Source organism: Lichenostomus cassidix, chromosome 1 (assembly GCF_008360975.1).
Source record: "Lichenostomus cassidix isolate B80296 chromosome 1, HeHo_3.0, whole genome shotgun sequence".
In the NCBI taxonomy this organism is placed as follows: domain Eukaryota; kingdom Metazoa; phylum Chordata; class Aves; order Passeriformes; family Meliphagidae; genus Lichenostomus; species Lichenostomus cassidix.
In genome coordinates, this window is record NC_139479.1 from 60258294 (window position 1) to 60402472 (window position 144179).

The window sequence follows — 144179 nt, forward strand, 5'->3', positions numbered from 1 at the left end:
TGCTCCTGAGGACAACTCCACAGAGAGCCCATGGCTTTCCAGTAACATAAATACTGCAGCTAAACACTGTGGGGAAACAAACAAGCAAACACACACACACACACACACACACATGGACATTGTAATTTCTGTCTTAATTTGCATTCTGAAGATGAGCTCTTCCATGAGCCAAGCACATGGACACCACAGACAGGCTGGGTGTGAGTGTGCAGCCTCTGAACATGGGAGCTGCAGGTGGAGCAGGTAAAGACAACCAGCCTCTCTTCCTCTCCCTAAAAGCAGATTTTCTCTGCTTTCACAGCAGAAGCTATTCCAGCTTTCCATGTGGACAGACACAGCTGAGGAAGGGTTGGTTATCTCCCACGGACACGGCAGCTGGAGGAGGTGTCTGCAATCCAGGATAACTGGTAGTAGAAGGGAAGCAGCATGCCATAGGTCCCACCAGTGGGAAATGATGGGCATTCCTCACCTGCAACTTGTAATTTATCTCGCTCTTAAAAGGGTGAGAAACTTCACAGGCCCGGAAAAAAGTTGCATCAAAGAAAACTCGGTTTGGATATTAGGAAAAAGCCCCAAACAACATTACCAAAACTGGAAGAGATTGCCCAGAAGGGCGGTGGATTTTTTGTCCTTGGAGGTTTCCAAAACTCAGCTGGACACTGCCCTGAGTGACTGCTCCAATGCCAAAATTAGCCCTGCTTTGAGTGAAAAGTTGGAGCACATGAGCTCCACAGATCCTTTAAAGATTCAGTCATTCTGCATCTTTGTCACCGTGTCCCTGCAAGGACGTGATGAATCCCAGGTCAGGAGATAACAAGTCTCAGGTTTTCCCAAACTTGATCTCACATCTTTACCTGCAGCAGCAATGGCATCTGCTGTGGTGGTGCAGGTTGTCATCTTCCATTCCAGACACGTGCCATCAGAGGCACAGCACCCAACCCTTCTAGGAGCAAGTCCTTGCCTTCCCAAATAACCACAGTTCAAGCATGCATTCGAACTGGTCTGGGGTTGAAGGACTCATATCACACCACCCAAGGGCAGGAGGAGACCCAAGGCAGCACCAGTCTGGGGGCATTTTGGCACAGGGAATTGTTTGTCCAACACAGCCACATGCTGGTCTGGTGTCAACACACAAAGCATGTCTAGGTGCAGCCCAAGCCACTGCACACTGGGGTTCTGTGTCAGTATGTGCAGCACAAACAGGCACCAAGCACGGGTCACTTCATGTTTGGGTCTGCTTTCATCCCCTGATGCTTTGGGTCAGCAGGTGTCACTGCCTGGAAAATGACTTCCCAGCATCAGTGGGACAAAGGCTGCTCAAGAAACAATTAAGCCTTAGATCATCCTTTCCTCTTTGAAAAGTGGGTTGTTCGGAAGCAAAAGCCATAGGATTGTGTACACTTGTCATTTCAACCCAACAGTAAGTATTTTAATGTGCAATAAGTCATTATTCACAGCATCAAAGAATATGCTGAGCTGGAAGGGACCTACAAGGACCATTGAGTGCAGCTCCTGGCCCTGCACAGGGCATCCCCAAGAGTCACACCATGTGTCTGAGAGCATTGTGCAAATGCTTGTTGAGCTCTGTCAGGCTGGTGCTGTGACCACTTCATGGGGAGCCTGTTCAGTGCCCAACCACCCACTGATGGAAGAACCTTTTCCTGATATCCAACCTAAACCTCCCTGGCACAACCTCAGGCCATTCCCTTGGGTCCTGTCACTGTCACCACAGAGAAGAGATCTTCCTCTTCCCCTCCTGAGGAAACTGTAACTGAAGTGGGGTCTCCCCTCAGTCTCCTCCAGGGTGAACAGACCAAGCCACCTCAGCTACTCCTCATACAGCTTTCCCTCCAGGCCCTTAAATTCAGAGCCTGGGAGACTAGAGGTTTGGGTTGGGCATTGCAAACCAACCAGCAGCAATGCTATTATTCTACAATTCTAGTTTTTCAAACAACTCTCCTGTTCTTTGCTATGCTCCTCATGGAGTGCTGAAAGGATGACATGTAGGGGGCTAGAGATGGGACTGTGACTCAGCTGGTTATTTTTGCTGGAAATGGCTGTAGCTATTTTTTGGTCTAGTTGACTTAGCCATCAGTTTCTGGAAAACAGAAAAGTCAGTGCTTTCTCTTGACCCTTCAAAAGACAACCTAAGCTTTAGGAAACCCGTTGTTGGAGAGTTCTGGATGCACAGCCCTGCCCTCACTGTTGGGGCCAGTGGGAGGAAGCACTGCTGGCTGTAGGGTGGCTGTAGGGTGGCTGTGCCCCTGGGCACCGAAGGGCACCAGTCCTGCTGCCTGGGCACAGCCTGGAGAGCTCCAGGGAAGCAAACTTCTACAAAGCAGTTGGTGCCAAACACTGCCCAGGCTGTAGAGCTATAATGAAAGCACTCCAGAGTGTTTTGTCCATTTTGCTCCAGAAAGAACACCACTGCCTCTTAACTGAATGCTACTTTCAAGAGGCTCAGAAGAGCTGTAGCATTGTATAACCCAAATCTGAACACTGTTTCTCCTCACCCATCTGCACAGCTGAAACAGAGTGGTCCTTTGCCTTCTCCATTTTTGTAAACAAGGCTGCAACCTTTATTCCTGCCTTGAGGAACAGATTGAATTGCTTTTGATGATCCAGAACAATGTCATCCTTTATTCCCTCTTCAAAAGCAATTAGTGTTTCAGCTTGATTATTTGCAGATAACATGAGTCACCAGATAAAACACTTCAAATACAAAATGCTCCTTGGGAGGGAAATAGATAAATGGTATTTAAGATTAAAAATCCAGCATATGCTTAAATATCATGAAACTGTCACACATCAAGAAAAAAAAAAAATCAGCCCCACTTTGTGAAGCAGAAAGATTGATTCTGTGTTTGTTTAACCCCAAACCCTTAATTAATTTTTTGCAGGATCAGGGCACCATGACACCAAAGGCAGATGGTGTCACTGTCAGAGCACAAAAACAAGTTTGCTCCAACAAGATTTCAGAGTTGTCAAACTAGCCAGAATTTCAGGCCAAATACGTCATTTAATATTAAAAAATAATTTTTTTTCCTCTTATTTCTTTTCTGATTTCTAGCTTGGTGTATTGCAGCTCGTTGATATTTTCAGCTCTTTTACCCAGAAACCCAAGGCTAGAAGCTGACTCATTCTTAATAGAAGGTACAAGTCTCACAGGAGCAGCATTATTTCAGGAGCTCACATTTTAATGGGAACATCAAATCTATCTGGCATTGTGATAAGGTCATCAGAAATTAGCAATACTGAAGGTTTATCCTGGGTTTGCTTCTAACATAGATGACAGCTGATATATCCTCTCTGTACTGATGCTGCCAAGTAACCTCACTGGCAAACTTTGAGGTTAAGTATAGAAATGGAGTTTTGTGAAAATTTAGACCAAAAATAAAGGTTACTTTTCTCTCTTTCTAAAGAGAAGATTAATGTCTGAGAGTTTTCATATACAACATCTCAAAAGGGTGTACGTGTTTCCATTTCAACCTTTCCCTGGCTTGGTTGGTCTTCAGGGAGCTGAAACAGCAATGAACTGCCAGCCTTGGCTGGAAGAATTCTTTCTTCCCCCTGGGATGAATGTCACTGTGTGCAGAATTGCTGTTGCCTTCTACAAAGTGGTTTATAGTTACTTTTTTTTTTAGCATTGATACAAGTTTTTTCCTCTCTAAATTACTAATAAGTGTTACCTATACTTTCACATCCCCAAAAGGAAACCTTTTGAAATAAAGGGGTGTTTGCCACCGAAGCAGAGTGGTGAAATGCAAACAGAATTGTGGTACAAGCTAATTTCACCTCCAGATTGCCTACGAGCAGCCATGCTGAGATGAAATAAGAAAATTCACAGGGAATGGAAGTGTTTTCCCCTGGGCTGCAGGGGTGCAGCTCTCTCCTCACCCCTGGCTGGAGCTCCTCGAGGGAAGGGAGGGACGGCAATGACCAGCTGAAAGTTCCCATGTCACCTGTCTTACAGACCCTCCACCTCCTGACCCAAGGGGCTCAGCATGGATGGCCTGGGGGGTCTGGGCACACACATCTGTTCTGCCAAAAACCACATTGTCCAGGAGCAAGTTAAAACACTGCAGGCATTGAGGATGCTCCAGTAGAAAAGTAGTCCAAACCTCCTCACTGTCAACTCTTTAAAACAGATAGGGACCTGTGCTAGACTTTCCTTCACCTGTGAGATTTCACTTCATTTATTAAGAATATACCAAGAACAACAATACTGTGAAAGGCAGATGGAAAAAGCCCATGGCTGCAGGCTTCTCACCAAGGCTTTGCTAAACCTATACTGAGGGATACAGACAGGTACACCACTCCAACCCATCTGCTACACTCAGCTGCATTGTTCTCACCCCCATCTGATTTTCTCCCATCCCATTCAGTTTTCCCCTCTATCAACTGGAGGGCACTTCTCCCTGAAGACAGGGCAGCTTGCAGTGAGCTGCAAGCCACATCCACTCCCCATGCTCACCCTTTTCATTTCTCCTCAGATCTTGGGTTTTCATCAACTGCATCTTTTTGACAAAGAAGCCCACACAAACCTCCCTTCTGGCTTCTCTCACTTGTGATTTTGCAAGCCTTTATAATCACTTCTTGCAAATGCTCTAAGCACTTTGTAACATCTTTCTGGGGCATTTATAAACAAGGTTGTGGTTCCTTTCAGGGACCAGCCTGACATCACTTAGAGACCACATTTACCTCTAGAGTCATGGAAGTATTTCCAAAGAGCTGTTCCTTGCAGGGGTTTGGTGGTCTGCCCTGCCCAGGTGTTTGATCCTCATCTAAGTCACCTCACAGGGTCACTGCAAGCAGGACTGGTGGCCCTGGAGCAGCTGGCACCAGGGAATGTGCCACTTACAGCACCAGAGAGTGAAGTAAGTCAGTGAAAAAGTCCAACTTCTTCTGGTATTGACATTCCTACAAATTGATCATGCTTTCAGGTCTATGCAAAACATGCAGTAAGTTACCCCTGGAGCACCTTTGGAACTCCTCAGCATGCTACCTCCCCTGGCAGAAAGATTCTACTCTGCAGCAACCACTATCTCTACATTATAAAGCAGGTTTCATGGCTCCTCAGTGGTGCCAAGTTTCCAGCTTCTCTCTGGTTTTGCAAGGAAGAGGAAATGAGCTCCTACGAGCTTCCTGTAAGGAATAAGTCCTCATTTCAAGCACCTGTAAGCGGGGCCAGCAGGGCAGGAGGCAGGACAGGGTGCAAAGCACTGCAGGCTGCAGCCCCAGTGAGCCCATGGAGGGCACTCTGTCCTGGCAGCAGCCGGTTTCACAGAGATCATGAGTTTAAGCACAGAGTTAATTGAATTGCAGATGTCTTTTCTGATGGCTATCTGCTAGCAAAGCTTCAATTAAAGCAGCAGCAAAGAGGCAGAACAGAGAAGTTCTCAGTAATAAAACTAATGGAAGGAAGAGTGGCCATTTCCTGCAGCCTCCACAGAGAGCATAATGCAGGTAGATTCTTTTAACAAGATCTTTTTGGGGGTGGGGGGAGAGATCTGAAGCCTCAGCACAGATACACAGCTTCCAGCTACTAGAGATCCTGAGTGTATGTTGGACTGGAAAGCAGCTAACAGTAATTTAAATAATCCGCAAATAAGCTCATCTCCATTGCTTCCAGTACTCCCTGATGAACAACAGTTCTGCTTTCCATTCTGAAGGCCATAGATGTTTGTTCTTCATCACTTTGGTTTTAAAGGCTGAAAAGTTTTATTCACTGCCCTTTTGTTACTTCCAAGATTTAGGTGGATTTGCCCTGAGCTTGTGCTTGCCAGATCAAAACCTCTGGTCATTTTATGGTGCCTTTAGAGCTCAAGAGAGGGAGAACTTTAACAGAGCTCTCAGTCCATCCAAACTACAAGACTATAAATCGGAGCATTATCACCCTTTTTTAAAAATTATTTTTGCCTGTAGCTACTTTCTCATGATGACTTGAACTGCATCCAATATGTATTACCACATACACATCACTGACAAACCACCCCCACCCAACGCAGCTGAAGAATCAAAATTAGGCTTCAAGATGGCCTAAGAATCTGGTTTAGCTCAGGAATAAGGTTTTTGAGATCTGTTTTCCCTTTCCTCAGCCGATTGTTATGCTGTACCCAAATTCCTGTTGTTCAACAGTTTGGGGGCCTCTTGGCCATGTCCTACCCAACCTCTCTCACTTCTTGGCGCAGCACAACTCCCCTGGGGGCACCTCAATGGACAATCACCCCCTGGGATTTAGTTTCAAGGAAAATAATCAGAGTTTTGCTCATTTTCCCTTTTGAACTTCTGCCCTTTTCCGATGTATTTACAATGTAAGGAAGTCAGTTTATTCACGGTTTGGCTTTTAACTTTGTTGTTGAGCTTGGCTTTGCTCCTGTTGCAAATTGGACTCCAATTGAGGAGGGCAGTTGCCAGTGTCTGCTGGAAACTCCTTGCCCTGGGATTTTCAAGCAGGCTGTTTGTTGACCTAGCTCAGCACATACTAAATAAATGCAGTCAGAAGAGTCTGCTTACTCATTGCAGGAAAAGGACTGGCCCAGTGGCAGGAGATTTTCAGAATATCCCCAAACATTTCAAATGCCTTAGCTTGTTCCAGACTTCTCAGGAGCTCCCTCCAGCAACCATCCAGCAAGAATTTAATTTCATGCATCTGAAGTAACACCAAACAGCAAAGGCTGGAATTAGGCTAATTTCCTTGAGTTTCTAACTTCTTTCAGGTTTACCCCAGCAGAAAATTCTCTAGGAAGTTAAAAAACATAACCCTAAAGAGAGAGGAGAAAAGTGAGAAATAATGCATTATCTGTAAGATCTGACCTGTTACTAATGTGCTCAAGAAGCTGAATGAGAGGTTTTGCAAATGGCACATATTAAGTCCACAAGTATCCCTTCAGTCAGCAAGCTCAAGTGCTGCTCTTTCTCCCTGCAAGGAATAAATAATAATTAAAATTCTTTGTATTGAGATTTGTAGCTACAAAAAAATCAAGGGTGGTAATTCCCCAATAGCCTTGTGGGGTTCTTTCTGCAGTTGAAAGACAAGAAGCTGCCTCCAGGCATTGATTTATGCCATAAGAATTAGGGAGAGGCATCTCTAAGGCGTTGCATTTACTCCACTGCTGCTTGGAGGTTTTGTCTGGGTGCTCTCTGGACAGTTTCCAGGCATGTTATTGAAGCATATTTCTCTCTTTTTCCACAACAGTCACTTGCTTACTCCCCACCACTGGGATGGGAGAAGAGATTTGGAGAAGTGAGAGAACTCCTGAGTTGATATCAAGACAGTTAAATAGGTAAAGCAAAAGCCATGCACACAAGCAAAGCACAACAGGTTTATATGCTGAGTATGATGCCATGTATTATGGGATATCCCTGTGGCCACTTGGGATCAGCTGTCCCAGCTGTGTTCTCTCCCAGCTCCTTCCACACCCCCAGCCCCTCTCTGCTGGGGTGAGAGGCAGAAAGGCCCTGACTCAGTGTCAGCACTACTCAGCTGTAACAAACCACCCCTGTGTTATCAACACTGTTCTCAGCACAAACCCAAACTACAGCCCCACACTAGGTACTGTGATGAATACTAACTCTATCCCAGCCCAAGCCAGCATGTTCTCCATTCCTGATTCCACACCATTTACATCATGCTAAGGTCCCCCAATATCCAATACATCCTCATTACCCACCGCCACTGTCACCATCCTTTGATAACAACACACAGGTATCATTCCCTTAGTCTGTGAATCGCCCCTGTGAAATGGCTGTCAAGCATCCACAAACACCCACAAAATGTCCCTTTGAGTTCATTTAGTCCATGACTTTGGTCTCCATCTGTTCTGATGGTCACTGGGACAGGAGAGGTGGTGAGCTCTGTGGAGTTACAGGGCACCGAAGCCAGGTCAGGTCACTGCTGCACTTGCACTGCTTCCTGTAAGGTTTGTGCTCCACTGGTTTGGGTGATTCCTGCTGTAGTAATTCCTATAACACACAACTCAAACTCCACATTACTACGATTTCAAGATGTTTTCATTACAATCTCCACCCCTGGTTTATTTGGACCAGACCATGGGGTTTAAAACTGCAGTTAACTCTTCTCCTTGCCCAGCTCTGGCTTGGACTTTTCCACACACTGCAGGCCCTTAAGGAATGTACCTGCTCCAAGTAAAGCCTTATGAACGAGCCACAGACTCTTCAGGGGTTTACCTGTTGTGGCATGGACTTACCCACAGCCACAGTCACTTTGAGGCAGACCAGTTTCAGCATGGTCTTTTCCATGGGCCACAATGCCTCCAGAGATGTACCTGCTCCAGCATGGCCTCACACACAGCCAGTCCCTTCAAAAGTAAACCTGCTTCATCACGGCCTTACCCATGACTGCTGTCCCTCCAGGGGTGTATTTGCTCTCTCCTGGATTTATCCACAGCCACATACTTTGGGGTGTGACCTCAAGCACAGCCACTGATGCTTCAAGGTATGCCTTCTCATGCACGGACTTACCCTTAGGCCACCATCCCTCCAGAGGTCCAGCTGCTGTGGCACAGACATAACCACGGCCACAGAGGCTGTAAGATGTACCTGCTCTGCCATGGGCTTATCCAGGGCCACAGATGCCTCAGGGTGTCCAGCTCCCACGTGGACTCACCCACAGACTGCAGTCCCTTCGACTCAAGTTCATGCTGGAGTTCCAGCCTGCCCAGAAGAGCAGCACAGTAGCAGCAGCAGCTCTGGCCATCTGCCAGCCCAGCACATCACCACGGCTGTTATCAAAATGTTCCCAGGCACCACAGAGCAAGGTGATAAGCAGCACAGCAGTACAGTGAGCAGCCACTAATGAGCACTGGACTCGGGCAAGCGAGCCCCATGGCTAACAGGAGCCTGTCAATTAATAGCAGAACAGCAATAATAGCTATAAAATCGATCTGGCACATTCCAATCACAGCTGATGTTACTTCGAGCCCTATGTCAGGTGACAAAAAGAACTGTTGTGGTTTAACCCCAGCCAGCTGCTAAGCACCACAACAGCCACTTGCTCTTGTTTCTCTTTCCTTCCACAACAGTCACTTCCTCACTCCCCCGCAGTGGGATAGGGGAGAGAATCATAAAAGTGACAAAACTCATGAGTTGAGATAAAGACAGTTTAACAAGCAAGGCATAACAAGGAATCCATTCACCACTCCCCATGGGCAGGCAGATGTTCAGCCATCCTCAGGAAAGCAGGGCTCCACTACACGGAACAGTGACTTGGGAAGAAAAACACCATCATTCTGAATGTCCACCCCTTCTTCCCCCAGCTCTATATGCCGAGCACAACACTGTATGTTAGGGGATATCCCTGTAGTCAGCTGGGGTCAGCTGTCCTGGCTGTGTCCCCTCCCAGCTCCTTGCACACCCCCAGCTCTCGCTCTGGTGGGTGACAGGCAGAAAGGGCCTGACTCAGCACAGCACAGCTGTAACAAGCACATCCCTGTGTTATCAACTCTGTTGGTCACAAATCCAACACATAACCCTGTATCAGCTACTCTGAAGAAAATTAGCTCTACCCCAGCCATAGCCAGCACTTTCAAGAATATAATTATAGAGCCCCCAGAATCTGAACTACCTAGAGTTATTTGCCTTAGAGTTATTTGCCAAAAAAGGTTATTTTACTAAAAAGAAAAAAGGAAGCCATAAGAGGAAAAACTACCAGCAACCTGGTCTCAGTAATAATTTGCTTTGATCAGTTTATCATATTGCTGTTAAAAATAAAGCCAGTGGGCAGTTAATTAACAACAAGAAGTTAAATGTCAGCTTGGATATAGCCTGAAGTTACGGAATTGGAGATATGAAGAGAATAAAAAGCTTGACATAAAAAAGACAGGTTACATTTAATATCAGTCTCAGTGCAGATGAAAACACGAGCAACTCAAGAGTTTGTAAAAAGAATTTTGGTGAAAAAAGACAATGCTCTTGACCACTGATAACATTTGATTTAAAGTTCTCTGAAAAATTATTTGTTCTAGAACAAAAGCAAAAATCAAAACAATTCATTCCAGAAGTATTACAACATAACTGACAAACATCTACTCTTTGTTTGGATTTCAAGGGCAATATTAGTCAATTTGAATCCATTTCATGGAGAGGATGCAGTTTTGACAGAGCTATTGCTAAAATCATCTCAGCAACAAAACATTGCTTGGCTTAACTTTAGAAATTATTAAACAGCTCCAAAAACCAGCTCCATAGTTTAGAACATCTCAGTATCTAAATGATCAGATTTGCCAACGTTGATTTGCCACTGTTTAGTACAGTGTACTAAAATTATTAATGTATTACCTAACCAAAATCCTGAAGCCTTCCAAATCCTTTATTAAAAAAGTTTTACAAAAAATCATCTTGAATTTAGAATATGCTGCAGCTGTTTTTCAACAAAATAAATCTGGAGGTCAATTTCATTTTTAAACAAAAAAAATCCACCAAAAACTCTTCGCAAATTTTGGTAACTGAAGCTACTGAAAAAGCAGAACAGTATAAGTAAATAAAAAAGTCAATCTTCACAATGTTATGGCCTGGAAGCGCTGAAGAGACAGTCAGAATATAAAGGCAACTGGAGACAATTAAGCCCTTTAAAAAGCACCAAAATTAGCATTCCTTTTGTCAGATCCAAATAATTCAAGTGTTGTTCTGCCACAAAGGCCATCATCAATTTCTAATTTTAGCTTAATCCATGAAAACAAAATCCTGCATTTCTCTCTGGTGTTTCCTCATTAAGAACACTCCGAAACTGTACACTGAAATCTCAGGAACACAAACTCTGAATTGAAGTTCACACTCCCACAAAGACACACTCACGCATGCACGTTGATATGGCAATCCAAATAATGGCAATTAGACTACCTGTGATTCAGCCAAGCAGTGCATGAACTGCTACATGGTAAGTATCCACCAAAAGCAAAAGTTTAGCTATAAATTACACAAAAGAGTGACCTGTCCTACCTTTGAACCCTCAGCCTCCTAGTTTCCTCTGCTATATTTGATCACTCTTAGCATCAAGAATGTCCACAAGGATGGTATCTCTCGATTTTCATTATATGAAGTAAACAGTCAGGTGACCCTATTAAAAATCCTCTGTAATTAACCCTTACATTTTAAGTCAAAATAATTTATTGTATTCACATTTTAGGTCACTGCTGTAAAACTGTAAATTCCTTGGCTCCCCTGGTTGCAGTGTATTGATCACACCTTTGCTATTCATTCACCTAGAAATTCGTAAGCTTAGATTCAGTTTGTTTCAGTCATTACTACTAAAGAAGCATTTTTTCCAAACCTACACATACAGAAGTGGAAATTCCTTCTCAACATTTTTCAGAAGGCAGAATTAATCCTGTAATACAGGCTGGTCACCTTAAGGGTTGGAGCTGCTGTCAGCATGGGATGACCAGTGCACAGGCAAGGGCACAGTTTGCCACTAGGGAACAACTTACATATTTATAAAAAACAGAAATCTGTGGCCCTACAGTTCTGACCATACAGGACTGGACCAAATCCAGTTTTGCTTAGTCAGATGCCCTACACCCTCCTCAGTATCCACGTGTTTTTAAGAGCTGTGGAAAGCAGGAGCTGCATTTTTAGGTGAAACTAAAGCTTCAAAGCCAACAGGTTGCAGGATCTTGCAACCAGACTTAGGCTTTCTAACCTCACTATCCATGTAAAACTGCATTGCAACATCCTAAAAGTGGCTGCAGTTAACACCAGTACAATGTACAAACAGTGATTTATCAACATTGTATGCTTTATTGAAAGTTGACAAGTGCAACAGTTAAATACATTGACGTGTTACAACTGTAGAGAACATGCACAAAAACATATGCATACTACTATACAGATCATATGCAAAAAAATCCATACTGGGAAATCCAATTTTCTTTCTTTAATTCTTTGCTAGCAGGGCTTGATAATTTTTGGAGTGGTTTTTCCCGTCTTGAACCAAACTACAACGAACAATGATTTACTTCAAGATTATCAGCAGCCAGGGAACTTCAGAAGTTACACAAACAGCATAAATCTGCCAAATTCTGAACAGTTGCGTAGGTGCATTCTTATTTATGTAGCATAAAAAAAAAACTTTTCAAACTTCTTCAGATCAGCCAATGAAACAACTAAACTTCAATCTGTACAACCTAAATAGTTACAGTTTTCTATTTTACAAAGTAATTACACTAAATACACAAATATACAGTAGGCAAATAACCTTCATTGTAATTATCCTATGACCGAACAACTGCATTGTCACCTACCTGTTTTCTATATATAATACAGCTTTATGCACCTGTCCACTGCTTCAGAAATAGGTGCAAATATTTGCACTTAAGGTTTCAGGTGACAATTAAGTGTTAAACACTGAGATTACCTTTCTCCCTCTTCCTCTTAGATCCTATGCACCAGTCCACACTTTGGAACCCCAATGCACTACAGGGGATTGAGCCATCACTTTTTACTCCAGTCTATTTCTTCACGTTTCCAAGCTCGAAAAGCACTTGTATCAGCTGTATCACTGGATGAGTAGAAGATTTAAAATCAAACCAAAAAAATTCAGGCATGCAGCTTCGTTTTTCAGCCATTTGCAGAAGCTGCTGGAGTCCCCAGTGTACTTGTGCTAATTCTCTGGAAGAAGTTTATTTTATTCAACCAACCTAAGAACAAAGACTCCTTCAAGCCAAAGGGGTAAGGGAGAGTAGAGAGGGACAGATGAGTGTGTAATACAAGGGGGATAAGCCTCTCCTGATGTGTGCAAGGCATGGAGTCCTCAGTCTGGGTTGCAATGTGCATTGAAATGGATGAAGGGTGGCTGTGGCAGATTCCCGCCAGTCCTCCTCGCTCTGGGCTGTCCAGAGGCCAGCAATCACGACGGCAATGACATCTTGAGCTATGCTGAAGGCCCTGAGCCCTGTGATGCTGGCTGAGCAGGCTGCTGTGTTGTCCCTTGTGACTGGGAAGAGGAAGGCGGAGAACCAGTCTGCAGCTGTGCTTGGAACTGGGCAAGCTGCTCTGGGCTGGCAAGTGTTTTTAGCAGAGTGTTTTCTTGCTCCAGCTGCGAGTTCTTCTCTATCAGCTCTTTGATTTGCTCTTTGAGGACCTCCACTTCCTCCCTTACTGCGTACATCAAGTGACTCTTTACCAGATCCTGAAACGAACAAGACAGTGTGTGCGTTAGGAGAGCTGCGCAGCGCCCGGCCCGGGCTGCCAGCCTGCCCGCTGGACACGCAGCGGAGCCCCGTGCAGAGGGCCGGTGTGAGCGCTGCCCCGAGGGGCAGAGCTGTCCCGGCAGCGCCATGCCGTGCCGTGCCGTGCCGGGCTGTCACCGCCGCTGCCGCCCGGCGCGACACGCACGTGCGGCCCGTGCTGGACAGCAGGCCCCGCCCCCGAGCCAAGCCCCGCCCCCGCCAGGCCCCGCCCCCCGCGCGCCGGCTGCAGCCAGTTCTGGGCGCAGGTTGTCGCATTTCCCTCCCTCCCGCCGTCCGCGCGCGGCCGCGGGTGACGTCAGAGCGCGGCGCGGCCAATGGGCGGCCGAGTTATTTATAGCCGGGAGTTAAAGGCTCGGAGTTTGCCTAGCAACAGCCGGAGAGGCTCCCGGGAGAGCGGCTCCAGGCACCGCTCCAGTAACAAAGGGCGGCCGGGCCCCCGGCACCGCGCCGGGCGGGGACCGGGACAGCGGCCGCCGCGGGCCCCGAGGTGAAGCCGCCGGCTCCGGGCACCGCGGCGCTAGTGCCGCCCGCGGCAGACGGGCGCAGCGGCGGGGGATGCCCCGGCTGCAGCCCGCGGGGGATGCGCTCGTTGGGCTTGCGCTCGCCTGCGCTCGGGGGAAAGAGTTAAAAAAATAAAATGAAAAGTACCCCAAAACGCCCCCTCTCTCGGAGTGTAAAACCTCACAAACACACTCCGCTTTCAGCCCAGCAGCGCCCCTCCGCCGCCGCATGGAACCGGAATCAATCGTTTGGGGGGGCAGGAGCCAAGAGCAATGCCGTCATTCCCTCCCCGGCATCAATACACTAACGTGCACATTCCTCCCCGCAGCAAGCCTTTGATCAATTATAAATAAAAGCAAATAAAAAGAGCTCCCGAAACCAAACCCGTGCCTCCCCTTCCGTCCCCGGCTCCGCTAGCGAAACGCGTCCCCGCACGGGTTAACCACCGCCGCCGCCGCATCCCCATATTGTTTACTGCTTCAAACACGGACAAGGTTTCATGCCCCCATCGGTACGTACCATCGCTTGCTCGATTTTGTTGTCGATAGCTACTACGCTTGCACCAGAGGAGCTGCAAGAGGGAAAGAAAGAGAAGAAAAAAACATACATTAGCTGCGGCTGAATTATTTAAGAGACAAGAGACGCGAGCACTGGCAGCCAGTTGGCTGAGAAAGTCATCCTCACGCTGCCCTGCCGCCGCCTCACCAGGATGCTCTAATGCACCAAAGCAACCTGTGAAGCCGCGCCGAGCCCCCCGCCCGCAGCCCGACCAAATATCCCGACATTTTGACCCCCGACGGACCACGAAGACAGAGCTCAATCGCAGGCTGCGGCAGAAGCGCTGGGCGCCGGGGAGGGCAGCAGCTCCGGGGGGAGAGGCGGGCGCCCGGTGCCGCCGCTGCGGCTCCCCCGGACAAAGGAGCAGCCCGGCTCTCACCTGCCCCGCTACCGCCGCGCCGGCACAGCCGCTCGGACACAACACTTATTTACCTACTGTCGAGCCTCAGAGATGAGTTGTCGGTACCCAGCAAGGACGATAAGAACGAAATCGAGAAGTGTCTTAGTTGATAAACTCCTAGATCCATTGCCACCGGTCTACAACATTGGGCATTCATGCAACCGCGGCCAGAAACGCTCCCCAGGAAAAAAAAAAAAAAACCCAGGTCTCGCTCCTCCCGGAGGCGTGTGTGCGTGCGGGGCCGCTCCGCCGGGCGAGGCGGGGCCGGGACCCTGCGGGACCCTGCGGGGCTGCGCTCGGCCGGCTCCGAGCGGGGTCAGCGCTCCGCCGCGCAGCACAAAACCCGGGCATGCCGGCCCCCCCCATCATTTATGCGCCGGCGCCGCCTCCCATTGGCTGCGCTGCCCTGGCCCCGCCCCGCGCCGCATCTCATTAGCGCGCCCCCCCGGCCGGCGGCGCCCACGCGGGACGGGCCCGCAGGCGTGGGGAGCGGGGACGGGGTGAGGAGGAGAAGGGACAGAGTGTCTGTCCCCCCGTATCCCCGAGCCTCGGCATGCGGGGTGACGGAGCGCCGCTCGCCCTGCCGGCCTCCCCCCGCCGGAGCGGAGGGGGATTTAAAAAGAAAAAAAAAAAAAAAAGAAGAAAGAAAAGAATTAAAAAATAATAATAATTAGCGGGCCCGGGGAGCGCCGGGGAAGCCCCGCACGGCCCGGCGGGAGCGCGGGACGCGCCGACGGGCCGCCCGTGGCCGCGCCGACACCGCCACCTATCGGCCCGCGGCAGCGGAACGTCCCGGCGGCGGCTCCCGCGGCTCACCCTGCCAGCCGCACCGCGCCTCGGCCCGAGAGCCGCACACTGCAGCCCCGCAAAGCCAAACACACACCCGGCAGCTCTGCCCGCTTCGCCCCTGCAACGCAGGAAAAACAGCATACCCACACAATGCACACACAACTTTTTCAGACTCCTACAATCCCCTTTATCCCTTACACACGCCGTATGAACCCATAATACCATTTATGAAAAAAATATTCAGCCACCGATCGTCTACAAAAGAGCTTACAGCACAAACCTGTGGATTTCTAGCAAGCCAGCTGATACTACTCTACAGTAACAGGGAAAATGCCTATTCACTTATTTTTAGATTGCACCATACAGCACTTAGTCTTGAAAGTTGCAGCACATGCACTGGTAATTTAGGAAAAGATTCTTCCACCTAACTGTGGTTTTCTCAACAAATGTTATGCTCTTGTGTCATGGAACACAGCAACTACATTAATCCAAGTCATCTTCTCTACCAGTATCAGCTTAGAAAGTGTCCCAAGGCAGAACTAGACCACCATGAAATAGTCACAAGAAACAGCCTCTAAACAAGACCAAGAAACACGAGAAACCTGTAAACCCACTCTTCTCTAGACCCAGACTCCCAGCAGACATTACGTTACTTAAAGGCGCAAAAAAACAAAGTCAAAAACGTTTTCCATTCTCTATAGCAAACTCCTCCAAGAGCTACAAGTCACATATTGTCACAGGTGCTGCTCCCAGAGAAGCAGGAAAGCCAGGAGGCGCGGAATAATCATCTTAAAGCTAAATTTAGCATTTGCGTATCTGCATCATCCTTCTTAGTTTATTTATGTTGTCCCAGAGTACTATTCTTTCATTCAATAATGCCAGCAGAGGAGTACAAACTAATCCTATTCACAGGGAGGTCACATTTAAGAATAACAGTTCCTCATAGCCACTTTCTCACTACCACCTGCAAGGGCTGCAGAACCCTTTGGATATCTCCCATCTCACCCTCTGGATACACGGGGAAGTTGCACGGGGTAGCACCTAACAGGCAGCAAATTAAAGGAAGTGTTTGAGAAAAACCCTTCCCTGTAGTGACTTGCAAATAAGTGACAGCAAGTAAACTGAAGCAGCACAGTAGAACATGTGCATGAGGCTCCAGCTTCCCCCCTCCTGAGGGACAAACACTGGGAACCACATTCTGCACCACACTTCCCCACACCACTTTCTCTTCAGAGGTTACTCATTACACACGATGGTACCCTATTCAGTGATCCAGTGAGCCATTTAACTGACAGTGCCAGAAGCACATCATCTGTACTGAAATCTGTATCAGCTTCTGTCCTTGACTTAATCTAAATCAATGTTTTATGACAGGTTGGGCTTCAAAATCAGTAATGTCTCAAATGACTCCTCCCCATGGCAGCTACTCAGGACAATTAATGAAACTGCAGTTGGACACAAGCTCTGGGACAACTCTGCCCCTTGTAGCTCTTTATCAGAAAAGGGGCAGAGAAGGTGTAAAAACAGTGAAGTCAAATCGCTGCTAATCAGGCTCTTATAAAAGAAGTTGAAGACAGCAAACTCACAGGCGTGGACATATCCTCAAAACTCCTGCTTTGGTGCTGCAGAACAGGCAGCAGACAATTGTATATAGTTTCATTCCGACATGTAAAAATAAAGTCATGGATGCATTCCAAGATGGTTGTTGGTTCTGCCATAATGACTGATAATTACCAAGTGCCATTATTCCATTTACAATAGAAAAATTATACCATTCTCAAACTAAATTAACAATAACACTGCCTTCTTTAATCTGTATTAATCTTCACAAAGAAGAGATAACACATCTGATCCTAAATCAAATTCCCACTAAACTCATTAACCATCTTGCATTAACTTCAGTGGGCTTTTAGCAAAATCTGTCATTTATTTTTAGATGCCTAGAAGCAGAGTTGTGATTCAACAGAAAGCTGTCAGCTGCGCAAGTAGGACTGCATATTAATATGCATGTTCTGCTTTGCCCACTCTATAAAAAAGCAAACCGTAAGTGTCCCTTTATGGCTGCGGAACAGGATCGCTAGGAAGTAAAAAAAACCATGATATAAATTACTTTAATCTCCAAAATTGGGGTGAAATTTTTTGGGAGGAGGGGAGAGCACAACTATCCGATGTTCTCATCTCAAAACCCCATCATCTGCCTGACAAGGACAGAAACTGAACTCTATATTTAAGGACTGGGTTTTTGCTTTTGCTTTTTAAAAATATCTCATTTGTGAAATAAAAAAAGTATATGGATGATTTAAAGAAAAAATAAAAGTTATCCAAAATCAGTTTTCCTCTAGAAGGGCGTCAAGATGACAACTGTGTTACTAAAAACCTTCTAACCAACTTCTTTTAACACCTCATTAACAGTTATACACGATATTTGGCTCCTGCAAAAGCTTAAATTGCTGCGAGTAGAGGTGAGAAAGGCTGCAGAATTCCTCATTTTGGTTAAGGCACTTTGGGTCTGCACTGGGTTAGACAAATTCATGCCCCTGTTAGCCCGGGATATGCGACAAGGGACATTTTTGAGTTCCCTCACACAGGATCACATGCTTTCAAAACATGCACATCTATGGGGCACCCCAGGTGCTCACAAACTGCATAAAGGAACAGAAAAAAACTCGTAAAGGTTTCCTGAGAAATCAGCAGGGTAGAATACAATATAGTAAACAAGTTGCTCACCAGCATCTTTGATCCTCAAATAAATTGAGTGCTTAAATTAAACATATATACAGTAGTCAAAGACTTTTTAGCACGTGTCACCTTTTGTAATATTTCAGCTCTTAAGCACTGTTCCTCCCACTAAGTAATTTCCTCTTGTCTCAATTTATTCAGGCTAAGCACTTGAAAAAAAGTGCTTTTCATCTTAAGCACATAATGAGGTAAACTACAGCACAGAATCATTTTGTCTCTATGCAAGTCTGGTTTGTCATATTTCTCCATGTGTGTTAAAAAGGTCTTTAAAACATTTATCTTTTAAGTACCTTGTCAGTGTATGCTCCCTTCAGATGACAACATTAAAGCCCTCGACAATCATCTTCTGAACTTAAAATAAATCTCATCTTTTGATGATGTTACAAAGATACTACACCAGAAACCATATTAGAAAAACAGCAATTGCTGTCATAGCACACTGTCATCTTATGCTCAGACAGGCTCAGATCTTCAACTATGGTTTTCAACTGCAGAATGCAAGGACTGAAGAGGTTAAAAAAATCTGCTATTTACTCAAAAAAGGGCTAAAGTAATTAGATTCTACTTCAATCTGACTGTGCATTTCACTTGGTGTCTAAAAATGGTGAATAAACAGCAGAGTACTATTCTGCCTTAAAAATTCATAGATTCAGAATTCTTTGTGTACTGACAGCAACCCCCCCAGCATCAAACTTATGCAAAATTGCTCCAAGCTAATGAGAGAGAAAGCTCTGGCTGCACTTGACATCAAGGACTGAAGTTTTCTTTTTTTCAATAGGCTGTGATATTTTTTGCTTCATCTCAGCAAAGGTACATAACTGGATAAGCTGTCCAAAAACTTTCTTTCCCACAGTAAATCTCAAATATTTTTAACAGACTAAGGAACAAAAAAAAAAAAAAAAAAAAAAAACCAAAAAAAAGAAACAAAAAAACCCCACCCACACAAGCCCCATCTTCAGATAGCCTAAATAAAGATCACAAAATCTCAGCCAACTTCCTTTTCCAGCCCCAAACTTTAAGCTAAGATCTCGATTAAAAGAAAGCCACTAATAACTTACTGCTCAGCTCCAAAAGCTAACATGTATTTTATTTCTAGATTGAATTCTGCTTATTTCAATTTATTTACTTCTACTAAATTGAAAAAGCTCTTTCTACAAGATAGTACTCTCTCAGTTTTCCTAAACGTGAGCTTTTCCTCCCCATAGTAATCTTATTTGCATGTATAATTTAGTTTATTAGTTTACTAAAAACTGGGGCTTAGTTCCATGAAAAACAGATAAAAGGGAAAGCTGTTCAAGGGATGCTAGTGAAATGAAGTGCTATATTTGTAAATAGTTTTTTTTTCCCTCTTATTTCCAGATGTGCAAGCATAACTAAATAAATATTTAGTGGAAAGAATACATACACCCCACTGGGGCTCTGGAAATAACCTGACAGTATCTCTGATCATAGTGCATACACAGAAATATCATGCTGTGAGCTCTGCTCAAGAGACAGAAGGCTGCATTTAAAGCAAGAAGATAACCATGTAAGATCAAAAGACAAACAAGGAACAGTTCTCACTGGTTCCTCTGAGGATATTCTCTTTCTCTTTGACAGGCAACTAATTGCCCAGTCAACACCCATTATTTTTAATGAGAATTATAATGATTCTACCAATTTTAATGCTGACAAAACAAAACACACTGTCTATAATCAAGTACCTGGATAAAGCCAGATACAGAGATGACCCACTTGTTATCCATCAGAGAGAACTCTGCAGGGAAATATGAGCCATCTTAAAGCAATTTTGATGCTTGGAGAGGGATGTATGGCATCCCCTTTCCCAAGATCATCCATAGATAACCATCAAGCAATGCAGTGGAGATGAAGGGCTGTGTTCTGGACACATCTGATGAGTTTCAAAGTCTCCTCACAGAGTCAGCCAAGGTCTATCATAACTCAAAACCTGAAATTATATCCAGATGCTACTTCACTCAAATTTAGAGAATTTATACATTTGCAGTAACATGTAGCTTGGGAATCATAGGCTTTCCTAATTTCAGAAACCTTTAAAGGAGTAGGTGTAAAATATTTAACTTTACTACAGGTGGAAGCCCTCCTCCTCAGCAAGCCATGAAGTGCCCTTGACTAAGCACTACAAAGGAAAGAATCCAGCAACCATGTTAGCATGCTGAAAGTTTTAAGTGAGACATCTGAGCCAGGAATTGATTTTCTTTCCTCCAGAAAGCTGTACACAAGATCACTCTGCATGCTGACATTCTCCCTAGGATGGACATGGAAAAGAAGTTTAGTGTCATAAAGAAGCATATATAGAAAAGTGATAAAATGTTACTGCCTTTCTGTTTCACTACCCAAAGCATGCAGCTGAAATTAATTTTTCCTCTATGTGAAACTTGGCTTAAATAATTTTAGATTTAATGCATAAAGAGTGTTTAATTCCCAGGTCTTCTGTGTAACTTTCACGTGTAAATGAAAGGCAAGAACCCCCTAAAGGAAAAACCACATACACAAATATTTAATCCCACTTATTCTAACAGTACAACAGATTTTTCAACCACATATTCCAAAATTAAATGAAGAGGGCAGGAAAGAGTCACTGGAGCATTTTAAGTTACAGCAACATAACAAACGTGGCAAGTATAAGGAGCAGTTTGGCACACTGATATGATGAGAATTTGGAAAGATGAAATTCTCTGTATCAAAAGGCATCTCTGACCCAGGGGACAAACAGCCCCGGAGGGACTACAGAACAGTGGGTGACACCCACCCACCCACCCCAGGTTACCTTCAACAGTACACAGTGGGTTTAGTAATCAAATTAAAAACCAGCCAAAATAACCTGCAACTAAAGAAAGGCCACATTTTTTTATTTTTGAACTTGTATTATTTTTGTTTCCTGGAGGCTGCAGAAAAGCCACACTAGGTCTCACAAAATGGGAAAACTATGTCTTATTGAGTGGTGCTAATTGTGGAAGGGGGAGATGGTGTTATCTTAAGGCTCTTCATTTTCCGTGTCCCCAGCTCCTTGTAAAGCTTACACCCATTATGCCTTTTTAAAAACTTCCTTAATCCATTCTTTCCTCTTTTCCCACCTCCTCCCGTTTCTAATAATTGAAATCCTTGAAACCTTTGAAATGATATTGAAAATCTTGAATCAACTAATAATTCAGTCAGGGTTGTTAAAAAAGTATTTACATAGCATTAACAGCTGGCCTACACTTGTCACTGAATATCGTTTGCCCTTTGATGGCCATTTTTTGGAGCAGCACTGGAAATGAAGCCTGTATTTCCCACAGAAGCCTATCACACTAGAAACCAACTCAGAGCTGCTAGGAACAGAGCCAAAACCTGTGCAATTAACCAGCGTTGTCCTATGGTCTTCAGGAAGTTGGGAATGAAGTTCCTTACCCCAGCTTTAACAGAAATTAAGAACAGCTGATGAAAAGGACAGAAACAAAAAATAAGACCTCAGTGTGGGAAAGGCACACCCGGGATGTGGAATCCCATCTGCCGTGAACGAGGATGAAAATCAGCCACTTCTCAGCTTTTGTGGTGGTAGATCACTCGTTACCACCCTGCTGTGCAGAACCATTTTAAAGTCATTCTGTTAAGTAATAATACATTGCCTACACTGCAACTCATTTACACGTATAGAAAAATAAAGACAATAAGCTCAGAGTTCAGTGCCACTTTTCTTCCTCAGCAAGTAGGTAAAGACATCAGACCTCTACCCAGTTGCCCATTTACACTCCCACAGTTTCAATCTCTGCAGTCACTGGCAAATGGCTTCACGTGTATCTGCAGTACCAATGAACAAGTAGGTAAATGACTTTCAGAGTAACTAGCCTGGCTCCAATGCATGCATATTACACAAACTTGTAATGCCATATTTCCTAATCTCAGAGTGGTCAAAATACTCTAGTAATGCCACAACGCACAGTTTATCCTAATTTGGTGTCTCCCTAAAAAAATACAGGGAAAATTCAAGACCTTCTGTTCCATCCAAGAAGAACTGCACTTTAACAGACTAAATTTACTGTAGCATATTTAAAGGTATTTTTATACTTGAGATTTTCAGAAATTTTATAGAATTTATAGATTTTACAACAGTCAAACCCCACGTAACTCCAACCATTCAGGAAGCATGGAGAGAATTTCCATGAATAAATAAGAATGTGATCTGATTTACTGCACAGTAAAGTGTACCCCAAAATATTTATTTCCATTATCAGCCACTGAGTTGAGCATTTGTGAGATAATTTCCTGCCTAACCTGTACCTTCCCCTTGACCCTTCCCCTTCCCCCAATCTGTGAAAACAAGGATATGAGAGGAATTTGATGAATGCCCATACTTCAACTCAGTACAGCACTGAGAAACAGGTACAGCTCAACTCTGGAGTGGGAAAGCACTCCCAAGCTTCTTAATCCAGGCATAGCTTCAGTGACTTAAGAGACACAAATCCTGCTGACTCACAATCACAGAAATCCCAACAGAGTATCTCCACATAAATACCATTTGCACTTCCCTTGATTAAGGAATAAATTGTAAAGCAATACTAATTTGAAATAGAATACAAGATACCTAGGAAAGTATGTAAGACTATGAAATTAGGTGTGCTTAAAAACTGAAAAATTACCTAAATACAGATTGATTGAAATTTTAATCTGACCTGACTGTGGCTTGTGGCTTTAGGGATGTATTACCTACTTTAGCACACTTCATTCTTGTAATCCTTCCACGCTGCAAACCAAAGAGAACAGAACGCAGATGTGCTGGCTCAGCATATTTTGAACATGTCCCTGGAGCACCTTCTAGGCCAGAGACTGCAAATGGCTGGCATGGGTCCAAGTCATCAACAAAAAAGCCTGTATATCCTGAAGTCCTGGTTCTCCTTCAAATGCAATCCAGCCTTCCTCAGTACCCTATGGATCTTGTAGAGGAACCTCAGGCAGTAAGAAACTCTCATTTTCCACAGAAAAGCATCTTCTAGCTTAAAAGCAGGAAGTACCTCAAGACTGCTGCATCCATGATGGCATGCAGGACACACCAGTGACATTTAGTCACCCTTGAGTGAGACATTCTGCCAACGGCAGAAGATGTTCTCTTTATCTTTTAATACACAACTTGTGAAGGAAAGAATATAGCATATAATTTCACACCTAATCAGTATCTGGGTAAACATCTTTATGCTGTGACAGCTAAATTTATGAGTGGCACCCTGTTTATGAAGCAGTCCTGTCCTCTCCCTAAAAGTGCTGATGCCTGTTTTCTGGTGGATATCCACCTAAAACACTTAATTAGATGTCCAAGGGTCTTTTGTATGTACAAGGTCCAAGGCTCATGCATATACTATGTCAGGCACCTAACACTTCCGAAAAACAATTACTTCATCCTCCACAAACCACTATCGTTATAATGACACCCTGGACCTCCATGGCTTAAAACAATTCAAAACAAAACCCAAGCAACTCCAGTATCAGAAGTCTGAGTAACCCAGTTAGTAATGCATGGGAGTCCAAAACAGCTCCCAGGTATATTTCCTCATTCTTACACAGGGTGTTAGCTCAGTGGCCACTCTTCTACAGGATCAACACAATGAGCTGCTTTCAATATAGGGGATGGAGAGAAAATCCCTACTGCAACACAGGATTTAAAGCCCTTCCTCCAGCTCCACTGACAGAGCCAGGGCATCACTGCTGCATTGTCCCACTAAGCACAGAGGACAGGAGTCATCTCTTCTAAAACCCACACTAGGCAACCTCCCATCCAGGGAGGCATGCCTCTTCCCACACAAGGTACAGAACAGGGAAATTCCTCTCTCACTCTTCCCAGCTACTACTAATTGTTGGCCACGTGGACAGTAACATCAATCAGCAGCTCAGGTACAAGCAATCATGACAACTATAAACAAAAATATTTGTAAGTGAATGTTTGGGTCACAGGGTAGCATTGCTGCCACTCAGATAGGCTGCTGACTTGAATTAGTTTGCCCAAACCTGTTTTTCAGCCCCATTTGTGAAGAAGTCAGCATTTTAAAATCAGCTGTCAATGAAATGAAACAGGTAGAAAAGAAACATTAAACTGATATGAGGTTGGGATTGGGGGAATTTACTTATACTGATAGACTGAAAGATGTCAAGGTACTTGAAAGGATTCTTTAAATCCTTGGGAGGACTGAGATGTGACTTGAATGAGAAACGACCTTTAAATAGAGAAAATACTAGATTTAAGGGGCTATCAGACTTTTGTTTTATTTCTTCATATTACAGTGCAACTACTTACTATTTGCCTAATGATGAATAAAAGACTTTTTAAAAAAGAATTAAGACCACCAGCTTATAACTACAGTGGGTTTTATAGCCCTTGCTATCATAGAATCATGGGATCATTTAGGTTGGGAAAGACCTTTAAGATCATTGAGTCCAACTGTAAAACCTAACATTGCCAAGTCCACCTGTCAGAGACTGGATGCCCATCACTCAGGAATGCTTTAAACAAACTTAAATTACTGATGTTCTGATAGGGATAACCTAAATATAATAGCACGACAGATGTTTTCAGGCCCATCTTCAATATTCATGTATTTTAACCAACTACAGCCCACTCTAGCCATCCCAAGAGTTAGCAGGTGTACCCAATGATCCCTCCTTCCAGTTTATGTCATAACCAGAGGCTGAAGTGTCTTCTGACCTGTGTTTATTTCCCTCCCACCCTCCCCAGGCTCACATCTTCTGCACTTCCAACCAAGTTTCAAAAAGAAATATGGAAGATGCCACACCACCATTCATTCAGTACAAATATGGAAAGATGCTGGTGTACATCTAAAGTGGACAGAGCCACCTGTCTGCAGTCTGCACTACACAAGAGGCTAGAGCTCCTGCATACCTACATAGACATCATTTCCAGCTCCTAAGGCTAGACAGCTCCCCAGCAGCACATAGACATTAGCGACTGCTTTTCCAAAACAACTTGGTGGAGCTCCAGAGCCTAAACTCTGGATCTAAGACTTCATTCTGGCAGCCAAATTTAAAATTAAAAATATGCATAAAGTATTTAATATTATTAAGAGTACAAGTCCTTCTCAGTATGCTGTAAACTGCCCTTGACCAAGGACTAAAAGTAGGAGAAGATTCACCAACTGTATCCATATCCTCTACATTTCAAATGAGATGCCTGATGCCAGAATCTCTTATCTTTCCTCCAGAAAGCCACACACAACTGCATTCTCTCTCAAATTCTGCATCTAAGCCAGAAAAAGCTAAATGCTTCTTTCTATTTGACCCATGTATTCAGCAGGGTCAGTTTTGGGAAAAAACACATAGCCATATGCAATACTAGGCAAGAAAGGCTGCCACTTACAAATGCCATTTACCATTCACAATTTATGGTGACATGACAACGAGCCAACCTGAATTCACAGAAAAACAACCAGGAGAAAACCAGCATCTCTGCAAGAAAAACTAGAGGAAACAAATGCAAATGAGAATTAAACAGAAAGTAGCTTGCAGAGTAAGACTCCAGGAGAAGCTGTCCAGATGTCGCTGTTGAGCAGCTAGCAGAGTAATGAATGCATCAGCTCTCAGTGGCAAGAAGGAATGACCTTTATTGTTTTGATTTCATCACATATATAGAGTTCTCAAAAGTCACTCAGATTGGTTAGTCAGAAGCCTTCCCCTAGGCCTGATTGGCCAGGCCTGCACTGCCCAAGTTCTGGGACACTGTTCCAAAAACATCCAAACTTTATCTTTATTTACAAAACACAAGAAAACTTCTCATGGGAAAAACCTGTGCTAGCCACATCCACATTTTCTGCATAATGCTAATAGATGCAGACTTTGGTTTATGACTAGAGGTGCTACATCATGCTCCCTGGTGTATCAGTAAAAGTCATAGCAAAACCTCTTTATAATGCAGAAAGGCTAAAGAAAATCACACATCTACTCCACCACACCTTTTCCATTACATATTTTGTGGGATAGCTTGGTTCATGGTAGGAAATGATCTCCTCAATATTACCTCCCTTGTTCAGTAGTATATGATGACACCAGTCACTGCTGTATACATGCACTGCTCACCCATAACACACCGGTTGCCATATAGAGTATTTCCATAATACAGGTTCTTTGAGCATTCAGATTAACTTAGTACAATTTTACTGTTCATTGGAAAGTTCAAGCATGTTTTCAGAAACTGTCAATTACTGAAAAAAATTAAAATTGAGCTTTTAAAAAAGAGTTTTCTGATGTATAATTTTATATTCTTTGAAGGGGCACCATTCACAGAGGAAAGCTGTTTTCCACAGGCAATACCACAACTATAACATGGCACAAATATGAAGTTAAATGTATTAGATGACATATTAAAAAATTTATATAAGATCAAAGGGCTTGGATTTTAAGGGTGTAGCATAAGAAAAGCACCAGTTCAGAGATCAGAAGTTAGGAAAAAATTCCATGCTCCCTCCCACAGAAAAACAACTCTGCAACATGAAGAGTCAGGGCATTTTTTCCCTCCACTGTCATGTATTTTTAACTCAGTAAAATAATTCTTCCAGTTCCCCAAGTTACTTGGTATTTACTTTAAACACTAGAAAGAACCACATCAAAAACATGCAGTTCATATTTCACTGTTTATATGGAAAAGGAGGTTGCAGAAGAATAAGCTGTATTTCAATGCTCTCCAAACATTTAACAAGACTGATTAACTAAACTTTCCTTTAACCATGTGACAGTACAGAAGATAGCGTTCACATTATATATGAAAAGTAATTGAATGAATATAAATTTATTTGATAATAAGTTTCAAATCCCATTTTTTCAAATTATCTTTTTTGGTTTAGTATTACATTATTTAAGATTTGCAATAACTGGAATAACATTTAAAAAAAATAAACGAAAGTACTGTAAGAGCAAATGTTTTATAGTATGGACTATTTTAAATACTGCAGTAAAGATATTTTGAGGCATGTAGATTTTCACTGAATAAGTAATCAACTCAGCACGACAGTACTCTCAACCAGCACGATATTTCTAGCTTGAAATAGTTTTAACAAGCGCCAAGCACCTTGATTTAGAAGTATTAAATACTTACGCAAACAAAATAAAGGACCCCCCCCGCCCCCCAAAAAAAGTAAAACAAATAAATCAACCATCTACATATTAAAAATTTCTATAAAAATACCTCTTCAGATGCTGTTCCAGTTCCAAGAATAACACTTTCATGATTATTTGGTCAGGACCTTGTTTCTGGAGAAGTGTCACTTGCATTGATGTATCTACTTAGTGCCTGCTGATTAGTTTCCCCCAGATGGAGGGTCAGAAGAAATACCTCTCGGTCCTTGGTGGTTGTAAGATTAGTATTAGCATTCCACTATTAACCACGGGTCCTCAATTCTGCAGCACTTTAGAGAATCGCAAAGCCTTGCCCGTTAAAGATTATCCACTTGCTTCAATTCAAAGTTTGCTAAGTTAATACTGGTTGGTCATGATCAAGAAAAACAAGAAGGGCGAACAGTGACGACACCACAGAACCTGAGGTCACATGGTGCTCTGTTACATAAAGCATCAAAAGAGATTAAAATCTTCATGATTACGTTTTCAAATCTCAAACAAATGCATCTTCTCTCAGCAGTGCCAAATTCACCAACTCTGAAGCTGATTCAACCTGCTCCCATTTTTTCTGAAGCACATGTTAATCACTACAGGTAGCTAATTCTGCTTAGAGAAAGGCAGCTCAAGTGGCACTGTTTCTCAAATCAAAGTTCAACAACTTAATGGCAATTCTAATTAGACACAAAAGTGACAGTAGCCTGCTTGCCAGAAAATATTTTACGAAGACAAATCCTGTCCCTCACTGCTACTTTAAAAAGAACCAGTGATGAAAGTTGGAGACATGTATCTAGTTAGTCAGATAAAGATAGCAACTCATCATGTATCAAGCCAAGATTCAATCAAATATTGCATATTCTTTCTCACAGAAACACAGATTGCCATAAGGACGTTCTGGTGCATTGTAGTAACTCTCTGGCATGTAACTATGAGCCTATATGCATAGGTACCATTATCCAACATGGCTTCAATGTAAACATTTTCCTTCCTCAACCCTGTTGAATGCTTTCCAGTGGGAAGAAAAGTTGACTACCCACAGTAATTGTAGAGAAGCAATCAAGCAATCAAGACTCATTTCCTTGCTCCACAGGAAGCTGCAGAGTGGGAGATAAGTCCTCACCATGGAAATAGCCACTTACAGCATGCGTGCAGAAGCTCCCACCACACCAGAGAGCATGGGCATTGATTACAATGGTTATACTCTTCCACCAGACCAAGACCACACAAATGCAGAGACAAAACCAGAAATCCAACACAGCAAATGTTACTTGGGCTTACTGCTGACTGCTAAAGTGATGTCAGATGTATCCCCTCAAGTAAATTTGCCTTGTAAGAATGTACTGGAAAGAAACCAAAGGGAAGGGTCAAACAAGTTCTTAGAATTATGGAATGATTTGTATTGCAAGGGACTTTAAAGATCATCTCATTCCTGCCCCCCTGCCATGGACAGGAACACCTTCCACTACACTAGGTTGCTCAGAGCCCCATCCAGCCTGACCCTGAACAGTGCTGGGGATGGGGCATCCACAGCTTCTCTGGGCAACCTGTGCCAGTGTCTCACCATCCTCACAGTAAAGCATTTCTTCCTAATATCTAATCTAAACCTGCCCTCTGTCAGCTGGCTCAGAGCATGGCCATATTATTTACTTGCAATTCTGCTGTACCGTGCCAAGGTGGTGAAGAGGTGATTGATGGCAAGAGAAGTAGGTATTACACAATAAAAAAGAAAGGAATCTGCTTTGCATGAGGAAGGGAGAGTTAAAACCAACTCCACTTACTAGAATCAAGAAGTCTACCATCACACACAGGGAATATTTTCTTTAGGAGGCAGTGAGGAAGCAAAAAAAAAAAAAAAGAAAAAAAAAAGAAAAAAAAATACAGTTTTTTCCCCTGGGAATGAGGGATACAGCAGGATTAGTCCCTATTCCCAAAACTTAGAGGGAATTCAGATAATTTAAATGGGGCTTCAGATATACTAACTGTGAAGGACATCAGAATATTTCTAAATGGTCTTTCCCATAGCCCTGTATGCCTGTTTTACAAGGACAGAGCACAGTGTTCCTTTTAAGGCACACCAAGGAGTTGAAGCTGAGAAGTTACACTTTACAATAAATGTTTCTCTCGTTACATCAAGTCCATCTCTCTCAGCGCAGCATTGGAATTAGTAACACTCAAGGCTGATTTTAGCATTCTCTTCTCACTCCCACTGAAAAAGAAGGGAGGTGGGACCACTCAGATGGTGAAGCAGTTGAATTCCTGATCTTGGTCCTTGGTGAAGATGGATGTTTACTCTGAAAGCAGAGTTTTCAGAGTTTACTCTTGAAAGCTTCAAGGATACTTACATAGTACAACCACATTTAGGAGAGAGGTGAATCAAAGTCAGCAGGTTTAAATGAAAAATGAACAAGGAACAAAGGAAACAATCATACCAATAAACAACTACTGAGAAAGTTAGACCCAATATTATTCAATAACTTCAGTATTCAAGATGAAATATTACTTACAGCATGGAGTCTTGCTTATTTTAAAGAGCTGACGCATCAAACTGACTAGAAGAATGTTCAAAAACAATTCCAGAAAGCTGAACCAAGACAGAAATTTTAATCTGAGAGGCATCCTTATATACCCTTCCAGAGCTGGAGACTCAGTACAATAGTAACTCCTAATGAATCCTACTGGTTACACTGTCTCATATCAGATATGCTACAACCTCCCTCAGATATTCTACACAGCTGAGCTGCAGCAGCCAGGCTCAGCTGAATCTGTGTCCCACGGAACTGCACCAGCACAGCTGATGGCTGCAGATTTTAAGCAGCCATTCTCCTAACACCCTTTAACATCCTTTTTGCCATCTCCGTTGCTGTTAAGATGCATGGCTGGCACCAGGTGGGAGAACAGTCTCTCTCCATACCTACTGGGCATACAGTACACACACTGATCACTGGTAGCTTCCCAGGACACCTGAATACACACTCACATATGTTGGAGTGGGAAAAAGATGAAAGCATAGACGTTAACCTTTCCTGCACACAGTCTTTACTTTTCCTTTCCTGCTTCAACATGCCCTGTGAACAAGAGCTCCATCACACTTGCAGCTGTGTCATGAGATTTAAAAACAGGGTTCAGTAAGTTATGCACATCTGACTGACACATCGCTCAGCTCCAGTGCTGTTCTGACTCAAATCTGGGCTTCCTGTAGACCCAGAAAGATCATTAAATGTTAGATTACATGCAGAGAAAAGCAATTTCTTAAGAGACACAAATCTAAGCACTGAATAAAATTTATGGAAGATTAATAACTGTACTATCAACTCACATCCACGCACATATAAAAAGATACCGCAAATAGTTATCTTTGCAGCATCCTTCTCATGAATTTCTGCTAAAATTCTTGTAATTTGCTCTGCTTATTAGAAGAAGCCACATCAGAGTCAGTTTGAAAGTGAAAAGCAAATATATATACACCCATGCATGTATGATGCAGGGCTGCAGTATATATAGATACATATATATTCTGCAAAGCAACAAGCTGGGCCCACAAAGAAAAGCCATAGGTAGCTCCATCTCTGGTAACACCAATCACCTTTCCTCAGGCTTCAGCCCCAGTTCTGGTGACGATTTTACAGTAAGACAACACTCATAGGCTTCATTTGATGCTACTTCTTTAACTATGTCAAACCAAAAAGGGTTTCTATACCACTGATCTAAAAGCACCTGATTCAAATTAACCACCTCTTTATTTTGGGGGGGGTTGGTTGTGCCCCAGAGAAATCTTATCAATTCCACTTCTCACCTTCACAAAGACAGCCAAGAATATGCTTTGTCAGTTGCCAGACTGAAAACAAATTCAAGTTAAAACACAACTGCTTCAGAGGCAGGTATTCTGATAGCTGCATGATTTTTCTCAAAATCATTTCCCATAAATTTGACCAACTTGGTTACAGTACATTCAAGTAATTAACAGCATTACTCACTTACGAGTAAGTCAACAACTTACAGGTAACTGAAACCACAAAGAAATTGTAAACCAACTGGATTAACAAAGAGATTGAACTTTTTTACTGCTTTCAAAAATAGCCTCTAGCTGCAACTGAAAAATGCCTGAAGTACAAGGATCTTCGTTCTTCTCCTGTCACATTCAAGAATTCAGCATCAAGCTATGCTTTCCTTCCTTTGTCCTGAACCATCCTGGCTCTTATATAAAGTGACAGATTGCGCACAGATGAATTATCACTCTGGGTACACTAGAATGTCAGATACAGGCAAATTTTAACATTTAATGAAACAAAAAACAAGATTTCATGCATGATAGCATCAGGGTAGTTAGGTTCTCCCCCACCCATAGCTCTTATGATCAAAGGGGAGGAGGGAGCCTATTTCAAGATTCTTAATTTGTGGTACTCCTCAGTTTTGCTTTTAAAAAAAAATTTAAAAATACATCAAGCCCAAGTTTAAATCTAACCTGTAAGTGAATGAATCTGGCATTCATCCAGCAGAATTTACTGTTAACGTCAGTCTGAATGAAGTGTAGCACTTCAGCCCAAATTCCTCAGTATGTCACCCATCACTGAGTGAGCTGCTATACCTTCATGGAGTAAACATTTAGTAGGTCCATTTCCCACATTCTGTAGAGGACTTCAGACACAATTTGAATAATGCAGACTTCACAGTAAGACAAAGCAGAAAACAAAGCCACCCTTTAGACTACAAACATAAAGCACCCTACAATAGCAATCATCAATTTTGATGTGATGCAACAAAGTAAGAATAAATTTGAAATTCAGATGTGCCTATGAGTGCATGATAAAGCACAAAATATACCAGACAGTCAAGCTCTTCTGGAAAATTTAAAGTTACAAACATGCAATCCTTAAGATATTTAAGGGTTAAAAAATTACTAAAATAGTTATTCAAAATTCACAAAAGTCACCAGGACTCAGGATTTCCAAAGTTTGTTTTGTGATTACAGCACAGTCTCCAAGACTACAAATACAGCAAAGAAACCTTTATATGAAGTTACAGTGCCTACTGTTACAGGAGATGCCCCATACACCGTTTGCACCCTAACCTATAGGATTTTTAGTGCCCTGTTACCTTGCATCCTCCTATTTTAAAATCAGTCTTTCATGGAGTGGCTTGGCACAGGGTTTTGCAATGCTGCTAGTCAGAGACAGCAGCACCCAAAAACTAAAACTGACTTCAGAAAATATTAGAACCTGTCAGTAAAGCAATGCATGCCGGATTATCAAAGGAAATAGTTTTGACAACAAGAAAAGGTAAAAAGCAAAAAAAAAAAAAAAAGAAAAAAACCACACAAAAAAACCAAAACAACCAAACTGTAAAAAGACATCTGCACTGCAGTGAAAACCAAAGCACTGAAGTGAGAGACAAGAACATGGACAACAAATTGGGAAGGATCTCATTCCCAAATGCTCACAGCAAAAATCCCTGCTGTACTTTTGCTATGTTCACATTCTGAATGGATATAATGAAGTGAGGTTAGAGAAGATAGATTTCAGCCCACCATTAGCAATCAAAACAAAGTCTATTAACACCCTAGTTGAACATCTGAAGAATTTTCTTATATATCCCTCATAGACATCACCAAGCAGTACCAAAGGTACAGGGAGATAAGTTACATGGAGATAAGCGCTACAATCACACATGTTTAGCCTCTTAGTTTACACTCAATTTTTATTTTCCTCTTGGTACCCCTACATATACTGCTGAAAAGCAAACCCTCCCTGTGTGAAAGATCAAGAAACACATATAGGGAAGATCTCACTGGATCTGAAACTTCCATTTAGCCTGGGAGCCACCTCCAGGCATGGCCAGAGGCAGATGTTTAGGTGAGAACCCAAAAAGGCAGACAGGTACTGACAGAACTTTGCTACAGTATCCTCCAACCTTTCAGCAACCAGCAGCTTGAGGAGTTCCTGCAGCAGAAATAACTTAGTGTTTAATGACACAATTTAATTTTCTTCCAACAACTGGTATGTTTGTTTTCCTTTAAAGAAATTAGTTACATCACAGAGTTCTGAAGATTTTGTAAAATTCTGATTGGTTAATTCTGAGTTAATTACCCAGGGAAGAGACATTTTTTAAAACTATCAAATATGAAGCATCAATCACCCTGGCTTCTAAGGAGATATGGTTTCGAATCTCAAGAGCAGTCCTGATTTAAGAACACACATTAGAAACACCTGGAAGCCAGCAAAAGCATGAAGGAGCAGCTACAGGAGTCAGTCTTCTCCGAGAACCTCAGTGAGCCATCTGCAAGTGAGGGCTTTACATTCCACTAACTGAAAGTCACTGAACTTCTGTCATTTGATGATACACAAGAGCAAGTGTCATCAAAGCATATTCAAACTGTGGAACTCTGTTAGCACTGATACTGAACACATACTGCCAATTAGAATAGTTACTGGTTACTGCTTTTTGTACTGAGTAAAATCAGATTAAGCCTGCAGGGAACAAGCCCAGTATCTCTTCCACTTCTACAAGTAAGACATCTATCTACCCTCACTTTGCTTTGTTTTCTTAGTCTAAAGTGAATGCTCCTTTCCTTTGCTGCAGCATCTGTAAAACACAAACCAGCAGAATCTCTGATTAACAAGAAGCTGATGAACACGAACTGGCACAGCACAGTAACAGCAGCTCAGCATTTTCTGCTGCAAGGGATTGTCAATTTATTTTGCATGTTACATAAAGTGAATACAAAATTAAAAATGAAGGATTTGCAGACATTCAGCTAGACTAGGGGGAAAGGAACCCTGCCCCCCAAAACATGTTTGGTGGTGTTGGCATTTAATTTAAGCATACAAGAGAAAACATGTGAATACTATGAAGTTGTGGTTGCCAGTCATATAATCCATGAAATGGAGCCTCACAGTTTCAAGAGGCAAATGCACCATGAAGAAAGACTGAGAGCTTCCCATTGTTAAGGGCCATCCAAAACCTTCACAGGAAAATTGCAGAATAAATCTGAACAAACTGAGACTCATTACTAGGTGTGAGCTAACAGGAACCAGTTACAGCTTTGCTTATGATATTCTTCCTCAGCAGTACTGGAACTCTATCAAACTAAATTACAGCAGACATTCCTTGTGCATTTAGTGACATCCACATTAAAGGAGTAAATTAAAGATCTAGAATAATGTAGCTCTAACCATTATCAAGATAGGAAAATCTGGGGAAAGGCAGCTGTAGAGTTAAATTCTTCCTTTCTTTCATATTCCAGAGAGCAGCCTGTACTCAAGCAGCAATTCAGGCCCTGTAAGCTTTGGGAGCCATAGGGCTACCGTCTTATTTTTAACAAGTCAGCCTGTTTAAAAGAGAAGGCAAGTAGAACATCACCTCTGAGACTCTACAAAAGCACCAAATTATACAGGAGTAACCAACCCCTTTTTGATATTGTGAGCACAGCAGTGATAACATGACCCTCGCTGCTCTGAGCAAGCTGCAGATACCAGACAGACTGGGTTTCTCTCTGCCATGCCAAGTATTTTCCCAGGGAAGGAACAACACTTTGCTATCCTGCCTCTCTTCTTCAATTAGGCCAGAAATTTTGCAAGGCAAGATCTAGCTAAAAAGAGATTCTCTGAAGTTTAAACCAGAATAAAGCCCTCCATTAATGCATCACTTCCCAAGAGAAGGCCACTCTAGGATCATACTACTTCTCAAGAGGCCACTCCACCAGGCCCAAGCATTTGGCTCCTGGACTACCCCAGGACCTCTCCTGAGCAACACAAGGTGAGTGCCATGCATGCAGAGAAAGAAGGGTGTAACTTGCTGCTGAAACTGAAACTTGAGTCTGACAAGTGTGTTCTGTGTGTTACCTGTTCTTGTACAAATGACTTCCATGGTGCTGTGAAACCTACTGAAGTGCTTAAAGAGGTTTGACAGGATAACAGCATCAACAAACACCACAGCTGGCAAACTAAATACCTTGCCATTTTGAGGCACTGATACCAGACAGGTCTTTTCCAGTAATGAATCCCATCAGTGGATCCCATCCCACTAGGAATGATTAAGCTACATTAATATTGTCAGTGTCAACAACACCCTAACATTATGCAATAGCTCCTTTAGCAGGCATTGGAAGACAGCACCAGTCCTATACTTCATTATTTCTACTGTGAACATTTAACTCTTATCCTGTATCTATTCTGGTATACTTCTAAATTGATTGCCTTTGCCAGTATTTATTTCAGAAAAGACTGAAAGTCACCACCTTCAATTTTCTTATCTTGCTATACAACAACAGTCAGCAATTCTGAAATTAGCTAATGACAAAGCATTTTATTCAGAGACCTTCTGACTATATTTTCATTTCTTCCCTTATCAGTCAGAAGCACAGAATGTGACAACATTGCAAATGTGCTGAAATGCCCCACAAGGCAGAAACTGGGACTTCAGTTCCATAGCCAGTAATTATCAGTGATTTTCTTCAATTTAATTGCTCTAATCAGGTGAGCAAAAAGCTATGAAGGTTATTTGGGAAACCAGAATAAGCATTTGGAAGAGTCACTGCATCTCAGAGGAAGAGAGATTATTTTTATATACCCTATAATTGAGACTGAGAAATGTATTTATAACGAAATTAAATATTAAATAACAGAACCACAGGAAAACCATCAAACTACAGATTTGGAAACTAGAGAAACATGTCAGCAAACCAAAGAAAGATGTAACAGTAAGAAACAAAGAATAGAAATAAAAAGGCAAGTGGAAGCAGGGAAGGAAGAGTGGGAAGAAGCAGTCAGGGCAAGCCAAACAGTTAGGAGAGCAAAGCATTAAAGAGAGAAGGGTCAGGAATTGCATGAGGGAATGAAGAGGATAAAGGAATTATTGGCTAAAAATACCCAAGAGAAAGGTAACAGCAGATGTTATTTTTTTGGTACATTTAATACAACATCTGGAAAACAGAAAGAGCATTTCTGCAAATGCCATCTTTTCCAAGGGAAAACAAAAAAATATAGGAAGGGAAGAATTAAACTAAATCTGCAGCAAGCAGCTGTCAAAGCCCTGCAGTCTCTCTTGGCAGACCAGCACTTCCACTGATAACCCAATGCCATGGGATCACTGTCTTATGATGACAACTTTTAAAAAAGAGGAGGAAAAAGGGAAAAAACATTAGCATTTTCAGACTCTGAATCTCCATTTTCCACATACATGAGCAAAATCATCCAGCCTGTGACAACTCTCTCCTTAGTTCATGCTCCAAATACAGTACTAGAGAAACGCTTTAACCTGAAGTACCAGAAGTAAAGTGGTTACATTAGCCAAGACCTTCACACTCATCTCACCCCTTTGGAGAGGCCTAAGATGACAAGGCTAGAGTAGAACAACACATCCAGCCCCGAACTGTGCTGTCCTGCCTTTTGCAGCCAGGTACCAAAGAGCCTCCAGCACACATGGTGTCCTGCCAGGTGCACTGCAGCTCAGCCATGCCCCAGCAGCCCCACGTGCAGCCAGCACAACAGCTACCCTTCAATGCAGGTTGGTTAAACACTATTCAAAGTAAAAACCCAGCCTACATCCATCTTTCCACAATCATAACTCATTTGGTCACCGCATGCATGAGGACTTTTTAGGAGAGCAGCATGCCCATGTCAGCTCCAAACAATATGCTGCTATTTTCACTCCTCTTTGGAGCATAAGCCTTTTAAGTGGGAAGGACAGACAGATGGATGGATGCAACAGCAGTTTATTGACCTACATGCATTTCAGCTGCAGTTAACAATGGCTAACGCTTCATATTGTTTGCTGAAAAATGCACCAGAAGTGGCAAGGATGATGGGTTCTAAATGTATTCCAAAAACTCTCTGTACTTCTGGCTTCTGAATATTGATTTATCCAGTTAAAAGAAGCAAGAGTTCTTGTTTCTAAGGCACTTGGGGAGAGGCAAAAAAACCCCATTTAAAGTTTGTTATTTTCCCCTTTGGTGAACAGTTCAATATCCCATTAAACATTTTCAGTGATCCCTATTAGTACATACATCCTGACCCAAGTCCAAAGATGTAAGTAACCTGCTCAGCACTCATGGCAACAGGCCTTCCATTGACAAAGGCTAAACTTTATGTGTTTTAACAAAAGGCAAAAACACAGCTAACAAGACAAGTTGAATAACATTCTTTTACTTTCACTCAGTGACACATATTCCACTATTGTATTTCACAATGGGCTCCAACTAAACTGCCAGGAAAGGTTCACCTACTTCAGCCTGCCCACATATCCTTGCCCTCTCCTTTTCATTGGATCTGAAGGAAAACCAAAATTACCACCTGCTACTCCATGTGAGCAACATACAAGTGAAGGCAGAAATGACTAGGAGAGTGGGAATGAGTGGCAGAGTGGGAAGAGTGAGACTTTATAAATATTTTTCTTTCTAGGCTGCTTTCCCCCTCCTTACACACACATCAACTCCATTATGAGCATAAGGTCCTCCAGAAAACACCAGGCAGGATATGCTACCACCAAAAAGGAAATATGAAATTTTGTTATTTTCTATCTGGATATTTTATTGTTGTTAAAGGAGGGGGAGGAATAAGAAAGAGCAGATAAGGCAATAAATATTCCTGGCTAACTATCTTTTCTAAACATGCACATCACGGCAGTAGCATTTCCCTTTCCCAGTCAACAGCAGTGTGGCATGTCTGATTCAAGATTAGTTGCACACTGCCAAGAAAAGGGCATGCACAGTAAATACAGATACAAACAGACTGGTATTTACCTGTGTCAGAAGTTTATCAGAACAGTTGAAGAACCACATTCCAAAGAAGATAAGCAGGCAGGCAGAAATGACAACAAAAAAGAGAAAAAAAAATCTCAATTATAATCAAAGTCACCATAATAAGAGACACACAACAAAGTACAATTAACACTAAACCTGTAACTTCAGGGTTATTCAAGAAGAGACTGAATTACTTGTGCCTAGAAGGAGAGAAGTATTGATATAGATATAGCATTATCCAATTATTTTATTCAAAAGTATTATTAGAGTCATGGATTTGTCACATGTGACAGTGTGTGGTCCATTCAAAGGTGCCCTGCAAGGCAAGTACATGGTTAAAAAAAGGTCTGCTTGTAAGCTTAAGTGAAAATAATTCCCATATTGGACATCAAGCGGTGTTTCTGAAAGCTCACTTTAGCATAGACAAGGTTAGATATCCAGAGTATAGCACCCAAGGTCACTGCCTCTTCTCCACTAATCACAGGAACCGCAGAATGAATATCCTGAACTAAGGTTAGCCTTTATGAATATCCTTCCCTCCTATCAAGCAGATTTTTCAGTGGCCAGCATAAGCCAAAAGGAAAGCTCATAAAAAAAGTACACAGACACAAAGCCCCCAAAATCATAAAAGAATTCTAGTAGTTAAAATCTACTTAGGCACAGCAACTACTGGTACTATGACTTTGCAAGGTTACTCAAACTGAGATCCTTACTGGAAAGGATTTTAGTAGAATCTTTTCTGCTCCTGTGCTTTATGCTGGCTTCTGAGCCCATCCATTTCTCTGTTCCCACCTCTCCTGTATTCTTTTCTCTATCCTTTCTGGTACTTTTCTCTTTGGTTTAGCAAACTGGCACATAGCAAACCTCCCAGGTGCCTCCTTTCCCCTATACCCAGAAGACATAGTTGGCAATGAGGTTCCAAGCATGAGGGAAGTGTAAGAAGATGGGTAGAGGGTGAAGACAATGGATATCAAGCATACATAATTAATCTGAGCTGCAGATGTTTCCGTAGAGAATGCAGAAAGAGTCTTGTAGCACAACATACTGTAAGGAAAGCTGAGATCCACAGCACACAGAAAAGGTCAATCTGGCATGTTAAAGAAAGCCAGAGGTAACAAGCAAAAAAAAAAACCAACCCAAAATTAAAACAATTATATATTATCCTAAGCTGCACGGACTAACCTTACAGATATTTTTACATTTGTTTCAACTACTCAAAAAGAGTGCTCAATATCTAGCAACCCTCACTGAAGATGAAAAAAGAATATGATTTTTTAAGATCTGAACCTTTGCCCAATTACACAGGAAAAGGTACCTAAAGAAACTGGAGCACTTTAATCTTATTGCTGTTCTAGCATTTGTCCCAATTATTTTCTTGCCAACCTGAATTAAGAGAAAATTAGATAGTTTGCAGTCTCAAACTGCTGCTCATGTATAAAAGAAAGTTTTTATCAGGATTAAAAGATATTCCAGATTTTTTTTTTAAAGCAAATCATGCTGATTTGAGAGTTAGGTGCCTGCTTTTTTCTTTAAAGCCCCTATTGTATCACAATTCAACTCCCTATAAAACACAAATTTCCATACAACAAGCATAGAATACAAATTATTCATTTTTGCAACAAAAGCTCCTCTCTGTTCTATTTTACTTTTGCACCAACTTAGAGCAAGATGAAGCTGCCACTCTTATCAGCACTACAAGCAGGCACCTAAAATAGAAATGCAGCTTTAAAAAAAATAGTAAAAGACAAACATAGAAACAAACAAAAAACAAAAAAAAACCCCAAATCAAACAAAATCCCCAAAACCAAGAAGCCATCCTCTGACCATGTGCATAATGCTTGGAGAAAAGCAAAGAGGTCACATAGATTTTTAAACTTCCCATACAGCACACTGTGCACAAAAAGAGGAATTAAAAGTGCATAATGCTTGCTTGCATAACCAGAAATTCCCCAGTTTCTGTGCAGGAAGGCTCAATGTTATCACCACCAGCCCTGCCCCCAGAGGGCTTCTTATATGTGGAATTATCTGTTACAGTCACACTAAGACAGAAAAGCTGCCCTTGTTTATGGCTGAGAACTCAAACAAGAAAGATATAAAGTGCAAATACAGGTACAGACCATTCACTATTTTTCTCCCAAGCTTCATACAATTTGGGAGTTATTCAACCAGTGCAAGAATTAAGGATGCCTTGAGAATACCATACCTGAGCAAACTTTATTCTAATACAGCACACAGCTGACACTGCAAAGCTGAACACCACCCAGCCCTGGCAGCTTTGCAGCTTTTTCTGCCTTTCCTTCCTTCACTGCTTCCCTCCTTTTGGGCTCCATGGGCTTGGAGAGGTAGATGCTCCTCTGATCAGACACACAGCTAGCTTGCAGAGGTCAGGCAAGCCCCTAGTGAAAATTTCACCCCAGAAGTCTAGCTCTAAACGTCTTTTAAGTTAAAAGCTGAACAGAGATGACATTTATATAGGAAATACCACACCACGACTCTGCAGAATCAACCTATAAAATGTGGAATAGTCACCATGATGCATAAATGCAAAAGGCAACCTTAATGCTATTAACTACTGCCATCGACCCCGTCCTCCCAAGAAACCCATCTCCAAGGTCAGTGGAAAGCTCTGCCTAACTCTCTGAGTGGATTTCATAGCTGCCATGTGCAATCAGAATCTGCACTCTTGTGCGGCATCGCTGTCCGCTGTCCTGACCCACTGCCCGCTAACCCCAACTACTGTTAGCTCGGCCAGATGTGGATTCCCACCACTCATTTCCGACAGGCAGACACGAGGGGTTTCCCCTGGGTACGTTAACTGGCCGAAACGCGGAGGAGCAGCGGCTGATCCCCGCAGCGGCTGATGCCCGCAGCGGCTGATCCCCGCAGCGGCTGATGCCCGCAGCTGCCGCGCCGCTGCGCTCGGTTATTTAAGGACACGGCGCCGCGCACGGACGCAGCGACAGGAGGCGGCCGTGGCTCAGCCGCGCCACCTGCCGGCCGAGCCCGCTGCGAGCGGCACACGCCACTGCACCCGCGCTGCCGCCGCTCGCTCCGCCGCGCCCCGGGAGAGCGGCCGCCCCTCGCCCACTCCCGCACAGGGCCAGGGCCAGGGCCGGGGCCGGGGCCGGGGCGGGAAACATCCCATCCCTCCTGGAGACGCCGAGGCGCGGCACAGCCCGCACGGCCGCCGGGAAGGCGGCACCGCTCCGCCGCGGCCGCCAGGGAGCGCTGCGGGCCCGGGCGCCGCAGGGCCGCTGCCCAGGGCTCCTCCCCGTGAGGGCGCCGAGCCGGCTCGGCCGCACCGCGCACCTGCTGCGGATAAATAACTGCACACACCAACCCCGAGACACACACAGCGCGGCACGCAGCGCTCCGAGCTCCCCCTCCTGCCTCCCGACAGAAAACGGCTTTATCTCCCTGCAAACAGCCCGAGAACCGAGGCACAGCGATGCAGCTATCCAGCCTTCACCCGCACGATAACGGCTAAGCGCACAGGCTCAGGAATATCTCGGGTTTACACAGAGGCTGGCGATATAAATAAGAGCATCAGAGCCGAGAAAACCTGACCGACAGCAAAAGACGGTTTTGTGGGTGACGTGGTGGAAGGCGGTTTTGTGGTGGAGCACAGCTGGATATGGGAAACCAGGACTTGCTGGGCACATCTGTCCCCAGCTACCCTAGAGCTGGGCCACACACCTCCCACTGGCTTATACATCCCCACCTAGCAGCCTTCTTTTACTCACTGCATAAACAGTGTGCCAAGGGGAAGCTCACAGGGACGAAGCCCTACCCAAATCCTGAGAAAGGGAGCCTTTACCCTGGGATATGTCACCAGCAACTCATTTCACTGACTGCCCTGAGAAAGCAGGTGCCTCCAGGATGCTGTACCAACCCCACTACCAGCCTCTTCCCCAGGGCACCCATCAGTCACTCACTACATTTGCAGGTCTAAAAATCAGCTTGAGGCCAAAGCCTCTGCTGGTTTTCCACTCTAAGCAAATATTTAAGGCAGTGTGCATGCAGAAGAAGCCCAGATAAATCTCCCTGGTGCTCCACATACAGGAAGCCAGCACAGCTTTGATTGCTGGAGCCTGCTTGTGAATGGAGGCAGAAGGAGACAGATCTGAACCAGACTGAGCACACCATGTTTTTGTTGGGAGAGTAACCTGCAGAATGCCACAGCAGACAGACTGCAGTACACCACGCTTGCCAACTCGAGTCAAGCTAAAGCAACTCGCTCCCTCCCCTCATTCCTCTCATCAGCAAGAAAAGCCACAAGCAAGGGTAACAAGATAGGGGTGTCACACCAGAAAATCCACACTTAATGAGGAAGGGGGAAAAAAAAAATCAATTCAGTTGATAGAGGCACAATGTTATGAGACTTTTTTCCCTTTCCAAACACTGAATTATCAATATATTTAAAACACCTTCTCTTTTCCCCCACTGTAAAGCCATTGTCACTTCTCAGACTGAAGCAATCCTTATACATCAACTGGATTATCAGATTCCCTCTGGTGTTTTCCTGAAAACTCTCCTAAATTTACTCCCTCCTATTGCTAGGTCATTAGCCAGTCCACAACAAATGCATGCCCACAGCACTGCAACTTTATAGAGAAAAGACTTATCGTCTGGGCCAGCTTCACAGCATATGACAGTAAATAAAAAAAACCCGAAGAGTTGCTTTAGCTGAAACTGCCAAAGGGTCATTGCACTGTCACCTCCAACCCAGTCCAACTTTGCTAGCTGGTGGTTACCTGTGAGCAAATACTAAATCAGTGAGATGCTGTGCACTCAAATCCTGCCACTGTTCCCAGGGATACCACAAGAAACAAGCCCTTGCTGAACTTGTCTTAAGAAAATACACACAAGTGTGTGTATGTACACAGGGCACACAAGTGAGGTTTTATGTCAGAGCACAGAGATTTTAGAGTATTAATTTTCAAGGCTTTTTACTGCTACAATATACTTTTAAAAATCAGGTTTTATGAGTTTTTTAGTATTTACAAAAAATGTGAAGCTTAAATAGAGTGTATTCCACTGTACAACCATTTTCAGTGCTGGTGAACATGCTGCTCAGTGTTTTTCCTTTTTATGTACACACAAACACTTGAAGGTACTGTTTTTTGGGGTTTTGCCTTCCTTGTTTTTTTTCTGTTTGTTTGTTTTAACAGCACATCAGCCAACATGGCAAAGACTTGTTCTTCAACTGCCAAAAGCATCACTAGTATAAAAGTGATGTCAGCACTGTTTTGTTAGTAACGCTGGCCTTTCCTCTGAAAAGGCAGAACATACACATTGCCAGGTGAACCATTAATGGAAACTATTGTTAGTTTTCTTAGCCCAGCAGTGTGAAAGCTTGTAAGACAAAACAGTATCATCAAAAAAAGATCTGGATTCACCTCAATCAATCACTCCAACTTACTTATGAAGATCCATATGTTCAGAAACTCAAGTGACGGAAGAAACAGCAAAGGTAATCACAAAAAAAATGGATTAAGCCTTGACTTTTTTTGCACTCCTACACCTCACCTTCCCTCTCACTGACTTACCTACAGATGCACTGAAACATAGTATTTTGCAGAAAAAGATGTGCCTGCAAGATTGTGAACTCAATGAAAAACAGGTACTTTACGCAACCTACTCTTCCAAATTCAGTATTGAATCAACTGTTGTAACAGGATTTGACACAAGAGTCTGAATCTTTTGTTACTGTGCCAACCTGGAGTTTTGTCTACTATGGTAGTTTCAATACTGCATGTAGACTCCACAAGTTATCTGATCAAACCCATATAGATACTTCTAATTATCAAAGCAATGTTTTATTCAATTATTTCACTGAATCATCTTAATTTTCCTGAAATAGTCCCGTTGTTTCTACTGTCTAATCCACACAAAAGTGAAGCAGGCAGTGAGTTTTCTTCACAAGAAAAATCTCTGAAAATAGACCTTTGCCAGGGAAGAATACTGATGGACAAGTATTCTTAATTGACCAAACGTCTCTTGCTGTAAGTTTTACACATTAGAGAATTTAAAGTTTCTGCCTTCCAGATATGGCAACAAATAATAACACGGCAGGTCCAATAAAAAGAAAAAGGGAATAAAAAAAAGTAGGTAAAATGTAAGACTTCAAAACCACTTAGTTAAGTATAATACAGGTGTTGCCAACCACAAAATAACAGAAAAAAGTTAAGACTGGAAGGGTCCTTTGGTTTCCATCTAGTCCAACCTCCTTCTCAAATGAAGGTGAGCTTCAAAATTACGTGAGGCTGCCTTCTGAAGCAATAGTAGAAGAATAGAGAGAGCTCAAAGCTCACGAGCACTACTACCCTCACAGACCACCACAAGTTGCAAAGTGCCATCGAAAAGACTCAGTTTTAGGAATACTGAAGAGCAATGAACAAAAATGGTGCAAACTTCTTTTGGATCTTGCAATTCAGACCAGCAAAAGCCACGCATTTGTGATCCCCCACCCTCAACTAAAACAGCACCAGTTATCTCCTGGAACAGCAGAAAGGAAAAGAACAAAGCATCCAAAGAACCAGCGATCAGTTCCTAAAATATTACAGCTCTAGGATAAGAGAACCAGGAAAAACTGTATAGCTCATCAAAAGTGCAATTGTGAAAGTACAGCAGGCAACTCATCAGAACATACCTTATATTAAGCTATGTTTGAAAAATTACTTCAGCTGTTTGGTTTCTGCACTCCTGGTTGGAGACCAAACCAGAATCTAAGCTCCATGCAAGCAGTAGCCTTTAGTATGCCATACTCATTATTCTTGTGACAATTTAGGTAAGACCACACTAGCCTGAAAAAGCGTAACTCTCCTCCCTCATGGATGTTTTTAAGGAGGAAAGTCCCATTCCCTCAGATTTCCACTGGCAAGAGTAGTCACAGCAGCAGCTGAAGACAGCAAGAAATTCAGTACATGAAACCTTTTCAAAAATGCCCAAATTTCACTTGAACTAAGGCAGGAGGGGAATCAAAGAGAGAAATCACAGTGAAAAGACCGCCAAATATGTCAGTCACACAGAAGGCAACAGTACTGTCCCAGATGAAACCCCACTCTCTAGCCCTGCAAATATAAATAGGACTAGGTTCTAGCTCCAAAGCATCCCGAAATCTCAAGAACTCAACACAGTAACTGTATCACTAGATTGTGCTAATTAGATCAAATTACATATTTAAAAACAACAGTCACAAACAATTAGGTTGTAATTAGGTATGATATCATGATCTGGGATGCAGACAGTATTACAAGAAGGCCATATCCAAACTGGCAAGAGAGATGCTATCTAAAAAAGAACCCCAAGAGACTGATCCAAAACATTCATGCCAAGCAGAATCCATTTTAAAAATACCACATCTGTAATACATAGTATCACCAAAAACAATATAAAAGGCAGGCAAAAATTAAAATGCTTTGGTCTTAAATTAATATGCCTATGAATCTTAACAAGTTTTATATGCTTTGGTGCTGTTCTGTAATACTCAAATGACCACTTCCACAAAGCTCATCACTGGTGTATCTCAGGACTGCCTTCTAATTTATCATGCTGAACCAGTGTTTCAGTCCAAGTGTTTAGATAAATGCTGCCTGAATTAAACCACTATTAGCAGTTTGTTGAAGTGTAAAGATACATATTTAATTAGTAACTCAGTGGGTACTGCTCTGCACAGTCACAACTCCAAAGCAAAATAAAGCAAAAAAGGAGAACAGAAACATCAGAGATGTAGAAATCAACATTACCTACTTCTATAAGAGACAGGAAAACAAACCCAAGTAGGTTACATGAAGACTGTAGGTGAACCGGAGACTTATCTTAACCTTACATCATACCATTTAACATTATTCTCAAAATGTCTGTGTTATGCAACTACAATTTTAAGTGTCTTTGAAGTCTATTAAGAGCCAGTTACTTTTTTGTCTGCACTGACTGCCAATAGTAAACACACCTTTCCATAGCTTCTAACAGTTAAAGACTGATATTTCTAATGTTCCAATAACTTGATGGTCACAAAGTTAGAATGGAATTTTCCTTTTTTTTTTTAGAACTTGTACTCTAGACGGAGCTCTAACGGCAAGGTTAGACACGCTGGAAATGTTTGCAATACATGTTTGCTGAGGTTAAGAATAGCCCAAAGATAAGCAGTTGCCTAAACTTGGCAGTTATGAACTGGGACTCTACACAGGCACAAAACATTCTTCTGATGCTCAGACTCATTTGTTCTCAAACACTGACTGTCCTGGCTCCAAAGCCATACAAAAGTTTAATGAGGTGACAATCCCCTGCTGTCACAAAGTTTTGAGAGATTCAGGTCACAGAAAAAAAAAAAAAAAAAAAAAAAAAAAAAAAAAAAAAAAAAAAAAAAAAGTAACAAACCATGGGTAATCTGACACAACAGGAACTCACTGAAGAGAATTAGATAATAGGGCCTGGGACTTGGGTTTTTCCCATCATCAAGATAAAAATCTTATTTTCTTCCCAACACTAAATGAGCAGGTTCACACTTGGTATCAGAGAGTGTGAGTATATTTGATCTCTGAATCTCGGGTAGAATTTAAAGAAAACCTCTGATAAAACACATTCTTTTCAAGGGAGTCACAGTCATTTCTTTCCCAAAGCTTTCAGAAACCTGAAACATCTTAAGGCAGTCTTTCCTTTATGTGGATCAATGTAAAACAAAACTTGAAGGAGTAGGCTAATGCAGCAAGGAGAAGTTGAGCAAAGCATGTAACGTCACCCACGGCAATTAAGTCTGCCTTTCATCAGCAATAGTGCCACATTGAATCTGCCTTCATTAACAGCATAGAATTTCCCATACCATTTGCCAGAAAGATCAATTTCGCTAATTTAGCATCATTTGATCTCACATGCATTCTATACCATTCTCCTGAAGCCACTGTCTTATACTGAAAAAAATAAAGCCATAGCAGCATTAATTCCCCCAAACCCTAAAACACATTCATCTTGTCTACAGTTAAACATGTTTTTTAGTTTGGTTGTTTTTTTTTTTTTTTTACATTCCACTTTGGAAAATAAAGAATACTTAATGCCTTGGTTTTACACCAGTGTAGCCCATCAGACTCATTATTTCTATTTAAAATTTGATGAAATAATATTCATAAACACCCTGAATACAGACACAATAACAGTAAGTTAAGTAAGAGTAATTGTACCTGTGTGCTCTGCATTAATTTTATTTATCACTAGTTAGCATAACATGTAAGGGTCCACTGCATTCAAATTATTCCCTATTAGGAAGCTGCACTGAATCATTTTTCAGCTGATTTTAATCGAACAAAACTTTTCCCTAGAACTGGTGATCAGTTTCTCAAAGTAGATAAGGTATAATTACAGACTGATTCTTCACTTAAATTAGTCAGACATTAAGATATTTAATCTTCTTTCTTTTTATCATAGATTCTAACAATCAGTATGCAGGTCTCCATTCATTTTAAAAGCAAAACCAGAAACAATGGTATTTTGGTCTCTGAAAATATAAGAGGCTTCTATTTTCAGTAAAACAGTGCTGCTTCACATCAGCATGCAGGACCATGGCAATGTCATTACAATTCACAATCATTAAGAAAACAGAATTTCCAGATTAAAAAAAGGGCAGGCATAACAATCTGGATATTTCCTCATCACATGCAATGGACAAACATTAAATGATAATAACTTAGACTCAAACTTTACCTCAGTAACCATCTGTCTGCACACAGAAGACAACTTTTCATTCTTCTCTAAAATAGCTGTAACACATAATTAGCTGGCAATGGAACATTCCTCTACCTATTAAGGGATACTACCACTGTAAATACTTACTAGAAATAAAGTGTTAAATAAATTTTAAAGGCTTAATGGAAGACTCGCTTTCTTCCTTGGATTGACTCTCAAACAGATTAGCAATAATCAACAGTATGCTCCTCAAATATTAGCTAATAAAAATGCTAACACAAGACATGAAAATTAAGAGGAAAAATTACCAGTCAGAAAGGAAGAATAAACATTCAAAATATACCAAAACACAGGAAATCCTCAACAAAACAAACTAATCAAAATTATATCTATAGCTTAAAAAATCTCAAAAGATTTTCATTCCTTTCGTACCCTAAAAGATATGGAAAAAAAGAACTTCACTCAGCTTCTCTCCCCTCCATATCATGGGAAAGATATTTTATGTTTTCATCTTGATAATTACTACTTTTATCTTTTGTGAACTACAGTCACCCATTTCCAACTGAAACCAATGCATTTATTAACTTAAGCAAGGAGGATTTGGGCTTCAAGTCATTAAGGATTTCAGAAATATAGGTTGGACAATCTATAATTAGCATTCCTGATGATTTAAACATGGTTTGATGATTATTAAATTCATCATCTTTAAATAAACACTTCTGACTCAGCATCAGCAAAATAGAGACATTTTCATCAACTAATTTAGCCTAAGACTTTTTGGCAAACAAGAACAGGGAAGAACCAATAGCTTTATAAGATCAGTGAAGGCAGGAATAGACATGCAACCATGTTAACAAGCAGAAGGGAAAATATTATCATGAAACGGAATCCAGAGTCACTGCAGACATTTGTTCCTGTACCCCAATGTTTTGCATTTTAAAGTGACTAATCAGAAAGCAGACACTACATAGACAAAAAAAAAGTCCTTATCTAAGATTCAGGTAAGGGACCTACCCATTTTTATTATGATTAAATACTAACATGCATTAGAAGTCAAGTTGTATCTTGTAGACGCTTACAGAATATAAAATGGAAAACATTTATTTCAGTACTTAGTGGTCAAAGAGGATGAAGCTAATGACTTCTGAATCAAAGTTTTAATCCTATAACAGAGACACAGTATTCAGTTGCCAGTGATGAGCAGGAGATGTCTCAGGAAGTCACCTGCTAAGTGAGCCAGGAAACAAAACAAATCAAAAGTGCTGTGTACCAACAGTGGGAGAATGTGCAAAGACTGAAAGAACACATGCCCATTATGATCCTCAGCAAAAAACCAAAAACCAGTATCAGGGATCACAATTATTTCATCAGTTCACTGTGAATTATTTAATCAGTTCAGACAGAACTCAGACTTTCCCACAACTCTCAAAGATCTAACCCATACTCAACAGTCAGAGCCAGAACACGACAGGTCATCTGAACTGCAAAATCTTGTTTCCAATACACTGGTGTCACACAAGGCTGACTGTCAATCTTTCCAAACCCTCCCACAAAGATTTATTCAAGGATGAATATAATACTTGACCCTAGTTTATTGATAATACACACACCCCTCCACCAATAATTAATTGCACTAGAACAAATAATTTTGCATATCAGGTCTTAAACTCTGTTTTGTCTACAGACTCCTTGGAAACTTGGTTTGCGTAACATGTTCTTTCCAGAAGATTCCTCTGCTGAAATTAGTATCTGTTTGTTTGGTTTTTTAACTTATAGTAAAGATAAGGCACTTCTAGCTTTCAAAAACTCAGTCCAAATTCTTTTATTTTAAGTTCAGCAGAAGACCCTTCCTTCCATCTTCATGAGGCAGGCATTCTAACCTACATATTTTAAATGAAGTCATTCTTTCCAGATTCAGTAACCTCCTCAGCTTTTACATATTGCATTAACTTACTCCACATGAAGATATTGGAGACCTTTAACTCTCATTTCTATTGTGTTACATCAGTCTTCAACCACTGGGCTACATACCATTCCCCAAACAGCACAAGCCATTCTGATTTACCGGGATGTACTTTGTACGAAGCAAACCATTCCTCATTTTCCCCCTACATCAGTTGCTTTAAAATAGATGAGACCTTAGAATGATGCCAAATGTCTAATGTGAGCTTTTTCAGAGGTCTGACCTCACTTTAAAAACAAACTAAATTTTCAAAGGGGGCAGATGTATCTGTACTGGGTGCAAGAATATGGCTGCATATACTAGCAACCCATTTACACAGTGCCTATGACATTTTGAAACAACCTTGCACAAGGCACAGTATCTGAAGCTCCACAGAGTGCAACAGCATCAAACATTCATTCACATGATTGCTTGAAGTAGCTTTTCACTTTTCCTGGTTTTCTGTATCAGGGTTGTTTGGTTGGTTTGTTGGTTTTGGTTGTTTTTGTTTTTTTTTTTTTGACCAGTAGCTATTTCCTCCAGCCAAACAGGTAGCTGAGAGGATTCAACAAAGTATTTTTCAAAAACTATCACCTTACATAAGTTTAGACAATATTACTAAATCACAGTTTAAGTATCTAGAAAGTTTTATGAATTATGGCTTTTCTTCAGATGAAGTTTTTTACATCATTTTAGAGAAACTTATTACAGACTTCATATGATTTGCAGACTCCACTGATTCAAAACAGACAACTCTGCCAGAAACTGGAGACACTTAATTACATGATGCTTGTATGGATTTTGCTTTAGGGTACACATGCATGGAAAAGGTTTCAAAGTCAGATTTAGGACCCTGAAATTGCCTAAGCTGCCTCAAAACAAAGTGCAACAGTAATAAATAAATGGCAATATCCTACCAAAAAGATTGCATTAACAATCTGAAAATGGACTTAGTAGAGGTCTAGCAGGTGAACAATGCTGTCCAACACCATATGCCCACTTAAAAGCCGTGTTTTAAACTAGATTTTATCTTCTAAATTATATGTATGTTCTAAATTAGTTATAAATGGTGTAAACTCAGACTTCTGACTTTGTGTAAGACCCAGCATCTCTAAGTCTTTACAATGAAATTATTTCCCATTATACTACAATTTCTCTTATGTTTCACCAGCACAACATTTGAAAACCGGAATCAATATCTCCTGAAGTAAATTATGTCTGATGTTCAGTTTGAGTTTTACTAATGAGATATTTTTTCAAAGAGCCTCAGCATAATTTCTCAGACCCATACCTTCATTAGAAGCTGCTGAATCCAGCAGCCCCACAGAGGCACCACAGCCCCAACTCCCTGCATCAAGGTCTGGCCTGATAGTGAGGCTGAGCACGTTCTACACAGGCACACACAAAACACGTGCACAGCACACACACGTCTGGCAACACAGGTCACTGCAAACTCAGCACCTCGGTAAATACAGCTGGCACCAACATCCTCCTCCTGCTCCTCACCAGGTAGGGTGAAAGTCCATTCAGAGAGGATGTGCTTATGTGCACACACACTCGCACAGAGAACAGAACTGGCCCTGGAACTGGCCTTGGGCTCAGTCGCAGCTTCCCCAACCGCTGGGGTCTGTCCAGCTTGCCACACAGGGCACACCAGCCCCCGTGGCCCCACTCCAGGTGCTGGTACTCAGATCCCTCACAAACATGCAGCCACTCATTACAGAGCCCTCTGGGATGTGGCCTTGGACCCTCCACCCAGCAGCTGGTGCCCAGAGCCTTTTGCCTCCTGTTACTTCAAGCACAAATGCACACACTAAAGGGGGTCTCAGCCAGACCCCAGTCTCTGCAGCACTTGCCCTGGACTCCCAGCTCCTCCAGCAGCCAATTCCTGCAGCAGTCTCATGCAGATGCACGTGTGTTTTTCCTGGACTTTACGGCCACTCCACAGTCTCTTTTACGTTCTCTCCTGCTTCATTGTCCTTGGCCATCGCACCCCACGCACACCTCCTCACCAGACCCTGCCACGTTGGCTTGTGACCAACTCGAGCTGCTGGCACTGAGACCCCCATAGGCACACACAGCATGAAGCCCCATACCAAATAAAACAATTAGAGTTCAATGACACTGCATTGGTGAGGATAGGGCATGGCTACACAAACATGTTTACACACAGCCACATGTTTACACACAACCAGCTCTCTTTGCCCCTCTAGTTTACCAATGATTTATCCCCCACAAAATCAGCCTGATCCCTCCTTTCCCCAAGTGTGTCCCTCTCCTACGCATCCCATTTTGAGTTGTGTACAATTCCAAAATGTTCTTACCTGCATCTACCCCCTTCCCAATCTGCAAGCTAACCTCTGTTTACTCTAGTGTCTGTCACCAGGTCCCTGAGGGCTGATAACCTCCAGTGACAGCCCTGGCAGAAGCCAGATCAGGGGGCTCCTTTCTCTGACAAGGCTTCCCCCACCTGCTGCTGTGCCTCAGGGCTTTGCTGTGTGCAAGAAGAAAATCCTTTTAATCACATAACCTGCCACACTTAGTATTTCCAGGCTGAACATCCAGAGCCATTGCAAGAGTATTTATCAAAGTCGTGAAAATAACATTTCAAAATTCAAAGCTGGTGTATTTGAAAAATCATCATGTTCACCACTTGTTTTAAGTAGTGGGGGTTTAGATTAAGAAATACAAGCATATAATTTATCAGATTTACTTACTCAAGTTGTTGCTTTTAAGTGTCAGGTGCTTGCTCATGCGTAATCCTAATAAACGTTTTCCAACAGTTATCAGGACACTTAAGTAATACAAAAAGCACCACATACCTTGTTGACCATATCATATTATATTTGCTTTATAAACACTCATGACTGTTAATGTTATTGCTAAGCAACTGGATTATCTACCATACAGTATTTGCATAGCACTGTCTATCAGCAAATAAATGACTTTGAACTCTTTCAGTTGACAATTCACAGAATTATACACCTGACTAACACTGACCAGGTTTTTTAAAACTTTCGATAAATTATCCAAATCACTGCATGACAAGAACTCATTCACCACTAGTGTTTAAAGAAATCTGAACTGTAAAGAGATTAAAAAATATGGGACGTTTGGGTTGTACAGGAAATTACAGGAAAGCTGAAGTTTTAATTAGATGGCAGCTCAGCAAGGCAGAACCAGAACTGTACACACTATCTGGAATTCAGGAAACACCACTTTATGCCTAGAAGGTGAGAGAACTCATGTCTCCTTAACTAGTCCTTACAGGAGCTGCAAAATGCAAATCTGCTCATGTACATAAAGAGAGAATTAGTCAGAAGAAAAAGAATTAATCAGAAAATGGAAGAGGAACAGACAAAGAGGAAGTAGGGCTGAATTTCTTATGTTAGGAGTATAAAGCTGTCCTTTTGCACTGCCTTGCACATATTGCCTTCTTCAGTAAGCCTGTGTTCTCCTTTACCAGTACATGGGGCGATAGTTCTTTCAGATCCCTCTCCCTTTCCATTTTCTCTGAAAAGCAGAGATTCTAGTCAAATCAAAACCTCACCTATTTCCAAACTATTTGATCCCAATGACATAATTTACAATCTGGCAAAAGAGCCACTGTTACTGAATTACTTTTAAGGTGCCCCCCTCCTCAAGTCTCCGGTTAAATGGTTCACTCCCTTGTACAAAACATTCTACAAAAATTCATATTCTGAAGAAGGGAGCATGGCTAGGCAAGCCCACTAAGGGCAAGCAAAGCAGGCTTTTGTATGGAAGCAAGTTTGTAAAGGCTGAACTTCAGTGAGGGGCTCTGAAAAATCTGACTTAATTAAAACACACTCTCAACTCTGCAGTGATGAGCTGAAACCCTGTCTGTCACTGCTACAGAAAGGTCAAACATACAGCAAGAGTCAGCAATATAATTTTAAATGCCCCATTCTTCCATGCAGAAGTATCGTCTCACTTCAATGGTGTACGCAGCCACACACCAGCTGAACAGCAGCAGGAGGAGCTCACATATTCCCGTTTGTCAGGTCAAAACAGTGGGTAATTTTAGAACTACTCCACAAGAGACACATTTAAAATAGACAGATGAATGACAGGAATTTGGAGCAGTGGGTGTGACTACAAAAATTCTGATTACCAAGTGTCTGGAACTGAATGCTCTACTAGCTAGAGAATCATCCAAAATATTAGTTAGGCAGGTTTTCTAAACATGAAGCTTCAAAAAGTCTATGGCCACCCACACAGCCATATGCTTAGGTTATACCAGACATTCCTGACATAAACTGCCTAATTTTTTGGTTTGATCTTTATTGATCATATTTTAATGATCTCCCTCATCATTATTGATTTCCCACCTGTACTATTACCAGGGAAGCTGCAGCATCACTCTTCACAGCCTACAGCTCAAAAGATGTAAGCACAAAAAACCTCACACAACAGGGTAAGAAAACGGATTTAAGCTGCTTTTGCAAAAACATTGACCTCTTAGCATACTTTGGGAAGGATCTAGGACAGAGAATCTCTTTTCTATATTAAACATGCGAGAGGAAGTTTCAGTTTGCTTGTAAAGTCAACATTACAACAGCTGGGACAGAGGGAGGAAGAAGTGGCAAAAACAGTGTCCTACCCACCAAGTGGAAGTGGGTTGCCGAAATGGAAGAATATTGCTACCCTTTTTAAAGGGAAAAAAAATTTCCCAAGCAATACTCTTGGAATTTTGGCTAGCAGCAAGAATTACAAGTAGAAAGAGTAAGGTTGAAGAAAAATGAAAACTCCCTACCTCTCCAGCCCTACAATGCCTACTTAACATACACTGCATTAGTAGAAACACCTTCCAAACAGAATAATACCATCCTCGGGTTAAGTTTTATAAAACAATACATATTTGATATTTATATAATGGCATTTTCCTGGAATCATACAGGCCTGAAGTCCCTGTAAATAATGGACTACACATCAACTCTGTCTCCAGGTTAAGCTGTTAAGGTATTCTAGAGACTACATCTTTAAATTTTTCCACAGAGAGTCAGAAGGAAGTGATACAAGACAGACAGAAGCTTTTAAGTACATTATATATGCTTACTGAGATTAACAGTCATGGGATTTTTAATCCTATCATAAACCCACATTATATTTCAAAATAACAATGAAAGAGAATGGAAACAAAGCTCCCACCACCAGTGTCAATGGTGAACTACTTCCATACTGATAGACAAGGACAATTTTAGAATTGGAATGTGATAGTGTCAAATTTGCACTGGTTTAATGTCATTACCAAAATAACAAGTTGAACAAATTAATGCCAAGTCCTGACACATCCAATTATACTAGAACTGGGATGTCACTGTGATAACAGCACAAAGGCATGAAAAGAGGCCTTTCAAGAAGTTATCTTTAGAGACACGTAATGGTTACACATGGTTTATAATCCTCAGTGGGAAATATTAACAGAAATAAAAGAATTTTATCAGTTTCAATGATGATGATCAGAGAAACACAAATTTTATAATCGTCAAACTACTGAGATTTCAGCACTCAGATTACAGAGGAAATGTCTGACATCACAACCAAGTGTCTGTTATATCAACATTATTTTAATTACTCTTTGTGCACACTCTCCTTTCACGTAAAATCACGAGTGCGGCACTTAGTTCAAAGTAAGATGGAAGGAAAACAAAGTCTTCGTGACTCAAAGACGATTTCCTATACTTACACTTTCAATCCTACTTTAAAAGGCAGTCAACAAGACAGCAGTAAATTTCTTTAGAAAATTCTGATTCCTTTATTGTAACAACTAACCTGTTACGAAGTTTTAGTTGGTCTACATAACATCAAAATAAGTTTTAGGAAAATGACTGGTCAAAACCAAGAACTCCAGCCTCAGGTTGTGTTAGCACAACTCAAAAGTCATGGCCAAGCTGTGTAACATGGTCATGTATCTGTATGAGCAGAAATCACTTATTTCTGCATGCGACGCACCATCTGCAAGCAATAAACTTCTCTATCTTATTCTGGCATCCAGAAACATGACTAATGGCCTTCCACACAAAAGACACGCAGCGGGAGAGAGTGCCAAGATAAACCTGGAGTACTTGTGTTTACTGTACCAAGTCTTACACAATTGTTAAGAGTTCCCAGGAACTCTTAGCCTCTCCTGAAGTCTGTGTCTTCCTTCTCCCTACACACGTCCCAGCTACAACATCTGTTCTAACATGCTGTAACAAATAGGCTTAGTATAATCCAAAACCTGTTAATATGCCCCAGATCTCCAGGTGAGATGTTAGAACAGACCCAATTAACTGCACTGGCAGGACTGCTCTATACAGCATTTGGGGGAAAAGCATTGCCTTATGCACTGTCATCCTTCCAAGCAACAGCAATGCTAATCAAGCACATGTTTAGAGTCAGAAGGTATCCTGTAATTTGCAAGACAAAACAGGCAACTATGTCAACCAGAACTACGATCATGTCCATCAACTCACAACAGCATAAAGCAAAACAAAGATTCCTAAGAGGTTAAGATACCACAAGTTGGTAACAGCGTTAGGTAGTACCTGTCTATCCATAAGCACCAAAACATCTCTATGAAAATTCAGTAGCTACCTGTCAAGGAGGCTGCCCTGAAGTAACAGGTCCTGTGTTAATACCACACAGAATTCTTATGCCTTCCCCACAGAGCATTCAACAATCCCTATGGGTCACTTCCAACTTGGGATATTCTACAATTCCGTGAAATTAAGAGTGGTATTAATGAATGCTCTTGAATTCTTAAATTAATACAAGTTCTTTTTATGAAAAATTTTCTTACAGATGGCCTCAGGACTCAAAAGCACCTTCTTGGAATAGAAATCTTCAGTTCATGCTCTTCAGCACTTGACTCTACTTCTAAAGCATAAGGATTTAAAATATTTTCCTCTCCAGTGGGACCTTTGATCTTAATCTTACACACTCTTATGGTTGTAACTGAGAAATACTCGAAGTCCACCATATTTGAAGTTTAGAAAGTATGGAAAAATTGGCTTGTAGGCCTCGTTATTTCAGTACCATTTGGAGGACATGACTTCCACCGTCCTCAAGCCCTAGCCCACTTTATTTCAAGTTTCACTGAGCTAGCATTCAGGTACCAAGCCATAGGAGTGGCAAAGTCACTTCTTGCTAAGTAAGTAGAAGAGCTGTTTCAAAAGAACAGAAAATCCCTTTTAAAAGCCATGTTTACAAATACTTGTTCTGAATGAGGCTTACACACTCAGACTCATTTGAAACCCTTACTTTTAAACAAGCTAGTGATATACCTGTTGTTCATTACTGCAACAGCTACCATGAGCAAGCAGATTCAGCAACTTAATTTCTGTAAACTCCTCAGTTTAAGATTGAGGAGTTTGTAAAACTGCAAACTACTTAGAAATCCACACCACTTACATAAGCAGGCTCTTTAACTTACAGTGCACATCAGTGACCACCAAAACCACATTAATACTTTATTTAAAAATGAAAGAATTAACTGACTTAATGCCTTGTTAATCAGTCTGTGTGCAGCATTTAAACCTCACTGCCCTTACAGGGCAAGAACATTCAGGTCAAGTCAAAAAGGCAGCACACAGGAGTAACAGATGGCAAAAAACCCCTTTGACAGCCCTATCTAGTGACAGAGGGGCACCACTGCTGCAGTGGCTGATCACTGCTCCTTGTGGGGACAAACCCTTTCAATTACACATTAGTGCTGAATCATCAAAAACTAAATGACTGTGGTATAATAATACTGCTTTGAAAAGCTGGGGTAAAGTTATTTTAAAGCCCTTACTATTTTATTATTAGAGGCTGGTTTTGATGGTCTTTAAAGCAAGAGACAGAAGTTCTGAATTCCTAAAGGTGTTTACAAAAATTATATTCCATACCAACATGCTCTATCTAGCTGTAGAAATATACAGACATAGCTATGTATGTGTTTATTTACAGACATACAATCCCCATTTCCACAGACAAAATATATCCAATACTCCAACATACCCTTACAGGCCGCAGGAGCTCGGAGTTGACACAAATTCATTTTTTAAACTTACTAAGCACTTAAAACTATAGTAAAAATAACAGGTTTGCAGCTGAACAATATTTTCTCTCACTGAATGACCGCACTTTAAAAGTAGTCATCCTTAACTCTACCTCCTTATGACCATTGGAATTGCTTCCCCCAGAATCCTCACAGAACTAACTCATCTTAGTCTGTTTTTTTGCAGGCACTCATGTTAGTTACTTTACTTTGAGCTTATGTGGGGTTTAGCTTTCATTTTAAAGGTCAGTATGAGTGCCCAGTGCCATGAAGCAGTTCTTTAATAAGACATCTGTATTTAATCTACCACTTCTCTTCTATGTACAACAGCACAGCTATTCTATAAAACACTAAAAACACACACCTAGTTCCCATACCTGTAAGAATAGGTTCATTTAAGGCTAACAAACTCAAAACTGAAGCTGCCACTAATAGCACAATAAAAACCACCATATAAACAGTTAAATATTTAACAAACAAAAACATATTTCTAGTGTCTTGAGACAAAAAAGACACTACTAGAAACAGTAAAGAAAATAAGGTCAGTGTGCTAAGTAAGACTGCAACTAGGCAACTAGGGCAGAGAGCTTATTAAAAATTGGTGGTCTTCACTAACAAAGCTTCTCACCATTCACAGGTACAATTTATTCCTTTCTAAATCACCTCAAGCTGTGAGGAAGAAAAAACCCCAATGGTACAATCCCCAGCCTCTGAAGATAATTAGTTTTGTGTCACATTAAAAAGAAATGTTGTATCACATACTACACCATACTTTATACTACAGGTCCCAAAATTCTACCCTAGGGGGATTTCTCTTATAGCAAAATCCTTGTATGACACACTATGTTTAAGTCAGAATTTGGAGGGAACAATCTTCAACTTGAGGTGAAAATGAGGAACTGACATTCATCTGGAGTGTAGATAAAACCCTTGTCTTATAAAACAAATCAGCTGTTTGTGCTGAAACACCATCCATGGGTTTCATCTAATAATCAAATTCTCCTTCTTGCCATAGAGAGAAAAAGGAGAAAAGAATTACATACTGGATTTTATACAGTATGTAATTTTTATAAGCTGAAGTTCAGATTTGAGGGAGTAGATAGAAACAGCATTCATAGCACATTACAGTCACTGTAATTTTAGCTTAAAAGATAAATTTCTATATTTTGATACAGGATAAGGTTTTATTGATATTGGTGTACTTTGTAAATTAGGTTATGGATCATACAGAAAGCAAAGAATTTTCCAGGCTTATCTAACCTGCATGGGTTCTCCAAATGGTGGGTGGAATTTAAGTAAATAAAACCTCTTCATCATACTAGGAATTAATGAGGAAACACAGAAGTAAAAAACAGGGGAACAAATTGGGGGCTCTGGCAGTTTTACTGTCTTTCCTTTTAGGTAGTGCAGAAAAAAATTCCTACAGGCAACAACATCTGCCTTGCAGAAAGCCAGTCACTACATGATTTATTCCAGTGCAGTTCACATAAAAAAAAAGTTTCAAAAAAATAGTGACCTGACAATAACTGAATATCACGTGCCAATCAAACTGCTAAGACTATTCACTAAACCAAAGGATTACACAATGTGATTCTCAAATGTCTCCAATCTAATTCTGCATTCTGTACAAAGAACCAAATAGGAACAGCTAGCCAAGCCATAACATCTTGCATATACTTTGGTATTTACAGAAAGGCAGAAAGGAGAATTTCTTTAGAATGTACAATGAATCACAAAGCAAGCCAGATTTTAAAACAGCAGGCACTTAAAGAAGGACACAAAACAGATGGTAGTTCAGGGTGACAAAATGTGGCAATACAAACCATTCACTGCTAAGTGCAACAGCAAGTGAAGATCCGAGACTTATCTCATCCATTCATATGTGGCGCTAAAGCTTGTAGAAAAAATGTTGAACTGGCAAATTTGTAAAGAATGGGCAAGGAGCACAGACAGCCTTTTGTATCATTATCACACTCTCATCAAAATTACAGTTTTTTAAAAAGTCTTTGAAGGAGGCAGAAAATTAATCTGAAACAGTAACTGGAGTTAAACTAGAAGCAGGAATTCAGGTGTTAAGATTGCCTGGAGAGACAAGTAAAATGCACTGTAGCTTCAGTATTGCCACACTGGAAGCACTGGTTTGACTGCTAGCAGTGGAGATATAGTCAGGTCTTCCAAGCAGCATGTATTTTTGGAGAACAACGTGAGGACTGACACAGGGACAAAAGTTTTTATTCTCTGAACAAATGTAGCATTACCGTCCATCGTTCTCCTCTGCAAAGCTGCTTTAAAAACAATGGTTCTGAGCTAGTTAAAAGGAAGTATCACAGACCTGACTAGTGTACTCAGTCAAAAGGGGTAGATGGGAGAAGTCTCCAGAGCAGATCCAAGTATAGGGAAGAACAGCTAAAAAATTTTAATACAATTTAGCACTTATACAAGGGAACAGATATTTACAACGTATCACCTGTACTAGTATGAAGACAAAAAACCATCAATACAAAAATCACTTCTTGGAACATCCTCAATAGAATACGTAACAGAAGAAAGCACTATTGTTCCCTAAACTCTAAGAAGTTACTTTGTGTGCTTAGTAAATACTTCTTTACAAAGCTCTGAAATCAATTAAGCAATTTATGAAAAATATTAGTTGTATTCTAGGCTGCTATAAAGGTAAAACTGAGCAGATATTAACAGGAAAAGCTAAAAAGTTTGATGAGAATGTGCTACAACAAACATTTTAGCTTTTGATATGCTCATTTTTACTGCCACTCTTGATTTTTTAGGAAAGAAAGTAAGTTCTTTCTTTGAATATCCTTATTTCCATGTTCCTACCATTTTTAACTGGTTTCTAATTTCAAGTGGTTGCAACAGTGTTGCAGCTCCCAAAGACATATAAGGTCTTAAAAAGTTACATAAGAATAAATGGACAAGCCCAGAAGCCCTTCCAGCTTGTCCCTACTTTCTTCCCCTTAATAAAAGCTGCAGCATTAACTCGGGTTTTAGACACCATTAGGTGATAAACACAACCAGTGCCCAAAGCATATTAAAGCTTCAAATCAGCACTTATACTTTATTATACACCAGACAGCCTAACCACACAAGCCATAAATCTTTTGAGTCCAGACTTTTCTACTATCATTGTTCATAGGGGGGAAAAAAGGCTTAACTGCTTCAAGTGATTTTCTGTGAAGTCTACTGCCTGTTAACAGAGAGTTCCTACATTAGCTGGCTGCTTGTTAGTCCAGTTCCTGTGCTGTTCCACTATCCAACTAAGCTTCAATTTCACTGTAATCCTGAAGTCACCCAGGAACATTCCATCTGTACACAGCAGCTGTGCTGATGTCAGCTGTTCTTCATTTACTCTTACATACTTCAGTCTGATTTCATCTCTCCATTGTTTATATATGCATGTAAAGATTTTGCACATCAATTTTTCATGCTTTCTCATCTGCTACAAAGCACTACCAGAGACCAGGAAACCATTAAAAAAAATATTTCAGATTTTACTGTTCTTCAAAGTTCTAAACACACATCAGCAGCAGGTGCATGGAAATTCCTCTGAAACACTCAAATGGATAAGGATGCTTTAATGTGAGTTCTAAAGTAATTCCATCCGATGAAGAAACCTCAGTTCAAGTCAGGACAAAGTTACAGTTTGGGAAAATCTATATAAATCACATAGCTATCTTCAAAGGTCGACTGTGATCTCATTAAATCCATTTATAACCACAGAAGTTATTTATTCAAAAGCTACTTACTTCAGAATAACAGGTGATATCTTAACCTGATTTTGGCAAGATGAGGTCCAGGTAGTGGTAAGGTTAAAAACATTGAAGTTGTTACCCAGAAGAAAACTACTGCAAGCCATATGCCCCTCTAACTGTGCAACCTCCTACATCCCTCCCTCGAGATAAAAAAAAAATATTTTGTCCCCATGAAAGTGACACCCATTTGCACAAGGTACAATTTCTTCACTTACTGTTCTTTAACACCAGTCTAAAACCCACACATTTTCCTGACCTCCACTTCTTCAGTACATGGAAAAAACAAGAAACATCAGTTTCTAGCAGGGTGAAAGCAAAGCTTTCAAGGAAACAAAACAATATGATACAGAACAATTCATGGGAACAATAAATTTATATTCTTTTAAAAAAATTAGCAAGTAAACAGAGAAGTGTCACTATGATCAGCAAAAGAATCACAAACTTAATATGGTTTTTAAACCAACTTAAGTAGTGAAACACAACAATTCCTGCAACAACCCACCAACTCACCTCATGTTGCTGACATCGACTTATGGACCTGTCCTAGGAGCCGTGCAGCTACCAATTCTTCATAAAGTCCATGAAACAAACAAAACTGGAAGGGTTCAACCATTTGTCACCACTGCTTTCAGAAAGTGCCTTTTCCCAGCTTTCAATTAAAACCACTTTTTCTAAATTTACCCCTAAATCACATTGATTCTTTCAAGACTCAGGGGTTCCTCCATGTCTGATACACCAAGGTATGAAACTACTTTCCTCAATAAAAAAAGATTTGAAAAAATACTTTTGACACTGTTACCTGCTCAAATCCCCATGTCCTGAAAACAGGACTGAAAGAATGAAAACCAACTTAAAGCGCACCACTGCTGATGGAAACAGTCTGGCCTTCAGAAAATCACTGAAAACTGTTCATGTTTTGTTACCCACCTCTTCAGTGTAAAGCACATGGATAGAACCCCCCCCAGAACCTATGCTCTTCAGTGTAAAGCACATGGATAGAACCCCCCCCAGAACCTATGCTCTTCAGTCTCACTTTCTCGTTTATAAAATCAAGATCATTTTCTGCTTTAGAAAAGTAACCCTTTTTGATACATCTTCCTTCCTGAAACTAAACTGACAAAGCATCTCTCACACAAAGGGCAAGTTTAGCTCTGGCTGAAGTAGCAACATCAACAAGATTTTCCCCCAGACTTCCTGATCTTTACAGTGTATTTCCTCAAAGCATCCTCTAATAGAGAAAGAGCTGCAGCATAAGCCACAGAGGGTGGACAGAAGGCGAAAAGAAGAAAGCAAAACTTTCAGGTTAGACAAGATAGCTCTTCTGGGACAGGAAAAACAGTGTCAAAAGCCAGGATTTCATTGACTGGCTATGAAACAGTTAGGAGGAACTGGTATCTGGTCAAGAAGACATTAAGGACTACATGAAGTGAGTTAGGTAGCTCAAATGCTCAAGGAAATCTTTAAGAGATTAGAAAGAGGAAAAATAGGAACACTATACGCCTGTTTTTCGAAAGTGTTAGTACCAGGCATTAAAAACCTCTGAAATTGTTCAGTGTTTTTCCATGTTTCCTGGCATTCTGGAGTTTGTCAGAAGAGTCAATACTCATATACTTATGGCAAGTACAATATAAACAAGAAGAAAATTGTTTCAGATATCTTTATTATTTAATAACACAAAGGCAGGAGTTATTGCTCTAATGATGTATCAAGAACCCAGGATTCCAGCTGTAAAACTCAGAGCATGACAGAAACATGCTAACACAATGGTGATAGACAAGTATCAAAATACTGACTAGAATTGCAACAGGCTTTTTAGTTTCGGTTTTTTTCTTTTGTTTTGGTGGGTTTTTTTCCTAATTGTGATGGGGAGGAGTAAAGCCATTTTAGGAACTGAGACAGGACATAAACAGTTCTCAGTGCCTGTTTCGCAAGTATTTGACAGTCCTAAATTTACCTACTACAGAACAAAATGACCAAAAACTGTGGCTGAGGCAAGTGTAAGTATACCTATTAAGGCACAAAGGACATCAGACCTTAAATGGACTAGAAGTTAGAAAAACAGGTATTTTCAACTAAAAGCACTGCTGGCACGAAACTCTAGTCACAGATGTTAGAATTAATTTCTGAGACCCACAGATGTTCAGCTATTAACTTGTAGATTACTTCTGTTCAGTACACAATTTATGTCTATACCTGTAACAACTACTCAATTTTAAGTTCATCACATACATATTTCCACATAATGTAAATTGACGCACTGGAGATAAACTGATTTCTTTTTAAACTTCAAAGTTCACATGTGTTACTGTGGTTGCAGTTTAACACACACATCTGACTATCAGTTCTCTAAAAATATCATGTTATAAATTCAGCCCTTTACTCAATAACCACACAAGCAGCAAGACAAACAAGTTTGATACTCACAGCAAAATTAAGAAGCCATCCAACAGAAAGCCAATTTCAGAAAGTCCAGTGAAAATGGCTCACTACATAAGTATGTACTTAAACAGTACCATCTGAAAAATTATTTTTAGAATGTACTAGGACTGCAATGCATTCCAGCATAGGAAGAAGTCACAACTGCCATGAAGCAGTAGCCTCAGGGCTATGTTAAGACCATTGAATAATTTAAATAAGCCGGTGAATCTAACAAAAGATCTAGGCATTAGTTAAAAAACAATGTTTCGTGGTAACTGATTTAAGAAATTAATTGGATTCAAGTTCAAGCATCTGGCTAGTTTACTTCAACTGCCAGAAGTGGAAAACAAAAAACAAAAGTGCTCTTCACCTATTGCCAGAGGGTCTGGTATGCCCTCCTGCCTCCTACTCTCACACTCTGCTTCAGAACAAAACTTTCCCCTTTCCTAATCTGAACATTAGAAGTAAGTCCCATTCTTCAAAACTAATTTCCTATATAGACAACAACAAAAGTACACAGGCATGTGTGTGCTGTTCACTACTGCCAAACATAAGGTTTTTATTTGAGATCTTGCAAGACATTTAATTAGGTTTGACTACAGAATCCCTCAGGGGGAACACAATTAAAAGCTTTCTGCTTTCTAACAAGTAACTTCTCACTCTTAAAGAAAAATCCACATTTTTGTACTTTCATAGCTCTTCACACTTCCAACATACTTTTTTGTGACACAAAGCCCCAGGAAACCTCTAAAGATGCAGTACTTCCTATATTGCCCATTGTGACACTTTGGCTCAAAATTATTTCCAAGTAAACCTGGAGAGGTAGAAGTCTAATTAAATACCATTTTCACAAGAATCTTTATTAATATTATTTCTAACCACTTTAAGTAAAAAAGGCTTTACAAATATAACAGTCTGAACCACAGTAGAAACCTGTTTCACAGATTCACGTGGCATCTCCTATGCAAGGGAAAGCAAGATCTGACCATATTATTAGACCTGTAAACTCTTAATCTTGGATTTATTGACTTGATCTTCAGATAGGAAGATGCCAGGTTTAGATTTTATAAAAGACATCTATATGACACTGTAACAAAAGGACCGTGGAAGGACAAACACATTTCCTAAAGAACGATGCATTAGAAGCAACTTTCTGCCTAGGCCTCCATTTCTAGGGTGGTTCTGTGTGACGGAAAAAGGTCTCATTTCTTTCCCAATCCCATTTTTTGTCAGGAGATCCTGCTTAGGGAAGGCCAAGATCCAAACCCAGTCATCTTCCAGCAACATAAGATCTTCTGCTGAAGGCTTGTGATGCAGTATAAAGGTTAGAAGGTGTCCTGAAGCAAGTTGGAGGGAATGAAGAGGGAGAGAAGAGTCACAAGATGCACCAAAGTAATAATGCACGTAACATAGTTCCAAATGACTTCAACTCAGCACGAAAGAGGAATTGGTAAAATCTCCTTAGAATTTCATTGCCAGTTTTCAAGTGATTTCTTTTGCTAAAAATCAAAAAGGAATTTAGAATAAACTTCCTGTGCCAGCAACAACATAGCTGGAAAAAGGAAAGGTCTGACTGTGGGCTACTGATGTTTGCAAGGAAGAGGCTGCTGCTCTGCACAGCATGAAGTGAGAAAGGCAGAATTTACCTGAGCTGATTCCCTTTCTCTGGGCCTGGGGGATTGCTGATTGTGTGGGTTAGCAGCACATCCCCTTAATCACAGTATTCCAGTCTATTTCCTTCACATGGACAAAGGAACAGGACTTTACAAACCCAGCAGCCACAGGATCTCTAAAGGAAGAAATGTATTTACATGTTTAGAACTGGGGAACTTTTCCAATGCTGGGAATCAAGTCAGATTTCAAATCCGTTTGATGATCTTCACCTTACTGCACATTCAAACCTAGCACTAGTGTAAAGAGACAGGGAGGAGATGAAAACTGTGTGGCTACGGACCATACACAATCACTGGCCTTATCATGGCTCCAGCCACCAGTTTCTGCTCTTGACTTAGTTTCCTGTCTAGAGAAGGGTCACACCAAGACTGTCATTAGTGCTTCACAGAACTGAAGTACAAATATGACCCATGGACAGGAAGCTTACACAGAGGCATTCTTTCCAAGTGCCCAGAACATTTTTCTCCTCTCTCTCTCCCCAACACTTTTTCTTTACCATGTTCACACTGTTTCCCTCTCTTAGCCTAGAGAAGTGGAAGACAACATCAACAAAAAAAATGCATAGAGAAACAGCATAAAGTCCATCCTTCACACCTGAGCAGATGGCAGTTCAAAGGGGCCCTACCTACCTGCAACCCTGTTGTTTGCTTCAAGAACTGTTTGCCCAAGGAAAAAGAGACGAGCAAATCCTGGAAGCAGATCCTTCCCCAAAGGAAGTTTCTTTCTGAGTCTGCAACCTGGAGCTTTTGCTTGAGACTCAGTCCTCTGAGCGGATTCTTTCTTCAAACTCTCACACTGGTTCTTTACTTTTGTGGGCAGCTGGAAAAAGAATGAAGCCGTAGGCTGAGGCAGGGACTCCATACTTCCGGGATAGGGAGGCAGAAAGACTGGAGGGGAAGGAAAAGTGCTAGTTGGTAACTTCTTGAATAATGACCTGTATTCCCTCATTTTCTGCCACACAGAGACATACACATAGTCACTGCAATAGGGGAGGATGACAAGAGATGAGTACTAGACATGCAGTTTTTTCATGCTCTGATGCAAAAAAAAACCCCAAAAAACCCCAAGTGTTGAACTGTGAACTTTCAAGACTATTAAGACATCTACCAATAGATGAGATCAATCATAAGATGTTTTGTCCAGAAAGTTCTCTGTTTGTTACAAGTAGATAGATGTAGGTGGGGGAAGGGGGGAATTTAAGTGCTCATTTCTTGGAAAAATAATCCAAATCTCAGCTCTGTTCATTTTTTCTCAAGTGAATTAAAAATGGCACCTATTGCAATGCAGTGAACATCTCCCCATAATCTCTTTTAAGAAGAAATGGTCATACTTACCTGAATGTTTCCCTCACCAATGACTTCCTAACACCACTCCCAACTCCTCTGTAAAGGTCTTAGTCCTATGTCAGATAATCTACTTTATTTGCCAAAATCAGATTGACTGAATACCAGCAGCAGTTTAATGCTGTTGTGACAACCTTTGATTTAACCTAGGTACATTATGATTGCTGTGGAAGCTAAGAGCCTACTCAAATTCCTGCATAATTTTTCAGGATTTCTAATATATTCCTCTTTTTATTCCTGAAAACCCAAATGCGCTAAGATTTAACTGTCATTACATGAACAACAAAAATATAATGCATCAGAAGAGTTTAATTTTTCTTCTTCTGGTTAAGACTCCTGCAAAATTTTATCAGTAGCATGGAGTCAACATGCAACAAAACAGAACCAGAAGTCCCTGGACTTTGAACAGCTACAGGGATAGCTGCTCACATATGCATTTACTCATTATTATCCACAGCAGTACAACAGCAGTGCCTGGCATTTGCATGTGGGACAGCCATTAAGCTGAGGCACATGAGACATCATCATTTTACCTGCAAGGCTCTTCTTTGTTCTTAAGACATCAGGTAGAGCATGATCCAACAGTTAACCAAGAAGGTACATTACTTAGTATGTTTGATGCAATTTCACTTAATTCATTTTGGGGCAATTGGTGGTGTTTCTTCATTCTCTCCTCTAGATCACACACCTAAACAAAACAGCTTCATATGGTTAGATACCTCACATGTTCTTCTATTATAAGCTTTCCCCACCTCAAAAAAAGCTTTCTTTCTTTCATTGTGCTCAAAACAAGAAGATGGGGGGGAGCAAGGTTTTGTCATTAAAACCACAGCAATTTTGCAGTTTGAGTAGCATACAGAAAACATTTTTGCTTTTTAAGCAAGTGACAGATAAGGCCATCAAGGACAAACCCTGACATCCCAAAGTAATTAAAACAGAAAAATCAGCAAGTTCCTTCCAGAGAAACTGCTCGGGTATGCAGAAGGATACTCTGCCTCTCCTTTCCTGAATATGGTTACACTATTTCAAGCTAAGGTAAGAGGTTGTAGTCTAAATTGAAAGAGTGGTTAACAAAAAAATAGGATTGGTTTTTGTTGTAATTTCATGACTTTTTATCAACTTGAGACCAAAGATGTGTTCCTATACCTTTCAACTGGACAAAGCACTGTCTCTTTCATTATTTCAGACCAACTTTCAAAGATCAGAGAGTGAGGTTTAATCTTTTCATCCCACATGCACATTCTTGTGAAAGGAGGCCTTCCTGTTCACAAAGAATAACTGATGAACATGTATATAAATGCTTTTGGCCAAGAGATGTCTCCAGGCTGATGTTTGTACTCTCCTCTTCCAGTAAAGGAGACAAAAGAAAAATGAAAGAAGATAAACTACAATAAACAGAACTCAATGCAAAAAATTCAATGCAAGTTTCTACTGCTCTGTATTTGCTGGCTAAGAAAAACATTATAAAAGGACAGTAGCAGTGAAAGCATTATTTCTTCTTAAAGATTCCCTTGTGAATAAAAGATTCTTTTTAACCAGATAATTTGAAAAGTTCTTGAGATTCTAGGCATTGCAAGTTGCTCTAACACTAGTTACTTATCATTCCTAACTACAATGCCATACACAGCACTACAGGCTTAATTTCAGGTGATGCACTGAAGCCTACAAACACAACTGACTTTTGAAGTCAATATTCTTTTCCAGCAACAGAAGGTATCAAGACACTCAATATAACATAAAGTATCAGAGAAGATCAGCCCAGAGGAAGAAGCAGCATGACTCAGTTTATTGAGGGGTCCTTTCAAACAGGAATCTGTTCAAGGCCTCTGAGAAATCCTCTTTCACATGAAAGATACTATTCACTGGAAAAAGACTCCAGATCACCTTCAATACACTAAACAGTGTGAGATCACTGATCAAAGCTTCAGGAGTGTAGAAAAGAGGAGTACTTTGTCTTATTTAATGTCTCTTCTTCAGCAGAAGACACAAGGATCCAAAGTGAAATTTAAGGGGAAAATAAAAGGTATTATGACGATTTTGTCCATTGCCGTTCTCCTCACGGAAACAGCTGAACAGTTTCTGGAAGATGAATCTGAAATTAGCTGTTAGGAATTATTTGTTTTTAAATTCTTTTTCTCACATCAAGATCACGCTATCTCTCCTTTTACAAGTAAGGAAGAAACCTTTAATTTTTATCCTTTCGTACATAATTCTTCCCTTGAGCAGACTTGTCTTGAACTGTAAAGAATAGATGAGGTTGGTAATTTTTGTGTTCTAGCTATTAAAAACACTAGCCTGATTGTATGTTCCTGCATACAGATATGTATTTCAGGCTGAAATAACTACATCTTTCTGCATTCTGAGATGAGAAATGTTTATAAATACTCCTTTGCCCTTACAAAGAATCAAAAGAATGAAAAGGTGGTCTAGGAAAAACCATCCAAAGTACCTGAATCCCTCTTACATGAATTTTGGGCAAAGTTCTTTTGTTGCCTCACATCAATCACCGAAGTGATTTGTACTACCTAGATGGGATGTTATTCAGCTTAAGAAGCTGAGTATCGAACAGCTCTTCTCAGTCACTGTACTGTAGTTTATTCTTTTACCTCAAGGGCAGGCTCTGATAGGATCCTTTGGGCTGAAGCAGAAAGAAATTAAGGCTGTGATGACACAAGAAACATGCTGGTGATCTACAGATACAGATGAAGTCAGGAAAGGCACTGGTAGCTCTGTCTGTGAGCACATGGAAGATGGTAAGGAATCCTATCATCAGTATCCTCATCTTCTTTGGGCAGAGAGGAATCTCTGAAATGTCCTTCCATAGTTCCCTGACTGTTGATAAATACAAAGGGAGGAAAACTCCCTTTAGTGCTTTCTTCCTTCTCTATAGGCCATGTTTCACAGCCAATTCATGAGTCAGTGAGGAGTGATCTGCATTTTTCTGCATCAGTGAGCAGAGGCTCAATAGCCAAGAAATGAAAAGTCTAAACAGTTGTGAGTAAATTCTACAGGATACCTCCTGCAAAATAAGCAAAAATTTGAATCTCTGTATTTGGTAAACGGTATAGAATATAAGCAACAACACTTTTTATATATCTAATACAGCAGCTCCAACAACTGCAGAATCCACATGAAAGAACATGGAAGCAGTACAAATTGCCATACCTAATTCAAGTTACCTGCAGTCAGGTCAAGTACTTCTCAACCCTCAAACTGAAATTTTAAAGTATTATGCAATTATTTCAGGTGTAAGGTGAAACTACCCATACGGAGCATCTGCAGCTCCTATTCTGGGTTAAGTAGTGGTTGTCCTGCTGCCATTAATTACACCTCTAGTAGTATGTGCAGGCAGCAAACCCACCATGGGATCTGCACACCAGCATCCAGTCAAACTGTTATTCAAAATAAACATTACAAGAACAGTAAATTTTAGCAAAACATCTTTTTCTTGGAAACTAGCACCAGGCAAGTGTAGTAAAGTATCGACAGGAGTGATAAAAGACTGTTTAAATTCCAAGCTACTGACACCACGAAAAGATACCAGTTTTCCAAAATTTCCTAGTTTAGGGCTTTATCTGGGGGCAACAGGAGACTTGATTGGAGAGAAGGGTAGAAGACATTAACAGCTATGCCAGATAGTGTTATTTAGTACCAAGATGGAGAGGAAAGGCAACAAAAACCTTGGTCAAAGTGTTATTTTCAAGACTATCATGCAACCTGTCATTAAAAGTTAAATATGCCAACAAATAGAATGGTAGGAATCCTGACTTTCTAAATTTCAGAAGGTGTTTTAAAGCATTTGGCCTCTCTCCAGAAATGTTTTGTGCTCAGCTTTTCTAAAGGCCTACTAAAACCCAGAGGGTCATAGCATTGTCTAGATTATCAGACAATATTTACTTAAGACTGGCATAGGTACCAATCCCTGAAAGACCCTCCATAAACTCCTAGTTTAGGAGTGGCAAAAAGCCCTGGCTTTTCTGAACTCAGCATGACACAGAACTTGGAAATTATATATAGCTATCACAACACCACCATATTTGAGAAACACAGCCAATATTTCTTGGCACATATACAACAACAGGAAAACAACAGAGGTATAAAATTGAATGATTGGTTGATTATAGAAAATACTACCTTGTAAAAATAATTCCCATTAATAGATGCTTCAATTTTATACAATTAAAGAAATGGGTATTTGCTAAACAATGTTATAATTATTTTCTCCTTTTTAAAACTGTTTACATTGAAAGAGTATTTTTAAGCATCTTCATTAACATGCTTTTTATTTCTTGTCAGCTTTTATGCCAAGTACAGTTGAGAGCAAACCTTTTTTGGCCTAACTAAACCACATTTTAATCAGATTAACAGACTTTACTGGCACTAACATACATTTCTGTCATAAAAACAGACCTTCTTTCAGTCTTAGGGAAATTCTATGCTTCTGGGCAGAGTGCATGAGCCAATATTAAAAAATATATATTTTTAAAGATATCATATGATGGCTATTTGCTTGCTTTTTTCTGCTTAAGAATGCCAACTACAGAAATAAAGGCTACAGTATTTCTGTATACCTTGAACTTACTTGAAAAAAATTACATAAAACCTGTAGTTTCTTAATGTTAGCAGTGCCTTTTGTACTTTGCTTTGAAGCTCTTGATACATGGCTTGCATAATATAATTTGATTCTATTTACATACCATTAGCTTACAGAAATTTCTTAAACAATTTTTTTTAATGCACCATTTCTCTTACTGAGTTTTCAATCTTCACGTAATTCCTACACTTCTCCAGTCAGTCTTCTAGACTGTCTATCTGTAGAGCCTGGAAGCTAAAATACCACATACAAGGAGCGCTAAGAGGAGTAATTTCAGTGCTGCTCCAACAGCACACCAGATTGGATGCTTTGATTTTTTGGGGGTTTGGCTGGGTTTTTTGGTTTTCTGGTTTTTCTTGGATTTTTTTTTTGTTTGGTTTTTGGTTTTTTGGGAGGTAGGGTGAGGTCCTATCTGAATTTCCAGATGAGAATAGCTCAAGGCTTTTCCTGGTAGGTTTTGGCACTTCATGACTTACCTCTGGTGTCTGGGATCTCTGGAGAACTCAAACACAGAGAAATGCCCCTTTCATGCAATATTTACTCCAATAGAAATATTTAATAGATTAATACTAGTAAAGGGCAATATAGGTGCACTGATAAATAAAAGCTAAACAGATTACCTTGGTTTAAGTAATTGGGGTTTCACAAAGTTTTATTTTGGAAAGCACTCAAAACCTGTATTTCATATTTGAGCACTTATGTTACTTTTCATGTTAAATCCTGATTTCTACAAAGGGTTTCCTCACTCTAGAGTTTACAAATTCAGCATGCACTCAGAGGAACAGGCTTGGTCCCTTCTTGAGTTTGAGAAGCAGTAAGAACTCTACAGTAAAACTGGACTGAGTTTTCTAGTAACTTACTGCTCAGACACAAAGTAATGTCCAATGCTACTGTAAGCTGTGTTAGCTTCTTCAGCATTAATAAGTCTGTGATGCAATAAAGCTTATTTTTGTCTAACATGAGCAGTTGACAGTGGAGACAAACTGATTCAGTCATGACTTGCAAATGATGCGCAAGCACACCATGATACCTCTGTAATACAGTCTGACTCTTAGGTTCAAGATACAAGTTTAAAAAGTCTCATGCAGTCAGTGATGTTCTAAATCGGAATTACATCTTTTATTTTTGCCTAGTATGTGTTAACACTACATGAAATAAGCATTCTAAATTATCTTGTACTGCTACCACCATACAAAATATGCTGTCTTTAATTAGCTAATTAAATGTTTTCTGAAGATTTGCTGACTTAACTTTCCTTATTGGACTAGTGCCTCAATTCACCCACATTTCAGTATCAAATTAAAACTGTGTCATTTTTTCCAAAACCACTTGGAATAAGACCATCAAAAGTTTTAATATAAAAATGTTTCAGTCAGCTGAGGTAAAGGGCATTTGAAATGTATAATTTTGTTCTGCTTATGTAAAACTATTTGCATTGAGTTGTCCCCTTATCTACTCTCCATGCAAGCACCTTCACACCTACCTGCTTCGATCCGCCAGAACTCCAAGCTTTTGCACTAGACACAATTAACTTTGGCAGTGCCTCTTCACAGGCATACCAGTGTGCAGTGTTTGACTGTCATTCTGTATCTGTTGAAATATCAGCACTTGGTTTAGGTTGTGTGCAAGAAATAAAAACAGTATCGAGTCATACATAAAAGAATACATACAAAAACACAGATCTATTTCTAGGCCAGGCATACTGTTTTCACAAAAATTATTCAGAACAGGGAAAAAGACAGACATCAAACAACTGTACCAAAATAGCAACTTACCCCACTGACTGATCTGGGTTGGAGAGTGTTTAACCATACACTGAATCTCACAGGACCCTCTTTCCTTCATTTGAGTCAAGATTTCATTGATAAAAATAACCACAATCCAGGGCAGATAAAAAAGAGCTTCCCACACACTCAGGCAAACACACAAGAGGCTATCACAGAATCATTACGGTTGGAAAAGACTTAGGAACCCTCTTGAAAAAAACACCACCTTTTGAATCATTACTGAGTATTTCTGTACACAACTCATATCTACAACATGCATGGTTTATTTTGAAGCAAGTCTGATAACAACATACAACAGAGATGTTCTTGATATTTACCATGAAATTAGTTGTCTGATCTCTGATTTCTACACCAAATAAATGTGAAGATCAGTGTTTCCTCGGAAGAGTTGTATTTAATAAAATGCTTCTGCCTAATGCTAAGATTAGGCAGATCTTAAGAACAATTCTACTGGAGTCCAACATGTCTCCTTTCCATCCATTTTCCTTTTAAGGCAAGATTCTAAGGCAAGTTTGCAGCAAAACTGAAAAGCAATCTGCATTTAAAGTTATCGGATTTTAGCTGTATATTATAGGCAAAATATTGTATTTTCTACTCAATAGCTTTACAGCCACCTAAAAATAAACCTCACAAGCATTTCATGCTGCTGTTACTCCTACATATTCTTAAATTAAGTTAAACACCATCTTCTAGTTTACCAAAATGTACCAATGGGAAAGCACAGAGCATGTGACAAAGCTTGACACAGCCAACATAAAGAAAACTGCAGAGATCCCTAAAAAAGTGAAAGTCCTTAACTGCTGGCATGTGTTCAAAATTAGTTCTCTAGAGAAGGTAGTTAAGCATTACATTCTATAAAATGCAACTGAGAATGAATCTGTATTTCTTAAGTGTGGTTACTCTTCCAAACAGCTATTTCCCCAAGTTAAAAATTATTCTTAATTCACAGTTTAGTATATGCATAACTGAAATCCCCATAAGCATTTTGCAAACTAGACCAGAGTTTAACATTACATAACTGCTTTTTTCCTCCTCCTTTTTTGATGGCCAAACATTATATTACTTCACGCATTTTACATGTGAACTTTAAGGATTTTCTATTCTTTTATTTCTTAACTGTTTTTTATTGTAGACTTCAGTCCAACAGCAACACAACTGCCAACTTCAAGATGCAACTTAGTGTAGCAGTCTAGCTGGCCTATCATTGAATGTCCTTTTTCCAAGTCAGAGAATTCCTATTTACCAGTCAATTTCTTTCATTCTAGTTTATAAAATAAAGCATATATATACATATATCAGCATCCTATCTGACAGGAGAATCATATTAGCTACCCAAAAATATGCATTCTAGCAGTACTTGCATAGGCAACTGCACAACTTTGTTGAATGTCACACTGCAACACAGCATTAAACCTCCTTCCCCAGATTAACTGACCGCAGGTTTCAGAAATATGGCATATTCTACCTGTGCTAAAAGTCTGATTTTCCAGCAATGTATCATGATACCATGACTCAATATTTTCATTATTTTCTCTCTTGTACATGTAAAATACATAGACAGAAAAAAGGGGTACCATAGAAAAACCAAAAAGCACAAAAATACCATGTCATTCACTACCACAAATCAAGTAACAATTTGCTTTCATACTACATTACAATAATGTGCAATAAAACATATTCTTCGTTAGAAAAGTTGCTTGGAAGATGCTTCCCATGCTCAAAGCCAGGGCAGAGAGCACTGCAGCAGGGGAGGACATGGGGAAGAGTATCATTCCACAACTCCAGGAATGAGTTATGAAAGCTGGACCCCCTTCCAGGTAAACTTGAAATCCTTGGAATCACCTGATCACCTGTTAGGAGCATAGGGCAGACTGCTCTCAAAGAGCCAACAATTCCACCATGATAATCTTGACCTTTAAGGAAATGAATCATTAATTGGACAGCACAGATTTTTGAACTCCACCATATCTAGAGTTCTATATATCTAGAGATCTGCAGCAAAACAATACTGAGTACAAACTAAAAAAATGTATGCAAATATATGACAGGCATTGGAACTAGATTATCTGTAAAGTCCCTTGCAACACAAACCATTCTAGCGTTCTATGAATCTAACTGCAACTTAGTAACAGTGGTAAAAGAGATTATTGACAAAACTTAAGTATTTTTAAGGGAAAGTTAAGAGAAAACGTAAACCTTAACATTCTTCTTACACACTACCAATCCATCTTTTTTCCCACCCAATTCCCTAGCATCTATCAACACATCTTCCTTTCCTCTTCTTCATCACATCACAGCAAAGTTATTCTGAGCAGTGTCTGAAATAATAATGTAAAAAAATTATGCCTATGCAGAAGCTTTCAGTCAGAAAAGCCAGCATCATCTGACTACCCTGTCTGCCAATTATCATAAGACAAATTCAAACTACCACTACACATTCATTTGCAGCATGAGTATGTAGCGTATTCAAAGTTAGTCTGATGTAAAAACATGATACTATGGACAAGGACATCAGTAATCCATCTCCCCATGGCCCAGGCAAAGTACACAATTCAGTAATGGGAAGAACCAGAGTTACTATGAGGAAGCCAAATTGAAAAAACTTAATCTGTTTCTGTTTAAATCCGTTTAACAATTGGAGCTAGCATTAAACACAGAAACCCACAAGTTATAGGAAAAGAGGGCTCATAGCTAGTGTAACAATTAACTCATCTCCATGTTTTACTAGAATCATTAATTTTGTTCAGAAAATGACAAAGTTAATAGAAATTTATTTAGTTTACATGCATAGTTTGTAACTCCATGGACTTGCAAACTTCTAGTTATTACATTTAAATGGTTTGCAGCGATAAACCTCTCCTACTCAGCAAGTTTATTGCCCACTACACAAAATTCAATCACAATTCTGACTGGGTCTCCAAAATCAAAACAAACTCAAAATAACATAAGAAAACAAGTATTTCTGCTGCACATTCCCCACAAAAACACTTGTGAAGCCACTGTTCATTTTAAATCCAGAGTCTCAACTCGAAGACTAGAAGAGTGGACCAAAGAAGTAGATGAGTGTGGCCCTTTCTCCCTCCACAAGCATAAGGCAAGGAACAGCAAGAGGCATCCCAACATTACTCATTCCGATGGACAACTAACAGCAATCAATGTAGTACACCCCAAGTGGAGAGAGCAGCAGCCCAGCCAGGGTTCCTTTGCAGACAGTCAGCGAGCCAAAATACACAAAGCAAAAGGGAAATGACAATGGGGAACACAGGAAAGAGATGGGAGAAGAACTGAAATACTAGGGGAAAAGGGAAGAGCAGCATGGCAATAGAAAAAGGGTAACTTCAGTGCCACAGTCAATGAGACTTTTGATAGAAACCCCTGAAAGTCCTATACATACATACACACACACAGACTTTTTTTTTTATCTTCAGTACTTAGAAAACTTTTTGTTTCTCAAATATTAAATAAAAATACCCAGCAGGGCAAACATACTTGAAAATATAATCTTTCAAGGCTGGTTCCTACATCCTACACTAACCCTGCAGCAGAACCACTGACTGGATTGAAAGCCACTGAAGTCAATGCTCTTGAAGCATTAACTTTATTCATTTATGAAGCCACTGGCAGGAGTGGAGTCAGTGTTATGGATATAACACTTTGGCTTCAGTGTTAGCCTGACTATTGCATCAGCCACATTATTTTTAAGTACAGTTCAGATTCTTTCATGATCTGATGAAAATCTATATGGTTTTTATTTTGTTTTTAAACACTGTTCCAATGCAATTTGCTCAATGCCATCTTATTTGCCAAATATTTAAGAACCATTCTAATCTCACACAATAATGTCTACTGGTGAGATTTTTTATTAATACCAATGACTGCTATGCTCAACAAGAGAGCTAATATTAAAATCTATCCTTCTAAGTCAAAACATTTTTTGTTATTACTTCCATGTAATACTTTAGGCTGGATGAAGGACAGTATAAAAATATTTGGCACCACTGTGAAAAAAAAAAATTTAAAAGCATCACAGTTACCCTGAAACCAAAACTTTTCTAACGGAGGCACACAATAAAAAAGAAAAAAGGGCACAAAAAGTTACAGTGGACATTTTGAAAAATCAGATTATGTCAAGGTTTAAACAATCAAAGAAGGAGGATTCTCAGAAAGACAGCTTGCTGTCTTTAAAATTTCCAACCAGTACACATTTATTCATGCTGTATTTCAAAGAGCCTCATCAGTTGAATTTACAGCTCATAACTTTAATGTATTTTTAACTTTGAATTTCTACATGCACATTTTTTGGATGATCAATGAACTCAGCACTTACCAGTGTTGGGAATCAAGTACTTAGAACAAATTAGGCCCTGTCAAGAATATTTTGCAATAGATACAATTGTTCTTTCCCACACTTGTTTTAATTGCTTATATTGGGGGAGAAGAACGTTAAGTTCCCAGTTTTTATGTACCAAACAGTTTAGAAATCTCTTCCTCTACCAACCAAAGCACTGACAAATATTTTGAATGTCTTCAGCTGCAAATGATTTTGAGTATCCAGTTTGAAGAATCCCTGTCCCAGTTTCAGGAGCATTCTTCCTTTGAGACCACCAATACAAGTGCATTTTAGAAAAATATAAAGCGAGACTAGTCTGTGCTAGAATAAGTATCATCCAAGAGAAAGCCTGAAATTAAGAATCAACTCAATCAGTTTTATTAGAAAAACAAACCTGTATATAAAAAAAGGAATGCAACTTATGTCAAAAGTACAATAGAACTACACATGATCTTATTTTAGTTTCACCTAACACAAACCAAAGCTCAAAATATTACCAAGGAAGCAAAATACACTTATGAAACATTTATGATAGGCAATGCCACACTCTCTCAGAAAGAGCTCAACATTAAAAAAAGCTCACCTAAAATGCTAGTTGAAAAGAAGAATTTGGGAATTCTCAATCTTAGACTGTAGCAGAAACGCAACAGAATCCTTTAGTCAGTTTTGCTGCGCCTTTCCCAGTTCCTATGCTGTGTATCTAAAGAAGTGCCTTCCTACAATTTTCAGATACTTTAGAACCTCAGAAAACATTTTAGAGTCTGATTTGTCAGGTAATTCAACTCAATTAGAAAGCTAGAATCATTGGTTTGTTTCACATGCTGACTTGATCCTTAGACTTGCTTTCATTTTCATCAAGGCACATTCCAAATGACATCTGCAACACTGGCAGTTTCTCAACCGTAACACAAATATATCTTAAAAACACACTATGGAAAAACAGGTTTAGCATTTGTAAAACTACTGGTGTCATGATGAAATCATCAGTCCCCAAATACAGAACCTGGCAAAGGGAAGAAAGACTTACAGATACCTGCATCTCCTGTTTTTTTTTAATTCTCAACATCCAAGGTTTCTGAAAAAGTTTCACAGAAGCTCATGAAAAGATAATCAACAGGCTCAGGACAGGGTGTTTGAAGAGGGATGTGCAGCTGCCAATTCCTCCACCTTTGTTTTCGCTCAAGTTATCTACCAAAGCCATTTAGCAGTTCAGCAAACAGGAAAAAGAATAGATCAAATGATTCAACAGCATATTCCATTTCCTTGGCTCTAACACACTCACTCTGGTCTGCTTACTGGCCAAAGGAAACCCACAGAAAGACCTAACAAGTTCTGAATTACTGGTCTAACAATAGTCTGAGCATGTTATTTTCACTCCATCATGCATTTAGGCCACATTCTCTACCAGATCAGACAACATAAAATGAGAAAGTGATGAATAGAAACTTTCCAATGCTAGGAAACAGTAAGTCTGAAGTATCTCCTTAGGCCTAGTGAACCCTTGAGAGTTAGAGATGCCTGCAACAAGTGCAATGGATGTGTCTCCCCTTGTGTGACAATCCTGCCTATCCAGCTGCTGCTTCCTCTGAAAGGAGTATTGGAGCTGCCCAAGTTGTCAGCCATCCAGAAGCTTGTAGGCTGCTGCCCAAAGAAACAGGTTAGCAGTGTACCACAAAAAGTGGAACAGCCAACAGACAACAGATTCTCTGCCATACTCTGCCCAGCTTTACAATTCTTTACTTCAAGCTTCTGTTCCCTTATACAAACACCAGTGAAAAGGAATTCAAACACAGGAAAAAAACCAAGATTCTCATTCCTTAGGTATCTCCCCAAAAATACACATAACAAAATTTCAAATCCTTCAGTCCCAAAGGTGTGAACTCATAGCAGCTTTGCCAATAGCACTTTAGATTCCAAGACTGTATGAGCCAGGAAGGGGGACATGATATGGCTATAACTCAAGAAGGGGTAAAACAGGCAAGCATTAGTTATAGATTGCAGAAGGAACAGTAAGTATTTCCATGGTCCTTCTAGAAACTTTAAAGAAAGCTAGATGTTCTCTCTTTCAAACTACAGTGTGGTAAATTAAATTCATTAAAATAAATATTCGCCATCACAACATATAGTTTTATACACTATGTGTTATGATGGTGAATATTTATTATTTGTTTTATATAAAACACGTATTCTATTGCTTCCTAAAACTCGCTATTTTTATGTTAAACTTACAATTGCATAATGTATTAGAATAAAGGAACTATGGATAATAAACAGTGCCACAAACATGGGCTTAAGAGAGATAAAAGACTACAGCGAATTCACCACACCGCCTTTCCATTCATCTTCCCAAAACATCCCATCTGAAGTATTCAAATAAACCAACAAGTCACAGAGAAAGGCAAAGGTACAGGCAGCAAACAGGGAATGGTAAAGAGACCTTAGGAAGGAAGCAATCTGCTCGAAACAAGGCAGCCATTGGAATTTACAGCAGTATCTACATCAAGTTTTTTCATGAAAAATGTTCCTAGAGGGAAAAAAAAAAAAAAAATCAAAATAAAATACAGGTGCATGTCAGGAGTAAGTTAACATTGTTCTAGAGAATGAATAATTAACTGCAAGCTTAGGAGGATTAACAAAGCTCTGGCTTGCAGTCCATACATCAACCTAAGGTACTTAAGGTTTTTGGTTTCAGTACTGTGATGGAGGAAGACCATTATCTGTTTTAGTGAAGCACCACCTTCAGTTCCTGTTTTACAATCATTGGTCCCAATCTTCCACATTCATTTCTTAAAAAAAAAAAAAAAAATACAATCACCAAACAAATCTCTCCTTGCTTTGTGAGTAACACAGTTTAAAAGAAAAATTTATAGAAGTGTACTGAATTTCTCACAGGATCACCAAGCTGAGGCTGGAAGGGACCTCTGGAGACCACCTCGTCCAAAGCCCACTGCTCACAGCAGGGTCAGCTGCAGACAGCAGTAAGAAGCTACAAAAGAAGAATAAGCTGCAAGATGTTCCAGTGTGCTAACTTCTGAGATGCAGAAACAAACCAGGCTTGCAACTAACAGACCACCCTCCTCTCTTCTTGCCCATTTCTTAAAAAGTCAGGAACAACGGTACTCCATTATAAGAAACAGAAGCTCCATTTTAGAGACCTGTGTACTACTCTTTGGAAGAAGAGGATTTTTCTTTACAGGAACTATCAGACATTCAGTGGTGCACAGTGTGTCACCAGCCCATTAGGCAACTATTTAACATATCATTCTGACACCTGATTATCAAATCGGTAAACTTTCGTGTTTACACATGTGTCACAATTTGATATTTCCCAATTTAGGGAAAGCCTTTCTCTATTTGTCAACAATCTCTTCTAGGCCATATACCATGCCTACACTGTTAGGCTCTGTCTATAACTGATTTGTTACTAAAAACTTGTATATAGCAGAATTAGGGTATTGCATAAAAAGCTTGCCATCCTAAAGTCAAAATTTCAAGAGTGTAAAACATTTAGTCAAATTCTGTTAAATTCTTCTCCAACTGATACAGTCCAATAACTGCATTTTTTATTTATAACTACTTGTTCTGAAACTGAGGAGTGAAGAGACAGCTACAGGAAATGTGTGAATTTTCTTCTATTTATCTGCAAGACCTAGGAAACACCAAAAGACATGAAAAAACAGTGTGAACAGACACAGAAGCTTCAAAGAGCAAGTTCCAAAAAGTGCAAAGACAGCAAGTAATGTTCAGGGGCACTATTTTGATTGACTTCAGGAGATTTTCATCAGGATGCTTTGGGACACACAGGTTTGAAGAGAGTATATGGCAAGATGACTAAATAACCTAAAGAGCAAGAAAGCAAGTAACCACTCTGGAAGCATGAATATTAATTAGCATGAGGGCTTTGTTTGGTCGGTTGAGTTGTTTGTTATTGCAGCATTTAGATGGTGAGTTTTATTAACTCAAATCCGTAAGAAGAATTAAGGAGACAAAACTGCTCCTCCCTAGCTGCCAAGTAAACACTGACAGTTACTTAGGATCCACTGAAGATAGCGATTTATTTAAACTGGACCAAAGATAGAAACTGACATGGGCATTTCTTATTACGTTTCTGTAGTATATATTCTAAAACAACGTTTTAAACAAAGACTTTTAAGCTAAGGCATCTAGTTTTCATAAACTAATGGCCACATTAATGATAAACACTATACTACAAACACACTAGAAAAGACAACATAACATGAAATCCCAGTGACTTCAAGCGATTTTGTTGAAGTACATACATGTTTTCAACTGAAGTTACATTAATAAAAACCTTAAATATATAAATAGCTTCAAAAACTACTCAGAAGTCAAAGTTAAGAGAAATCAAAATCCTCAAGGAAAGTACCTATCCTACTTTCGAATTTCATTGTTATAAGAGAGATGAAAAGTTCAAAGAACTAATATAATCAACTCTGTGTCAAAACCACAGCAATTCACATTTCCCTCTGTCTTGCTAGTGGTTCCTCAGAGAGCCATTCTGACAAAGAGAAAACATTAATAAGCCGTTGCAATACAAAATCTCAATGAATTTTTAGACAGCTATGAGTAAATTCCAATACAAAATTCTTTCCTGTCTACATCACTCTTTCTTTTCCTCCAGGGAAAAATGGGCTCCAAATATCTAGAAAAAAGAGGCATTTGTCAAAGGCTTTGAAATTAATGCTGCCTAGATACAGCACTGAAATAAGTAATCACATACAAATATCTTAAGAACGCATTTCCTAGATCTATATAGGATTGCAAGAATTATCTACTATCAGTTAAAAAGCTAAGGAAAATATTTGTTCATCTCCCTTCATGTGGACTTCTATGCATTAAACCTCAGGTTTAATGGGATTTTATTAATTACTAAGTATGCTTTCTATTACACAGCTAATTATTTGAAATGATTACATTAGCCTTCAGAGGACAAAAACTATTACTACAAATGAAATAATTTAACAACTTGTTTTGATGCTGGAATGCAATCTAAGGTTTATTTGTGCACCTTAAGTAACATGGGGGATCATGCAAACCAGAATAGAAAATCAGCATTACACAAATATCTGAATCAGATACCACAGTCTTTAAAATAGGTCACATATTCCATATAAATTCCAAACAACACAAAAATATTTGCTTTTTAGTCTCATATGCCAATAAATTTACTGATGAACACTATCACTGAATTTCTACATCTATTCTATTCTATCTGGTAACTCCTAAAGCTTCTGAATTCTAGCAGCTTATTTTTTAAGTAAGAGACATACCAGCATGAATAGCAAGCTTTTCATTAGAGATCTACATAACATGCAAGCTTTTCTACTCCCTTTTGCATTTTTTAATGGCACTGACATCAAGGGTCACTAATTTCAAAGCAATTTACATAGCACAAATTATGCACTGAACTGTTCTGGCTTATTTTTTATTCTGTTCATCCTTACTCTACTTACATGATTTTTTTTTTTTTTTTAGCTAAAAGAACTTCAGTACCATCTTGGTATCTAGTTTTTAAAACTATTTAAGCCACATCAATTAACCAAACCTAACTATCCAAACTTGGCAACACTAGAAACTCATTAATCCCTTTCATAATTTTCTACCATTAGTCTCAAACCCCTAATTACAAGAGCATGAATGTTTCCAAAGCACAAACAACAGTGACAATTCTTTTCAAAAGTAAAACGAGCCAATACAATTCTTGGTTCTGAGTAATTAAAAAGAAGAGTATCAGGAGCACCTTAGCTTTAAGTCCTCATCCAGCAGAAATAAAATTCCATCCATCCCCGAAGCCTATTAACCAACATTGCATACTTCAAACACTTATGCGGAAATCCAAACTGATTGCATAATAGAAGGTTTTGCAAAAGGCACCTATTAAAATTTCTGGCACTAAGTTATTAGACTAATTAGATTTATAAACTTATCCAACCCAGCAGCCGCTGTTCTACAGAATTACATGCCTAGCTCAGAGCAGTTTAGTCCCTTATACTGTTGAACTGTTCATCACAGGCATATCCTGTTGCATCCAGGAAGCAGCAGATACACAGACACTTCTTACATACACATCTTAAAAAACATTCCCACAGTACCATAAAAATAGAAGATAAAAAGACAAGATTAACACCTAAGCTCATCACAATGCTCTAGTCAATGACAGTGTGGAAGATGTTTCTGAAATATGCTACCCAGTCTAATATCTACCTACATATACCTACACACACTCAGTACAGCAGCTTAAAATCAAGGGCTAAAACAACACATGCTGCTAGAGAGTAGTATCTGGAGGAAGAGGATATACTTACAGCCTCAGCTTTATTTCCCTACCTGCCCCTTCTCACCCTCCAGTGTTTATAAACACTGCCCACAAGAAAATTTTTTTCTTAACAACATACTCCTTTTAGTCTTGATTATCAGCACCCTTTCTTTATCCTGTATTTTGCCTCCTTAACCACATTCATGAGCACAGTCTTCCCCTGCAGTCAAGCCGCTTCTACTCCTGATCTTCAGAGGCCACACATCGCTCACCTTTACACAAATTTTCTTTCTTCCTTTCTTGCAGAACAAGTTAAAAAAAAAAGTAAATCACAGATCAGTAAGTCACAACTTTCTCAGAACCCTTTCTCCTAGGATGCTTTACAGAGGTATCAACAAAGCTATATTAGAGAGGATGAGGTACTTTTTCTTAAGAGTAAAGCCACACAAGTGGTTTACACATGTAGTTGCATCCTCATCCTCAACCTTTAGCAGTTTTTCTTTCAGTAATGTAAAATGCTCATGTCTTTGCCTCTTCCAGTAGACATGAGCAAGATGCAGCACATGGTAAGAATTAACATAAGAATGTTAGTAGTTATTTCTTGATGGGTATTTTATTGCACTTTTAGTAATTACACACCTATTTCCTGACATGTTTAAGAGATTCAAAACCTCCTGAACAAGTAATCCATCACCTTAGTGTTCCCACAAACACAGCATATTACAATATCACCCAAACAATAATACTATGCAAATGACTATCCAGCATGAGGAAGGAAAGTTTCCTGAATAGTAGCTAAAGTATAAATAGAACACTTGGGTAATCCTATTTTAAACACACGTTATTTAGCATATTCTAATTTCATATTCAAGATGCTTCACTAAGGCTATGGAAAGATATTATAGTTGAACTTACTACACACAACAGGTTACAGACAGAAAAAAAATGGAGTAAGAATAGAAATTCATGCCAAGACACCAATACTAAGCAAAACCACATTTGCTAACTGACCTCATACATTAGTTATGTGCCATGCAAAGACTTGGAGTATATTACACTGGTTTTGAATTTTGTATTTTTGGAGTAATTCCCTCCAAAGCTACCTGATGTGGCAGCAAACAGAATATTTGAAGTAACATTTTTTTATACAGTAAATACAGTTATTTATTGACTTTAATAACTGCAATTATTATTAAGTTTTTACAAAAAAGCTTAAGTTTTGCCAAACTTTTTATATTTAAAACAAGATCAACAGGCTTCCTGCATTTCTAAATTTATTACTCATTTTACTGTTAACTTGCAACATCACTGCATTATTTCTATATAATCCACAGTACACTCCACTTTAAAACCGAATCAAACATCCTGTCCAAACACCAAGCATAACCCCTGAAAAGTCTGCAGGCTCCCCCAGCCTCTGAAGTAGGATTCTGGAAAAGGTGATGTAGATCCGACACAACACTTATAATTAGCCAGAGAGAAATGGCAGATCCTGTACTTGGGGCTTGAATTGACTCAGGTTTTGATCCAAGTCCTTCCCACAATGGTACCCTTTTGGGTATCACATTCAGGTCTTGTCTAAGCACAGCACTCTTTCCACACACTGGACAAGATAGAAACATTCTCCTCTGCTGTTGGATGGATTAAAACAGAAATACAACACAATTAAAAGAAAGCTACTTTCAATATATTTCAAACTAGATGTTATAAATGAAGTCAGAAAAAAAACTCAAACCCCTAAGTAGATTACTTGTCTCCTTTAGGGTTTAGTAACCTCTGACGCGCTTGCTGATCTGCAGAGAATCAGATATGGCAGCAAGTCTGAAGTCCTGGAAAGTGTGCTCCAGTATTTATTAGTAGCATGAAGTCAAATTCCTCCTCTGTGTTAATTACTTAAAACATTTGAAAAAGCAGCACTGTGATGAGGGAATGTTTTGAAAACCTATGCCAGGTCTCAGAGCCCTGATAACACATTTTTAAAATATAACTCCTAGTGCCCTTGTTGCAAACATCACTACAAAGACATTAATCAACCAGAAATGTCTGATTCTCTCTTTTTTTTTTTTAACCGTGAAGACCGCTCAGAATAACTTTGATAACAGCATTTACCCAACACAATTACACGTGGAAGCACAGGAAGCATTTATCATCTTTTATTCAAAGTCCTTTCCAGACAGCAGTAAAACTGAGAACGTGGTAATATTAAATGCTTGCTATTTGCTTACTCATTCATTAGCAACAGCTAATAGAGTTATCCACTGACAGCTTAAAAAGGGTTTTTACAACAGGAGACATCTTTCCTCCCCGGAGGCAGGATGTAACTACTATGAGTAACTGGGAGAAGCAGAAGAGGAGGGAGGCTGCTACTCCCTCTGGTACCAACAGTGTCCCGCAGAAGGACAAACACACCTCAATTCCATCACATAACCACTAAACATACTTGCATGTTTAAAAAGAAGAACTGACCTAGAAAGGCCTCCAGTGTAACCTGACATACAACTAAGAATTTGAAAAATACACAAGCAGGGAGAACAGAAAAATCCAACTACTGAAATTATTTCTTTTTACCCTGGTACAGCAACCACTTCACTCTGTACAGTTAGAGTAATTTGCAGCTACCTACCCTACATGCACTCCTACAATCAATCTAATTATTTTGTTCTGCCATTAAGAATTCTTGCTATCTAGTGTGTTTTTACAGGATTTTAAGCTCACTCTCAAATATTTTATTAAAAAGGCACATAATTTGAAAATTTTAGAAAATTTCAACTTAAACAGAGAATAAACATAAAATTTCAATTAAAGTTAAACAGAAGCTTTTGAACCTTTAAAATTTAAGGCATTTTCTTCTTTTACAGGCCTCCTGGATGTTTGCCAATGAGGTTCTAATGCCAGTGCTATAGTATCCAAAACGCTATTTTGAGCCATTGCTGTGCTGACCATTACATTTTTCAAGCACGAGAACAGCTTCCTGAAAAATACTTGTAAATAAGTGTTTTATTCTTAATGAAACCAGAAATATCTTGCTTCTGCTTACACAACATCTTAATTTCTGACCTATGCTTTGACAGAGTAGGGCAGTTGTTACACTTTTACCTACTTTAAAAGTACAACAACCTCTAAACTTTTGCTACTCCATAAATTCAAAAACACACCACTGCATCCCAGATAGCTTTTACTAACCATGGAATCAACCACAATAATTTGCCATTATTCACATTTCTATAATCAACAGTCCAAAGAAGTGCCATGAGGATGGTGAAGGGCCTTGAGGGTTTATACTCCTGCACTGAGGTCGCTTGGTCTGTTCACCCTGGAGCAGACTGAGGGGAGACCTCATTGCAGTTACAGTTTCCTCAGGAGGGGAAGAGGAGAGGTAGGCACTGATCTGTTCTCTGGGGTGACTGTGACAGGACCCAAGGAAATGGCCTGAGGTTGTGTCAGGGAGGTTTAGGTTGGATATCAGGAAAAGGTTCTTCCATCAGTGGGTGGTTGGGCACTGAACAGGCTCCCCATGAAGTGTTCACAGCACCAGCCTGACAGAGCTCAAGAAGGATTTGCCCAATGCTCTCAGACACATGGTGTGACTCTTGGGGATGCCCTGTGCAGAGCCAGGAGCTGCACTCAATGGTCCTTGCAGTTCCTTTCCAGCTCAGCATATTCTGTGATGTTGTGAACAGCCAAGGGTATGTACAATCACCCTCTGTACCTCTGTTTTTTCCATTTGATCCAATGAGTTATCTCCTGCCCTCATACTTCAGTGCTACTTTCAATAAAGTTTTAATTTAAAGAATTTTAAATTTTAATTTATTCCTAGTTGTGAATGAGTATGAAGCAGTGTCCTGCCTTCAGCAGCTGCCAGCACAAAGTGACTGAAAAAGTTCTTTCAGTGACTCCAAAAGTCACTGAAAAAGTTCTGCTGTAGCTTCTACTGTCACCTATCTTAAAAGATGTACTTGCTTCCCCTAATGACCTAGATGTAGTCCTAGAAGCTGAAGCCAAAAGTATTCTCATTTTCCAAGTACTATTTTAATTCTGTGTTTTCTACATAAGCGTACATAAACATTTACACATGTTTTCCTCTAGGTCTCCATAAGATGAGGCAATGAGCTCCACAGACAAAACCTTTCTTAATCTTAAGCAAGGCAATTTTACCTATGGCCTCTTGTTCCCAAATTATTTGAGGGCACATACAGTCTAGATCATGATCTAAGCTAGACCTCATTTATAATTTAAAGTACAAAAAAATGAATATGCTATCATAGCTTTAATGCTCCGTATGAATCATTGTCCCAATCAAAAGTCTGATGTAGGTTTATCATTCAGCTTTAGAGATTTATTTCTTGGTTTAGGTATTACTTGGTTGTTTCATTTTGAATTCCTTCTAATCCCTGTAGATTATCTTTTGTCATTTAAGAGAAATACAATACCACAACTGAATTTTGAGATGTTGTAGGGCAGGCCCCGGCAACACAGCAGCTTTTTGTTTTCAAAGAACCAAGTTAAAGTATCTGCTTGATTTACACAATGGACATTCTGGGCTTTGTATCTGTCCACACCAAAACCAAATTACCCTTCTGGCACATTTGGCAAGAGATTTGAACTCTCAAACATATTAATTCACCGTAGTAATAGTGGGTAAGAGCAAAAAATCCTTAGGAAGGCAAAAATGACCAAAGTAAGACGCTCCATTGTACTTGGAGAATATATGTGACATAAGAGAAAAGGAAAGCCACTGACCCTGACACTGGCTCCACTTGCTATGGACACCAAATGTTTGGAGCAAGCAAACCTACATCTACAAGGACAATACAAAGGGCTTCTGCTTGAGTAAGAATTACTCTCTGAGAAAACAAAGAAGGCAAAATAATACAAATGGAGTTCTTCCCACAGTCTAAGGAATTAGCAGCACACTAACTTTAGTTAATCACACATACCATTCTTTTCCTTACCCCCTTTATTGCTCCTGCACTTCAGACTCACCAACAGAACCCTCACTTTCCTGAACCCAAGTATTTACCATTCATCAGGAGTCCTCAAGCAAAGAACAAGACATTACAGGCTTAGAAACAGGATGCTTCAGTTCATGCACCATAACCTTGCTCGGCAAGTGTTACATTTTGCCAACACTACCAGGAAAGAAGCAGAACAAAGTTCTAAAGCCTCTACTTCTGCATGTAAGCAGAACAATATAATGAAGCTAAAATACAAACAGCTCACACCGAGCAAAGAAAATGCAATAGGAAATCTTAAAATGCAATTTGCACACACAGAAACCTGCTAGACCTAGGAAATCTACAATTAACATCAAATAATTACTTCTGTTACTTAGAAATCTGGATGGTCGTGGCCTCAACAGTCAAGCATCAATTAAAACAGTCACTTCCAAGGACATATGGCATCCCCACAACTTTCAGTCATACCAGCCAGACTCCAGAAAATCCACTCCAGCTGGCCAAATGCTTCTCTACTAGCCACTACTTCATACGGCAGTGGGTCTCTGGCCGTGAACCATTGAGAGAATAAACTCTTCTACCCCTTCCCAAGAAATTATCCTGAAGGTAACAGACATACATACAATTCTAGACACTTTTCTTCTAGGTAAAGGTTCAGAAGGTTATAGTAGGTGAAATCTATACAGCAAAGTGCTCCAAAAGGCAAACCTCAATCCTGGATTTCCAAGTTCTTTACTTCATAGGGATCTTATTGAGCCTTCCCTTTAGCATCTCTTTCTTCTATTACCAGTTACTTAATTAGGCAAATAACTTGATCATCCTTCAAATAAATCAATCTGCCAAGTCAACAGCAGCAACACTGATATTTCAGCGTTCATTGCCATGTTTCAAACACAACTTTTATTCAGTTTTTATTTTCAAAACAGCTAGAACTAAAAAGTCTTAATTTTCATGTTTCCTATCTGTGCAATCTTAGTAAAATCCACCACATCAATACTTAAGAGAGAAAAATTGCTTACTTCGCCTGGAAAAAATAGCTAATTTCTTCAGACACAGCATTCCAAACCATTTCTTACCAGTCTGAGATTAAAAACAACCCTTGCTTACCACTTAAGAACAATCTCACAGAAATTCACTAGTCACATTCACTGACAGACACTATAATTAAACAGTATTCAGGCATGGCTGGATCCTCTTTCATGAAGAAAAAAGCTTACTTTTCCCAGCAATTATTTTTGGTACATTTCTCTTGTGGTCACTTTAGGAAGATGAGACTACCACTGATAGTTACTTCTTTTAACTCTTATTTCTGAAACTAAATGCAGATCGTTCCAGCAACCTCATGATTTCTGAAATGGCTTTGTTTCTAAATCTTGGCTCTTCATCAGAAGTAGACAACATAAATTGCTGATGAAAATCATGCAACAGATGGGAAAAAAAAATTAAAAGCGTTACCCATCATGCTTGAACAATTCTGCACTGGAACAAACCATTTTAATAATTTCATTATAAACTTATACCTTGGGTTAGAGTATATAATTTAGTCTATAAAAAAATACAGAATATATGTTTCATGTAGAATTTTTTTTCATATTACAGTCACATTTTTTAAGAATGGCATCCAAGAAAGTTGAAATTTTTAGTAGAAAATACGTTGTTTAAGAACTTCTAGCACATAATTTACAGAAGCTCTAGATACACATATTACAATTTACTACAGACAACCAAAACTTATACTTGACCAATTGTGAGCACAGACCTCAATGCCAAGCTGCCTATGCCAAACTGCACAGCTATATGGCAATATCATTTGATGAACGTAATCTGTGTGACTCTAGTGATCACAGTAACAAAAGCATGACAAGATTTGTCTGCATTCACAAAGGCTACAGACCTAATCCAGAGCTACCTGGAAATGACTTTGAGAAAGTATTTTTAAAGACTACCTGTAAATTCACTAAATCACAGAATTTTTAAAGCCAAACTAGAAGGATGGATGTCTGGGATTTAGCGTGTAACTGCATGGATCTTATACTGATCTGACTTATTCTCTGTCTAATGTATTATGTAAACTTCACCATTTAACAAAAATTTATCCTAAGGCTAGGGTGTTTTTTTGTTGTTCTTGCAATATAAAAACAAATAGAACATTTTAGATATTTATAGAATTTACATGTTCCTGAAACATTAAGAATGGTTTAGTCTATCACGTTCAGCTGTTGGAATAGAAGGAAACTTTTTTAAAAATAAAATTTAAAAAAACCAAGTAAAGTTTCCTTAAATGTCTCCCCAAATAAAAGGTATTAAAATGGAGGATTACGTGGCTTGCTTAAACAGTTAAATATCAATAAATATCCAGACAATCCTCTATTTGAAAATATGTTGAACACTTCATACAATTTCAATGTCCTTTACAAAATGGAGAAAACATTTTGATCCAATAACTACACAGGAATAAAAAAAACTGTTTTAAGTATTTAAATAATTTGAACAGTAAACATACATGCTAAAGATCCCAGATTGGATTTTGATGGTCAGACAAATGCAAAAAGTGAAGATAACCACAGCTGTCTGCTATAATAGGTTAGTATTTCTTTTTCCCCTTCCACAGATCACAGTACTCTAGAAGCTGAAGGTATCTTGATGCAAGTCATGATCCTCCACTTACATGTTAAATTCCAGTGAAATAACAAGACTGCTCAGTTTCTTCACCACCTCCAACACTGAGCAGCTCTACAGATCAATGCACCCCAAGTGCAGTCAGAGAGACCTCCTGAAGAGGCTGCCCTGCACCTTCATGATGAAATGGCATCTCAAACCATTTTCACTGCAGTCATATTCCAGAGATGATACACTTCATTATTAGCAGGCTACACCTCTGCAAGAACACAGATTACGATCCTGCTTTACTGCTCTGTTTTTCCATAAAGCACTAAAAACATTTAGGATTTTTCCTGCTTTAAAGCATCACAGTCTCCAAATCAGTTCAGAAGTTAGATGGACATCAGATACCAAGTCCTTCAAGATTATCTTTTCTACTCTGTTATAAAGCAGCCAGCAGAGCACCAATTCACAACTAGGCCTTTTAGCTACTATCCTATAAATAAGAAGAGGCTGTATTGCCAACTGCATATACCTGACACATTGCATGCCTGAGAGTATTTCAGAAATTAAAATCCCTTTCCCTACCAGAAAGAAAGAAGGAAACCAAAGCCAGCATCATGAACATTTCACACCTTCTACCCTCCCTCCTCTCTCTCCAATCAAATACAAGCTCAGAAACTCCTCTTTTTCACAAGCAATTACAGAGCTGGAAGGAACCTCATACACTTGGAAAGAAAAAAAATAACATGGAGGCACATCCTACACCAATCCCTGAACATTTATGAGTAATTTGACATTTCACCCAATTTGGGATATTAGGCCTACTAAAGAAACACTTGGCAGTGCAATATGCTGATCCATTCTTAACATAATAACCTCATTCAACAGATTAAAGAGGTACATTTATACCTTGAATTCATTTGAGTACTACAGTAAATTATTTAACAAGTACTTAAAGCACATAGTCATTAACTCATGGTTCCTTCTATTTTATTTTCACTTGGTCTTATTTTGTAAGACTGCAAGAAATGAAACTGTAAAAGCAGCAATTGTTCATTCTTTCACCAGCAGGTTTGTTTCAGGTTGTTGTATTAAAAAAACCCATCTTTGTATTTTCTCATATCCATATATATAGATAAGAAGTAGTAAGAATTTTAGACTAAAGGATTTTAAAAATAAACTAGTCACGATGTTTAGTGGACATTTCCAGTTAAGGCCAGGACAAGATCCTTCACTGAACAGCTTGTAACCAAACCATAATGCTGAATATAAACTAATTATTACTACAAAATCCATCCTTGCCAGATTTCAGAGATGCTTATAGTCTGAGAATCCTCTACCGAAAGTGACATCAAGGGAGGATGACAATTAATAATGTGCACAGGTTGACACACACACATTAATCATAAAACATCCCAAGTTGTTCTCCTTCCCCTTACATGCCTTTCTATATGGCAGGCATTACAGCATGAACCCTCATGAAATCCTAAAGGGAAAGAAAAGCATTCCACTTCTGTCAGACTCAATCTGGAAGTACAAATTAAAATGCTGTTTATAGTCCACAGACAGACTTCCTCAGAAAAATATGGAATCTTTCATATGGTACAAAAACACATTATGATATTTCAACACACATACATCCAGTAAAATTACGAAGCTTAAAATAATCTTCCAGGAAATCTACAGACGCCTTTTTTTTCCCTTTGCTTATCCCAGCTCAGTGGCAATATATGCCAAACAAGTCACTCATTATTCAGATTCTGCCTGAGAAGTTTTTGCTTGCTCTTCTTTAAAAAGAAAAGTATTTCAAAATTGCAGTCACAACAGACATCAAAGCAATCATACATGAGTTACTGGGTTAATTTTTAATCACAATCTTCCTTAATAGCTATAAAAGCACTAAATATATTGAAACAAATTTAGTATGGATACTTTCTGACTATCATTTCTACAGTTTCTAATATATAAGTTGACTGCCAGTCATTATCTCTCATTTATACATGACTGTGATGGAATTGGGTGAAATGAAGGTCAGAGGAGAAACTTAAGAGGCATTTTTCTCTCATCTTGACAGTGATTTCATTCCCCTACATTGCACAGTGTTCAAAGTTACTGGAGAAACATCAAGAGCTACTTCTATAACTTACATTTGTTTACAAGGATTGAAAAGAAAATACGCTTTAAAAACCAAGCACAAACTCTTAATGGATACTAAACTCTGAAACTTAACACCTTACACAATTAAAAGGACTACTGACTAGATATGTATCCACCAAAACTCAGTTATCAATAACTAGGACCCACACAAAAAATGGACTACAAGAAAAGACTAACAACATCTGCAAAAAGATGGTGTAACTTTTATTTGATCTGCACCTTGAGATCCTACAGGGGCGAATGAACTAAGTGTAACACAGGATAAAGAAACAACCATACATTAATAGCACTGCATGCCGAAATTGTTACCTGTGTAACTCATCATTAAAAGCTACACTGCACTACAGTAGTAAAAAAGAACCCTATTATTAAATGCATTGAGATGCTAAGACTACTGCTGAATGTGTATCCACATATTCAGCAGCTTTCAGTACTGTCCCTAATACTTAGCACAGTACTTTGACACTGTTTCTTAAACAGCTGCTGGAGATGTTGAAAACCTGTAACACAAGAAGAAATCAGAGCCCTGAAAACCTCCTGCTATCCATGCTAATTAAAAAAACCAAATACACACAAACAACAAACCAAACAAAAACAAATCAAACAAAAACAACCCACCCCACCCCCTCCCAAAAAAAAAAAAAAAGAAAAGAAAAGACAAACAAGAAGGCTGGAAAAATACTTAAGTCACACAAAAGCTCAAATAATATGCCTGGCCAAGTCATTTAACACACTTAAGCAGAAGGTTATAAAACACTCTACAACCAACTCCCAGTTGCTATCAAATTTATACCTTACTAGAAATACTGCCTACATTTTTTAACAGACTGTGGTCCCATTCATCTAGTTCATCTATTAGTCTCAACTTAGGAAAGATCCTCTGCTGCCTGTTTTAGCAATTTATAAAACGGTACTTCTCCACTACACTCAAAAGAATGGATTATTCAAAAGTATGTAAACACGTGATTAAGATACGCCGTAAGTTTAATTAAACAAATACAAAACCATTTTCTGAGAATTTCCTTGAGAAAAAAAAGCAATGTGGTACCTGCATTTGTTGGTCTTCAAGGACTACAGTAAGCTCCAAAACTGTGTTCAATTTCTAAGCCATAATCAAAACCAAAACCTCCCACTATTTTACTTCCTACTCTGTTCTTCTAACATACTTTCAAAATTCTATTTTGACATTTCAGACTGTACAATACCTATGACCCCCAGCAAGGAACGCTAATTATAAAGAGTAGCTTGTTTTGGTAGCCATTCTCTATTGAACAAAGAAAAGTTACTTTTGCTCTTCTGGACCACCACTAACCCTGCACTGCAAGAAGAAACAGGAACTGGGACAAGAACTTGAAGCCTGAATGCCCACAATTCTTAAATTTACATGCTGACTGTCAAAGGTCATCAATACAGGAAGCCTCCCCAGCACCTCAAAACAGCGTAATAAACCATTAAACATGAAGCATAAACAAAACCCACACAACAGAGAGAGCAGCAGAGTAGAAAAAAACCTCAGGAGTTATTTCTGGTACACAATACTGCCAAAATAATTTAAAGGAAGCATAATCACAAAGTAATTGCTCGCTCAAAGAAAATGGTGAAAAGGTTTACTGTGACTTTTCTATGTTACCAAAACACATTAAAGATCTTACTTGGCAAGTATAAAAAATTTCATAAAATTGAACAAGTTCCCATTATTAAATCATAATGATGTGTTTGAACATGATGAGTATTATTCTTCACCTCTGCACAGCACCAAAACCAGAAGTCCTTATTTAGTAGGTACTAGCAAGTCACTTAGTCCATAAGATAACCAACAATGATAGAACACCTAAACTATCACAGACTCCACCATTTGCATGAATGGCACCATTACAATCCCTGCCTGCCAAACATAACCTCTCAATCTCTCTCTTGGGAAAGTCAATTCAGCTTCAGTGGAAGATGGAGATTTTTGCATATAACTGCAACCACAAACCAAATCCTGCTTCCAACACTGACAATGCATAGTAAGTGTTTGGATGCTTGCACAAAATGAGTTGATAAGAATTTCTAAACCACTGACTGTAGCATAAATACTATCTTTGTTAGCAAATTCCAAAGGCAGACAAAGAGTTAAAGTGTTCCCAGACATCAAAGCCAGAAAGAAGGATGATCAGGTGCTCCAATTTGATACCATAATTATACTGCACTTCCATCATGCAACTCCTAATTCTGAATGCTTTAGAACAGACTAAAATAAATGAAGTGGTATCTCCAGTCACTCACAAACTCTTCCCATCTTAGCTTTAGGCTATGGTTTCCTGTACAACCATGCTGAGAATAAACTAGTTTATTTACAGTGATCATTACCATGAAATAATTTCCTGAATAATCTTACCCTTAGTCCCTCTTAGCATGCTGTTAAAGCATGCTTTTGCTTAATGGCACTGCTTTTGGCAGCCTAAGTGCAGTAAATGAAAGGTATAGGCCCACCATAAGAAGTTTTCAGTCATTTGTTAGAGTATAATACATGTTACGCACATATTTTAGTCCCATAAATTAATCAAAATAATTAAAAAGAACCAGTGCATTAAATCAATGAGAACAAAGACATGCTATTCTTTTCTAGTCATTTTCATGTTTCACCTACATCACACTGCAAACCCAGATAACAAATTATTCCCAGAAAGGTCATACCAAGAATACACTTGCTATAATTACACTGATTTTCAGGCTTGTGTAGTTTTTTTGTTTAAATGACCATACTAGCAATACTACTGTTTACAACCTGATGTACTTTCTAAGCTGTTAGAGACAGGTCTGAAAAGGCTTATTTACTTTATTACCATCTGTAAGATGAACAGGTCATACAGGGAATTTTTGTAGCATAGGTGTGCTAACCATACGCCTTTTTACTTATGCCTAAGCAAGATACATTAACATACTGGGGGTTGTTGGGTTGGGTTGATGTTTGTTTGTTTAGGGCTTTTTGGAGGAGGTGGCAGTGTTTGGGTTTATTTTCCCCTCCCACTCTGCTAACTTTCCTAGCTTACCACTGACTGATACGATACTGTCATTAGTCCGTTGCCCACTATCACAATAACTTGCAAAGGCTGAAACACTTCATTACTAATTAGAGTTAAATACATTGACAAGTGAATTTCCAGATTAGCCTGAAAAGAATGCAAATCCTGAGACAGTAACAAAGGTTGTTTTTCAACATTAAATATTTTAAAACCTTGTTTGCTTGCTTTTATATGCGCATAGATAGATGGTTTCACACTTAAGCACTGCTCCAAAGAGCAACCAAAACTGCAGTGCTAAGGAATGTTTTCTGGAAATCAGTCAGTTGAAGAGATTAATTTCTCAGCATCTACCTTACCTTAAGGGCTAAATTACCGCTTTTACAAGCCTCTGGTATCTGTTGGTTCTTCCTGTCTTGAAAGACAATGCAATGCCGAGCACTGTAGCAACACTTAGTTCAAAGCATATCATGGCATCAGGAAAAAGTCCATCAAAAGAGGTATTGCCACCTACAGCTGGTCAGCAGACATACAAGGTGCAGACCCTAAATTCCTCATTGCTCTTTACTTAGAGCAGAACTAGCAAAGTCCATTGCACCAACAACAGGTATTTTATTCCATCCCATGAAGTGAGAAACTGGACTCGCCAGCACAACACAATAGCAAGCACATTTTCTTCACCAAAGCTCTCTCTGTTTGCTCGCTTGGCTTGCCATTACTGAGGGTAACAATTTTTCAAGTTCCACAAAAAGCTCAATTGAAGATATGAACAGACTTTTTAACAATTCATCTCCTAGAACTCAAATCACATGATTTTCAAAATGGTGGCAAGACTATGCATCAAGTTTAAAATCTGCAAGACAGAAAATAGTAACAGTGCCCCTAGGATACAACTAAAAATAATATCACTATAAATCTATGCCAATCCACCAGAAATTCTTTTTTGTCACGTAACTTTTCCCTTTCATACCAAATACAGAGCAACAAAATTTCTAGCAAACAATAAAGCCCATATAAATGCTAAACCCCCTTACAAAATCAAAATTAGTACGCGAAATAGTTACTGCACCAAAAATATAATTGAAGCTTCCAGTTCTTTACTTAGTTTATTCACTACTGCTAACTAAAATCTTCAAAAAGTATTGAATTACATCTGTAAAAATCTCATTTGTACCTGGTCAACCTTTCTACTACACAGCTGCATACACGATGAACACAATCCAGTTTCCTGACTGTACTTCACTTTACAATCTAGTACCAGTTGTTACTGTTAAAGATTTCTCAAAGACTGCTCACAAGTCTTTTGATTCTCATGCTCAGTTTTAACCTTCCAGCCTCTCTACAAACTTAGCAATAAGCCAAAACACATGTGCTACACAGAAAACGTTTCTAAAAGCATCTTTTAATAAAAATTTCTCTTAAAAAAATTTTAAGATTGTCACATAAAAAAAAATACTTTAAGTTTTCATGCCTGTTTTGTGTTTACCATCATCTTTTCCTCCTTTGTCTTTTGCTTCACTGCTGGATGAAATGCACAAACAGGTGAACACAACTTGCACCAGCCTAAAGAATGCAAACAATTCTACAGGATATGTTGCCAAGGACAGGGAGGCAGTTATTAGTTCTCTTATCCTTCATTCACAAAATCCCCTTTTGAGTAATGGCAAGCAATGTTTAAGTTACTTTTAAATTCACTTATAGCAGCCTTTATAGATGCTGTAAAATACACTGACTTTTAAAGTTTTCCCTTTACAGGTAACTTAAAAATAATGTAAATCAATCCAAAATCTTACTGCAAGTATGTACAGCAAAACATTGTCTACAATGATGTAAAACTGATTTTGCAACACGAAGCATAAATACACAAAAAGATCCACTGTGGTATAAGCATGCATTCTTCCATGCTTAAATACCAAACGCATGAAATTAATGCAATCCTCTTCTACAGTTCTAAAGATGAAAAACTAAACTCAATGACTATGTCTAAAATTATAAATATTTAATAATTATAGTGAATAAATCAAGGTAACCACTCCAAAGCCAAGAAACTACATCAGAATTATGCACTAAAATGAGTCCATTACCATGCTTCAAGATAAGGAAAACAAGAAAAAAAAATATGTATCAACCAAAAAAACTAAGAAATGATGAATCTACCCACATACAAACATGTCTGGCATATCCAGTAGGCTTAAAAAAAGACTAGTCAGAAGAACTATGGGTGTTTGGTGATTTTGTCGCGGGGCTGGGTTTTTTGTTAGGCAGTTTGATTTTGGTTGGTTTTTTTTTAATACAGAAAGTACGGAGAGTATTGTTTCTATCCTCTCTTTATTTGTTAAAGTTTGCAAATTAATTTTCCATACGGCATTCTGCCAAGCAGCTCATTTTTAATATCTAATCTTCACTATGACTTGAAATAAGTCATTCATGCTGGGGAAATAAAGGTTACAGTTCTCAAAGCAGATACACTCCACAGTCTATATTTAAAAGGCCATGCCCTGATAACAGGCATAGAAAGAGCTGCAAATGGTGTTCTAAAAACTGAACAGACTAAAGACTTAAAGATACTGGCACAGCCTTAAACACAATTATATACAGGTTTAAGGAAAGCTGGGAGTTAATCTATACAAGGTATTACATGGGTCAGATGTTTTTTCAAAGGCACACTAAATGGAATTTTACAGCTTCTTCACCGGCCCAATTATGTCATCACTCACTTCTTTTCTCCTACCTTTTCCTTTGCCAGGTTTAGAATCACTTGGGATGTATTGATAGGTATCTTCAGTGATACACACGTGTGCAGATCAGACAGCGAGAAATGAGGATTTCAAACACACATATTTACAATACACCTGGCTTCTTAAATGTGTACATCCTTTTACAATACACTACCCTTTACACCTCCTGTAGAAGAGGGAGTAATCTGACAAACCAGCAAAAAATTTTAACTAGAGAGATTCCATGGCCAGGGAAGTGGGGAGCCAAGCAGAATAACAACATATCTTTGCACTGCCTTTAGTGAGTAACAAACTCTAAGCTCCAGCCCAAAATTCCAGTCAAGATGACAATATAAGCACCTTGCCCTGAGATCCCCTGGAAGCAGAAACAAAAGCAATCTCACTAGGTTTTTAATGTCACATACAAATCTACATGGAGACATGCTGCTATAAATTGTCTGATTGTACACAAAAGTGACCTGGCCACTACTGCCACACAAAAAAATCCCACAATTATTTTTGGTCTCCATTTAATAGAGTCATATCCTGCTTTGTGTGAAGAATCTAAATGATTTTCCAACTGCAGCTAAACAAAAGTGTAGTCTACCTGGAGATGACAGATTGAACAAAGACACAACGTGCATGGGAGAAGAAAGGATATGATCTTTGGCTAGCCAAACAAGAGAGGAAGAAGGTATTTCTGGCTATTGTTACCCTGAGGGATTTAAACATTCTGGAAAAACTACTGATCCTGACAAATGGCTAACATACGCTCTTAAAATCAGGGTACAGACACGTTCTAGATGACATTTTCCAAAACACTGAGTATCAATAAGCTTATGATTCTCTTACTCAGATAGGATCCCCTGAAAGCTTAGGGGCATTTCTTGGTTGATAAAAGAAAACAAAACTAAGAAAAAAACAACTATACAAAACCAAAAACAATTCACACCACCAAGTACAAATGGGGCCCATGAAAAGAAGGATTAGTGTCTTAGTTTACAAAATTCAAATGAAAGAAAACAAAAACAATTTCTGAAAAACTGCTAGTAGCATAATGGTGACACTGCTGGCTTTAACCCCTCAATCTGTCTTCTACCACCTTCATGTACTTATTGACTGAAAAAACATAATCAGAATGCAACAGTGTTAGAACTTGTCTTCTAGCAGTCCTGGGAGACAAGCTGCTACTCATTACAGTTCTCTGGCATCTTAGACATGATGAAAGCCACTAAGGCAGTCAACACCTTATGATCAACATAATCAGAGACTGCTGATAGAGTTAGGATTTTCAATACTAAGGAAAGAATCCAGCCTCTCCCAGCAACCCATTTTATTTTTTTTTTTTAATAAAGCCTGGCCACTGGTATTTCTCTTGATTTAAGTTATGGCACCAAGAAGGTATTTAAAAAGGGCTTCACCTCCAATTGCTATGGCATTTTTCCCACCTTGTGTTTAGTGCCTTATTTTATCTCTTCACCTTAGTCTCAGTTTTCCTGGTGTTTTTTCTGTCCTGCCCCACATTGCCACAGCAGGTTATTTATCTTAGAAGTTACTTCTCCTATTAATGTAGCTTCTTAGACAAGAAGTTCTTTGGAAGAAGCACCAGTCTTCCTAGCCAGCTGCAAACCCATATCACAAGAGGTCCTCAATACATTGAGGACTATCCACACATAATTAATATCAAACCATCACACTTTAAAATTGATGCTTCAATCACTTCAGCCTGCACACACAACAGCCTTTCACAACTGATACAACTTCTCTGCTCACACTGTCAAAGAAATGAGAACATTCACACACACGAACTATTAAGACCAGGCAGTGGTCATTTACTTAAAACAGTGAAGGTAACAGAACACATGTAGTTTGAACAGGTGAAAATGAGAAAAAAAAATGCAGTTTTCTTACTCCAACTGCGCAGAATTGGTGCACCAGATTCAAAGGCTCACCACCCTTCCACAGGCCTGAGTGGCTCTCACCACGCATTAACGCTTTGAAGCAAAACCATCAAGACCAAAAGTACCCCAGGTTCAATTCAAAGAGCCACAACAATGTTGCTGAACATCCCTTATCCCACCATACTCATTTGCCTAAAGCATCTCTTGGCTGTCAAAGAGGTTTTAAATACACCACAGAATCGCAACTGGTTCAACCTTAGTAAAGCCAATACTTAAAAAAGAGAAGCTGAGGTAGGATGAAGTTTAGGCATGTGAAAAAAATCTACTTAAGAATAAATATTAATTATTTCAGTATAATAAATAATCTAATCGGCAATCACCACTAGCATACCCACACTCCACAGTATTCTTCTGTCTTCCTCTACACAATGGGAATATACACACTGAATACACTATTAAACACAATTTATCCACACAGTAGTTTCAAAGCATAATCAATACAACCCACCCCCTCAAGAGAAAAACAAGTTCTTTAATACAATATCTGCATGTGCTGAGACCTGAGAAATAGTATTTTAATTAGACAGAAACATCACACTGCTCCATTTCCCAGAATGGCTGTAACAGGACCTGCAAGTTAGTGCAAATCAAACTATCAGACAGTCCATCTTTTAATAAAGTTACAGGCAGTCTTACCTCTCATCCTCACCATCTACAAGAGGCGTTGTCAACGGCAGCACCTTCAATGGAAAGAGGGATGCAGAGGATGGCATGCTGCTGCTACCACCATCTGAAGCAGCCGATGCTCCACCACCACTCTCGACGCTGGCAGCTTGAGGTAAACCAACCAAGGAAGGTTCTGTAGGGCGTCTGCCGTCTTCGATTTGGCTTACAATGGACTGAGCTAGAGATTGTGTGGGGAACTGGGTAGAGCTTAGTGGCATCTGCTGTGGCAAACTCTGTGCCACTGGCATACCTATACTTGTTGATATCAAGGGAGGCTGATTAACACTTTGAGCCAAATTGCCATTTTGCACAGCCGAAGCCTGTGCTATATTCTGTGGCTGTCCCAAACCTACAGAAGCAGAAGGTATGCCAGCAGGCACAGCTGAACCAGCTTGACTTGGTGCAGGAACAGTACTAGCAGAGGGTATAGGGCTTACCGCAGGCAGCTGCTGACCAGTCATCCCTTGGACTACAGATTCCACTCCTTGTGCCTGTGGCTGTACAGGTAACAAGGTGTTTTGCTGAGCAATGACCATTTGTTGAGGAAGGCCTGTAGCGCTAGCCTGTAATCCTTGCTGCATTATTCCTGTCTGCACAGGCTGCACAACTTGGGAAGATGGAGCAGCAGCCGTTGATGGCATAACTGGAGGTGGAATTTGGTTTGCAGCAGATGGTGGTTGCACCACAGCAGCTACGCTTCCTTGCTGCCCAACATTTAGCATTTGACCACTGGCAGCTACACCTGGTATTGCTGCTGGAGCATGTGCAACAGGCTGAGCTGGGGCAGCGGCTGGATGTGCTTGGACTGAAGGCTGCATGCCCTGTGCCTGGGCAACAGGAACCGGTTGCCCAGCTCCTACTCCTGTAGAACTTGGCTGCATGGCAGGGGCTGGAGTCTGAAGGATCTGCTGATGTTGAACATAGTCTGGCAGAGCCCCTGTGACAGAGTTTTGGTTCACTGGCTTAATGTGACCCGTGGCCATCTGCGTAGGAACTGGCTGCTGTTGCTGCTGCTGCTGTTGTCCATACTGCAACTGCTGCTGCTGCACCACTGGCAGAGTCTGCACAGGCTGCGCGGACTGCGAATACGGCAGCTGCTGTTGAGCCATACTCTGAAGGGCAGGTTGCTGGTGGCCCAGAGATGGGGATACACCTAGTATATTAACTGGGGCTGGCTGAACCCCAGTAACAGTGGTTAGACTGGCCTGTGCAGGAGGCTGGACCCCTGGCTTCTGCTGTGGATAGTTTACTTCTTGAGAATGCAGCTGGACTTGTGCAAGCTGTGATTGAGAAACACTCTGTGGTATACTAGATGCTGGAATTGCTGGAGGAGCAGCACCGCTAAAATCCATCTGCTGCGGACCCACACCTTGAAATGCTTGCTGCTGTACCACAGTAGGTGCTCCCATTTCTCCACTTCCCACACTTTCTGTATAGTGACTCAGTGTGCTTACATTGCTGCTAACAGAACTCCCACTGGTGCTCTCCCTTTCAGAAGTCACTTCAAGCGGGTTTTGTTTTATCGTCTCTACTGCTTTGTTTACTGCTACTCCCTCCGAAACTGCAACAGTGTTTTCTTTATCATAGAATTCAGTGCATGTCCATCTACCTTTTTTGAAAGGTTCAGAACTAGAATCTAGTTTTACAACCCTAAACCTTGACGTGCCAGATGCAGGCTGCTGCTGGCTTGATCCCACTGCCATTCCTGCAGTTGGATTAGTAACATTGTTAATGACACTAGAGGAAGCACTCGTACCATTGCCAACACCACTCAAGATATTCACATTAGCATTGCTGCTAGTTCCAGACAAAGCATTTACATTACCAGTACTCGTGATGTTGCTTAAATTTATAGTACCAAGCACATTGCTTGCCACACTAGAACTACCACCACCAATATTATTTAAGGTACTAGTTCCAGTAGCAGGACTTATACCTAAATTGCCAGGAGTACTTGTAGTGCGGATATTAGACATGGCAGATGCTGGGGAACCAGTGGATGATGCAGCAGAAACTGGTGCAGTTGATATAACATTGTCAGAGCTTCCAGTTGTTGAGAGTTTTCTAAATGATGGACTGGGCGGTGGTCCTCCAGAAGCTGGGGCACTACCCACACCAGGATGCGATGGATGATGGTGTCCATGATGGTGGTGGTGAAGATGGTGGTGATGATGCACATGATGGGGATGAACACTTCCATTGATCACAACACTCTGCTGTGGGTGATGAGGCAGAGGAGTATGCTGCTGAGGCAGATGAGGCTGGTTTGGAGAAACGGCCCCAGGAGTCTCTGCCTCTTGGAAGTTATTTAGAGTCTCTTCAGAAGAGCTCCTCTCAGGTTCTCCCAAGTCAGTGGCTCTGGATAAAGACACATCCAAGATTTCTGAAGACGACAGGTCTTCGGTGTGAGACTCATCCAGGTCATCGTAGCTTTCTGTATCCTCAGCTATGCTGTTATTAGAGCTCATACTAGCTGATATTTGAGCAGGGGTCACACTGGTTATTTGAAAACCACTTTTCTTTTTCATTTGCGCTCCAGTCTGTGTAAGGGGCTGTGGCTGGAGCTGAGACTGCGAGAGGAGGTTCAGGCTTTGTGGATGAGGGGGTGTCGGCTGTGGACCCGCTGTTGAAGCTGCTGCAGGAGATGGAGGCGGCGGCTGGACCAGCAAAGGCGGCTGATAATCCTCGGCGGAGAGGGCAGCGCTCCCAACGCCGGTACCTGGTGCAGTGGGAGCAGTAACGCAGCTGCTGCCGCTGCTACTGCTGCTGCCCCTTCTAGGAAACATCGCCGGGTGCGCCATCTTCCTAGCACTAATGTCTGCGGCTGAGTCAGGCTGGTGCATTGTATCGGGTGTATTTTAAGAGTGCAATCCCCCGGTATGGAAAGAGACAGACACACACACATACACACACACACACACATACACAGTTAGCTGTGCGCTCAGGGCAGGGCAGAGACACCACCACGCACAACCCCCCCGACTCCCGCAGCGCACGGGCTGAGGCGGCTCGGCACCGCCGCTCACCACCACCCCCCTCCCCTCCCCTCCTCCTTCCCTCCGAGACAGGGAGGGGGCGAGCATCGGTCCTCCGCCGCCTCTGAATGTGACACTTTCAATCCGCCGCCATTCACTTTCTTTCTCCCTACCACCCTCCCCCCCCCCCGCCGCCTCCCTTTGATTTCCACCACCACCTCCCTGCTCGGCCGCCCCCCCCCTTTCCCCAGCCCCCCGACTGCGCCTCTCCCGGGAGGGCAGCCAGCCGGCCGCCCCGGGGGCGAGCCCCTTCCTCCTCCCCGCGGAGGCTCCGCCGGGCGCCGCGGCTCGCCGGCAGCCGGCAGCACCGCCCTCCCTCCCTCCCTCCCTCCCCGCCTCGGCGGGGCGAGGGCAGCCGGCGGGCCCGCAGGGCAGCCCGGCGAGGCGGCCGGCGCCCCTCGCCATCACCGCTCTTAGTAGTAGTAGGAGGAGGAAGGCGCGGATACGTACAGGACTGGCGCACAGCAGGGCGGCAGCGGCAGGCTGAGCCGGGCAGGGACATCCCCGTCAGTGGCAGCCATGGAGCTGAATCATTTTGGGTATTAGAAAGACGGAATAAGGACGGACGAAAAGCAGCAGCAGCAACCCGACACGAGAGTCCATGAAAAGGAGAGAGGGAGGGAGGAAGGGGGAGCCAGCCAGGCAGCCTCTCTCTCCTCCCTCTGTGTCTGGCTGTCTCTGGAGGAGGCTCCGCTCCGCACGCTCTTCCTTCCCCCTCCACCCCCTCCTCCCCCTTTATAACAGGCGGCACCCGCTCGTCCTCCGCAGAACCGCGCCTGGAATCCGTCCTCCTCCTCCCGCGTGTGCGTCCGCCCCGTCCTTTCTTCCCTCGGGGTCTACTCCCGGCTTCCCCGCCGCCGCGGGTCTCTCCCTCCCCGTGCCGGCCCCGTCTCCTCACGGAGCGCTGGAGGAGGCGCCGCGGGGGGGAGGAGGGGAGAGCTCGCCAAAGGGGAGGGCGGGCGAGAGACAACGTAAGATGGCGGCGGCCGCCGCGCACGCGCGCCCTGCCGGCAGACATAAAGCCCGTCTGGCCGGGGCCGGCGGAAATAGGGCTCGGCTCGCGTGGCGGAAATGGCCGAGCGGCGCCGAGCCCGGGGCGGGTGGGGGTGTTTCGGCTGGGGAGGGGGCAAGGCTGTGGCCACGGCCATGGCGGGCGGCAGACCCCCGGCCGCGTCGTGTACTCGCCAGGTGCCCCCCTCTCTGCCCGCAGCATGACTGTGCCTCACATGACCCGCCACCGCCTCCCCCCCTCCTTTCCTCGGCTCCGCTGCAGATTTATTCAAGTTATTCATCACCTCTCCTTCCTCCCCTCCCTCAGTCCAGAATATTCCTGCCCGCTCCTTCCCCGGCGCACGGGAAGGAAGGCGGAGTGTGCGTGCATCCCCCTAGCTCGGGGCCGCCTTTCCCTTTGTGCCTGTGGCGGGCGGCTCGCCTCGGTGTCCCGCTCCATCCCAGCATCGGCGGGGGTCGCCGCGATCGGCTCCCCTCACGCCCTGAAATGGCCGCCGCCCACCCCGCCGGCGCCCTCAGCGCTGCCGCTGCCGGGGGAGCGATGCCCGGGGGCGGCCGGGTCAGGTGGAATCGTTCATCCGCATGCACATGCGGCGTGTCAGTGTGTGTGTGTGTGTGTGTGTGTGTGTGTGGAGGAGCTTCTCATGAAAGCTCCAGCGGAACCGCACCGAAGCACTGGTCCAAACAAAATGAAAAAACGCTGTTCAAAACTTACTAAATGAATCGAGGTGAAACCAACCGACCTTCCCTCACTGTTCCAGTGCCAGCATCCCCAGAGCCAGGCGGCAAAGCTCAACACTCCCGCCACGGTGGGGTTGCTCCCATCCGGTCTCATCCCATCCCGAACGGAGCTTCTCCCCATCACTGAGCAAGAACCACCTGCTGTCCGGAGACGCTGGATGCACACATATCTGCCAGCAGATTTTCCTTCGTGTCCTTGTGCCTGTTGGCTTGCACAGAGCTGCCTGCCAGGTATCTCATGGCCACACCAGCCCTATGCATCCCCGCCACAGACGTTGCTCTATTTCTCCTGTCTCCAGGCAGACTTTCAGAGCACACTAAGTGGGGTGTCCTGCATTCCTATGGACAGGGGGACAGGTTCACACCCTTAACCCTGCTTCTCCAGCAGTGTGGTGGTAGGTAGGGTGTACACCACGCCTGGAGTGCTGCTCGTGTTCCCAACTCCTGACCACACCGCCTTGTCTCCAAACAGAGGCATCCATGAGCTGGAGGTGTCTCAAAAATCACTGCTTTGAAATTGGTCTGGTTTACCTGGAATGGTGAAGTGTTTGCAGGACTTGAAGGGTTCAGGCAAATGCTGTAAGCTGACTGTGTAGCCTTCTGGTCAGGACAGTCAAAGGGGCATGGAGAAAAACAGGGCTTGGCTCTTGCTGCAGTGAATATTTAAGCACATAAGGAAGAGTAGTAGAGCTTTAATGGGAAAAAAAGTTGTGAGTCCAAGGTATTATATCATATAGCTGAGTCACTAGAGAGTTCTTGTGGGAGATGTAAATGTTAGCTCCTTCAGGCAGAGAGGAGATTTGAGTCTCCCGTGTTTAGTGTGTGGTGTTTAATCACCGAGGAACTAAAAAGCTGCTTTTCTTTCTCCATTTTGTGAAAAGGGCGAGGACTCAAGGTCAAAACAGTGGGAGCTTTTGCTGCCCATTCCTGAATATCACCCTTCCATCTTGCCTCTCCCTGCTAACCTGGTTTATCTAGCTCTCATTTGGTGTGGGGATAGGGGTGACTTTTGAGGAAACTCTGTCTTTTGCAGTTTAATTCCTTTTATCTGGAATGCAGGCATTCAGCTCGGGTCTCCAGGTACCTGAAAGGTAGCCTTGCAACCCTTGCTCCTTGCATGGCTGTACTGCCTTTATACATAACTAAAGAACAATTGACATATGGTTAAATAAGATTCTTCTTTTCCTGAAGGCAAGACAATATTCTTTTTTAAAACTGATAATCAGATAGAAGACCATACTGAAATACTAAGCTACCTGCAAGTGAGCTTCCTACGTGTAACCCTCACAGATTTCAGGACAGCATCACAAAGGTGCCCGCAATCTGTCTACATCTTGATCCTTGGTGCAACACTGAAATCTTAGATTGTCTTTAACGAGGTGCTCACATGTGCAAACATTTTTGAGATGAGAACTTGACATTGCAAGCCAACTGCCATTATAAATTCCTGTTCTGTGCTTATAACTTTCCCAGAACAATTTCCTTTGAGGAATTAAGTTTTCTATGACAAGTCACAGCTCAAAGATGATTTTTTTTAATGTTTGAACAAAGTCCAACTACTTTTAAAACACATAGTCTATGAATACAGATGAGTTGGTTTCTAAACTTCAAAATTTGTGCAAAAGCAACTTAAAAAGGATTGAGCTGTCGTTCGTATGCACCTCATCAACACCAGCAAGGCTGAGAAAGAATTAAAAGAGTAGTATTGTTATTGATTAAATGTTAGCTTTACCTATACTAATTAACTTATATTCATTTTGAGCAGTTGGACTGCTTCTTAGTACAGTGTGTGATATGTTTGTGGTTTTTTTTTTTTAATTGGGTCTATATAGTTGTCTTCTTATAAAGGGAAACTGAAGAAAAAATGAAATTTAGGTAACAGTGTTAACTTGTCTGCATAATGTGGTCACTGATTTGTTAACAATCAAAATAATGGTCTAGACCAGACAAAGCACATCTGAAGTGGAACGTTTGAAATTAATTTTTTGATGCTGTTTGTAAATATGAATATTTTCATGTTACATCCTTTTTCTTTCCTTATCTATTTTCTTCAAGTATAAGCTTACTTCTCTTTCTTTCGTTTTTTTTGTAGCCATTAGTCTAAGCATGAAAATGGGATTCTCGGATTAACAATTTTAATTCCTTTTCATATCCATTAAACTATATGAACTTAAAATTAAACCACTGAAATTTATAATTGTTATGGATTGTGTTCTTTAGTTGTTCAAAGTGAGAAAAGAAATTTCATCATATACCTAATTTACAAAACACCACATATTTAAAAATTCAGCCACCACACAACTGACCATGTGTAGACAGTAAGTGAAATTACCCAGTAGTTATTCCAAACAGGTCTACCTGCTATTTTTTAATTAACTGTATTGATCAGCCAGCTGGAACCAGAAGTTCTTGTGTCATCACTGGATGGATTCATTCAGTTTGTTGACCATGGTCATTGCTCATGACTACAGGGCAGACATGTAGTCCTGCAATCCCATCATTACCTCAGCTGCAAACCGAAGACTGCTGGAGAGTTGCCAGGATTGAGGAAAGCCTTTGGATTGCATCTCCTACGTACATACTTCCCAAATGAACAAGTACAGATGAGCTTGATGCAGTCCTCGCTGCCAGGCAGGGAGAGTGAGTGTCTGGAATAACCCTTATTTCAACTTTAAAATCTTATGATTCAGGCTAATGCAAGAGAACAAGATCTTCACAGTGTAAATATTTAGAGATCTGTCTCCCGTATATGTAATGCTTCTTCAGACAGGAAACAACAAGTCTTGTTACCACCACAGATTCTCCAAGGATACCAAAAGAAGCAGTATTTTAATATTTTCTTTCTTTGGTTCCTTTACTATTTGACACAGTTGTGTGCATTCATCCTAGCATATGCAGTAGTTTATGTCTTTGTACAGAGTAATTATAAACCCAACAAGCAGGAATACTATGGGGGTTTTTTTAATTCAAAACAGTCAGAACCATGACAAATCAGTCTGATGTGTGCTTTAAATCCTGTATGACTGCTTCATAAATAATTATTTTAAAACTTTAATGAAAAGAATTTTTTCCTATGAAGCTGACATTGTTGGTTTGGACAGAAAGCTTCTCTCTGTTCATTAATATTGCTGACTGTAGTCTCTAAGTTGATTTGCAAAGATGTATGCAATTTTTCTCTTCCTTCTAAGAGAAATACTCATAAGAAAATGCTCACCTTTCAGCCCTGAAAAAGTGGTAATTCTGCTTCTGCATTTTCTAAGAAAGTTCAAGTCAAGACTTGATCTTCCTTTCTTGTTTTGTTTTTAGTTGGCTGGTTAGTTGGTTGATTGAGTTTACTGATTCCAAAACGCCTACTGAGACATTTTTCATCCCTTATTTTAATTCTTATTAAATAATGTTGAACATTTGGGAAAGGGAAGTTTTCTCACAAGTTTTTATTAAATAAATGCTTGCAGAAATCAACAATTCTAGAAGTCTTTAAAAAAAAGTCAGTTCTCTTTAGAGTAGTAAGGTCTACTCCAATGCCAATATAGACAAAATCATATCTTTCTAGACCATCTGGAAAAGTTGTTTTAAAATACTCATTATACCTGCACTCGGGGAATGTGGCCAAGTAGGTAGTCTTTTTCTAATGGGGATTGCATTCAAATTCATATTTCATGAAAGACTTCTAGAAGCTTTATCATCACTTTAAACTTTATAGGTGTGTAGACTATGTGCAGGACTATAATAGGTGGTGTTGTGGGAGCAAGGGTTAAAAGTAAATCCTCCAGCAGCCCATGACTAATGAATTACCAGCCAAACAATCAGCATGATTTTATCACTGTTATCATCTTGCTCTCCTTTATTCCTCCATTTTCACTTGAGTTTGTAGTCAACAGATGAACTTGCATCTTATAGAAGTGCCAAGTACTGGGAAGTATTTCTTAGATACCTCAATATGCAACTGTAATGAATACAGTACCACTATAGTGTGAGATCATTTATTTAAGTGTTTGTAGAGTACAGGTCTTAGATTGCTAACTGTTTGATCTTTGATTAGTTAACCAAATGGTATATTTAATTCAGCTGAAGATTAAATAAAATAGATTATCAAATCAATGGTAAATGGTCCAACAGTTAAATAGACTCTCCTTTTTTTTTCTTTTTCGTTTTTTTTCCCCATGGAAAATCAATGAGCAAAGTAGCAAATCAACCTTTTTTTTATTTTAGATTAGTTTTAGGTTTTATGAATTAATCATAAACATTTGCATAGGACTGTTTAAAAATATTGAAAATGTGAGCTCTTAGTTTGTAGTTCTCAGTTGCAAAAATTGTGTGGAATTTTCTTTTTTACTGATCCTAACTCTGACAGATGAAAGCTCTTAGGAAAATGCTTTGTTTAAGAACATACTTTGTGTTCCCTCACTACACTGGGAATTTTGTGATGTCTAAAAGTTCTGTGATTTATGCGTAGTTTTCTTGAATGATCAGGTGTGAATGTGTTTGTTGTGATAAGGCACAAATCTTTAAAATCTCAGCTTAGAATTAAATTTATTTTCTTTTGCTGAAGAGAAGGGTTTCTTTGGTGCTGAATTCTTTGGAAAAGTTGAATTTGTAGTTAGTTAGTATTTCATACAGCCACACTTTTTTTTTTCATATGACCACACAGTAACTGCAGGAAGATAGGATGTCCTAATTGTGGAGGGAACAGAGAAATTCTTCTTGAACTCATTTAATTGTCTGAAGCTTGTGTATCTAATTTTCATTTCCCTTTTGGCTATGTCAACAGTATTTCTGTCCATTTAAAACATATTCTCTGGAAGCAAGTATTTGTTTGCAGAAATCCAAAGTTTTCTATGGGACAGTACTTGAGCAAACTTCAGCTTTGTTTTTTACATGCATTAGTTGTAGTGTAACTGAACTGCTCACTGAAAGCAAGCACAGACTGGTCATGAGCACAGCAGAAGCAAACACAGTTTTTATCAATAGTCACTTGGAATGTTTCCTGATAACTCCAATAATAAAAGTTATCTATACTGCATTATTTCTCTGCTAAAGGACTCACAACCTCATTCACAATAACAGTAAATTTAATTCTCCTGCATTTGTGAGGTCTTTGGTTTGTTTCCCTACTTTATGATTTTTCAGGCATCTTCTCTCCGATTATCTCTGCATTTTAAATATTGCATATGTCACTTTTGCTTCTGCACTCATACAGTGACAAGCCTTGAAAGTCATATTAAACATGTCCTTTTGACAAAATTCAGTGGGAAACAGGTTTAGGATTTCCATCTTAAGCACAAGAAAAAAACATTGCCTTTATCACTTTCAGTAGAACAAAAGATGTGCAAAGTCCTGACAGTTCAAACACATAGTCAGAGGCTTAACTTCAGTCATGTGAATAGTCCCTTTGACTATTAACTTTTGGTCAGTAAACCCCTAAAAATTTAACATTAAATGTGTAAATATTTGTAGTCTCAGAAGACAAAAAGATGAGGTATGTACTAAGGTGTGGTCTTATGGAGCATTAGATTATGTTGACCTTAAGTTGGTAACACTGTTGAGTCCTTATCAAGAGGAAAGTTACTCCTTATGCTGCCAATATTTTTTTGAAAGATGCTGACATTTTTTGTGATAGGACCTTTGTGTCTGTCGGGGTTTGACCCTGACTAAATGCCAAGCACTTCTGCTCTCTCCTGCTGCAGATGTGCAGGAAAGGGGAAAGAAAAAAAACCTGTAAAAACACACACTAATTTCATGAGTTAAGTGAGATAGGACACTGATGGCAAGATGCACAGAACAGAAAAAGGGCAGACAGGCTCTAAAACTTAAAGTTGCAAAGTGATTTAATTACTAACAGAGTTGAAGGATAAATGAGAGGTAAAAATAAGCTTTTCATACACCATTTTGTTCATTTACCCCCTCCCTCTTAAGACAGCATCTTCTACTCACACCCCCTCTTTCCCTCCAACCAACAGCTCAGGTAGGGGAGCAGGGTGTGGGGTATTTTTTCAGTCTACAGAGCAGGTCCATAAATTCATTCATCACCACAATTCTTCTACTACAAATACTCTTTATCTCTACTTATTTCTCTCTCTGTCTCCAGACAGTTTCTCTGCCCTCACCCCCTTGCTCTTAAGAAGCAATTTCTCCACTCACTCCCCTTTCCATCTTTAGAAACTAACAGCACGGGCAGAGGGCAGGGTAAGGGTTTTTTTCTCTGGTTAGTCCATCAGGGAGAGGGGTTCTCTACTTAGCCAGGGGTCCCTCCCACGAGAGACAGTCCTCTGGGAACTTCTTTGGCGTGGGTCTAATCTCGCGAGCAACATCCTGCCCGAATTCTGCTGCAACATGAGTTCTTTTGTCCATAAGGAGCTGTGCAGACTCTCCTGAACCAAGGCCAGGCTGCTTCCATGCCAGGAGCAAGGCCTTTCTCCCCCTTGCAAGGCCTTTGTAGCTTTAACTCTTTAGATGAGACTCCTACTGGTTCACAGCTTCCTCCAGGCATCCACCTGCTCCTCTGGCGTGGGCTGTGGGTGAATTTCTGCACTCTTGTGAACTCCATGGGCTGCAGGGGAGCCTCCTGCTCCCCCCATGGCCTTCACCACAGCTAGCAGAGAATTTTCAGCTCTGGCGCCTGGAGCACCTCCTCCCCTACTTTCTTCACTGACCTTGGTATCTCCATGCTGTTCTCCCTTCACATATTTTTACCTCCACCTCCTCCTCCTCTTCTAACTACCCTACAAAGAAGTGTGTGCCTACCTTGTTTTGATTTTTTCTTAAATATATTTTCACAGAGGCGTAACTAGCACCTCTAATTGGCTTACACTTGGCCGGCAGCATGTCCATCACCTTCAGAGCCATTAGAGATTGGCTCTGCTGGACTTGGTGAAAAACTTCCAGAGCTTTCACTCGGGACACACAGGAGCCATCTTTGTACCACTCCCCACCCTTCAGCCACTTTCTCAGGTCTACTACAACAGCTTCTGAGGAGTTTAAATTACTCTTAGATGTTAAAAATAGCTTGCTGGTGGTTTGGGCCAATCAAAACCACCACAGTGTCTTAGCTTAAAAGCCAGCCCTGCAATATTTCACTGCTTTAGGATCAAGCTACACTGCGTCATTTCCAGGTTTACATGCCTTTTATTAAGGCATTTTTACTGTTGTTCATAAGAAGCTAGAAAATTGCATATTTAAGTGCGGCATCCAACAAAAATTCATGCTGCTATTGATTGGAAAGTGCTTTATTTCTGTTCAGTCTTAATACCTTTATTAGTACTTTCAGCATGGAAGCATTGATGAGAGTTTAAAACCCACTGGGGTTACTTGCCGCATCTCACTGCCAAATGAATTCTTAGATAACACATGAGCAAAAGGCAGAAATAGTGTCAAAACACACCTCAGACTGTGCTGATGACGAAGCCCATCCTATTTGAATAAAGGGCAGTATGTCAGTGTGTCTGTCCCGTGAGACAAAATATGCTGCCACAGTAAGGGAGGGAATTGCTTCCTGCAGCAAACACCCCCTGCCCAGTGTCTCCCAGTTGTCTCTTTTTTAAACCAACTGTGGGAAGCAGAAGACAAATCCTGGTCAGCACACATGCTAAATCGAGCTCAGAAATATGCAGAACACTTGCTCTCAAATTGACAGGTGCCTCCTCAGCAGCCTAGCGAGGATGGTCAAAGGGGAATCCTTGGTGAGAGGACTTCTGACAACTCCCTCTTGGAGTGGGCTGCAGGAGATAGGACTTTTTAATTTGGTGCATAGAGGAGGAAGTTAATGGGATACAAATGAAATTCATAGACATGAAGATGGGAGGAGGTGTGTCAATCACACAGGTCCAGGAAATAGCATGCAGACTTAGTATTTCCAGGAGTATATTTGCTTAGTTCACACACTTAGTAAACACAAAATTAGATCTGATTTCGGAATATAAAATGGATGCAAAATAACATTTTTAATGTTTGGTGACATTTATGAAGATGGTGTTTCTGGTATGCCCTGTGAATTGTAATAATTTAAGAACACTGTGGTTCTAGAAGTATATTGGAGAACAGTAAATAGTCCAGAAAAATGCAACAGAAAAGTGATGCTGGAAAAAGCAGGAGTTTCAGTCATAATGTGTGTTCGTTTGTGAGTGTCCTCAGGTTGAGGCATTAAATCACAAGATAATCATCTGTGACTATTTAAAGGAGAGGGGTAATATTTCAGACCTAGATTCGGCTCACCCTCAGTGAGGTACCTGAATTAGAAGTGTTGCTGTAACATTGCTCGTAGAGAGCAGGAACTTTCACCTACAAGCTCTGCATCCTCTGGAGCTGTCTCCACTGACTGCTGGGACAGTCTGAGGTAATTAGTTGTCTACCTTGTGTCTGTCAGTAGGGACCTAGGGTAAGGTGGGAGGATGTGAGCCTGTGGCATCAGAAAAAGAGTTTTTAGACTGAACATCAGAACAAACCGTTTGGAAGGTACATTGGACACTAATAATTAAATACATCCTATGAGAAAGTGGTAGAAAATCAATTACAGTGACACTCAAATTTAGCTAAAGTAAATTACTAAAGAATTGCCTGTGCAGAGTAATCCTATGCTTACCACGAGAGGGTTCATATAATCTGTAAGATTATTCCTACCATTAATATACACAATACTCTTATCTGGCAATGGACAATAATCAATAATTGAAGGCTCTTACCTGATACCAGGATTAAAGTGACAGGTGATTATCCAGAGCAGGAAAGAATGTGATTTTATTCTTTAACATTATGCTGGGGAATAAAATCACATTCCTTATATGGATAAATATATGCATGTATATAAATATAGCATACATACGTAAATATTTATATCTGTAGTTTTTTATGTGAAAATATGCATTGTATTACCTTAGATATCTAATCTTAATATATGTTTCCTAACTGAAGCTTGGTGGTGCTCTCATTTTCTGCTAATTGACATTTCTGCATCCTCCTACTGTCAGTTGCTATTAGCCGAGGGTACTCTGAGCTTGATTTGGCCTGGCCTGTGCAGCTGAGAGCTCCTTTCCATGTTTCTTGTCTTCCTTCTCCCCAGACTGGACATCTCACTACAGTCCATGTGAACGTGACCTCCCAAACCTAGCACTGGTGGGTAGAAGGAAACAGATTTGTAGGTTCAGCCCTGGCTTCATGCTGCTCATGTTGCCTCCTTTTCTCTGCTCTGGTATCCACTGCATTTGGAGGCAGTGATGCTTCATGTTGATTTAAAAAATGTTTAAGAACACCAAATCTGTATTGAATAATTTTCTTCACTGTACAGCTTTTAATGACTATCCTAACATACCTTTAACCTATCATTTAAATTATATACCCTGTTCCAATGTACTTTAGCACACTTGAATGAATGTGTTAAAGTGCTAATTCTGGGGTTTTTTTCTTCATTTGTCTTCTATCCTACTTTTCACTTACTTTCTGTGAATCTCTCCTTTCTGATGCTCAGAGTATTTTCTTACTCTGCAAATCTTCCCCTTAGCTTCAATCCTAGCACAGCTATGCATAGCTGCCACCACTTCGTAAATACTGCTTTCAGGCTTCCAGTTAGACCAGCTTCTTCTCGGGTAGGGTCACATAGAGGTTATGCTGCATCTCAACTAATCCTCTGAGGCCTAGAAACAGGTTTTTCAAGCAGAATAAATAACTCTGCTGAGCCATTACACTCATTGCAAAGTGTTAAATAGCTGATTTCAGTGTTTTTGTAGACAATGACGAGTGAATACTGCATTTTGTTTCTTTTTTTAGCCTGCTTTCCTAAGGAAACAAAGCTTACACAACTGTTCTGCCTGGCTGTCTGTCTGCTTGTCTGTCAGCCCCTTTTTAATAACTCTGAACCTGTTCGTTGATTTCAGACTGGAATAGAGATCCCAAAGGTATGATGGCACTGAAGTTCCTGCATTTCTACCGCCCAGGAAAGGATGGGTTCATAACACAGGCTCCTATGGAACAACAGGCAGCCCCATGGCCATTTGGGGCGGCAGTAGCCATGGCACCGCGGTTCAGCCCACAAGGTCCTGCCAGCCACCACACACTCCTCTCTGGGGGCAAGAAGAGCTTGAAGAGGGGCAGTGTTCTTGTGAGGAGAAAAATGTTGACGAATTGGGAAGGATGGAGGCCTGCTCTGTAGTGGGGACAAAAGTCTGTAGGCAAGCATTGTTATTTCTGTTATTGATGGAACAAGTGCCTTTATGACAAAGAAAGAAGCATGCAAAAAGAGTTTGCAGGAGTCTTTCTCTTCATGTGTATGCTCGTCACAGACTCATGGTGCACATGCATTCATTTTTCAGTTGGTTGACTTAGTCTTGGATTTGGGTCACTAGGTGCCACTGAAATACAAACAGATGTTAATAATATTGCAGCAGGAATGTGAGATTTCATTCTTTGCTACCCAAGAGATGGAGCCTACAGCTTGCGATTTTCAGAGTCCTCATGGGCATTCAAGTTTCCAGCTCCTCCAAGTCTTAAATCTTCTCAGCATTGCTACAATTTTCAGCTGTTTATCCTTGCAGGAGGCTGTTCTTCAGATATCCAGTGTGCAGATACTCAGTATTTGTCCTCTGTCTCTCTTTGTGCTGTGGAAGATGAGACTTTGCAGCTGCTGGTTAGCAGATTTCATACTTTAAGATTTTAACATCTTTATGCTTTAGCCGTAGAGATCACAGTCTGAATTCTCGGTTGCCTCTGCTGATAACAAATAAGGTACATCATCTGATTCACGTGTTAAGCAACAAAGGTGCACATAATTACAGTGTCTTAAGAAAACAATCACAGTGGCAGCTACTACAAACAAACTAGAGAACAAAATCTGAACAGCTAAATGAATGCTAAAAAAAAAAAATACTCATGCTTCTGGCATCCAGGGCTGAGAGTTGCTGTATCATATCTGAAATGGGTTGCTAGTGGGAGTGAATTCTAAATAAGGTGCCATCAGCTAAACAAGTCATTCTGTCAGAAACAGATTTAATGAGGCCTATTTCCGGGAGGTTTGTTCTTCATACTTGGATTCTCCATTGTCTGATATGGTAGTGACCTTGATCCAAGCTTTTCTTGTGGATGGGCCATTCTTAAACCCTTCCCTTTTGACTTTCTCTGCCAGTGGCTGTATTAAACCAAACAGTCCCAGGAGACAGTTCTGGCCACTCAAATTTGATGCTCTGTACTGTCAAATTATCCAAATGGTGCTTGGCAGGGTGCTGACAAATGCCTGTAACAGTCTCCCAAATGGATCCACAGCACAGTGGGGGAATGAGCTTTGGCCAAGGCCATTTCCATCAAGTAGCTGGCCACTCTGTTTTGGAGGGCAAGAACATTTAGTAGTATGTGGCATGGGCTGTTCATGGCTTGCTGCCCTTAATAGCAGAAAATGGTCCTGGAAAATTTAATGTAGCTATATAGACACCTGCTATAGGAGTTATATCTTTTCCATTGGCCTACTGATATATTAATAGAGTTTTTATCTGTTAACTAACTGCGTATTTACAGAGCCATAGAAAATAAGCATGTTAGAAATCTCTGCTCTGCTGTCAGATTTGGCTGAAGTGACCGAGAGCTTCAATGTTGCTAGTGGGTGAGGGACAGTGATGAAAAAGGGAATTCATAGACATGCAAATGTACACACACATTTATGCATGTACATGTCTTTGCACGAAGGCTGCAATCACAAACCTTTCCTAAGGAAATCAAGCTAGAAATGTGATGGCCAAACACAAACTGGTCAGTCTGGTGGTGTACTCCATCACCAATCTCAGCAGTTTTGATGGGGCTTAGGGAAAGTAAGCTGTAACCTGGGAACCTGCCCGTTTAGATCTCTACATTTGCTCAGGCCCCTGGAATTACTTCAGTTGAACTGAATTTTATGCAGAAAAAGGCCACTGATAATTGACACACGCTTTTTGAACACATTTGACTACATTGTGTAGCAGGCAATCTGCGACTGTGGGTGTGCAGAGATGTGCATGAGCTACCAATTAACCAGCTTGGGGTCTCCATCAGAGTAGTAATCCGAAGCTTGACACAGATAGTAGAGGCCACTTGAGGAATGGGGTGTATTCTTGGCTGGAGAGCTTGCCCTGAGCTGGGGCACGTGTTGGCATTTGTAAGGTGGCTCATGCAAGGCTGGGTCAAGGACACTGCAGTGTGTCAGAATGGCCTACCCAGACAGTGCCAGCGCTTGGTACAATCTAGAGCTTGTGTACTGCTGCTGTTAATTTCCAGTCTGAAGTACCCTCCTGCCCTTTGAAGTTGCAAAGAATACTTTGAAAGCATGATCTGCTGTAAACTTGGGTAGAAAATCCTCCGGAATCTGCAAGCAGCTGAACCAAAGGTTGTGAGCAGCAAGAAAATAGCTTGTACTTTCTGTAGCATGACACTTCAAGAGGAGGGTTTAAGAGGTCGACATTAGCAGGATACATCTCGTCTCTTCAGTAGGTATAGTTTACATTCACAGCCTGAACCTGCTGCTCATGCTTCCCTTGATACACTATCCCTCCCTTCATCCTGCTTCCCCAATGCTGGAATGTGGAATTGTTGATACTCGACCAGCTGGGGGTGGTTTATTTATCCTGCAAAAGGGAAAGAGAAAACATTTGCACATTGTTTTTTCACGCATATTCTGAGGAATTTCCAAACAATCTGCGCCGAAAAATAAAAGTTTCCTCACAGATTTCCACAAGGACTCATGAAAATCCAGGTCCTTAATGATTTGAATGGTGATTATTAATTTTTTCTCTCTTGTCAGCAATCAACAGAAGATTAAAATGGCAGCCTTAAAGCAAGGGTACAAGACATTACAGGCTGTCAAGATGGTATTGTTCAGGGCTGTCAAAATTAAAGACAATTTATGTACTGTAAGGGCAAGCTAAAATCAAGGCCTTGCAACTGCGGAAGAACCTAAACATTGTAGTAGTCTAGCTGCTAGAAATATTTCATTGACTGAATGTTAATGCATCTGTGGGATTTTCAGGAGTGCGCATTGAGGGCAGCAGAAAATGGAATGGAGTTTAATCTGGAAGGAGACAAGAAAATGATGTCTTTCCCTGTTAGAATCAAAGCCAAAGAGAATTTGGACACTTTCCATTACTTAGAACTGACTAAGCCTCTCTTTTGAATTTAGTGTAGTGTCTATTGCAGAGATGCCAGCAAAGCTATCCATCAAATGCTGGGAGGGAAAAAACACAGGTGCTCTCCTGACCCAGCTATTTATAGGAAAGGCTGGCAATTGCATGTGATACAAATGCCCTGGTTGTGTTTTTACATTTTAGAGCTCTAAATCCAGTTCTTTGGCTGAAAACAGAGCTCAAAAATGACAATTGGCCATCAATTGTTGCTGTTTAGCGAAGTTGAAAAAACAGGAATTAAATTTAGCTACCAGAGACTGGGAAAGGAGAAATAAATTTGGGAAACTTTGTACAAAACACACTGGTTTGAGAGAAAGGTGTAAGGGCACCAAAGAGTTTGCATGGTATATAAGTGTAATAATATTTTATCAAAATCTGTACATCCAGTCATATGCATATTTAGGATGCAGAAAGTGCTATGGCTTCTAGATAAAGACTGGGATTTGAATTGGCACATATTTCACTAAACTTCCCAGAATTTTTCTATTTGTTCTCCTGCTGTTTGAGGAAAACCCAGGTAAACTATTTTTTTTCTAAGATGATGATTGTTGCCATAGGTTTCTGAAAGTTCTCATAATTTGCTTATTCTCAAGGCTAAAAATTGTAATAAGCATGAGAAATAGCTGGGGTTAAATCAGAAATGTTTGGAGCCTGCTGAAGGAATAATTTCAAGCTTTGCATAATGATATTAACATGTTGCTTCTTTTCTCAACATGACTGCCATTGTCTCAGTTTCTTTAATAATTGTTTCAGTATATTTTTAACCACTTTTTAAAGTAAGTCTAAGCAGATTGCAAAGCCAGCAACAAATAAATCAGTTTCAGATTTTTACCTCTCTCAGGAATCTTTCAGCAGTTCTGCTAAAACTGAAGTGCAAACACATTGACCTACTTTGGCAGAGATCTCCACAAGTCTTGCAGGACTTAGAGTTCTCTGCTCTATTATTATTTCTTTCTATATGCTTTAAGCAAGGGATTTGTTAGAAAACCACATAATCAGCAGCATAAATTCCTGCTGGACAAAAAAAGAAGTGCATGTTTATGAAATAAATGTTTAAAACCTCAAACCAGCTGCCATTCTGTATTGTGAAAGGGATTCTGCTTGTTCAAAGGCAGCAGACTTTATGTAGACTGCCTGCTCACCTGATAAGTTAGTAGAAAAGACATCATAAACAAAGGATGTGGACAACAAATCTGAGGATATTCAGTTTTGCAGGAATACTAGAAATCTTAGAGCATCTGCCTCAGCTGATCTAAAGAAACAGAAAGTTTAAATGGAAAGAACATAGATTTAGATAGGATATTAGGAAGAACTTCTTTACTGTGAGAGTGGTGAGATGCTGGCACAGGTTGACCCAGAGAAGTTGTGGATGCCCCATCCTGGGAAGTGCTGAAGGCCAGTCTGGATGGGGCTTTGAGCAACCTGGTCTAGTGGAAGGTGTCCCTGCCCATGGCAGGGGGGTTGGAACAAGATGATATTTAAGGTTCCTTCCAACCCAAACCATTGTATTCTGTGAAATCATATCCTAGCAGTACTCCATTCTGTCTTGTGCCAACACCCCCCCTTTCAGAAAAGCACTTGAATACTTTCAGGGAACTAATAAGGTAACTATAACTATACTCCAATTTTGGTCACAACGTGCCACAGACAGCATTTAAGTCTGTGCCTCTGGTTTCCGGTGTGCCCAGTATCTACAAATGTTACTGCGGGGCAGTGATGATGACCAGCATCCTACTCGTGTGAGGCTTTTTCTACAGAGCAGAAGGGCCCTGCCAGCAGGATGTCCAGGAGCACTGCCCTAGCACTGTTTCTATAAATAATGTACTGTGACCATTTTACTCATCATGTTGAGCAGCATGGTAGGAAGTGAAAGCCCTACATCTCATGTAGTATTTTTTAACCTACTTCCCAAAAGATTCAAAATATCTGTGAAATACCCATTTTTTTCTCCAAACTCCAGCAATTATATATATTTCTGAACAATATGGGAATTTTGATGTATTTGACAAAAAGACAGAGGTCCCAAACATCTTTAGTTTGCGCAAGCTTAATGAAGTAGAGGGCAAATGTTGTAATGTAACTTTTACTCCTGATATGAAATGAGGATGGAGAGAAGTGTGTAAGAAAGAGAGAGAAGCTCTGTTGTATAAAAGACATTGCATAAAAGTTCTATAGCCATAGCTCTGCTGAGTTTCACAGACACAGAGCTGCAGGGAGCCAGTGTCTCCTAGCCCTGCTGCAGACCAGCTTGCCGCCCTGCCCAGCAGCAGCTGCAGAGGGAGGTTCTGTAGCCATTACTAATGCAATAGCATATGTTGATTTTATGATGATGATTTTACAATACTGACGTAAGGTAGGTGGGGAGGTGACACCCCAACCCCCACACCTGCCCCAACACTAACATTTCTGTGGAAAGCCAGTGCTAGTCACTCACAACCCCAGAGGCTGTCAAAACGCTCTGAGTGTAATTCTCTGTGTGATAAGCAATGTGTACATTGCTATGACACTATCGGAAGTTCTCCGTGCAAGTCATGCCATCTGGGAAGGGCAGTATCATTCTGAATCAGGAAGGTAAGCCAGGCACTGGCTGTACATTCCACATCCAGACCATTTTTAAAGTATGCTTAAATGCTTGCTGAAATAATTCAGGGTCCCTTAGTAGCTAAGTAGAAGAGAGAGTCCTGTGAGCCCTGCAGTTTGTTGGCACACAGTGAAACCCTGATACTGCGGGATGCAACAGCATTCTGGGAAGATCAGGGTACCAAACAGAACAGCATCTCAGAAACCAGCTGCTCACCAGTTCTGGCCTGGACTCCTGTGGTTAACATCATGCTTCAAAGAAAGTTTAAGTGACAGCTGGGGCATAGGCAGCTATCAAACCCAGTCTAAGTTCCTGGGCAGGTTTTTGTTGGTTTTTCTTTTAGTACTTTAATTCCATAGCAATGTTTCTCATTCATAATCAAAGGTGAAAACCTTTCCTTAGCAATAGCAAACTACTTTTATTTGGAGAGTGTTCAAAGCATCAAAAACGGATATGAGTGAATCTGTTGGGGTGTGGCAGAATTTTTTTTCTGTGGTGGAACCAAGCCAAACAAAGAGGTATTTTTAGGCAGAGCCTGTGAGTACCTTCAAGCCCTGAGTAGTTCATCAATCTCAAGATCCATCTCCAGTCAGAAAAGTCATTTTAAGAGCTGGTCTCGTTTTACGCCTGGGAGAGGTACACAGAAGCCTTTTGTCTGGTTTATCTAGTGAGCCTCTGTGAGGGGCAAGCAGTAAAATGACATCCCACAACTCTGAGAAATATATAGCATTGCAGTGTATGTTCACAGTGTTTATGATGTATTACTTGAAATACACAGAGCAAGAAATGCAGGATTTGAAAAAAAACAAGAACTAATATTGGTTTCTTAGAGTGCTGAAATAGCAGAAGATAAGCTTATCAAACAATAGCCTAGCTCCACTGAAATCAGTAGGAGTTTTGTTTGGGCTTCCAAAAAAATGATAACTTCACTGTGAGCTAGTTTATAGCTTTCTCTAGGTAGGAACTACAAAGTGAAACTCTATCCTTATACAGTAGACAGGTATTTACCAACCATGTTTTGGTTGGGATTAGAAAGAAATAAAATTTGCTCTGTTCTTTCTTTTCGGTCTTCTAATTAATTTCTGCTTAGTTCTGCACTGCCTTCTTCTGCTGCAAAGAGCAGACATTGAATTGGAATTGTGTGTGTTGACAGTCCTGGCTTGAGCCTTCCCGCGGGTTGGCTGAGATTTCACAATACATTTTTTCCCATGGTGTTTTCTGTCACATATTTTTTTAAACAAACACTATTCTGTCAGCTATAGAGGACACAAAGAAAAGATGTGCTGTAGAACAGCAAGCAAAAGGCAATTTCAGCTTTAGGATTTGCAAGATTATATAATTATATTGGCAACTCTCCTTTTCTGTAATCTCTTTATAAAATGTATATTCTATTCATTAAGCATGCTATTCAAAGGAATAAAGGCAATTAAGGAACATTACATTAAAAAGAATGATGCAATTTACCTTTGGCCACAGAAGGACAAGCTCTACCGACATTTCACAGAGTTGCTGCCAACAGATCTGGACTTTGGCTTCAATCTAGAGGAAACAGACACCTGAAAATGAGCCCAGCTGAGCATCTACTTGCTGCCACATTAGCTGGGGAAACTATGACGGACATGCGGTTCCACATGATGTCATAGGGCAAATATTTGGTGCTATCAAACGTACTGTGGTTCTTCCTGTTCGGGGAACTCCAGATAATTTTTCCAAGAGAATGTCCTTATGGTGCAATTGGTATTGACACCGTTGGACTGAGCTTGTTCCCTTTGAAATTAATGATCAAATGTCTGTTGTGTTGGACAGAAGCAGTATGGGGCCAGGAAGCCATCAAGTTAAAACACCACATGCTACTTTGAAAGTTAAGGAAGCGTTAAGGTCAGAATAATAACTTTCATTAAGTATGACAAAAATCAATACCATTTGCACTGTACAGCTATTCAGCTTTGTACATGCAGATTATCTGCATCTGGTTATCACACTTCATAATCCTAGCCTGGCACTGACTGAAAAAGTGCTTTACAAAGCATACAGCCCAGGGCAGAAGACTCCATAAAGTCAATGTTTGTACTGCTTTTCTTATTGATGTAACAACCCTCTTGCCTTTATTTTCTTTTTTTTTTCAAAGAGAGGAAAAAAATAGATGATATAAGATGATAGCATAAACTTGATCCAAGATTTGGAATATAGCCAAGAGAACTGCTGAGAAGGCAGATCCTTGGTGTCATGAGCTGAAGGTCGGCATGGGACCCATTGCAGAGTTTGTCTGTGGATTCTGGCTCCATCTGTGTAGACACCAGTGTCTCCCTGTATAGGAACCACTATGTTGGACACCACGAATCAGGGCTGTCAGCTCTCCCGATGGGAGAAAGGTACTTGCAATTAAAAACAGCAGAGAGGTGTGTGTTAAAAAAAATTTTAAAAGATGGGGTAGAGGATGAAAGAACCATCCTGAAAGAAGTACTTGTATTCCTGCCACCCCAAAGACCTACCTGTAACAAAGGAAAAAATCAAGAATAGAGCTGAATCGAGTTCTGCTTCAAGAGGTTTCTCTGTTGAGGTGGTAGCAGTCCATCTCTTGCTGCTGGTCCATTAGCTGGCACACTGCTCTGGTTACTGATGGCATCAACATTTATTTTGGGATGGTGTGCATGCAGGGAGGAGGGAGGGGTGATTTTGCTCACTGCAGCTTGCAAGAACATTCTGGGTCTTGATATTCCTGTACTGCAATCCATTACTTCCAGAAGAAACATTGGACAATCATTTGCTCTTGGGCTTGCAGGTTGAAGGGGGCTTGCAGATAACTTCCCCTTGGCCTTTTTGTAAAAAGGAAGGTGGCACAGTGCCTGCTGTAGGTTGGCCACACGTGCTGCAGAGATGCAGCTGCCGCTGGGTTGCAGAGGACAGACTGGCTGGGATGGAGCTGCCCTGCCCAGCAGCAGCTGTTGTTCCTGCAGCTCCCATTGTTGATTGCATGGCAGCAACCACAATCTCACCTCATCTTCCTCCTTCCCACCTGCAGCATCCCACACTTGTCACCCAGGACTGGTGAGGAGGAGGTGAGGGCTTACTAGGGATGAGAGGGGAGAAGTACAAGCAGCTCCAGACACAGATTTCAGAGGAAGAGGATGCATTGCAGTGTGGGGATGAACCATCCCAAATCCCAGGTCCAGCTGTTGGTTTCTGAAGTCAGACTCCCTGCTTAAGAAAGTCAGCAATGGGCAGCATTGTTCAAACTACAGTGACAGAAACCTAGTCAAACACAAGTGATGAGAAAAGCCTGGTGGAACAGGGCCAGAAGGAGGAACGCACTTCTAAAACTTATTGGCAAAGCCTGACTGGCAGCTTCCCTGCTTGGCCCAGGGAAAAAGGAAAAGGTGCAGTATGTTCACTGGAACTCTCCTTTTAGAGGTCACATACTGAAATAGTCTTTTGACAGGATTTGAACAAGCCGAATAGCCATATTTTATTTCTCTAATAATACCAGTATTTGTAACCAGCTGCCACAAAATCTGTAGTATAAAATACTGTGGAACACCACTCAGGGTTCCTCACAGCAATGAGTGTCCACACAAGCTGGTTGCATTTAATGTGCCAGGAGCCTGCTTGCTGTAGGAGGTATTAAGTTACAGTGAGATAATGAAATGCTATGATGTATGAGGCTGGATGGATGGGGCATTTCCAAGCAGACATCCCATCAGCAGCAAGATTCAAGCTGCTAACTACCAGGCACTATGTCACGGGGCTCTCCTGAGCTTTTGGGTAAAGGAGCTTTTTAATTGCTTCTTCCCCAGGTTCAGCAGAAAGTTCTTAGTGCATATGTCTCTTAGCTAAATTAGGTTGGTACCTGGCCAACCTTGGTCACAGAATTTTTTTGAAGAAACCTCATGCTGTTGGCTGCAGTAAGTGCTTCATAAGTGGGTGATCATTGCTGACACACATTTGATAGTAGAGGAGTCATTGTTCAAACCCTGTGCTCAATAAATTTGACTAAACAGGCATGACTACAACATTGGCCTAAGTATAAAAACCTATCTCTTGCAAGTTTGCTTTTTTCTAATGTCATAAAATATGAGATGGAGGGTAAGAATAATTTTACAGACCAGGATAAAATAGCTTAAATTGTAGTATTCATTATTAAAACAAAACCAAAAATAACCATTTTCATTCTTTAAAAAAAACAAAACCAAAACCTATTTGTTACTTATTGGTCCCACCAGCATTACATGCTGTCTGACCATGCAGCACAGCCTGCGTCAGACAGCTTGGTTCTAAGGAGGTGGTAAATCCCTTTGGTCCTCAGTCTAGATGAGTTCAAGCCCACAGTGTCCACATCCCAGGAGAAAACACAGTCCCACAAGTGGTCCAATCTCTGTTCTTGCTGAACATAAACCTCCCTGCAATACAGGTTCATGAAAGCAAGATGGTAGAACCAGCTGAGAACAACTGGAAAGGCTCAGGGCTTAGGAACACAGAGAATGTTAGGACTCTTTTTTACTTTACACAAAATTAAGTACAGGTGTTACCCTGGGATCAAGGACCTGAACCTCAGGCTCTCCTTTCCTATGCAAGTTCTTTGCTTACTGGTGTTATTAAGAAGATAGCTTCATAGGTTATGCCATTTCTTATGTAATCAGCAGAAACAGGCAATCTTTTCAATGTCATTAATTGCAGTCAAGTTCAAATATTGAATGTTTTTTAAGGTGTGTGCTTATTTAATCTGGAAGTAGTATTTATTGAATTACACCTCTCCTAATTGTGGCTCCTAGAAAGTGAACATTCAGTTCATACAAGCCAAAGTTTTATCCATAATGTTGACCAGATTATTTTCCATTTGTGTTGGCATAAACCCAGAAATGCTCAGTTAAGATGCAGTGATTTACAGTAGAGGTTGCTTTACACAATTTTAACTAATATCTGTCTCCATTCCAGTATTTCACACTTCTGAACAAATGTTACTGAAACAGTTCTGCAGGACACTGAATATCCTCCCTTCCAGCTGCAGGTCCAGCCCAGTGCTCACTGCAGTCTCTAGGAAGTTTTCTATGGCTTCAGGATGCACTGGAGCTGGCTCAGAGTCTGTTCCTTTAAAGCAGCAAACTGGTTTAGCTAGCACAACCAGCGCTTTGCAGACAACTCAGCAATTACAGGATCATATAACTACAGCAAGAGGCTGAGCTGCAAATTACTGTAATTATGAATATTTCTGTTGCAAGGCAAATTTACGGCCAGATATGTCATGTCAAAATTATTTTATTTTATGAGTAATTCTAATTTTGCAATACATTTCTAGAACTTCATTTTCCTGTTAAACAGCATTTTAATTTGAAGAGTCTACTACAGGGGTTGTGGTGGATTATTTCAGAATTCAGAGGCAGATTACGAAATGCAAGCATGCTAAATTCTGATCTGAGACAGAATAGCACAGTTGGGAATGGCAATTAATATCATTATAAATGTATTGGACGGTGTCTCAGAAGAGGCTGAGTTGTCTCCAGTTTCTCCCATGTACCCAGATGAGGCTTCCTCTGCCATAAAAGGGAAGACTCAAGCACCTCCAGAGAGCTTAGCCTTTGGGGATGTTAATCTCAGAAAACAGAAAGAATGTGGATGAGACTGCTCCCAATGTGTACCTGGCTTGAATGCCAAAAGCAAGGTAGTGAGTCTTTTGTATGTCTTGAGTAAGTCACTTTATCTCCCAGTGTCTGTTTTTATTTAGTACTTCAGCTGCACAGAGGTAAATACTGAGAGGGCTGGGGAGGATAATTTCACTGATGGCATTTAGGCTCCCAGAAATTTGGTAAAATAGCCTTGCTTGTTAATCAGGTGACAATTTCCCAATCATTTTTTTATTATGACTTAATGTCAGGTAATCTTCATCACTGCTCCCACCTCTGACCTTAGCTCCAGGATTCTGAAAGCAGTACAGACTGCAAAGTGGTGATTTCCATGGGTTTAAGTCTCATGGAACATATCCAGTTTCCAGCCATAGTACCATTTTTTAAGTAGACCTCCTTGTTGCTAAAACATCAGCCTCCTTAAGGGGTCTTAAGGCCTCCAAAGCTTAAGGCACATCTCCAGTGTTACTGAAGGTGATGTGCAGCACAGCACAGCACAGCCTGTCTTCTGGGGACAGCATGAGCGAGTTCATGGCCTTTCCCTGCCCCAGCCCTGATTGACATTGGGCAAGTGCAGCTTCACGCAGCTCCCTGCTCGGCACAAGGCTGTGACCCGTTGCCAGTGGAAAGAGCTGTGACCTGGGGCCGCCAAAAGCAGGAGTGACCTGCTCACCTTTGTCTTCGTATTTAGTTACATTAGGCTCCTTCCCAGGAGGAAGCCAAAAAACAACCCCCTGTCTTGCCAGCTTGTTCATTAGCACTTAATGGGACAGGCTTGACCTGGTTTCCCCTGCAGCTGCCTCCCCTGTTGATTGCAGGGGGCTTGAGGCATGCATGGCATGCAGGGCCAGGCTGTGGGGCATGTTCTTGTCCAGTCCCAGGTGGAACCGGTGACCTGGGCTGTGTTTTTCAAAGAACAGCTGCAGGCTGGGGCCAGAGCTGGGAGCTGAGTGCAGCAGCACACTGTGTTCCAAGGGCTTTCACTGCTGAGATCTGAGCAAGAGGTGCTACCGTCTCTCTGTCCCCTGACACAGTGATAGAGGGTACTTTTGCTCTGTATCCGTAAAAGGTCTCACCAGTCATCACTGTGATACTCAGGAGCTCTCAGGTCTATTAGCCTGTCCCTGAGAAATGAAAATTTTGTTATGTCTCCTTTTCCTGTTGCAGAGATAGCTGATAAACATGGGGGTGGATTTACTTCCACTGGAGTCTTTTTTTCTGCTGTCTCAGGTGTCTGGCAAAATCTCTCTTCTAAATTTTAGGTGCATGCACACAGATCCAGAGCATGGGAGTGAAGAATCAGACACAGATATGCAGCTATTTCATAGAGTAGCCTTGCTCACTGCCTTCCCAGTTCACAGCTATTCCCTGCAGTTTGTGTTGTACTCCCAGATTATTTTCACATCCCTCATTTAGACTCTAAGTCAAGTGGCAAGGCACTGACTCTGACCAAATGGTCTGCAATGGGATTTTCTCTTGGTGAACTGTTTGTCCCCAAGCCAATACAAATGAAACCTCTGGTTACAGGCTTTCCTGCCCATGGCTGTAATCAGTTTCCCAATCCAAAGGCATGCCCTTATGTACAAACTGGTGGGTGACACCGAACCATCCTGTTTCTGAGGTGCCATTGGCAGGATCCTGCCCCTGAGCCTCTATTTAAAAAAGATTTTCAATCTTTTCGTTCCCAAATGCAGAAATATCCAAGAAGCTTTTCAGTGGAAATGGCCTGCGCAGTGTCTCCTTTGCCTACACACTTTTCAGAGAGCTGTTTTGTTCTAGCAGGAATGCCACGACACCCTTGTGACCAGGCTGCTGGGGTCAGAGGGCTCCAACAACTGCAGCAGTGACTGGAAAGAAATTACTTTTCAGACACTGGAAGGGTTTAATGAAGAGCAGAGAGTAAAATGGTATAACAAAATACTAACATGTCGTTAACTTCTGCATTATGTCACAGCCAAATTGCTTATCAACAGTATTGCCTATGGTCTGGCCTTGCAAACATCCCCTCCAATGAGGCTAATTCCCATCAGCTTGACGGCTGAGACGTGATAGTCCCCCTGGTGAGGTATCAATTATTTATTCTGTGCTCTCCAAAAGTCAGTGGGTCCCTTTGATATGCAATAGGACTGTTAAATTAGCTGCTGAAGGACTGCTGCTGCTTTTCAAGCTTCAGCCTCAGCGAGAGACATTTCCACCTCATTGCTCCTTATCTCACTCACTTCCTCATGCAGCAAAGCCCATTTAAGTGATTACAGCCCCGGGTGCGCCTTCCCGCCTCCACACTGCCATTCACTGCCCCGCGCTTGTGCCGGTGCAATTGTTTTGTGTGGGCAAGCAGTAAATCAGGCCACTGAAGTGTTAGTGCTCCTCCATGGGATGCTGGCAATTATTTCATCCAGGAGCTGATTGTCCCAGCACTTCCTTCTGATGTTCCTCTGCACCGACAACTTTTCAGGTGTCCTTTTGTAGCCAAGGAGGTCCACTCAAACCACCAGCCAGGGCACACCTCCTGCATAACTGTTGTCCTTCTTTCTCAGATATGGCAAACTAGATTAAATTCCTCATCAATCTCACTAGCAATTTAACTCAGAATTAAAGTAAATAGCCAATTTAAAATATGCCCAAGAGGAGATATTTAAATACACACTTACTGGTCATTTATATTCTATTACATTACATTAGGCTGGAAGATCCATCTGTTATTTAGCTTGCTCAAGACTTCTCATTAAATAAAATTGTAACAGTTGTTATAATGCAGAATTTGTTCATGCTGGTTAATAGCCAAATATTTTATTACCATTAAGAGTAGAGATAGCAAAAAGCACATGTGATCTCTTGTGAAATAAATATTCCTTCAATTTCCTTTGAAAGTGTGAGGTGAAAACCTATAAATTTTTCAAAGTTTAGAAGTGTAAATGAGGTTAATCTTCTTGGTTTTGTCTCAGACCTCACATTTTCAGTAGACTACTCAGACTGAGGGATAGGTATCATGGTAGCCACTTCAGGTGTATAAAAATTATTGATCTAACTATGTGTCTACAACAGAGTTTTTTGTTTGCACTGGGAGAGTGTTTTGGAAATGCATCCCCCAGGCACCTCCTAGGGTTCACATCACAGAGTAGTCTCAGAGGCACCAGCTGGATCCCTTGCTGATAAAATTCAATGGAAAGGTGTTCCCTAGAGACACATCTGGTGTGCTAATGGGATGAGACTAGACTGAGACCAATGTGTCCCGTGTAAGTGTCAAGTTTGCAGCGTCTGATCCTCTTTCACTGAAATATTTGCTTAATGGTACATGGCCTAAGTCAGCACCAATCCTCAAAGCTCACCTTCCATTGTGGAGATGTCTGCATACATCCTTGGTAACAAACTTAGAAAACTCACTCCTTTGCAGTTCAGGTGGGAGAAGATGAATCCACCCCAGGCTTGCATCTGTATATAATTCCATGGAACTACCTAGCATTTAGGAGCATCCTGTGGAGGCAGCTTGACCTGCTTTCAGGCCAAAAAGTGCTTTTGCAAAATATGTATCTGCAGGAAAGGATCTCTGCTCTCTAAATTGGAGTTGCGGCTACATCCCGGGAATGGCCAGAAACCTGCTTCCTGGCATGGTGTGACATGTTGGCACAAAAAGTAGCTAGGACCCAGGATCTGAGCAGAAACACTTCCTAATGATGCTATGTGCACCAGAAAGTAATTTCTGGAACCCAAACTATGTAAGTAATGTCTTCTACTGACCTCCTTCTCCCCTCTCAACTTCCAACCTTATAAATAACTCTTACTTCCACCTTAAGGATTTTTCCAGAGCCCTGCTGAGGCTTTTGGTCTTCCTATTTTTAGCTTTGCATTTATTGACAGTGGTTTCCTCCTTCTCTGCTTATTCAGACTGCAACCTAGAAAACACAAAGGTTATTTGATTCCCAAATTGGCTTTCTGTGGACAGATCTGTAAAACTTCTGAAGACAAAAAGAGGGGTCATGGTTTCTTTCCATCACAACTGGCATATACATCCTCTGCTAGTCACCAGGGGAGACACATACTGTCTGCCTTCACAAACTTCCTGAGACCCAGGAGCATGCTCTCTGATATCCAAATACAATCAATCATCCCTGTGGAAGCCAGCAGTGAAGTCTGTCTTGAACTGTACTAGGAATAGGAGGGCAAGAAGTCAAAAAATATTGTCACTAAATTCATAGGAAAACGTCTAGATTTTAATAATACATAATATTTTCTCCCATTTTTTCAGCAGGCACCACTGAATGACTAACTTTGATCGGTGCACATGAACTAGGTATAAAATTGTTATTTGGACGAATTTCTTGCCATGTGTTTGGATGTAGTGTGTGATAGGCTCTGTGGAATCATGCCAATTTAGCATGTTTGTGATTTGCAAACAAACCTGTGAAGCTGAATGGTATGCCCCTAGAATTTATGGAGCTTAAGGGAAGACATAGAAGTAAATAGATCCCATCAAATGGTGCTTTTTTTGATGTCCTGTTTTATTCTCATTAACCAAAAAGAGGGGGAAAAACCTCAAACCATGGGTAGTTTTAGGAGCAGATTTTTATATTTTACAGGCGTAGTCCTTTCGTGTGGGGTAATAATGCAGAAAAAATGGAAAACAGTGTAACTTTAAGCCATAGAAAGATAACTGTTTGACAAACATAATCATTTATAAGAATTTTTGTTTCCCTGATGCTCTGCATCAGTCACAGAATTTCAGACAAATCCAGCAAGAGAGTTCAAATGACAGAAAAAGCCACAAATTGCGACAAAAATTGATCTCTCAGAGGTACGTGACATAGGACCCGATTTTCAGAGACGTGCCTAAAGTGGGACACATGATTAAAGGACTTGCTGAATCAGAGATTTTGTGTACAAAAGGCCAGTTATGCAGCTAACAGGCTGTGCAAATAGACTGTGTGATGTCCTCATGCGGTTGTAGCTACGTATACAGAGGAGCTGCACGTTCATTGCTCCTACAACTTACATATGAATGGTACCTGGGAAAATACAGCACCTAGTATGGCAGCAGCTCCAAAGACTTTCAACTGTGAATTGAATTTTAGCTTCTACCTTGCCTCCACAGGTAAGATCTGCCATGAAAAGCCAGTAGGTTAGATGTGGTCTGTGGTAGATTGATCCTCTGGGACTTGAAGTGACTCAGACACTTGATCTGAGGGAGTAATTGATAGTAGTGATAGGTTGCCATCCAATCTTTGGACAAGTGAGAAGATGAAGGTGATAGCATAGTTTGTGGGTGAGTCTCAGGGCTGTTTCTTGCCAACTCAGGAGTGCCAAAATGGCTTTTGTCCAAGACCATGGTGGAGAACATGCTCCAGCCTCTCCCAGCCTCCGCTGTTTCTTTTCTCATCCCTGCCTCCTTCTCTTGGTCTCCTAACCGTTCCAGCCATAACTATTTGCCAACCTTTGAGCTGTTTGTCCTTCAGCTGGCCTTCTCTCCTAATCTCCAGCACCACAGGTGGCAGAGCCAGTGGCCTTACTTCAGTCAAAGTCTGTTCCTCTTTCTCTTGCTCTCCTTGTGATTCTCCTACCTCTCAGATGCTTTTACCATGACCTCCCATATTCGTGCTGGTGCTTGCCTCCTCTGCCATTGAGGTGGACACCTCCTCCAGGCAACCTGGGCACCAGGCAGGGGAATGTCAAAAAGCCAGGAGACATGGGCACCATGCCTCCCATTTGTGCAGTGTGAGCTGCACTGGCCACCAGCAGCAGGAAGGTTTGGTATGCAAGAGCTTTTGAAAGGGTGAAACATACTTAAAGCAGGTTAGACCCCAGGAGAATTTAACAGCCATGGTCAGGCAAGATGAAGACATAATCACCATCTCCCCCACAAGTGAGTGTGTGAGAATAAGTTGACTAATAACCACATCGCAGTGATGAGTGACACAGAAGGGACCATGAGGAAAGGAACAAATCTGCCTTTGAGAAAGGCTTGGATAATGTGTGGTCAGTGGGGCAGTGGGCCATGCCTTGGATAATGATGACAAACAAAACACAGAACAGCTGTTCCCTTGGTGGACACCATCCTTTTCTGCATCACTCATCACGAGGACTGCAGGATATCACAGCAATCTGACTTGAGGCCAATTCAGAACAAGAGGTTAGAGATTTAGTTGGTGGGGATAGGTTGTATTCACATAGCCTAAGACAGGAGGTGTAAATACCCCTTTACCCTACATTTAATGAAGTCCATAGGCTTCTTTTAAAGATTCTAAACTAGAAATTTTGCCTCCCTTTTCAAGCTAGTGTTCTTTAGCATAATTCTGTCTGCATGTGCAGCACCTCCCACCACACCCTCAGATGAACAGCCGGGGCAGACGACGAGGCAGATGTGTAAGACATTTGTGGTATGAAGTGCTACTGAATAAGCAAGCAGCTGTATACTGATCTAGCTTCTTTTTCCAGATGGTCGCAGCGAGCAGCATCCTGCAGGGAGCTTTATAATGGTCAAGTCCTGAGCTGACAAAGGCTGAGTAAGTGTAATAATATCTGCAACTTGAAAGAAAGGATTGTACAACTCTTGCCAAGAACAGATGGCAAGATAGGGTTCTTAGCCACAACTGATACCGACCTACTAACAGGAACCACAGATCTTTATTGCAAATATATCTTATAACAATTGATGCAATCCCTCAATCAAAGAGCCTTGACTGTTCCTCTAGTTAATTCCCCCATCCAGTCGGCATTACCGGGCAGTGTCTGGTATAAGGCTTAGCCACATAAGCCGCTCCTAGATTCCTATCTTGTGAAGATGCTGGCTCGTATCGTGCATTACATCAGCCCAGTTAGATTAGATAGGGAAAGGGGCTTTATTCAGACTGCCTATCAGCAGTGCCTCACGTAGATTCTGTGACTCTTAAAGGATCAAAGGACTGATGAGTGATTCAGAGCCCAGACGTCACGGCATCAAGAGACGTACTTGTGGCACAAAAATTAGGCAGATCCTCTGCTGAAAATGCCTACCAATAGGCAGATCTTCTGCTGAAAATGCCTACCAAGTCCACAACAATTACCTGTCTTGTACATCTTAACATAAACTGTGACTCAGATTTTGCACAAGGGTCCCCTTTGGGAAATTATGTGAATTCAATGTCGTGGTGAGCTCAGAGTAGGTACGCAACCAGGACTGCAGGTCAGCTGATGAGGGAAACTCAATCAGCTACTACAACTGCTTGCAGTCATGGACCTGTGACCTTAATCTAGACAAGGGAAACTATTTTAGCACAGATTAGCCAGCTATAGCAAAGTTATCTCCTCATTAGCCTTCATTTCAGTCTGAGCTGTACTTTAAATATGTGACGATATAAATGTAATATAAATATAAAATATTTATATAAATATAAAATAAAATTAAATATATTCTTTAATATTAATGTTAAGAGGTAGCAGTTAGAACATGCTAATGGATTTTACAATAACTCCTTTTGTCCTAAACTAAACAAGTACTCACCTGCCATAAGGAAATCACCTCCAGTATTTAATTTTTCATTCATCCTAGCTTTTCTTTGTGCAATAGGTACATTCTCCCTCACTTTCCCATGAGAACTTGATATTTAGACTTGCTTCAGAGAACTGTTGCTCTCCAGCCTACCATACATAATACCAAGACTGTGAAATTGGGTTTGCCCTTGACCATTCACCCTGAAGCCAGCAAAGAAAGAGATGGGAAAGGTGAAGAGAGAAGAGAAGAAGTATTTTTAAAAGAGATACCCCAGTACTGTTTTAAAATCCACCCTTTATCCACTGTTTATAATGGTTAAGGGCATGAAGATGCACCCTGAAATGGAATTGAGAGAAATAGTCCTCTCCAAGGGGAAAAGAGGATTCCCATGCAGAGGGAATGCCAGACCCAGGCTGCCTCAGTGGGCAACACCTTGAAGTGTGGACAGACAAGGTAACTGTGGAGCAGTTTGAACCTGTAGCTATAAATATGCCCCAGCCAATTTCCACGCATCCCCCCCAAATCCCAGCACATGTTAGAAAAATTCTGGTGGCCTCAGGGAGAGCCCACGGCTCGTGTTTGGTTTAAAGGTCAGCTGTGGGTGCCTGGAGCAATGTCAGGTTGAACATCTACCTCCTTTGTTCCTCACTCAGCTCCTCTGCACACCACCAAACTTGCCCACTCAGCACAAGTCATCTTTCCTTATATCAACTAAAGTGCATTCATTTCTAAAACACACAAAATAAAAGCAAAAGTAGCCTCTGAAATGCCAATTGCACTTCTCATAGGCATGCCTTTTCTTCTACTATCCATATTGTTTTCATCTTTACTGACGCACATTTATACAAACCATCAGGGCTGGGGACTTACTGTCATTGCTGTTTTCTTTTCAAACAGATGAAAAACTTTATCTTTGCAGATCAGGTGTAAACTCAAATGCTCTCTGTGCCGCCAGAGTCTGAACCCACCTTTAGGTCTGTGGGCAGAGTGGTTGTCGTCCCCTTTCCTCAGCTCAGAGGTTCCTACAAACCCAAGTGGTTGTGTTTGATACTCTGGTTTATTAAGATTCTCAGACATTACTGTTGCAAACACCAGTGGGGATAGACGGAGTTTTAACATACCAGCTGAAAAGGAACAAAATGACATTCACTGAGAAGATGAAACATAATACATCGAGGGGAAAACCAGATGAAAGGCAGATGTTCAAGGGGATGAGAACCTGGAAAGTCAGAGCTCTGGAGGAGATCTGGGAGCGGCAGAATGTGAAGAATGAGCTTTGCAGGGACACGTGAAAGGAAATTATAGGGATGATTTTGACCCAATATTACATGACCCCGTGGGCAGACAGGGCAGTGTAAGTGGAACATGCTGGAGCCCATTGCCCAGTCACTCACACGAGGTGCCAGACCCTACAGCTGAAGGCACAGCAGGGTGAGGCGACCCCATGCTGGAGCCAGGCTGCAGTTTGCTTTCCCCTGAAGCTTTTCAGGATTATGCACCTCCTCTGCAGCAGTCCGAGTAATCCTGTCTTCGCGCGGTGCCTTCCCACCTGCCCGTCACTGGCAACTCTCCCAGCACCTAGCAGCAGAAGTGCTTCAACCAGATGAGTCCTGGCCTGATCCGCAGAGCCTCCTTTGTGCCTTCTGTTGCAACAAGAGAAATTCACTCAAGCAATAAATCAGGAGGTGCAATTTCTAGCTGTTGGTGTGCTGCAACACAGTTGCAGGCATTGAAAGAAATTTGCCCATCTATACAGCTGCAGATGGAAAGACTATAGATCCAAGTCTAAAATTTATATAGCTCATAATGCCATTACTTTAGGTTAACCTTTTGATATCTCTCTTGTGCTTCTCGAAAATGTTGGAAAGTACACTTCAAAGGGGCATTGATTTCAGTGGGATTCAAAGCAAAGCATGCACTCGGGGGGGCTGAGGCAGGACCTGTAACTTCTTTGAACAGTAGGTCTGGCACATTGTCTTTCAATTGTATTTTGAATACCAACGTATTTGCCATTCCTTAAGATCTGTTCTGCGCCGGGACACACTCCCTTCAGCCTTCTCAAATGGTGCAAAGAGATCTTTGCTGGACAAAAAAGGCTGGGGAAGTGTTTGCCTCATGCAAGCAGACATCTTCCTCTGTAACCTCCTTCTCTTTCCTATACAACAAATAAACCCAAACTTTGTGGATGAGGTCAGCAGAGAGGCTTTTTCACACTCCCTGTGCATAATATAGCACACTAGAATCTTCTAGTGAAATCAGGCCACTGTGACACCTGTAGAAGTTAGAAAACTCCAGTGAATCCTGGCCTCAAGGAGCTGCTAGAAGGTTCCCTTTGCTTCCATTCATGCATCTAGGCTCCACACAAAAGGTAAGTACCCTCATTTCCCAGGCTTGTCTTAGCTCATTAAATAAAAGCATTTTTGTGACAGGATAAGAACAAAAGAGGAAAAAGTGTACTAAAAGCTAAGTCAAATGCAAATTCTGTCCTACTCTCACACCCAAAATGTAATATAAAATGAATAAGAGATTTTACATTAGGATTCTTTGCATTTTTCTTTGCCAGAAGCTCAGGGTAATCCTCATTTTCCTTGTTGATTCCCTCTGTTCACTGCAGAGGTTCTCGTGTGACACAAGCAGCTCCCTGTGTCCAGATGTCTGGACATCTTCCCCAACATCTTTAACTTTAAAGGACTTTACAACAGCTTCCCTTACAACCCTTAATCTATATCTGAACCTCTTTCTGTGCATCTTCTCATCCTCATGTTGGTATTCCTAAAGATGCATTGCTCATTTTGAGGAAGTTTTTGAATCATTTCCAATGCTAATCTACTTTCAAAAGCAGAACACATGGAAGATGTTATGTATAAACATGGTTCAAGGCAGTTGGTGCATCTACCTTTGATCTTATCTTTTTTCATACTTTCCTAGAGGAGTCTGGATAATGATGTCTTTCTGCTGGATGTTTTCTGAGATTTTTCAAATTTTTGTTTTATGATTTTATTTTCCAGATAAAGATGGAGTCCATTATTTTTTTCAGATAATTTTGGTTTGCAGACATCTATCCTGTAGCTCTGAAATAAAGAGTTCAAGTCTAATTAAACCCTCATTAGTCTTCGCTGCTTTTTATTAACTCCTTCGCTGATATCCAGGCAAGCCTTGGGCTGAGCCATGCTTTGAAAAAATCTGAAGATGATTCCGTGTTGATAAACATTCCGTCCCAAGATGTTTGAAGGAACAATGTCCTCTTTCTTATTCCCACCATGGTTAGCATACGTCTGGCTGTGCAGGGGTCTGAACATCCCCATGGCCCAGATTCCTTTCCTGACTTGCAATTGTTTTGCTGCATGACCTATCTTCATCATCAGTCCCCATAGCCCTTATTGCTGTCGCACTCCAGTCCTGGGAAAGGCACTTAACCCCTGTGAGATTCAGCCCTGACCTCTGCAAAAGAAATTGCTTCAGAGCCTGACACAAGGAGTGCTCTGGAAGCTGGAAATGAGCTGGTTTTGCTCATTAGTGGGAGCCCAAAGCAGTTAAAATGCAGGAGTTAAAATGGCACATGGTCTCGATAATTCTTCCCGTTTTCTGAATTATTCCAAACTACCAAGGAGTGGTGCCTGCTACCCAACATGCACCTTTTCTGGCCCCTGATGAAGAATTTGATGGAGCCACACATCTCTCAGCCACAGCAGGCAGCTGCTCACAAGGCATTTCAGCTTTTTGCCCTATGTTGTCCAACACCCAAATCTTGGTGGGGGAATATTGAACATTTTCATATATTTTCATTCATCCCAAGACTTTGCTGGACAAGCCAAGATCTTCCCAACTGTTCTGGTGGAACAGCATCTTCTGTTGTGCTGTTTCATATTATGGATTAAATTGCCTCCCCTTAAAAATTCAGAATTCCTGCATGAAACCCTTACCTACCATGGAAGAAGTTCTCTCTTCTGTTTAAGGACTACAGCACACTGATGCAGGTCTCATGTTAAAATGTCTCTTACCTCCTCATAACCTTTCACACTCTCTGAGACTTGTCTTTCCACCCAGGCAAACAAGGCAGATTTATGCTTCACAGATTTGAACATATGGTTAATAACAACTCGTTCATCTCCAAGGAGCAGACTGAATGCAAACAGCAATTACCCTAAAATAATTTTCTATCAATAGTCTCAGTTTCTGTGTTTTACTGTGTCATGTACAGAAGTGCTTCTGTTTCCCCATTGAAGACTGAGGTGAATCAGCTGAGGGTGGGGAAGCACATGTTTAATTTTAGCTCTTTAGTGTATTTTAAAATGAGACACAAATACTTCTATTGTGATTCCTCGTGTACAGACTATGATTTATTCATTGTGCAGGGGGTCTTCCACATTCTGAGTATATGGTAATACTTGACACAGACAGAATATTTCTTGAAAATCAATCCACTACATTTTTTTTACACTGCCACACACTTTTAACATCCTCTTTTGTCAAGAATTTATCAATTATGCCATCAAGAAACTCGTAATTTCTTCTTAATGACCAGTTACAGTAGTAAGAAGATGTATTCTATTTTGCTGGATGCCAAAATAAATATAGAAAATAATTTAGCTTTACTTGCATCCTTTTTGTGTGAACTGTAAGTGGATGAGGCCACTGGATCTGTGAGAGTGCCAGAATATTTTTGCTATTCAAGCAAAAGAAAAAAAATAACAATTATTATTTTAAGTGTCCATTGAGCCACAACACTTCAAAATGAGACTGAAATCTCAGAGAAGCAGTTTTGAGGGACATAATGATGCTGCTGCTAGAAAATTAACTGCCACATACATGCATATTTTTCTATTTCTGTTGTCTTTCTCTTACTCTTCCCTACTTTATTATCCAAATTCAAGTGAATGTCAAGGAAGCAGACAGGCTTCATAGCCCGTCATGAAGGCTAAGACTGTATTAGATGAAAGGTACACACAAAGATGCAACATCCAGGGAAAAAAACACTATGAAAAATCAAATCCCAAAACAAATAGATTTTCTTCCCACTTGAAATACCATGACAGTGTTGCATTAGCAAATAATACAGTGGCTTATAAAGATGTGCCTCTTGTAATTAAGAGGTAGAAAAAGAAGCCTGTGTAAACTAACTTGAGGTCAATAAAGTATTACATTACAGCTGGATGAAATTAAATCTCAGGATCATAGTTTTTAAATTATGGAGCTTCTAATAAAAGTTACTGGTTTTTTTTAACTTATATTGCCTATTATATTTCTAGGAAGGGAAGACTCAACTTTTAGAGCATTTCATTTCAGCTTGCAATCTGCATATTCTATGCTATTCCATTTTCCTCCTGATTTTTGATAGTGTCTTTCAGAAGATAATTAAAATGTATGAATTAGCTGAGGATGAGCATTCTGACCAGTGAGCTCACCAAGAGGAAGGTCTTTAAACCCACAAGATGGATGAGAAGCAGTATGTACACATGATAGCATTATTATTCTTTCCATTAGGCCATTTACTGCTCTTGATCTCTGACAGAGCTCCCACTGATGTCAAATGAATGTCATATGCATTGATCCAAAGGGAAGAAAATGCTCTTGTCAGAGGAAGATTTCTTTTCCTTGCTCCCTGTGTGACAGAGAATTGATCCAAGCATAGATACCTGAGCTGAGGAGTTTGGCATGGCAAAGTCAGGGCCTGATTCAAAGGAGCACTTGGGCACCTCCTGGATAGGGGATGTGATACCCAGTGCTTGGGTGGCCACCTACCAGCTCTTTCTGATGGCCCAAATTAGGCAGCTCCTTTACCCACACAGCATGTTTAGGCATGGATTCAGTGCCTACAGCTGGGCTGATGAGCCCAGGGAACAGCTTTGGGATTGTCCACAGGTAGAGGGAGGTGAGGTGAAAGAGTTCAGGCAGAAATATGGAAACTGTGTGTGCCATCAGCTTTCAGCGGCCCCTTCTTCCTGCCAGTACAGATGGCACTGGCTGGTGCACAGGCCATGATCCTGCCCCTGGTGGGGCTAAAAGAGCTCTCCAAAAGACTCCAGTCCTTTCAGTGGTGACACTGGCAATGGTGGCAGCCAACAGCCGAGGGACAGCTCACTCTGCAGGGTGAGGGCATTTAAGTCACAGCTCCTCAGGAAAAGAAATCACCATAGTTCTCCTCTGCAAACTGGGCCACTAATGGAAAGGGAGATGCAAGATTTGGGAGGCCAGAAGGGAAAAGAGCTAAAATTTATAGGCACTCAGAAGGTCCCTGTTCTCAGGAGTGTCTTTATACTTAACCTCCACCATCCTTTACTTGTCTTAGTGAGAAGGAATGTGGATACCACGACAGTGGCCGAATGAAGCCACTGAGGTTGGGACAGGAGTACTCAAGGTCTGGATGTGACCCTCACGAGGCTTCAAGGATGGCAGGTCTCTGAGGAGGTGCTGTAGCAGCTGTTGGCTGGAAGGAAAGGCTCCCCATATCAGGCTTTGGGATGCAGCAGTAAGGAGCACAGACCACACAATACAAAAATCCATCAGATACCCTGAGCCTTTTAAAGACCAGCCTTGAAAGCTTGCTTGAACTCTAAGCCTGGCACTATGGAGAATTGGACATGGCCAAACCAGGGAAGGGAAGCAGAGTGCAGCAGCTCAGCCACACCCCCTCACAATACCCCTGGGCTCCAGAGATTTTCAGGCACAGCAAACTTGTTAAACCCCCTTGCCCTTTGAGTCATCTCTGATTTATACTCATCCCCCACATGTAAAACATTTGTTTATTTCTGTAATATATTAAAATACAGTAACATTCCATACTTGGGGGTGGGGGGTAGCTTAGAGGGAGGGTAATGACTTACATATGTACTGTGCTACGCTGGATTTTTTCCAGTATCATAAATAAGAGGGAAAGCAAGATTTTACAGCTCAACCATTAATAAGAACAGTCCACTATCACATATGGAAAAACACTTTAGTCAGTAAAAGCTGACACAACACTGATGGCATTTAGCTGTCCAGTATGAGTCATCTTCATAGAATAAATTCCAAGAGAAAATATTATATCATTAGTTTACTTGTAACCTCATTGCAGGCAGCTGCAAATAAATGTTTGCTTTGCTCTGCTCTAAAACAGGATAGCACAGTTCTAGAAATAAGTTAATTAAACTGTGTCTGCAGGACAAACACACTCTATCAAGGGTTAAACCTTGCAGGTATTCCTTTGCAATACCTACAGGTAACTCTTTCTGTGCTTTTTTTCTCCTCTCCATGCCAGGTGGTTCAAAGAAAGGAAAAGTGAGCAAATAGTGTATGGGAATCAGTGCTCTTTTAAGAAATGCGCATAAACTTCTTCACAGCATAAAAATCACCAGCATCCTTGGGAAGACACTCAAACACTGGGATGAGATAGCCTGAAAAGCTGACATGAAGGTCCAACAACTGTCCAGCTCCCAGGTTTGGGTTTGAATCATAGAATGGTTACACCGAGGTCTCTATTCCCCAGTCCTGGAAGGTAAAGCACCATCTTTTTCTTGTGTTTCTGCTGCTAACAGAAGTGCTCTCCAATCTCTCACACAAAATTTCTCTCCAGGCTTGTTTATGGACCATACCTGTTATCTTCCTTTGCAGTCTTGTGAAGCACCAAAGCTGCTTGCTGCCCTCAGGCCCTTGTGGCAGTGCAGCTGGGAGCCCATTTGAAGTAGATTTCCTACATGGAGATGTGTGGCTCTGAGAGGTGTCTCAAGTCTGAATCACCCCCGAAAGCACTGATTTTTTCTCGCTGACATGGGTGACTAAGCTCCAAGCACAAGCACTTTTACAACATGCCTAGTGTTAGGTGGGGAGGGTCTGGCTGCCACTGCCTGTGAGGGATGTAAGTACCTCAACACGAGTGTGGATCCCAGCCCTTTGGCCTTCCTAATAAGCTAGCTGAGCTTTGTGCCTGCCTACGCCTGCAGAGCTGACAGTAAAATAAGAGCTCAGAGTCATCGACACCTCCTGTAACTCATCATTAACATTGCTAGCATGCATTTACCCATGCCTTGGGAGAATCAAAGGACGAGTTTTGCATAAACATATTAGCAGAACCGTCACCAGTAAACTGCTGATTTTGTTAGCACTCAGTGCATGCAATCCTCCAGGTTGTGCCACTCTGAGACAGCACTCTCCTTTGAGTGCAGTAGCTTGCACCACTGTAAGTGTATGCAAAATCTGAGTCTGAGATAAGACTATACCTGGGGCTCAGTGTTTTCTCACTGATCTATTCTTAAAAGGGTATTTCCTCTTCTTAAACTAACCAAGGTGGGGGGGGGAATCATGTTTTAGGAAGCTGCATGCTGTTAAATGCTCGTACTGGTAAATAACAAGTAGCTTTTAAAAGCTGAAAGACCTGAAATCTTGTCTGAGCTTCCAGACAGAGCTGATCACACCCACAGGGAGCACTGATCTTCAACTTGCAGCAAACAGCAGAACAGGCTCGTCACCCCTGGTACGTGTGATTTGGTGACATCTCAGGACTCCCAGCCCAAATCTTTCATTCCATTGAGCTTGAAGAATGAGTGAATTCAACTGTCCATGATCCAGGGCAACAAGGGAGTTGGGTTGTCCAATAACAAAAATTGTGGAAAATAGGGGTAGAGGGAGAGAGTCTGCTGGGAGGTTTGAGCTTTATGTA

At 40.9% G+C, this 144179-nt stretch overlaps 1 protein-coding gene and 2 long non-coding RNA genes across 11 annotated transcripts in view; 1 reads left to right on the plus strand and 2 right to left on the minus strand.

Annotated features, from left to right (window-relative positions):
* LOC146444704 (uncharacterized) overlaps positions 1–3426 on the plus strand; it is a 10281-nt gene extending 6855 nt beyond the window's left edge. Inside the window, exon 2 of the long non-coding RNA XR_014851858.1 lies at positions 3071–3426. This is a non-coding gene — a long non-coding RNA (uncharacterized LOC146444704). The remainder of the gene's footprint in view (positions 1–3070) is intronic.
* An 8311-nt stretch (positions 3427–11737) lies between these two features.
* Positions 11738–105966, minus strand: TSC22D1 (TSC22 domain family member 1). 9 transcript variants are annotated; one of them, XR_014851865.1, is made up of 7 exons: positions 105446–105965; positions 101931–104794; positions 72985–73091; positions 67441–67595; positions 66194–66383; positions 65537–65679; positions 63115–65227 (listed from the first exon to the last, which is right to left on the minus strand). XR_014851865.1 is itself a non-coding variant. In XM_085059481.1 (4 exons), exons 2-4 carry the CDS (start codon positions 104759–104761, stop codon positions 12890–12892), a joined length of 3141 nt encoding a protein of 1046 aa, XP_084915607.1. In that variant the 5' UTR covers positions 104762–104794; positions 105446–105946; the 3' UTR covers positions 11738–12889. The 9 variants fall into 9 exon arrangements, 2 of the variants coding, with proteins under 2 accessions (XP_084915607.1, XP_084915597.1); XR_014851863.1 differs by having other exon boundaries at positions 66194–66451; XR_014851870.1 differs by lacking the exon at positions 67441–67595.
* Positions 46074–53961, minus strand: LOC146444706 (uncharacterized). Its single transcript, XR_014851860.1, has 2 exons — positions 50259–53961; positions 46074–50219 (listed from the first exon to the last, which is right to left on the minus strand). It is a non-coding gene; the product is annotated as an uncharacterized LOC146444706 (long non-coding RNA).
* Positions 105967–144179: the final 38213 nt, after the last annotated feature.

Excerpts from the sequence above, each read along its gene's own strand:
- TSC22D1 (XM_085059471.1), bottom strand. The coding sequence starts at position 104,803 with ATGCACCAGCCTGACTCAGCCGCAGACATTAGTGCTAGGAAGATGGCG. Across the intron at positions 14,281-101,930 it reads GTAGATGGTGAGGATGAGAG|CTCCTCTGGTGCAAGCGTAG; the intron begins GTAAGACTGCCT and ends TCCCTCTTGCAG. Across the intron at positions 13,148-14,228 it reads ACAAAATCGAGCAAGCGATG|GATCTGGTAAAGAGTCACTT; the intron begins GTACGTACCGAT and ends TGTTCGTTTCAG.